We start from the raw sequence: 121,896 nt of genomic DNA, 5'->3' as shown, positions 1-121,896 counted from the left end.
CTCTGAGCTCAGAGAGGTCAAGAGCTGAGCCCAGGATCACACAGCTAATGTTCTCTTCCTTGGCTCACGTTTGATAATAGGCAAGAGATATGTAACCGTGTCCCCCTGTGTCCTTCCTGTGCTGGTTGGAACTGGAGCCCCAGATGGGGGCAGACTGAACTAGAACCAGACATCTGTAGTCCTTTGGGGTCAGAGCTTGGGGAGGCCAGAGCAGGCTGGAGTGGGGACCCCAGAAGGCTGCTTGGGGAGTCACTGAAGGAGCCAGGCTTTGGAGGACAGGAGTTCTTTGGGGAGAAGGGAGGAAAGATGAGAGACCCCACCATGTCAGGTGGGGTGAGGCGATCAGAGCTTGAAGCAACCAGAGATGCAAGTGTATCTCAAACCCCTTGTCCAGAGGATTCACCACAACCAAGAGCGACAGAGATCCATCTAAATCACAAAGCTGGCAGTGCGCCTCCATCACTCCAGAATCTTCCATGGCTCCCCATTGCTCCCAGGATAAAGTCCGAACTATCATGACTGTGGCTTACGAGGGCCTTCAGAATCTGGTCCCTCCTGACCTTCCCACTACCCCTGCCCCGACTCTCTTTTCAGTATTTCCATTTAAAATCGTTATTGACAGATAAGGACTTACAGTTGACATTCTGTTCTTTGTTTTCCAGTTCTTTAAAAAAAAATTTTTTTTAATCTTTTGGCCATGATGCACGGTATGTGGGATCTTAGTTCCTAATATCTGATCGAACCCATGCTCCCTGCCTTGACATGTGGATTCTCATCCCCCAGATCCCCAGGGAAGCCCTCTACCTCTTTATTTAGGTCTCACTTTGATCCCTGCTGCCTTTTTGTGTGTTTTGATGCCTTGGTATGAATGTGCTTTGATTTCTGTATCTGGGTCTTTTGCAGTCTTACTACAGGTTTTTTCCCTTTTCATTACCACAAGGCTTACATAAAACATCTTCAAATTGTAGCACCTGTTTTTAAACTGCTAATAACTGAAACTGGATAGCATTCCTAAGTTACACTTTTACCTTTCCTCTCATTCACCTTTCAAGTTACAGCTTAAATATTTTTATATTGTGTATCCAATAACAGATTATTATAGTTGTGATTTTTTTCACTACCTTTGCTTTTTAACTTTTAAATTCAAGTGGTATGTGAATTACACACAGCTTCACTGTATCACAGACTCTCTGACCATATATAAACCATTCCCAGTGAGTCTCATGCTACCTTCTTATGTTTTAATAATGTTAACTAGAGTCCTTTTGCTGCCTGTTAAAGAACTCCTTGTAACATTTCTTGTAAGGCAGGTGGCCTGGTAATAACTCCCTCAGCTGTTGTGCATTTGGGGCAGTCTGTCTCTCCATTTCTGAGACAGCTTTGCCAGATATAGAATTCTTGGTTGACAATTTCTTTTTCTTCCAATATTTTGAATCTATGATCCTATTCTCTCCTGACTTGAAAAGGTTTTGTTGAAATATCCACTTATAGTGTTATAGGGGTTCCTTTTTAAGTATGTGCAGGGGCTACTGGCTTTGTTCTGCAGACCATCAACTCCTCCTGCCAGACCCTGGCCTCCAGCCTTGCTGAGCCACACAGTCCCACAGCTGTTACCACTCAGGCTTTCTGATCCACTGGGCCCCAGAGCTCCTCTCGAAAGTGGGTGGGACTGTGAATTAGCCTCCCAGCTTGAGCAGGAGGGGGCCAGACTCAGTTCCAGGGCCCCCGCAGGGCTCCTCTTTTTGAGGGTCTCCTTCAGGCAGATCTGCACCCTTCTGAGTTCCCTGGTCATATTGTCAGTATCCTGGCTCTGCAGATGAGTAAAGCTGCTGGCTGAGATGACAATTCCTAGGATGCTGAAGGTAGGAACTCAGTCTGACGGGATCCCAGGGCTGGTTATTGCAAAGGCCTCTCCACTCTGCCATCTTGGTCCTATTCCTAGTGGTCAAGCTCCTGAGATCTTCCTGCACCTCCCATAGGCTGAGACCAAAGTGGGGGTTCCCAGGAATGGACCCACAACCCTGGGGAATCTAAGTGTCCACCCTGGGCTCTCTTTCCCTGCTGGGGGAACCAGAGGTTCGGAGGGAGCCACCTCGGTGAGGGGCCATGTGGTCAGTACGTCAACCCTCCCGTGCAGCCTGCCTTGGTCTTTGTGGCACAAGGGCAGCTTGGCCTTAAGCGTACATTCTAGGATGTTCTCTGCGGTGCCTTGTCCATAAATAGTTTTTTGTTTTTGTTCCTGTGATGGTGGAGTGAAGTTAGGAGTGAGATGTGGTCACCCATCTGGTTGGCAACACCTCCCTGCGCCTTTGCTTTTATACTCCAGGCAAGACTTGCAGGCCCCAGACTCACCTCCTCTGGACCTTTGAACTTGCTGTTCCCTCTGCCTGGGATGCTGGGCCTCTCTCTTTGTCATGGCAGTCCAAGCGTAGGTTGGAAAAGAAATTTCCAGGCACAGAGCATTTCAGAAGGGAGAGAGTTTATTAAGAGCAAGGAGCAGAAATAATGAGGGCACTGCCAGTGTGGTGGGTCCGGGAGAGCTGATGCTTTCTGTGGGTTAATAGCCAATTTTTTATAGCCTCAAGACAGAAACTTCCTGCTGGAAGGGTGGCATTAGGTAATGGGTTAGGGCACTAGAGGGTGAGTAGCCAGCTGAGCGTTTTTGCCTAATTTGGGGTCAGGAAGCCTGCTGGTGATGATCAGGGGCTTTGGGCAACGGTCACACAGGGGCTCAGTCAATTCTGGAGATGACCTTGTCTCTGACTTCTGTGGCTTTGGGGCAGGACTCCACAGTCTTGACCTATCTCCTCTCTCCTGTTTATCCTTTGACTCTCAATTGGAGGTCACCTCCTCCGGGAAGCCCTCCCTGCCCCCATGATTTTGCCAGATTGTGTGAACCTTTCTCTCTGTGAGCTCTGGTTGCCAGGGACAGCTGTGTTCACTGCTTAGATCTCAATCTGTGGGTATGTTGATGGACTATGTGGGGGTAGTCTGAAATCCTTAGAGGAAGTTGAACCTGCAGCCCAGGATGGAAGCCAGAAAAGGCTTGGCAGGACAGGAGAACAGCTATCAGCTGGAAGGACCAGCCTGAGCAAAGGCCTGGAGGTAGGACTTGCCAGAATGGACTTTGCAGGGAGTTGTCCCGCCCCCCACCCCATGCATCTGGGCCCAGAACAGCACCGCCATCATACTATGCACATGCTTCGTGGCCGCTTGCTGTCGCCCAGAGCGCGGTAAAAAACAATCAGCAGGTGATGTAGATTGTGCTTCTGCTCACCCTGTGGTTGGTAATGCTGATTGCTCCCATACAGCTTCGGCCAGGGTCATGGGCAATGCAGGCAGGTGTGCTGTCCTTGGTCACTCAGTCGTGTCTGACTCTTTGCTACCCCAAGGACTGTAGCCTGTCAGTTTCCTCTGTCCCTGGGGATTCTCCAGGCTGGAACACTGGAGTGGGTTACCATGTCCTCCTCCAGGGGATCTTCCCAACCCAGGGATCAACCCAGGTCTCCCACATTGCCGGTAGATTCTTTACCGTCTGAGCCACCAGGGAAGCCTAAGAATACTGGAGTGGGTAGCCTATCCCTTCTTCAGGGGATCTTCCCAACCCAGGAATCGAACTGGGGTCTCCTGCATTGCAGGTGGATTCTTTACCAGCTGAACCACAAGGGAAGCTTAAAACCTATCTAGAAATGCTCATTTGGAGAAAGATGTTTTTATACAGTTTGGGGGCAAATGAAGCCATCCAACAGAACTGTGCCATAAACACCACCAACAGGTGCAGACTTCCAGGCTAGCATCCTTCCCAAGTCCACAGTTTCCACTCCCCTCTGTCTGGTCCAGGACGCCAGCCACACTCTGTGCTACATGATCACTGCTGGGTACATCTTCCATTCGCTGTTGGTATGAGGGAAGGAGGCCTGGATTTGTCTGTAGCCCATCCCAGAATAGGGGCACTGGGGTCATGGGCACCGAGCCTGGCTGCACGGTGTACCCCACAAAGAGGGGATGCAGGCACTGCCCCTAATGGAGCACAAGCTGAATGGCCTGCTGGCAGTTAAGCATGGAGAAGATCGTGGGCATGTTCACATACACGTTCATGGTGCCCTTGGGCAAGCAACAATTGATCTGCGACCTTGTTGGGGGTGCCCAGGCCTCCAAGTTGGTGCTAGAGCTTGGGTGCTAAATATCTCAGACTCTTGTGCACCCCACTTTTGGGCAGGTGGTATAGTGCTTCTGTAGAAGTCCCAGAGCTAGCTCACTCTTTGTGCTGGGGTTTCCCAGGGAGTCATGTGATTTCAGCTTGCATCTTTGCTGCTGGGAAGATTGGTCATTTATAAGACCACAGACCTCAGTCCATTCTTTTTTATTTTAACTTTTTATTCTGTGGGCTTTCTCTAGTGGCTCAGTGGTTGAGAATCTGTGCTTCCCCTGCAAGGGCCACAGGTTTCATCTCTGGTCGGGGAAGTAAGATTACATATGCCTCACAATAAGTGCAGCCAAAACAAACAAAAAACTGTAAAAAAAAGAAAAAACCCAACTTTTTATTTTGGAATGATTTCTAGATCTATAGAAAATTGCCAAGATAGCACAGAGAGAATATATGTATATGACTGTATGTATCTTACATGTGAAAGTGAAGTGTTAGTCATTCAGTCGTCTCCGAATATATGTGACCCCATGGACGGTAGTCCATCAGGCTTCTCTGTCCATGGAATTCTCCAGGTAAGAATACTGGAATGGGTTGCCATTTCCTTCTCCAGGGGATCTTCCCGACCCAGGGATTGAACCCAAGTCTCCCACATTGCAGGAACACACTTTACCAGCTGAGCCACCAGGGAAGCCTGTATCTTACATAACCCACCTCAATAACCCACCATTAGTATAATATCCAAAGCAGGAAACTGACATGGATACACTGTATCTCATTCTATGCGATTGTATCACACAGGTGTGTTGACTCTTGTAACCACCCTCTTGATGCATATCTGTTCCGTCACCCCCACAAAGATCTCTCCTGCATCTCTGTATGTTGTAGAAAGGAAATGGTACAGTACAGTCGTGCTTTGAGATGGCTTTTTTCTTTTGAAGGAATGCCTTTGAGATTCACCTAATGGTTGAGTGCTGGGTGGTCTGTTCCTTTTCGTGACTGAGTGGTATTCCCTGGTGTGGATGGGCCCTGGTGTACTCATCACAGGACATCAAGGTTGTTGCCAGGTTTTTGTCTGTTAAGAATAAAGCGGCGACAAACACTCATGTCCAGGTTTTTGCAACGACATAAGTTTTCATTTCTCTGGGATACATGCCCAGGAGTACAATTGCTGGATCTTATGGTAAGTGTTTAGTGTTTTAAGAAACTGCCAAGCTGTGTCCCAGGGGGACTGTACCATTTTACATTCTCACCAGCACAGCGTGTGATCCAGTTTCTCCATACTCAGAGCAGCTCTGATCTCCATTCAGGCTTGTCCTGAAAACCCCACATCCCAGGTTTTATTTTTAGGAGAGGAGAGTTTCCTGGGCCCCGGGGACAGCCCTTGGAAGTGGGGGGGTGTGGGTTGTAAGCTTGTGATTCTATTTCAGGGAGAATTCTGCCATAGACTAAATGTTTGTGTGTCTCCCAGAATCCCAATTTTAAAGCTCTAAGACTCAGAGTGATGGTGTTTGGAGATGGAGCCTTTTGGAAGTAATTGGGTTTGGTATAGATTATGAGGGTGGCACCTTGTGATGGGATTAGTGCCTTTATAAGGGGTTCCCAAGTGGTGCTAGTGGTAAAGAACCCACCTGCCAATGCAGGAGGTGTAAGAGATGAGGGTTCAATCCCTGGGTTGGGAAGAAGGAAATGGCAACCCACTCCAGTATTCTTGCCTGAAGAATCCCATGGACAGCGGGCAGGCTACAGTCCATAGGGTCGCACAGCTGCTGCTGCTGCTGCTAAGTCGAGTCAGTCGTGTCTGACTCTGTGCAACCCCATAGACGGCAGCCCACCAGGCTCCCCTGTCCCTGGCATTCTCCAGGCAAGAACACTGGAGTGGGTTGCCATTTCCTTCTCCAATACACGAAAGTGAAAAGTGAGAGTGAAGTCACTCAGTCGTGTCCGACTCTTAATGACCCCATGGACTGCAGCCTACCAGGCTCCTCCGTCCATGGGATTTTCTAGGCAAGAGCACTGGAGTGGGGTGCCGTTGCCTTCTCCAAGGGTTGCACAGTCAGACACAATTGAAGCGACTAAGCATGCATGCATGCAAAGGGATGAACGGACCAGACACTCTCTCTCTCTCTCTCTCCGGGCCATATGACACAGCAAGAAAGCAACCATCTGCAAGCCAGGGAGAGGGCTCTTGCTAGAATCCAACCATGCTGGCACCCTGATCTCGGACTTCCAGCCTCCCAAAGTGTAAGGAATACATTCTTGTTGTTTAAGCCACCCAGTTGATGGTATTTTGTTATGGCAGCTCAAGCCGACTAGGACAAGTTGGAAAGCTCCCAGCCCCTGGAGCTCTGGGGCTTCCTAAGCTTATAGGATCCAAGATGCTACCAACCGTCAGACAGAACATCCACACAAGGCAGATGCCAGAATTTGAAGCATAGAGTCAGAGGCATTCACTGAGGACTTTATCTGTAAAAGCAAAATATGCAATTGGTTTTATCCTGTGGTCCATAAAGTTTAGTCTTGCCACTATATGCGGATCCTCAAATTAAAAAAAAGAAACCATCAGGTGTTGGGGACAATTTGAGCATACTTTTTCTTCCAACAAATTGCACCCTGGAATGACACACACCTCTCTATGCCTCTTAGATTTTATCGTGCAAATAATCATGGGGGCTTTATGCACGGGCACCCCTCCCTGCTGAGGTTCCTTGACTTTTGCCAAGCGCCTTAACCCACTGGCCCTTAACCCATTGCTAATCAGCTCCGGGAGTTGGTGGTGGACAGGGAGGTCTTGCGTGCTGCAATTCATGGGGTCGCAAAGAGTCGGACACGACTGAGCGACTGAACTGAACTGAACTGCATCAGCTCTGTCTTTTTTGCTTTTTAACCTTTTTTTTTAAAAAAACAAGAAGTTACAAAAAATAGTACATAGAGTCCTAAGTACGCTTCCCCCAGTGCTGACATTTTTGGCCGCTTGGTGTGCAGGATCTTTGTTCCCCAACCAGGGATGGAACCCGTGTCCCTACCCCCCTCACTGGAAGTGTGGACTCTTAACCACTGGACCTCCAGGGAAGTCCCCAGTGCTGACATTTTCTTTATGACTGTAGGGCAGTATCAAAGCCAGGAAATCGACATTGGGCTCATACTGTTAATTAGAGGACAGTATTCAGATGGCATTATTTTTTAACCTGCATGTGTGTGTGTATTTGTTTCTATGTAGTTTTGTTCCGTGTGTGCCCACCAGCACTCTCAGGATCCAGGACTTCACTCTTCCACCTTCACAAAGCAGTTCTCTCGTGCTATTTGTCTTTTGTTTAATTTTATTGAAGTATAGTTGATTTACAATGTTGCGTTAATTTCTGCTGTACAGCAAAATGACTCCGTTATACATATATATACACTCTTTTTCATAGTTTTTTCCATTTTTGTTTACCCCAGGATATTGAATATAGTTCTCTGTGCTACACGGTAGAACCTTGTTGTATATCCGTTCTGTGTACAATTGTTTACATCTGCCAACTCCAACCTCCTGCTCTATCCCTCCCCCTCCCTCTTGGCAACCTCACGTCTAATTCTCTATGTCTGTGAGTTAGTTTCTCTTTCATAGATAAGTTCGTTTGTGCCATATTTTAGATTCCATATATAAGTGATATTATATCATATTTTTCTTTCTCTTTCTGACTTACTTATTATGACAGTCTCTGGGTTCATCCATGTTGCTGCAAAAGACATCATTTCCTTCTTGTTTATGCTGAGTAGTATTCCATGATATATTTGTGCCCCGTCTTCTCTATCCATTCATCAGTTGATGGACACAGGTTGTTTCCATGTCTTGGCTGCTGTGAATAGCATTGCTATGAACTTAGGGGTGCATGGATCTTTTCAAATTATAGTTTTGTCTGGGTATATGTCCAGGAGTGGGGTCACTGGATCAGACTCTCATGCTATTTCTTAATCTTAACCCCTGCCCCAGGAAACCACTGATCCATTCTCCATCTCCTTAGTCTTGTCATTCTGAGAATGTTGTACAGATGAAATCAGATAGCACATAACCTTCTGAAATCTACTGTCTTAATTCTGCATGGCTGCCCCTGAGGTCTGTGCAGGTTGCTATGTGGATCAATCAGTTTTTCCTTTTTGTGACTGAGTAATATTCCAGGTACTGGTTGGCCAACGTTTGTTCAGCCCACTCATTCACTGAAGGACGTTTGGTCTCCAGTATTTTGCTCTTATGAATGGAGCTGTTATGAATATTTGTGTACACTTTTTTGCATGAACATATGTTTTCATTTCTCTGGGATAAACGCCCAGGAATGCCTTCGTTGAGTTCTATGGCAGTTACATGTTTGGTCTTTAAAGAAACTGCCAATCTGTGATCCACAGTGACTCTACCATTTTTTCTCCCCACTGGCAACATGCGAGAGATCCAGGTTTTTGCACAGCCTTCTCCAACATCTGGTATCTTCACCATTTTTTGCTTTTAGCTCTTCTTATAGGTATGATAGTATCTCATTGTGGTTTTACTTTGCCTTTCCCTAATGGCTAGTGATGCCAAACATCTTTTCATGTGCTTTTTTTTTTGGCATCAGATTATTCTCTTTCAAAAAAAAAAATGAGGCTTTCCACACAGCAAAGAGTACATATCTTCAGGGTATATCTTAATGAATTTTTACAATGGTGTAGAATATTGTAACTGCCACCCAGATCAAGATAAAAATCATGGCCAGAACAGATCACAGAAGGTTCCCCCACGTTCCCTCTCTCAGCTATTTCTCCCTCCTGGCAGCATCCAGTGATCTGATCTGGGTGACAGTGGTATGCAGAATAAAGCCCCCCAAAGATACCCACATCCTAGTCCCCAAATCTGTAAGAATGTTAGGTTACATGGCAAAGGGTTACCTGAAGTCTGCAGGTGAAATGAAGTTGGCTAGTCAGCCGACTTTAAAATAGAGATGCTCATGGAGTTACAGGTCAGCTCAAGGTAATCAAGGTTCTGAAGAGTGGAAAAGAAAGAGGGGGAGAGAGAAGATTTTTTAAAGGTTAGTTTTTATAAAGATTTATTTATATTTTCTGGCTGTGGCAGGATCTTCTTCACTGGGAGTGGGCTCTCTTGAGTTGCAGTATGCAGCTTTCTCTTTGAAGTGTCTTTTCTTGTTGCACAGCATGAGCTCTAGAGGGTGGGCTCAGTAGTTGTGGCACATGGGCTTTGTTGCTTCAAAACATGTGGGATCTTCCCAGACCAGGGATCAAACCCATATCCCCTGCATTGGTAGGCATTCTTAACCATTGAACCACCAAGGAAGTCTTATATATTGGTTCTTGTGTGAACATATGTTTTCATTTCTCTTGGGTAAATACCTAGGGTTAGCATGTATGTGTCCTAACTAAGCAAATCAACTTTGTAAATATCCACCGAGCCATTTTCCAAAGTGGTTTTACCACATCTTGCATCCCCACCAGTGATGTCTGAGTATTTCAACTGCCCCATTAGCCTCACCAGTGCTTGACACTGTCAGGCTTTTAAAATTTTAGACACTCCAGAGCCACAGTGTCCAACGCAGTAGCTGTTACCCACGTGTGATTGTTTATTTGATTACCTTTTTTTTGTTGTGTTTTTTGGCATGTGGGATCTCAGATCTCTGACCAGGGATTGAAACTGTGCCCCTTGCAACAGAAGCACAATGTTAATAATCGCTGATCTGCCAGGGACATCCCTGTTTATTTACTTTTAATTGAAATATGGTTGAGTTACCAGATTATATTGGTTTCAGGTGTCCAACAGTAATTTTATATCTTCATAGAGTATATTCTGTTGTTGTTCAGTCGCTAAGTCATGTCTAAATTCTTTGCGACCTCACAGAAGGCAGCATGCCAGGCTCCTCTGTCCTCCACTACCTCCCAGAGTTTGCTCAAATTCATGTCCACTGGATCAGTGATGCTATGTAAACATCATCCTCTGCCGCCCCTTTTTCCTTTTGTCTTCAGTCTTTCCCAGCATCAGGGTCTTTGCCAGTGAGTTGTCTCTTTGCATCAGGTGGCCAATGTGTTGGAGCTTCAGCATCAGTCCTTCCAATGAATATTCAGGGTTCATTTCCTTTAGGATTGACTGGTTTGATCTTGTAGTACAAAGGACTCTTAAGAGTCTTCTCTGGCACCACAATTCGAAAGCATCGATTTTTCGGTGCTCAGCCTTCTTTATTGTCCAACTCTCACATCTGAACATGACTACTGGAAAAACCATAGCTTTGAGTATATGGACCTTGGTCAGCCAAGTGATTCCATGCAAAGTTTTTATTAAACTACTGACTTTATTTTCTGTGCTCACGTGACTATTTAAATTCAAATTAATTTAAATGAAACAAAATGGAAAATCCAGCTCTTTGTTTATGCTGGTCACATTTCATGTGTTCAGTAGCCACATGTAGCTAGAAGCTACTGTATTGAACAGGACAGATAGAGACCATTTCCATCACCATAGAAACTTCTAATAAATACTGCTTTTTCTAGTGAGTATGCGGAGGTATCTCATTGGCTTTAATTTGTTTTAATTGAAGTATAGTTGATTGACAGTATTATTAGTTTCTGGTGTAGAACAAAATGATTCAGTTATATATATTATATATATTTACTCTTTCAGTATGTATATATTCATAATATATACATATATTTTACCATATATATCTTTTCCATTATAAGTTATTACAGGATTTTTAATATAGTTCCTTGTTCTACACAGTAAGTCCTTGTTGCTGATCTATTTTATATACAATAGTGTGTGTCTGTTAATCCCAAACTTCTAATTTATCTCTTCATGCACCTCTTTCCCCTTTGTTAAACAGAAGTTTTCCGTGTCTGTGAGTCTATTCCTGTTTTATAAATGTTTGTTTCATTCTTTTGGGTTCTGCATATAGGTGCTATCATATATTTCTCTTTCTCTGTCTGACTTAGTATAAAAATCTCTAGGTCCATCCATGTTGCTGCAAATGACATTATTTTATTCTGTATTATGGCTAATATTCCACTGTATGTATATACCACATATTCTTACTGCATTCCTCTGTTGATAAACATTTAGGCTATTTCTGTATCTTGGCTATTATAAATAGTGCTGCTGTGAACATTGGGGTACATGTATCTTTTCAAATTCGTTTTCACTTTCTCAGAATATATGCCCAGGAGTGGGACTGCTGGGTCACATGGTAAATCAGAGTTTAGTTTATTCAGGAACCTCCATAAGGTTTTCTGCAGTGGCTGTAACAGTTTACATTCTCACCAAAAGCATTGATGGTAAATCCCCACACCCTCTCCAGCATTTGTTTGTAGACTTCTTGATGATGGACATTCTGACTTGTGTGAGGTAGTACATCATTATAGTTTTGATTTGCATTTCTCTAATAATAAGTGATGTTGAGCACCTTTTTATGTGCCTGTTGGCCATCTGGATGTCATCTTCAGAGAAATGTCTATTTAGGTTCATTCTTCAGTTGGTTTTTCTTTTTTTATATTGAGCTGTATGAACTGTTGTGTGTTTTAGAAATTAAGCCCTTGTCAGTTGCATCGTTTGCCAATGTTTCTTTTTTTTTTTCCATTCTGAGGGTTGTCTTTTCCTTTTGTTTATATAGCTTTAATTTTTATTTCTCAGTATTGTTTTGTAAACCCCTCTTTTTTGTTAAGCATCTGGTGTTATTTTTAAATAATTTTTATTTGTTTGTGCTGGGTCTTAGTTGTGGCATGTGAACTCTTAGTTGTAGTATGTAGGATCTAGTTCCCCTACCAGGAATTGAACCCTGGACCCCTGCATTACAGCATGGAGTTTCAGCCACTGGACTGCCAGGGAAGTCCCCCTCCAGTGCTGGATTCAAAAACCCTGGATGACAGCCTTTTCCATAGGAAGGACCAGAGTCGGTGACTCTCCATTAGCCTGCTGTGCTTGGCTGCAATGTAGAGGGAAGGGGACAAATTCATGGGCATGCCCCTACTTTCCTTTGGACCATAATCAGGACCCCCATCTCTCTTGTTGCCCCCATATCTAGTCTCTCACCACATCCTTCATCCCATTACTCTTCCTCTCCATCCCCACCCGTCCCTGGGAACTGCCCCCCACTTCCTGCTTCCAGTTTCTACCTCCTCCCATATTTCCTCCATGCAAAAGCCAGCATGATCTTTTCAAAACATAAATGTGATCATGTTTGTCCATTGCTAGAATGTCAGCTTCAGGAGGGTGATGATCTTCCTTTGATTTGATCACTACTGGATGTCAAGTCCCTGGTATACAGTAGGTGCTCCATAAATGTTTGTTTAATGAAGGAATGACTTAGGACCATTACAACAGAGATTATGGGTGGGTGACCACCCAATAGCCTTATTCCCATCTTCTTTGGTCACAGCATCTTGGTATTACTTAGGGCACCAAAGCATCAACTGAAAACATCAGCCTCCTTTACAGCCAGATGTAGTTTTGTGACTACATTCTAGCTGGTGAGATCCAAGCAGAAGTTTGCTTGGGATTTCTAGGGAGGCGCCTTTAAAAGAAGATGATTTAGATGGAAACTACATCATTTTATCCTCCTCCCCTTTTATCCTTCCTGCTGTTTGGAATATAAGACTGATGGCTGGACTTTGGCAGCCACTTTGGATCCTGAGTTGACTCTGAGAAGAGTAGAGAGAGGAGAAAGAGGAAGCCTGGGATGCTGAGGACCATGGATGTGCCAACCAGCCCAGAATTACTCACCTGCAGACATCATCTTTATCTTGTTTGAGCCATTATTAGTCCAGTATTTACTAATACTTAGTTTGGGTTCCCTAGAAGGAGACCCTGAAATAGGGTTTGGGGAGCAAGTAGTTTATGTGGGAGATGATGCCAGGAAGCCCTGGGTGGGGGTGGAGAAATTAGATGGGAAGGAATGGAGTTAATACAGAATGCATGTCCAAGTTAGGTGACAGCTATGGATAACTGGGGCTCAGTCCACTGGGACCCTTGCTGACAGTCCAGAGCACAACCTTAGTTATCCTACCTGAAGGATGAGGGAGCTGGGGAATTGATCTCCCCAATTCTGCTATCCTTGTGAGTGAGGGGTGAGTGAGAGGCAAGCTTCAGGTTGGGGCCTCTTGTTGTTTAGTCCCTAAGTCTTGTCTGACTCTTTGAGACTCCATGGACTGTAACCCGCCAAGCTCCTCTGTCCATGGGATTTCCCAGGCAAGACTATTGGAGTGAGTTGCCATTTCCTTCTCCAGGGGATCTTCCCAACCCAGGGGTTGAACCTGCATTGGCAGGTGGGTTCTTTACCACTGGGCCACCAGGGAAGCCCCAGGCTCACCCTGCACAGAGGAAAATCCCACAGCAGAGTCAGGGATTTGCATTCAGGAGCCTTTGGTGTGTTGAGATGAGCACAAGGGCATGGGCATTTTCCAGGGGCCCCCATTTTCCTTTTTTTTTTTTTAAATATGTATTTATTTATTTTTGGCTACACTGGATCTTCATTACTGTATGCAGGCTTTATCTAGTTGTGGGGAGCCTGGGTTTCTCACTAGTTGCGGTACTCAGTTTTCTTACTGCAGCAGCTTCTCTTGTTATGGAGCACAAGCTCAGTATTTACGGCATATGGGCTTAGATGCTCTGAGGCATGTAGAATCTTCCTGGACCAGTGGTTGAACTGCTGTACCCTGCATTGGCAGGCAGATTCTTAACCACTGGACTACCAGGGACGTCTTCCCCCATTCTTCTTAGGACAGACTCCTCAGTATGAGTTGCAAGGTCCAGCCTCCCTTGCCTTCACCTCTTGAACCTCGTTCCACCTTATACTCTCAAAGGCACCCCAAACTCCTCAAAGGCACCAAGCCCCTTGCACCTCCTTGCAGGCCTTTCCCCAGGCTGTTCTCTGGAGCATCCTTCACCCCTCCCTTCTCCTAGCCAATGCCTATTCATCATTTACACCTTTAACACCGTCTCCTCCAGGAAGCCTTCCCTGATGCCCCCATCTAATTCAAGGCCCTAGTTCCAGCTTCCCACACCTTCCTGTGTGCTCACCTTTGGAGAAATTCTCATAGCCATATTTAGACAATTATTTGTACACAATTTAGGGTTTGTCTCATCTGCCTGCTCCCCTAAAGGTACTCCCCATATCTGGAGCATCCATCCTGGGGCCTGGTATGCAGCAGATGCTCAATCTATGGGGGAATTCATGAGGGCAGACCTTCCCCTGCCAGGAGACTGAAGTGTGGCTCGGATCACAGAGCAGAGCCCACTGGCATCTTTTCTGCTGCTTCCATGGTTCCCCTGGGGACCCCCCCTGGCCCTTTATTCCAGAACTCCTGTAATTGAAAGCAAATGTTCCCTCCAGAAGTTTACCCTATCTGTGTTCATCTTCTGCATGGGCTAATTTTATTAAAGTTCCCCAAAGAGGGAATTGTAAATTCATTAGCACGCATCTTGGACCAGACCCTCCTCTATGCCGGGTGAAAAAAAAAAGATTAGAAGTCAGCTGGGCCCGATGATAATGAAACACAAGATGCTCCAACATAATTCTTAATTAAATGGTAATGAGATAAGGACTTGTCGCCGTCTTGTGGGCCTGGCCTGAGTCGCCCGTGTTCTCACTGTAACTCTGTGATTTACGATTTTCCTCCCTCAAAGATGTAATTAGTTTTTGCTTCCCACTTAAAAAATCCTAAACATTATTTAGATTATTAAAAAAAAAAAACTGGCTGCCATTGGGGGTTGTTTTTATCCTGGTGCAGTAGTAATGTCAATTTAGGAAAAAATGCAGGAAGGTGAAGGAGGAGGGTGCGAGATGAGAAACTAGCAGAAGAGCAGGAGACTGTGTCCAGTTCGCTCCTGGGCCAGCCTGCTGGACTAGGACTGATGGTGCTGCCCCCAGAGATGGCCTTTCATTTCTGGGGTCATTTAAGACTCTCCCCATCTCTCTCAGGGGCTTCCATGGTGGCTCAGTGGTAAAGAACCCACCTGCCAATGCAGGAGAGGCAGGTTCAATCCCTGGGTCGGGAAGATCCCCTGGAGAAGGAAATGGCAACCCACTCCAGTATTCTTGTCTGGAAAATCCTATGGACAGAGGAGCCTGGTGGGCTACAGTCCGTGGGGTCACCAAGAGTTGGACATAACTGAGCACGCATGCACGTCTCCCTCAGAGCCTCTTGCAGCCCCACATGTAGGAATATTTGGGGCTCACTTGGCCTCTGTCTCCTTGTCACTGAGCCCTGGGGTCAGGATGGACTTGTATCGTAGAGTTGTTTGGTGGCAAGTGGTAGAAACCACTTCCGCTGTCTTGGAGGAGTTGGGTCTGAGCAGTGGGATACCAAAGGGGATTCACAGAATGGAGACAGGAGGGCAGTCAGGTTTGCCCCATGGCCTCATGCTAACTCCCTCCCCTCCTGCCACTGTTTCAAAGCCCCAGGAAAGGGTGGCCCAGCCTCAAACCAGGACGGCCTCTCACACACCTTTGCGTGGGGTCATGGGAGGACTAGGTCCTTCATCGAAGGAGGACATCATGACACCCCAAAACTATGTGCAATGAGAGCCTCCCTGAAACAGAAGCCAGGTGCAATTAAACATGACTGCTCAGGTCCCCAGTGATGACTGCTGTGGGACTTCCCACAGCCCGTTTGAGAACAGTGTTGTGGCAAGGCGGGTGTGTGTGCAACCCCCAGGCAGCACATCTGTTCCTTAGAAGTGGGCTCATCATGGCCACAATGACAGGTGAAATCAAAACCACCAACAGTTTTTTGAAATTTACTTATTTTTGGCTATGCTGGGTCTTTGTTACTGTGCAGGGGCTTTCCCTAGTTCAGCAAGTGTTGGCTACTCTCTAGTTGCGGAGCTTGGGCTTTTCATTGCAGGGGCTTCTCTTGTTGTGGCTCCTGGGCTCTGGGGTCCGTGAGCTTCCGTAGTTGTGGCACACGGGCTCAGCATGTGGAATCTTCCCAGACCAGGGATGGAACCCGAGTCCCCTGCATTAGCAGGTGGATTCTTATCCACAGGACCACCAGGGACATCCTGTTACAACTTTTCTTACTTGATTGTTTTTGCTTTGTTTCTGCAACCCCCTCACTTCCCTAATTAATGAGACCAGAGCTTTCTCTACAAACAAAAAGCAGGGGAGGATGGACCTAGGGTCTGTTATAAAGAGTAAAGTAAGCTGGAAAGAGAAAAATACCATGTATTAATGCATATGAATGGAATCTAGAAAAATGGTATAGATGATCTTATTTGCAAAGCAGAGAGACACAGATACAGATACCAAGGGTGAAGGTGGCGGAGAGGGGGATGTGTAATGAGTTGGGAGATTGGGCTTGAGACATAAACAGTATTGATACTACATATAAAATAGATAACTAATGAGAACTACTGTATAGCTCAGGGACTCTACTTAATGCTCTGTGGTGGCCTAACTGGGAAGGAAATCCCCCAAAGAGGGGAATATGTGCACGTGTAGCTGGCTCACTTTGCGGCACAGCAGAAACTAACACAATGTCGTAAAGCTACTACACTCCAAGAAAAACTAATCTACAAAGGAAAAGAGGACATGGGGGCTTTTGTACTCAGGAGGGCCCTGCAGAGTCCTGCTCAATCTCAACCAAAACCCAGTAGACTGGCTTTTCTGCGTGTGGGTGAGCAGACCCAAAGTCATTTTGGAGACAGTTCATTTACCTGTTTAAAGTGTACTTGTTGTCGTTCAGTCGCTAAGTTGTGTCCGATTCTTTGCAACCCCATGGACTACAGCATGCCAGGCTCTCTGTCCTCCACTATCCCCCAGAGTTTGCTCAAATTCATGTCCATTGAGTCAGTGATGCCATCCAACCATCTCATCCTCCATTGTCCCCCTTCTCCTCCTGCCTCCAGTCTTCCCAGCATCAGGGTCTTTTCCAGTGATTTGGCTCTTTGCATCAGTTGCCCAAAGTATTGAAGCTTCAACCTCAGTGTCAGTCCTTCCAATGAATATTCAGAGTTGATTTCCTTTAGGATTGACTGGTTCGATCTCCTTGCTGTCCATGGGGACTCTCCAGAATCTTCTCCAACACCACAGTTTGAAAGCAGCAATTCTTTGGCGCTCAGCCTTCTTTATGGTCCAACTCCCACATCCGTACATGACTACTGAGGGAAAAAAAAAACAAAACATAGCTTTGACTAGACAGACCTGTGTCAGTGAAGTGATATCTCTACTTTTTAATACTCTGTCCAGGTTGGTGAGGTAGAAGGCAATGGCACCCCACTCCAGTACTCTTGCCTCGAAAATCCCATGGGCGGAGGAGCCTGGTAGGCTGCAGTCCATGGGGTCGTGAAGAGTTGGACATGACTGAGCGACTTCACTTTCACTTTTCACTTTCATGCATTGGAGAAGGAAATGGCAACCCACTCCAGTGTTCTTGCCTGGAGAATCCCAGGGACAGGGGAGCCTGGTGGGCTGCCGTCTATGGGGTCGCACAGAGTCGGACACGAATGAAGCATCTTAGCAGCTAGGTTGGTGAACACATACTTCATGTGCAACTATAAGGTGCCAGGCCTCTGCTGGGTGCTGGGGACCCTGCAGTGACCAAGAGAGACAAGATCCCGCCCGTTAGAGACCTCACAGTCTAGTGAGGGAGACCAATGTTCAATGCATAACCCCACACTGAAATAGGAGATCACAACTGTGGTCACCTCCAGGAAGGAGCAGGGGGTTAGGAGGATGCTTGAAGGGGGATGGACCTGGTCTGGAGGATCTGTGAAGACTTCTGGAAGAAGTTTGAGCTGGGAGCTGAAGGATGCAGGGGAGATACAGGTGGGGGGTGGCAAACAGGGCAGAGAGAAGTATGCCAGGCAGAGGGAACAGCCTGGGCAAAGGCACTGAGGTGGGACAGGTAGAGGGGCTGGAGGTAGGCTGAGTATGAGGAGTTTGCCTCAGAAGGCCCTGAAGGCAAAAAAAAAATTTTTTTTAATTATTTGACCACACTGCACAGCATGTAGGATCTTAGTTCCCTGACCAGGGATCAAATCCTCACCCCTTGCTTTGGAAGCTCAGCGTCTTAACCACTGGGCCACCAGCGAAGTCCCCCTTTTCCTTTTCTTTCTTGTTTTAGTTTTATCGAAGTATAGTTGATGTACAGTGTTGTGTTCATTTCTGCTGTACAGCAAAGTGACTCAGACACATGCAGATTCTTTTTCGTATTCTTTCCCATTATAGTTTATCACAGGATATGGAATATAGTTCCCTGTGCTATACAGTAGGACTTTTGTGTTTATCCATCCTATATATAACAGCTTGCGTCTGCTAATCCCAAACTCCCAGTCCTTCCCTCCGCCACCCCCTTGCACCCTTGGCAACCACGTCTGTTCTCTATGTGTCTGTTTGTGTTTCATAGGAAAGTTCATTTGGGTCATACTTTAGATTTCACATGTAAGTGATATCATATGGTATGTCTTTTTTAGGTTTTTAAATTGAGTTAATTACATAACCTAAAACTCGCTACTTTAAAGTGTGTAATTCAGTGGTTTTTGGTATAGTCAGAGTTGTGCAGCAATCACTAGTCTAATTTCAGAGCATTCTCATCTCCCCGAAAGGAAACCCTTTCCCCATTCCCCCTCCCCAGCCTCAAGCGACCTCTCCTCCATTGTCTGTGGCTCTGGACTTTACTGTTCTGGACACTTCCGGTCGATGGAATCACACCCTGTGTGTCTGGCTTCTCTCACTGAGCATCATGTTTTCAAGGTTCATCTACGTTGTAGCGAGTGTCGGTGCCTCTCCTTTTTGTAGCTGAATAAAGCTGCATTGTACGCTGCGTGCTAAGTCGCTTCAGTCATGTCCGACTCTTGGCGACCCTATGGACTGAAGCCCACCAGGCTCCTCTGTCCATGGGATTCTTCAGGCAAGAATACTGGCGTGGGTTGCTGTATGCTCCTCCAGGGGATCTCTATGGTTATGCTCATTTTATCTGTTTGGCATTGATGGACATTGGGTTATTTCCACCCTTTGGCTATTGTGAATCATGCTGCTATACACATTTCCATACAAGTTTTTGTGCAAACATACATTTTCTGTTCTCCTGCGTAGATATGTAGGCATGAAATTGTTGGATTCTATGATAATTCTATGTTTAACTTTTGGAGGAACTTCTAAACTCTCTTCCTAAGTGGCCACACCTTTTAAATATCCCACCAGTAGTGTTTGAAGTTTCCAGTTTCTCCCCATCCTTGTCAATGCTTGTTATTGTATTTATTTTTTAGATTAGTCATTCTAGTGTAGGCAGTGTGGGGTCAACTCACTATGGTTTTTGTTGCTCAATCACTGTTGTGTCCAACTCTTTGCAACCCCATGGACTGCAGCATGCCAGGCTTCCCTGTCCTTCACTATCTCCCGAAGTTTGCACAAACTCATGTCCATTGAGTTGGTGATGCCATCCAAAATCATCTCATCTTCTGTCACCCTTCTCCTGTCTTCAGTCTTTCCCAGCATCAGGGTCTTTCCCAATGAGTCAGTTCTTCACATCAGGTGGCCAGTGTATTGGAGCTTCAGCTTCAGCATTGGCCTTTCCAATGAATGTTCAGTGTTGATTTCCCTTAGGATTGACTGGTTTGATCTCAAGAAGACTCACAAGAGTCTTCTCCAGCACCACAGTTCCAAAGCATCAGTTCTTCAGTGCTCAGCCTTCTTTGTAGTCCATCTCTCACATCTGTGCCTGACTACTAGAAAAACCATTGCTTTTCTCATGAGTTACAAGCTGGAGGGACACTGGTGATAGGAAGTTACTGCAGAGAGCGAGCTCAGATCTAGTTAATGAAGCCAGTGGGATTTAAGGGACTTCCCTGGTGGTCCAGTGGCTAAGACTCCGAGCTCCCAACACAGGGGGCCTGGGTTTGATCCCTGGTCAGGGAACTAGAACACTGCATGTTGCAAATAAGGGTTCTAGTGCTACAACTAAAGATACCACATGCCACAATTAGATAAATAGATAAGTAAGTGAATGAATGAATGAATGAATACATAAAGCCAGAGAGATTCTGGAAAAGGATGAAACTTACAACTGCCCCAGCTCCCTGGTGCTTTCCTGCCGAGTGCCCATTGTGAGGGTGAGAGGGAGTCCTCCCAGGACCGGGAACCATCAGCAGGGCCCCGAGACAGCAAGGTTCACTATTCAGGAGGCTCATTCAGCTGGAGCCCCTTTCTAAAAGGGTCAGAGAGGGAGGAGTCCAGGCTGGGGCTCACAAACAAAGCTCGGAGCGGGAGCAGCCTAAGTTCCTCCTTTGTAGGGTCCAGCTCTGCTCTCGGTTTGGGGGCCTGAAGGGGTGGGGAGGCACCCTCGCCTGAAGCCCTCGGGCTGTGGATGCCCATTGTTTGCCCTGATTGAAATGCAAAGAGAAAATTAGAATTCACCAGCTTATTCGCCCTTCTTTCTTCTGGATTTTAATGAATTCGGCAGTTATGGGCAGAGCAGGTGAAGAAAATGGGCTTTTGAGATGTTTTTTCAAAAGAACGATTTTCTCTGTTGCCAGGCTGGTCCTCGCGTTCAGCTTCACTTGGCACAGTGTTCTCCCAAAGTTGAGGGGTCTGGGCAGCTCTTTCGATCCACTGACTCACTTCTCCTCCTGATTCACAAGCCATGCTTAAAGAATCACCTGTTTATGTGACAGACCATCAGGAAAATAAATACATGGGAGGGCGCATTGGTGAAAGGCATGGCCGGTCACGTACTGTTATAGGCAAAGAATGTTTAAAATTCAACAGTAAGGTCACTATAGACTCAGTGGTGACAGGCTGAAAGCTTCTCCTCAAAGTTGAGGAACAAGACAAGGGTGCCCACTCTCGCCATCTCTGTTCAACGTGATCCTGGAAGTCCTAGCCAGAGCAGTCAGGCAAGAAAAAGAAATAAAAGGCTTCTAAATTGGAGAGGAAGAAGTAGAATTATCTGTTGCAGTGTACATGGTCATATATATAGAAAATTCCAAAGATTCTACCCAAAACTGTTAGAACTAGTTCATAAGTGAACTCAGTACACTTGCAGGATCCAGAATCAATACACAGAAATCACTTTGGCTTCTGTACACCAGCAATGAACTGTTTTTAAAAATTAAGAGAACATCCCACCTACAAGATCATCAAAAAGAATAAAATACTGAGGAATAAGTTGAACCAAGGAGGTAAAAGATCTGTGCACTGAAGACTAAACCACTGATGAAAAAAACTGAAGAAGACACAAAGTTAATATTGTTAAAATGTCCACCAACAACTTCTCTGGTCATCCAGTGGCTCATACTCTGAGGTCCCAAAACAAGGAGGCCCGGGTTTGATCCCTGGTCAGAGAACTAGAACTCAAATGTCACAACTAAGAGTTTGCATGCTGCAACAAAGTTCGAAGATCTTGCATGCTGCCAACTAAGACCTAGTACAGCCAAATAAATAAATAAAAATTATATATAAAAAAAAAAAACATGGAGACAGAAACCAGACCCCAAGAAGAATGTGCTGCATGATTTCATTTCTATGAATCTCAAAAGACAGGCAAGACTAATTTATGGTGATATAAATCAGAACAGCCATTCTCCCTGGGGTGTGAGCATTGCCTTGGAGAGGTTACGAGGGAGCTTTCTTGGGGCTGGTGCCATACTGGTTGAGCTGCTGCAGCAGAAGGCCAGAGGCTGGGTGGCTTATAAACAACAGACATTCATTCCTCAGAGTTCTAGAGTTTGGAAGTCTAAGATCAAGGCACTTACTAATTAATATACCAGGCACTTGATATCCAGCAGTGATCAAATCAGAGCAAGATCCTTACCCCTCCTGAAACGGACATTCCAGAGAAAAATGATCAGTTTTTTTTAATTAATTAATTTAATTCTGATTTGTTTTTGGCTGTGCGGAGTCTTCACTGCTGTGCTGGCTTTTTCCTAGTTGCAGTGAGTGGGGGCTACTCTCTGACTGTGGTGTATGGATTTCTCACTGCAGTGGCTTCTCTTGTTGTGGAGTACGGTTCTAGGTGTGTGGGCTCAGTAGTTGAGGCTCTAGAGTGCAGGCTCAGTAGTTGTGGTACACGAGTTTAGTTGCTCCACAGGCATGTGGGATCTTCTCAGACCAGTGATCAAACCCATATCTCCTGCATTGGCAGGTGGATTCTTTACCACTGAGCCACCTAGAAAGAAATATGATCAGTGCGTAAAAGATCATTTCTGTTTTTGGCATGTAGAAAATATGGGAGGAGGTGGAGGCCGGGTGCAGGAATCAGAGCAGTTCCCAGGGAGGAGTGGAGATGAAGAATCATGGCATGAAGGACGTGGTGAGGGACTAGATATGGGGGTGACAAGAGAGGTGGGATTCCATGGTCATGGCCCAGAGAAAAGACTAGAAGTCCAAGATCAAGGCATTGACTGAACTGGCGTCTGGTGAGAACTTACTTTCTGATTCATAGAAGGCCATCCTCTCACTGTGTCCTCATATGGGGGAAGGGGTGAGGAGCTCTCCAGGGGCTCCTTTATAAGGGTACTAATCCCATTCATGAGGGTGGGCTCCACCCTCATGACCCAAGATCCTCCCAAAGGCTCCCCCTCCATGTAGCACCACACTGGGGTAGAGCTTAACATAAAAAGGGGGTGACGCATATGGACAGCAAGCCAGAAACATTCTATTATCTTGATCTGGGTGGGTAGGTAGATGTAAAAAAATCATCCATCTCTACATTTCATATTTGGACTCTGATGACATGTAAATTAAACCTCAGTTTTTTAAAAAGGTAGGAGAGGGACTTCCCTGGTGGTCCAGTGGTTAAGAATCTGCCTTCCCAGAGCTTCCCTGATGGCTCAGTGCTAAAGAATCCGCCTGCCAATGCAGGGGATGTGGGTTTGATCCCTAATCTGGAAAAATCCCACATGCCACCGGGCAACTGAGCCTGTGTGCCACGACTATGAAGCCTGTGCTCCAGAGCCCGGGAATGGCAGCTACTGAGCCCACGTGTTACAACTACTGAAGCCTGAGAGCCCTGGAGCCAGTGCTCCACGACAAGAGGCCATCGCGCTGAGAAGCCCTCACCCGGCAAGCGGAGAGTGGCCCCTGCTCTCCACAACTGGAGAAAAGCCTGCGCAGCAGCGAAGACCCAGCATAGCCAAAATAAATAAATTATATATATATATAAAAGAAAGAAAAAGAAACGGAATCTGCCTTCCACTGCAGGAGGCATGGTCAGGAAAATAAGATTCCACACGCTGTGTAGCAAGGCCAAAAATAAGTAAAAATGAACAGGAAGGAGGAAGTTAACACGGGGTGGGTGGTGGCTGACAAATAACACTCAACCAGATCTTTTCTCCTGGAGCTGAACAGAAGAATTAAGTGAGTGTTAGAACATCCTTATTTTCAGTTCAGAGTTATTTAGTTCCATTCCCTGGGCCATCTAAAGTCATCCCTTTTCCTGTAGATTCTAACTTCTCTTCTATGCTTTGATTCCCAAACTTGGGAAAGCATGTTTGCTTGGTCCGCTGTGACAAAGCCCCACTAGTTGGGGCAGCTTAAACAATAGACATTTATCGTCTCACAGCGTGGAGGCTGGAAGTCCAAGATCGTGTGGGCATGACTGGTTCCTTCTGAGGCTTCTCTCAGTGGCTTCCAGGCGGCTGTCTTCCCCCTGTGGCCTCATATGGTCACCCCCCTGTGTATGTGTCTGTATTGTACTCTTTTTTTTTTTTAAGTATTTGTTTGGCAGTGCCAAGTTGCTGTTGTGGCGTGCAGACTCTTTAGTTGTGGCTTGTGGGATCTAGTTCCCCGACCAGGGATTGAATCCAGGCCCCCTGTATTGGGAGTACAGAGTCTTAGCCACTGGACCACCAAGGAAGTCCCCTGGGAAGCCATTCTTGATGACCCTCCCCCCCCATGAACCTTTTGGCCCCATGTATTTAACTCAGCAGAAGAGAAAAGAAAAGAAATCTCCCATTTGTGAGTCTGTCTCCTCCACTCACCAAGAGGCCCACCAAGGCAGGCGCTACGTCTTGGTCACTGTTAAATATCCAGTTCCCCGTACACGTGTTCCATTTTCGGCTCTGCCGTTTTCAGGCTGTGTGAGCTTGGGCAACTTACTTAACCTCCCTGTGCTGCAGTTTTTTTCATCTGCACAATGGAAGTGACAGCTACTTTATCACGTGGTATAAAAACACCACGGTTACCACTCAGTAAACAGGAGCTATTTTTTAGGATTGTGACAGGGCTTCCCTGGGGAAGATGGCATAGTTAACAAGATTTAGCAGTGTTCTTGCGCTTGCAGGATGCTGCTATCTGTTCAAAATGAGCTAAGTCTCTAATACCTGATAGTGAATGGAAGGACTTTATTTATTTAAATAATTTTTAAACTTTTTTTATTTAAAAAATTTTTTGACTGCACTGATGAGAGGCATGTGGGATCTTAGTTCCCTAACCAGGGATTAAACCTGTGTCCCCTGCATAGGAAGCACAGAGTCTTAACCTCTGGACCACCAGGAAAGTCCCTGGAAGGGCTCTATATTTTATAATTCACTTTAATCACAATTATTGTATAAATGTATTTTCTAGCATAAGAACAGAAATATGACTATAAGATAAATGGATTTTCCATCACACGAACAGAAATATGACTATAAGAACTAAAGCTCTCTTTCGCTCATCTTTCATCCTGGTCTGGTCTTTGCCTGCTGTTCTACTTTACATTGCTGGGGTGGTAAAGAATCTGCCTGCCAGGAGATGTGGGTTTGATCCCTGGGTCGGGAAGATTCCCCTGGAGTAGCAAATGGCAACTCACTCCAGTCTTCTTGCTGGGAAAATCTCGCAGACAGAGGAGCCTGGCAGGCCACAGTCCATGTGGTTGCAAGAGTCGGACACGAGTGAGCACCTCTGCCCCAGACTTCCTGCAGTAAGCACCCGTCTTTGTGTCGTGATTGTGGGTCAGTCACTTGGACCAAATGTGGTGGAGATGACTTCCTTCCGTGACATGACGTCTGGGGCCTGAACTTGGAGGCCAGGACCGCAGACCAGGGCACCTGTATGTGGCCTCTCTGTGTGGCTTGAGCTTCCTCACAACATGGCAGGGATCCAAGAGCATGTCCTGAGAAGATCTAAGAAGTGAATGTCTCTAGGGAACCAGGTGGGAGCTGACAGTCCCATATGCCCTAACCTTGAGGAGCACCAGTACCACTTCCCCTATATGCTACAGAATCAGTGACAACCAGCTTCAGGGGGAGGGGACATTGACCCCACCTCTCCATGTCAAAACCTTAGTGGTCGTGTTTTGAAGCAGCTGTACTTCACCAGAGGCATGTTGTCAGTTTAGACGTATAGCTTTCCGACCTCCCTTTCCTTTGTATTTACAATCATGTATGTGTCCCCAAGAAAAGATCTAGTGTCTTTTTTTTTTTCTGAAGTGGATACATTTATAATCTTTTTTGATTGTGTTAAAATAACATAAAATCTACCACTGTAATGATTTTATTTAACTAAAAAATTTTTTGACCATGCTGTGTGGCACATGGGATCTTAGTTCTCCAACCAAGGGTTGAACCTGTACCCGGAAGCCTGGAGTCTTAACCACTGGGCCTCCAGGAAAGTCCCACTATTGTAACAGTTTTTAAGTGTATGGCTCAAAAAGAGTGTGGTGTTGATTCACATTATTGTACAATCCCCACCATCCATCCCCATGCCTCTGTTCATCTTGGAAATCTGAAGTTCTGACCTAATTCAATACTAACTCTCCATCCTCTCTGCCTCCCAAGCCTGGGAAGCACCATTATGATAGGATGGCTTTTTTATTTATAATTTCCTCTTTTAAATTAACTTTTTTTTCGTTGTGCTGGGTCTTCGTTGCTTTGTGCAGGCTTTCTCTGGTTGTGGTTAGCAGGGGCTACTCTCGAGTTGCTGTGCACGGGCTTCTCGTGGTGGTGGCTTCTCTTGCAGCAGAGCACAAACTCCAGGGCGTGCAGGCTTTAGTATCTGCGGGACTCAGGCTCAGCAGTTGTGACTCACGGGTTCTAGAGAGCAGCCTCAGTAGTTGTGGCTCACAGGCTTAGTTGCTCTGAGGCGTGTGGAATCTTCCCGGATCAGAAATAGAACCTGTGTCCCCTGCATGGGCAGGCCAATTCTTACCCACTGTAGCACCAGGGAAGTCCTTGTTTACAATTTCTAATTCGTTATTGGTGACAGTACAACTTGCTGATGACTTTTAGACACATCATTATAACTTTTTATTTTGAAATAATTTTAGACCTACAGAGATGTTGCAAAAATAGTACAGAGTTCCTGTGTATCCTTCATCCAGCTTCACCTACACAACTGTGGTACATTTACTGAAACCGGGAAATGAACACTGATACAATACTAGCAACTAACTACAGAACTTATTCAAACACATAGAGCAGTTTTGCCTCTCAAGTCCTTTTTCTGGTCTAGAATCAAGCTAGGACCCTTTGTTGCATTTCATCATCACATCTCCTAAGGGATAGTTTCTTTTTAAATTTTTTTTGGCCGTTCTGAGTCTTCATTGCTGCACGTAAGCTTTGTCTGGTTGCGGTGAGCAGGGGCTACGCTTCGCTGTATGCAGGCTTCGCGTTGTGATGGCTTCTCTGGTTGCAGAGCACGTGTTCCAGCTGCGGCATGCAGGCTTGGTTGCCTCTCAGCAAGTGGGATCTTCCAGGACCAGGGATCAAACCCCTGGCATCGGCAGGAGGATTTCTTAACCACTGGACCACCAGGGAAGTCCCTATAGATTAGATTCTTATTGTTTGTCTTTTATGTTCTTGGGTACCTTAAAGAGTATGGGTCAGTTATTTTGTAGCAAGTCCCTCAAGCTGAGTTTTTCTGTTTACTCATGATTATACAGAGGTGGTGCATTTTGGGGCAAGAATGTCACAAAAGTGGTGTTGTGTCCTTCTGAGTCAATATATCAGGAGACAAATGATGTTGGTATGTCTCATCTGTGGGGGTTTTGACCTTGATCACTTGGTTAATGTCCTATTAGCCAGGTTTGTCTATGGTAAAGTTACTGTTTTCCCCTTTGTAATTAGAAAGGATCTTGTGTGGAGATACTTAGAGACTATGCAGATATCCTGTTTTTTTCATCCATTAACTTTTATTATTTAGTATTTCCTTCTTTTTGCTTGTTTTCGGAAATATGTATTTTAAAGCTAACTTATGCCAGGTAATACTTGTACAGATCTTAGTGATACAAAAATAGACTTTTAAAATCCCATCCCTCAAATAAGTATTTGTAACCCAGGGAGAGAAATCTAACTAACTGGCTTCACAAAGGGTAGAGGAAAGAAAATGAACTCTGCCTGACTCTGTCGGGGGAGAGAGAGTCAGGTTTGAGTGCAAAGTGCTAGAGACTGGCAGACCTCTCTTTTGTGTGGAAAATTGCATATATTCTGGCTTGTGAGTCTCTAGTCACAAAGGTTTAAATATGAGAGTGTTGAGCAGTTGATAAGAAATTGGATCAGAGCTTTTCATGGCTGAAAATGTTTTTAGTTGAACCGCACCAACTTCAGAAATAGGCCAATGACTTTTCATGGTGGCTTTGTAACTGGCACTTTGTTGGGTTTTCCTCTTACTTACAGGACAGTTTAAGATGATCTGTTCGAGTTGTCTGGTGGGCAGTCCTATTTCTTATGATAATGAAATATTTGCTTCTTTTCATACTTGTATGTCATTTCTTGTTGCATTGGCTGGGGTCCCTAGTATTACATGAAATGATTGTTATCATCATGGACATTCCTTGTGTCATTTCTGAATTCACTGGATGTGTTTCTAGAGCAGAGACTGGCTCACTATAGCCTGTGGGCCAAATCCAGTTCACTACCTGTTTTTGTAAATAAAGTTTTATTGAAACACAGCCATGCCCACGTGTTTTGTCTGTGGTTGCTTAGGTGCTGTAGTGGGTTAGCTGAGTAGTTGCAACAGAGACCTTCTGGCCTGCAAAGCCTAAAATATTTTTGCCAACTTTTGTTCTAAAATTTCAGCATTGTCAAGTTACTTTATCAAATTATGGAATATTTGCTTATTTTTTTTAAATCAAAAGCTTTGTGGTTTTCTCTTTTTCCCCCCATGGATTGATTTCTTATTTTCTCATTTCAGATATATAAAAGTGATATAATGAACACCATAGCCTTAACACCCAAGTTAAAAATTAAAACACATATCGAGCTGTATTTACATGTGTGCCTGTTGCTGGATGCATTCCCCTTACTCCTGCCCAGAGGGAACAGTTATCCAGAATTTGTTTAGAGATGAGTTTTTCTAAGAGTTTTATAGTTTTAACTCTTTAATAATTAATTTCTTTTAAGACTTATTGATTTGTTTTTGGCTGCACTGAGTCTTCGTTGCTGAGTGCGGGTTTTCTCTAGTTGTGGAGAGCAGGGACTACTCGCTAATTGCAATTTGCAGATTTATTGCCATGACTTCTCTTGTTGCAGAGCATGGGCTCTGGGTGCTTGGGCTCCAGTAGTTGTGGTACACGGGCTTAGTTGACTCGCAGTATGTGAAATCTTCCCGGACCAGGGATCAAGCCCACATTCCCTATGTTGGCGGGAAGCTAGACCACCAGGGAAGCCCTCTTTGATGCATTTTGGGTTAATTTTCATACGTGGTGTGAGGTGCGGTCCAATCTGACTCCCCAGGTGGCGCTAGTGGTCAAGAACCTGCCTGCCAGTGCAGGAGACACAGGAGACGTGGGTGTGAATCTCTGGCGGGCTGCGTCCGTGGAGTTGCAGAGTCAGACATGACTGAGCATGCCTGCACACGGGGGCCAGTTTCATTCTTTGGCATGTGAAAATCCAGTCCCAGCGCCGTTTGTTGAAGAGACTGTTCTTGTTTCACTGCATGGCATTGGTACCCTTGTCAATCTATAGATCATAGATGTATGGGTTTATTTCTGGATTCTCATTTCTATTCCATCGATCTATATGTTTGCTCTTATGCTATGATCAGTGTTTTGATGACTGTTGCTTTGTAGTAAGTTTTGAGATTGGGAAATGTTAGTCTTCCAACTTTATTGTTCCTTTTCAAGATTATTTTGACTGTTCAGAGTCCTCTGCGGTTCTGTATAGGATTAGCACTGAGGATGGGATTGCCATTTTTGCAGGAAAAAAATCATTGGGATTTTCACAGGCATTGCATTGAATCTGTAGATTGCTTTGAGTAGTATCCATATCAGAGAAGGCAATGGCACCCCACTCCAGTACCCTTGCCTGGAAAATCTGATGGATGGAGGAGCCTGGTAGGCTGCAGTCCATGGGGTCGCTAGGAGTCGGACACGACTGAGCAACTTCACTTTCACTATTCACTTTTATGCATTGGAGAAGGAAATGGCAACCCACTCCAGTGTTCTTGCCTGGAGAATCCCAGAGACGGGGGAGCCTGGTGGGCTGCCATCTATGGGGTCACACAGAGTCGGACACGACTGAAGCAACTTAGCAGCAGCAGCAGCAGTATCCATATAGATGAGTTTTTATATATTTGCCACTTGCATTTATCTCTAATATATATTTGCTTGATGTGTTTTAAAGTATTCTGTGATAGAGTTACACTAACTTTTCTTCCTGTGATTTGCTTGCTTTTGATGAGTGTATTAGAGATTGTTTATATTGTGGTACATTTCCAATTGCTTTGTATTCATTGTTGTGTAGTATTTCATTGTGTGACCAATCAGAGTTCTTTAGACATTCTTCTGCTGGTGGTTGGGCTTCCCAGGTAACATAGTGGTAAAAAATCTGCCTGCCAGGGCAGGAGACATGGGTTCAAGCCTGGGGTCAGGAAGATCCACTGGAGGAGGAAATGGCAACCCGGTCCAGTATTCTTGCCTGGAAAATTCCATGGACAGAGGAGCCGAGTGGGCTCCATGGAGTCACAAAGAGTCAGACAGAACTGAGCGACTGAGCATGCATGCACTTCTTCTGCTGGTGGCTATTTTTTAAAATGTTATTGAAGTACAGTTGATTCACAATGTTGAATTAATTTCTGCTGTACAACAAAATGGTTCAGTTATACATATATGTATTCCTTTTCATGCTCTTTTCCACTATGGTTTGTCACAGGATATTGAATGTAATTCCCTGTGCTATGCACTAGGACCTTGCTGTTGATCCGCGCTATGCATCATAGTTTGTAATCGCTAATCCCAGACTCTGATCTGATCTGAATCCCAGACTCCCAAGCCACCCCTCCCCCTCAGCAACTACACATTGGTTCTGGAGTCTGTTTCTGTTTCCTAGGTATGTTCATTTGTACCATAATTTAGACTCTACATGTAAGTGATATCATATGGTGTTTGTCTTTCTCTTTCTGAACTTGCTTCACTTAACACAATCATCTCTAGGTCCATCCCCGTTGCAGCAAGTGACGTTATTTCATTCCTTTTTGTGACTAATATTCTATTGTATGTGCTGTGTGCTTAGTCGCTCAGTCGTGTCCGACTCTGCAGCCCCAAGGACTGTAGCCCGCCAGGCTCCTCTGTCCACGGGGATTCTCCAGGCAAGAATGCTGGAGTGGGTTCCCATGCCTGCCTCCAGGGGATCTTCCCGATCCAGGAATCGAACCACGGCCTCCTGCATTGCAGGCAGATTCTTCACCAGCTGAGCTACCAGGGAAGCCCCCATTCTACTGTATATAACATCTTTTTTATCCTTTCATCTGCTGATGGACATTTAAGTGGTTCCATGTCTTGGCTATTGTAAATAGTTCTGCTGTGAACGTAGGTGTGCATGTATCTTTTTGAGTTATAGTTTTTTTTGGGTATATGCCCCAAAGTGGGATTACTGGATCATATGCAAACTCTATTTTTAGTTTTTAAAGAAACCTCTCTACTTGTTCTCCATAGTGGCTGCACCAGCTTACATTCCCACCAACGGTGTAGGAGGGTTTCTTTCTCTCCATCTTCACACCCACTTCCTGTTGGTGGATATTTAAGTCGATGCCAATCTTTTATAAAATAGTTTCCAGGGTTTGTTATTTTTTGTTTATAATAAAAATATTATACAGTATACTTTTTTTTTTCAATTTTTACAAATAATTCTATGACAGACAAACCTCTGCATGTCTCCTTGGCACATCTGCTCAAGACAAGTGTCTGTAAGATGTGTTAAGACTGAAATTATTGAGTCAAGGTATCTTGACTCAGTACCTTCAATTTGTTAGATACTGTAGATCTGCTCTCTGAGGTAGCAACTTATTCTAACTTCTATTTGAGTGGATTTTCTAATGTTAAAGCATCCTTGCATTCCATAAATCCTTCCCTGTTGAGTCATAACATCCTATTCTTCTAAGGAGATGCTAGATTTGCATTGAACTTCCCTGGTGGCTCAGGGGTAAAGAATCCACCTGTGATGCAGGAGACACAGGTTCAATCCCTGGGTCAGGAAGATCCCCTGGAAGAGGGCAATGGCAACCCATTCCAGTATTCTTGCCTGGAGAATCCCAAGGACAGAGGAGCCTGGTGGGCTACAGTCCATAGGGTCGCAAAAGAAATCGGACATGACTGGACAACTAAATAACAAGATTTGCATTACTAGTATTTTTTAGCCTTTTTGAATCTAGGCACATGAGCGAGATGTATTTCCCCCCTGCCCGCCTTGAGTTGTCCTGTATACTTTGAGTACTATCTTTTTTCCCTCTGCAAGCTGACATAGCTTATAAAAGATGCCAATTATCTTTCTCTTGAAGATTTGGCAAAACTCACTTGAAAAACCATCTGAGAAAGTGCCTTGTATGGGGGATAGATCTTTGACCATCATTTCAGTGTTTCTGAACATGATTCACTTTTTAATGACTTGGTTTGGTTTTGCTTTCTTAGATTTTTTTCCCCCCATATTTTATCATTTGAAAGTTAGTGGTGTGCTGAAGTTGTGTCTGACTCGTTGCGACCCCATGGACTGTAGCCCGCCAGGCTCCTCTGTCCATGGGATTCCCCAGGCAAGAATACTGGAGTGGGTTGCCATTTCCTTCTCCAGTGGGAATCTTCCTGACCCAGGGATTGAACCCACGTCTCTTGCATCCTCTGCATTGGCAGGTGGATTGTTTTACCACTGTGCCACCTACGAAGTCCAACATTTAGTGGTATGAAGTTACATATATGCAGTATATGCTCAGCCTTTAAGATAACGTCTTTGTGAGTGCTGTTAGTTCCTCTGTCATCTGTAATGTTTATTTGTGCTGTCTTTGTGCCAAAGGTTTTCTCTTATGGGTGTTTTTAAAAAATCCAGATTTTTATATTATTTTGTTGTTACTGCTGTAGTTTACCATTTGACTAATACCTGATTGTCCTAAAGATGTTTCCCCTTGATGCTCCTTGGATCTGTTTGTCCTTTTGTGGGTGCCTGAGTTGAAAGCTTTAGTTTGTTTTCAGTTATTTTTCCCATAAATTCATATAAGGCTACATATACCCTTGAGTACTTTCTTGGGCTACTTATTTCACTTATAACGAGTGTTCTCCCTCCCTCCATAAACATTTGAATTTACCTCTGAGTAAATTAAACAGACTTTGAATTTACCTCTGAGTACATTTTTGGTTGCATCCCAAAGGCTTTCATTTGCAGTAGTCTTACATTCAGTTCTAAATACTTTGTAGTTCATGTGTGATTTATCTTTAACTCATTTGTTTGAACCCTTCCACCTATGTGGATTTGAAGTTAGATATCATCACTGATTTATAATTTTATTACAGGTGGCTAGGGAGTAAAGTCTGAGCATTGAGCTTTCCTCTCTGGTCTAATTTGTGGCCCCTTTTTGGTGATGAGCTCTGGCTATTTAGACAGAATGTACATTTTTCATTGCTGGGTATAAGGCCCTGGACGCATCTATTTGCTAAAGTTTGCCACTGCATTGTGCATCTCAAGAGCCTTCTTGTCAGCTTGGTCTTTCTGTTCCCGAGTTAGGTTTAGCATCCAGCATCACTGTAGTTCTGTTCACGGGTGTTTTAGCTTGAAATGTTTCAAAGTGATGTTATTAGGGACAAAGTGTGTGTCCAGGGTATTTACACTTTCTCGAGCACTAGAATGGGTTTCCCTGGTGGCTCAGTTGATTAAAAAAAAAAAATCCACCTGCAATGCAGGAGACCCAGGTTCAATCCCTGGGTCAGGAAGACTCCCTGGAGAAGAAAATGGCAGCCCACTGCAGTATTCTTGCTGGGAGAATCCCGTGGACAGAGGAGCCTGGCGGGCCGCAGAGTTGGACATGACTGAGCGACTGCACCACCACCACCATGGAGCACTCAAATGCTATGGTCCCTGAGAGACCCTTGGTGGAAAGTGGGACTCTGCTGTGGGGCCCTGTTCCTCCCAGCTCGGGGCTGGTGCTGTGGTCAGGAGGAGCCCATAGACGCTTTGAGCTTTTGCACTGTCACAAAGGGGACTGGCTAGAACTGGGCCCATGTCCAGCTGACGCTACTTACACCTGTGAGATCTTGGGTAAGAAACCTGACCTATTTGAGCCTCCGTTTTCTCATCTGTCCACTGGTGCATGGGCAGAAGGATTAAATGAGACTGCATGGGCCAAGCATACAGTCAGTGCTCAATAAATGGGGGTGGATGCTATGGAATCCTATAGCAGGGCCAAGACAACTGGAGATGCTTAGAGTCTTGGTGCTCCTGTCTGTGAGTTGAGGCAATTCCCTATGGCCCTCTTCCAGGAAGTCTTCAGATAAATCTCTGTCTGCCACCACCTGCCCTCCAACTATAGCCATGAACATCCCAAGGGTGGAATCATAGAGCTGAAGGTCACATGCTCATTGACTTTCCCTGAAGATGTTCTGTCTGGTTTCCAAGGAGGGAAAGGTAGATCCTATTCAGACACTTTAGTCTCAATGGGCTTGGGTAAACAGAAAGGAAACAGATTTCTTAGAGGAGCTTTTAGAACTGGGCTTTGAGGATTGAGTAGAAGTTCTGTAGGCAGAGTAACCTGTGATAAAGTCTTAGATAATTTAGGTAGGACCAGACTTGGGTTACAGTCTGACTTCTATCCCTTGGGTTCCACATCTATTACTAAGGAGACACCTTCCCACTACTTCTTGAATTCAGAACTCAGGAGCTACTAAATACAGGCCTTTGCTGTTTCTTCATCTTTCTGTCTTCCCACCACCTCAGCCCAGAGAGTGAAGGGTTTATTTCCCCCCTGCCAGCTGTGCCATAGCTCCCACTATTCCTCTGTTTGCTGTCTCTTTCCTGTTTTTTCTCCCCTGATACTCATGTCACAATTTTTAAAAAAGGCCTCAATCGGCAGTTAATGTGCATTCCCCCATATTCCTGGATTTGGATGTTTTCTTGATTGTACTTGCCAAAGATTTGTCTATATTGGTGTTTTTAAAGAAAAGTTTTGTCAATGCAAGAACCACCTCAATAACGCCCAATTAGTGTTGCTGCTGCTGCTGCTGCTGCTAAGTCGCTTCAGTCGTGTCCGACTGTGTGTGACCCCATAGACGGCAGCCCACCAGGCTCCCCCGTCCCTGGGATTCTCCAGGCAAGAACACTGGAGTGGGTTGCCATTTCCTTCTCCAATGCATGAAAGTGAAAAGTGAAAGTGAAGTCGCTCAGTCGTGTCTGACTCTTAGCGACCCCATGGACTGCAGGCTACCAGGCTCCTCTGTCCATGGGGTTTTCCAGGCAAGAGTACTGGAGTGGGGTGCCATTGCCTTCTCCACCAATTAGTGTTACTTGAATTGAAAACTTGGTTCACGTATTTTAAAGGTTGACTTGTTTTCAGAATGTTTTCTTATCAACATGTTCAAGGCTATAAAATTTCCTCCATGCATCCCTTTGGCTGCATCCCATGGGTTGTTATATTTTGTACTATTTGAGTTGTTCAGTTTCAAAAATTTGTCACTTCTATGTTGATTCCTTCTTTAACTCATGCCTCATTTTAAAACGTGTTTTAAAATTTCTCACTGAAGGCCTTTTCAGGGGAGGCTAAGTATTGCAGAATTTACTGCTGGGGTCAAGATCAGGTTATCTAACATTTGTTTCTTGAAGATTTATTAAGATCTCCACTGCTGGATTTTTTTAAAAGTAAGTGCTGATTTTCATAAATGTTTCATGTGTGTTTGAGAATTTTAAGGATGGGGAATTTAGGGTTTGGTAAATCTATTTGACTAAGTGTATTCATGGTGGTGATCACGCCATCGACTTACATACTTACGGATACTGGATCTGATGGCTTCTAAAAGCAGTGACCCCACTCTTTCCTAGGCTGGGCCCCCGCCCTCACATCCTCTTCTCAGCCCTGTAGCATCTCTGTGGAGGGATGCTTTCACCAGGGGGGATCTTCCACCCACTTCTGGGTCTCAAACCAGATGCAGAACAGACTGGCTCCCCCCTCCACCCGCTGGGGGTCTGATTGGCTTAGAGTAGGCTCTGCTCATGAGGTAGCCTAGAGCACGGGGAAGTACAGTGCTCCCAACCCAACTGTTCCCTCCATGGACTCAGCTCTACTGCTGACCCTTCTGAGGGCTGTGGATGAGACAGACCAAAGTATGAATCCCAGCTCGACTTCAAACCGCTGTGTGACTTTTCGTTGGTGCCTGCCCCTCTCTGAACCTCAGTTTCCTCATCTATAAAGTGGGTTGATTCCCACCTCAGCGGGCTGGCCCATGGTAGATACTCAGAGATGGTCACGATTATCAACATGAATAACTAGTATCAATGGGGCAGCCCCTGCAGGGAGTTTGGATTCTGTGTTCAAGTTCTCCAGGCTTCCCCAAGGAGACTGGACAGACAGGGGCTGGGGTGACAAAGAGTCCACCAGCGGCCGGGGTCAGACGATCTTCCTTTAATACAAAGTCGATATATCTACATACACAGAGGTGGGAAAACCACCCAGCTGCTTCCGTTTGAATAAACAGTGTTGAAAGCAACAGCGGCTCTGCTCTTGTACAAAGAGAAAAACTCACTTGCTCGGGGTGGGGGTGGGGCAGAACCCCATCCTTCTGCCCCAGAACGGCCCCATGGTCCCGGGGGGGCGGGGAGGGGCCCCTGATTGGGGCAGCTTATGGCCTCTCTCTCCCCCCGGAGAAGTGGGAACCTCCGACTGTGTTCAGTCCTTCTCCTCAAGGTGGGAGATGGCGAGGGGTGCTCGGGCTGCTGGGGGCAGGGGTCGCTGCGACCTCCTCGGTGGTAGTGCCCACCCTGTGGGCTCGACAACCGACGCTGGTGGGCCCGCGTTCCCCCACTGCCCCACCCTCACCCTCCTTGATATGTCTTGAGAATTAAAAAAGAAAAAGCAAAAAATTAAAAAAAAAAAAAAAATCAGGAGGCAAAGGCCTTATTCTTGAGCGAGGCACACCTTTGGAGTAGGTAAAGGGAAAAAAAAAAAAAGCAAGCCAAGGGGCAGCCTGAGCCCGCGCAGGCCCATGAACACGACCGGCACGCAAGAACGTCTGTTACGGTGAAAAAAAACAGACTGTCTGTGAACAGAATAGGAATAAGCCAAGTTTTTTTTTTTAAATCCGTTGACTGTCAAGTCTTTTTTGTCCCCCCCCCATGTGTTTCTTCTTTAAAAAAAAAAAAAAAAGAAAAAAATACACTATTAAAAAAAACAAAAACAAAACGAAATGTCACCGGATACAGTTACACTGAGTTCTGAAAGAAAGCTGACTCCTGTCCCCACCCCACTCCCGCCCCCCCAGCCCGGTGACCCCCAGGCTGCGGGGCGGGAAGGCTGCCTGGTGGGGAGGACAAGGGGCCGAGCTCCCAGCCCCCGCCCCCCTCTGGTTCTTGGGAACAGCCCCTGAATTGCTCGCCGCCCCCCTCCCCCCACCCCGGAACCTCTCCTTGTGGAATCTCGTTTTAGAAGGGAATGAGGAATGTGCCAAGTATTGAAGGCGGCGGCCCGGCCCAGGGAGGGGGCTGGGGCCGTGCAGGGGGCCTTGAGGGGCTGCGTCGTCATCCCCGGAGACCCCTCGGCTGTGGAAACGCGGTTGCTGCCTCCTGCCCTGGCCGCCGGAGGGGGTCCAGGCCTCGGGGGGCCCACCCGGCACGGGAGGCGCAGGGGCCGGTGGAGTCGGGCCAGGCCAACCTGGCTTAGGTTGCATAGTGGTCAAAGCTGCCGAGATACTCCAGTGCCGCCTGGTAGCAGAACTGATATTCATCCTGTGTGGAGAGGGGGTGAGGGGAGGGCCCCCATCAGCGCCTCTGCAGCTCCAGGGCTCCCCATCACACTGCAGAGCAGCTGTGCCCCTTGATCCTGTGCCTGTGCTGGGCTCTCCCCGTCCTCAGCTGGCCCGCAGGGTGCCACTTGGCCATCCTGGCCTCTTGTGACACTCCCCTGGGGGCTGGGAGGTTGCCACTCCAGCTCTGACTGCCCAGAGACGGGGGAGCTCATGGATGCATTTAACCTAGCTTCTGGATCTGGTGGTTTCTAAAAGCAGTGACCCTACTCTTTCCTAGGCTGGGCCCCCGCCCTCACACCCTCTTCTCATCCCTGGAGTATCTCTGTGAGAACAGAGGGGGATCTTCCACCCACTTCTGGGTCTCAAGCCAGATGAGGAACGGACCCAGCAATGGGTGCAGACACAAACTGGCTCCCCCTCCACCTGCCAGGGCTCTGACTCTGGCTTAGAGTAGGGTCTGCTTATGAGGTGGCCGAGAGCACGGGGAAGTACAGTGCTCCCAACCCAACTGTTCCCTCCATGGACTCAGCTCTACTGCTGACCGTTCTGAGGGCTGTGGATGAGACTGACTGGGGTACGAATCCCAGCTCCACTTCAAACCGCTGTGTGACCTGGAGACACTGCATGGTCCAAGCAAAGGTGCCCACTGTCAACATGATGGTGGGACTCTGGGCCTGGCTTCAGGATCCATGACCCCTGCCAGGGTCCTGGCTGAGCTGGACCTCACTGAGACCCTGGGGCCAGGAGAGGGGACCCATCTCTGTTCATTCCGAGCGACGCTTCTCAGCTCTGGCCTTTGGCTTACTCTTGGGTCAGCCCAAAGCAGGAGGGGCTGAGGACCTTTTACCCTTGACAATCCTGGGAGTGGGGGGTGGCTGTGCCCACTGCACAGAGGAGAGAACAGAGGCTGGTGGCGGCATCAGCGTGAGGCCAGGCTGCCCTCCCCGCCCCCGCAACTCCCCCGCCTCACCTCCATCTGCACCATGGCTGGCCTCTGGGTCCGCAGCATCTTCACTGTCTGGAAGATGTCCACCACACCCTCGTACCGCATCCGCTCCAACACGATGCTGAGCGTGATGAAGACGCCCGTCCTGCCCACGCCGGCGCTGTCAGGGCGAGTGCACAGGTGAGTTCAGGGGGTGGGTGTGTGGGGAGCCTGGCTCAGCTGCCCAATTCCCATCCTGCCTGCTCTGAAGCCTCCTGCCCCAGGGATGGAAAGAGCCCCAGCGGGAGTGCCCAAGGCTGTGCTCGTAAAGACTCAGCTTCCCACCACGGGCAGCTCACCTGCAGTGGACAGAGATGGGGCCGTCCTGGCCAAACTGTTCCTTGGTCTTGTGCACTTGGCCGATGAAGTCAATGAAGCCCTCCCCTGACTTTGGCACGCCCTGCTCCGGCCAGTCCGTGAACTGGAACTGCCGGACAGTCCGGGACTGGCCGTCCTGGAACGGAGAGAGAGAGAGAGCGCGGGTCCTGTTATCAAGGTCAGTGGCAGTCACCCTTGCCAACCACAAGCTGCACCAATGCCACTCTCCACCCTTCCTCACCCTCCGCCATCCACCCTCCTTGTCCCACACCATCTTTTGTTGAGATGCTCCAACTTCGTCTGTACCACCCAAGGCTGCCAAGTCCATCCTCCTCACCATTTAACTTCATCCAGCAACACCATCTCACATGGCAATCGTTCACCCCCATCCCCCGACTGCTGCTCTCTGCACAGCTCCAAACCCATCCACCACGACCCAAGTGACACCAACACCATTCCTGTCCCTTATCCTCCATTCTGCACTGTCCCATGGTACACCCAACATCTGCCCTTGACCCACTCTCCATCTCCCTGGCAACCTCCTCTCTCATCGTCTTCGAGTAAAAGAGCACTGTCCCCATACCGTCACCTCCCAACAGCATCACCTTCCACCAGGGACATCATCTTCCCACTCACCAGCCCTATAATCTCCTATCCCTCACCACTCAAGGGCGCCATCTTCCACCAGCCACCACTGGAAATTCATCGTCTTCTACCTGCTTTTGCCTCCTAACTTTTATCATCCACTTACGTAGTTCATAATCCTTGAACATCTGGTAATGCCACCTCCCATTAACTTTCTCCATCTCCACCGCTCAACCATCTGTCTCTCCAGTCCTCATCCCCATGACACAACCATCCATCTGTACAATCTAAATCTCAACCACTCACCTCTCCAATCCTCATCCCCAGCATTCAACCATCCGTCTCTATAATCCTCATCCCCACCACTCAACCATCCATCTCTCTAATCCTTATTGCACCACTCAACCTCTTGGATCTTCATCCCCACCACTCAGCTATCCATTTCTCCAATCCTCAGCCCCAACAATCACCTTCCATCTCTCCTATCCTCATTCCCACCATTAAACCACTCACCTCTCCAATTCTCAACTCATCACTCAACCCTCCATGTCTCTAATCCTTATCCCTACCATTAAACCACCCATCTCTCTAATCCTTATCGCCACTACTCAACCTCTTCGATCTTAATCCCCAATACTCAACCATCCATTTCTCCAATCTTCATCCCCAAAACTCAACCTTCCATCTATCCAGTACACTCATCTCCACTACTCAACCATCTATCTGTCCATTCATCCCCACCACCCCACCATCCATCATTCAAATCTTCATCCCCACCACTCATCTATCCATCTGTCCAATCCTCATCCCCAGCAGTAAGCCACTCATCTCTCCAATCCTCAACCCACCACTCAACCATCCATCTGTCTAATCCTTACTCCCACCACTGAACCTGTTGGATCCTCATATCCACCACTCAACTGTCCATCTCTAACCCTCATCCCCACCACTCAACCACCTATCTCGCCAATACTCGCTTCCCACTACCAAGCCGTGCCGTCCATCATCATGACTCTCTTCCACCTTTCATTTATCATGACCCAACGGCACCACTTTTCACAATTCATCCTTAGCAATCCATCCTTCTTCCCCCTCTAAGGACCATTAGACATTCCATTATGTCAGGACCACTGACGTTCTCCACCCTCCTTCCCTCATCACTTACCTTTTCCCACTCACAGTCTCTGCATTAAATGCTGCAGTCCAGCGATGCCATGTGATTTAGATGGTCTCCATCCTCCATCACCTAACACTTTCTCCAATCCCGCCTTCCTCTCTCTTGGACCATCAACAGTACTGTCTATCACTGAATGTTCATTGTTCCTTTTACTCTTCAAATCGTTTCCTCTTCATTTTATTCCATCTGCCACTGGCCAAACACCTGCCCTTTCCAATCTCACCTTTCTCCATCCACCGCTGATAACACATCACCCTTCGCCAAGCCGCAGTTCCGTGCTCTACTGGCATTCTCCATCCGCTTCTGTCTGGACATCCTAGTCTCCAACCCCACCTCCTCTCATCTAAGACCATCCTGTTTACCACCCTCCTCTATCACCCAGCAGTGACGTTGTTCACTGAGTCTCCAGTCCCCCATTCAGCCCACCCAGTGGTGCCATCCTGAACTACCCAAGCACAGTGACCAGCAGTGCTTTGTCCACCAGGGTCCACTGTCCACTGGTAACATCTGGACTGACATTGTCATGCCCCATCATTCTACCCATGGATTCTCCAATTCCGGCACTAACTTCTATTCTCTGTCACCTAACAGTCTTCATCGGACCCCATCTAATACCTGCCCTCTCCCATCACCACGCGCCTCCGCTGGGTCTTCTCCAGCCAACACCATCTACTCTCTCCATTCTCTCTCTCCATACAATGGTTCCAATTCCTAGTACCTGCCCCCACCCCCCACTGTCTACCACTCTTTTCCCATCTACAGCGGCCACTTGACACCATCAACCCATCACCTTTCCCCCAGCCTGCCTTCAGCCCTCTAATGCTGCCCTCCGTGGTTGCTGCTTCCCAGCTAATGCCCCACTTACTCCCTTTTACATGATCGCCTTGGACTATGTCCCTCAGTGAGCAGTGTGACACGTGCTCTGAGGGGGACACCACGGGGTCATGGTCCTCTCTTCCACCTACTCGGTGGTGGGAGTGACTGTCCAGCTGGCCCACGCACTCCTCTTCCACCCAACCCCTGGGCCTTTGCTTCCACTCCCCAACCAGGAAAGCCCTCTCCAGACCAGCAGGGGAACGGTGAGCTGCCTGGAGGGTCTGTCCCTGTACTTACCCGGGCGTCCGTGACCTTGAACTCCCGCAGGATGTACTGAGGCATGTTGTATTCCGCCATAGGATCCACCACGAAGTACTGGTAGCGGGCGGAGCGCTCGGCCGGCCAGTACTGGTGACACTTCTCCTGGGGGGCAGGTGGGCGCTGTGGTCAGCCCCGCCCCACCCCACCCCTCGGCCCCTCCCTCCCCCGCCCAGCCCTGGACGGTCCCCGGCTCACCCGGCCCATCTCCCTCAGCTTGGTCAGCATCACCACGATGGTCGAGTTGTTCTCCCAGAGCATGCGCCAGAAGTCCTCCGTGGTTTCCGCCAGCGGGCCCTGTGTGGCAATGTAGGCCTTCTGCTGCCTGTGAGCGGGGAGGTGAGGCGGTGGCAGCGGTGAGTCTAGGGCCCCAGGGAGACCCAGGCCCAAGCACCATCTCCCTCCCGATCTGGTTCAACCCCCCAAAGAATCCTGTTCTGCACCTGGAGAGACCACCAGCCTCGGAATTACTCCAACTTCGCGAGGAAGTTGTGGGACTGTCTGCAGGCGTCTCTGCTTTCATTCTCCGCCCCCTCCAGGGGCATTAAGTTAATATCCATTGTCTGCTCAGGCCAGGCTCCCCTCCAGGGCTACATATAGCCGCCCATTCTCAGAACACCCTCCTTTGCTCAGGGCTTCTCAACCTTGGCACTACTGACGTTCGGGACTGGATGACTGCGATGGGCCGCCGCTCTGTACCCAGTGGGGTGTCCAGCAGCATCCCTGGCCTCTGCCCACTAGAAAGTGTTAGTGCTCAGTCGTGTCTCTTTGCGACCCCACGCACTGTAGCCCACCAGGCTCCTCTGTTCATGGGGATTCCTCAGACAGGAATACTGGAGTGGATTGCCGTTTCCTCCTCCAGGGGATCTTCCTGATCCAAGGACTGAACCCGAGTCTTCTGCATTGCAGGCAGATTCGTTACCAATCTGAGCCACCAGGGAAGCCCTAGATGCCAGTACTAACCCTCCTCTCTCAAGTCCCATTTTAACCATCAAAAACATCCCCAGATACTATCAAGTTTCCCCTGGTGGGCAGAACTGCCCAGATCGATGCTTTTCTCTGAGAAAGATGGACAGATGTGATCATGTTCCAGCCAGCAGCCGTCGGTTAAATGCATATCTAAAGAGTCTCTCCACCCCAGCTGTGACTGCATGGGGCTGGCAGGGTCTCTCGAGCTCTCTCCCATGCAGGACTGGAGCCCCGGTAGTGGCCAGGGCTAGGTTTACCTGTAACCATCAATGAAGCTGGCGTTAATGTAGTCGGAGCCTTCCACGCCCCGGATGGGTTGTAGGCAGACCCGGGTGCTCTCGTAGGGCATGATGTTAACCAGGCGGTTCTTGAACTTGTTACAAGGCAGATTGGCACTGATGAAGCGGGATGTGTGGGCTTTGGAGTTGGCCAGCCGCTGTGGAGACGAGGGGATGACATCAGGACAGCCTCCATCTGGGGACCCAATTTCCCTGGGTGGCGGGCAGGCTGTGTGTTTTCAGCCAGAGGGCTAGCAGGGCCATGGCGGGCAGGGCAACACCAGCCCTTCGACCCTCTGGTCCCCTTAATGGGGGGGGGGGGTGGAGAGAAAGAACTCTGGTCTCCTGCTTAGCCCCCTCTCCCCCACCCAAGCACAGCATCCTCTACTCGTTCCTCCCCACCCACCTTGAACTCGAGTTCCATGCCAGTGACGTGCTCGCCTGGCTCCACCTGCGTCAGCTTCTGGATGTAGGCGTAGAGGCTGCGGGCAGGCACCTCCGTATTGCCGCAGCCCACGGCCTCCAGCAGGGCCTCGTGGATGAAGCTGTACTGGTCTTCCGTCTGCACCATGTAGTTGCGCTGGGACCGCATGAGGGTCACGTGGCCGTACACGTCCACCGTCTTCTCCGGCTTGATACGCTCCAGCATGGCATCAATGACGATAAAGCAGCCTGTGCGGCCCACACCCGCACTGTGAAGATGGAGGGGGCCGTCAGGGGGCACCCGAGGGCCAGGGGAGAATGGGGGACAGGGCGCAGAAGGGAGCCGGGAGTGAAGGCGCGGGGGCCAGGTACCTGCAGTGGACCACGATGGGGCCCGCGTCCGGCGGGTTGCAAGTCTTGACTCTCCGCAGGAAAGCCAGGAATGGCGTCGGGTACTCAGGCACCCCGTGGTCCGGCCATGCCGTGAACTGGAACTGCCGGACCTCCCGTTTCTCGCTGGAGCCATTCTGGGGGTGCCAGGGACACTGTTGGTCAATGCAGCCCACCACCCATGTGCCGGGGGCCCAAGTTCATGCCTCCAGACCACCATGTCCTTGAGCGCCTGATTTGGGTGCCCAGCTGCTCCAGGGTGTGGGGGTGTCTCCACTTCAGAGTGTCCCCAGCATCTTCGTGCACTGCTCCCCATTTCTCCCTAAACCTGCTCCCCCATCTCAGCTGATGATGGTGGCACTGTCCTTCCACGCACTCTGGCCAAAATGTAGGAGGAGTCGCTCTTGACTCCCTTCTCCTGCCTGTCCACATGCAGCATCAGTCAGCACAGCTTTCAAAGTCTATCCCAAGCCTGCCCACTTCTCACTCGCCCCCTCCATGGTGATTACCTTAGTCCAGCTCACCGTCATCCATCCAGACCAGAGCAGTCACCTGTTCCCCCTGGGTGTCCCCACAATCTATTCCCTCCACAGCAGCCAGAGGGTGCTGGTGAGCACCCGAGTTTGGTACCCCCCAGCTCCTCTGCCCACAGCCCTCCCTGGGCTAAAAGCCAGAGTTGCCCCTGCCCCTGCAACCCACAAGGTTCTGCACCTCCTCCCATCCCCTCCCTGCCCTTACCTCCTCCCACCCTCTGCTCCAGCCACAGGACTCCTCACTCCCAAAACACCTAGGGCCTTTGCATGTGCTGTGCCCTCTGCCAGGAATGCCGCCCCCAGATCTCTGCAAAACTCCTTTCCTCACCAACTCCAGGTCTTCCACTACATACTCTATTCTTCCCTGTTTTACTTTTCTCTTATGTGTAAGATTCCTGGGTTTTTTTTCATATTTGTTGTCCACGTGTTGTCCACTAGACTGTAAGCCCCACCAGAGCGGTATTTGACACACAAGTGTCTGCTTAATGCATGAATCAACTGAAAACCCTTACTCTTGTCTTTTTACTCAGGTTTCTGGCACCTGTGCCAGGCACAGGCTCTATGTAAGGGCACGTGGCTGGCTGCCAGGGAAACACAGTAATGCCAGAGCACCTCTCTCTCCCTACATGACAATAAAAAGTGTCCCCAGTCCAAGGCACTAGAAATAAAAATATACAAATGGCACCCTAATGAAACTTACAAGCCTTTGCATAGCAAAGGAAATCATCAACACAACGAAAAGACAGCCTACAGCATGGGAGAAAAAAAATGTGCCAACCATGCAACCAAGGGGCTTAATCTCCAAAATAGATAAAGAACTCATTCAGCTCAACAAAAAACAAACCTAATTGAATAATGGTCAGAAGATGTAGACATTTCTTCAAAGAAATACATCAAAAACTACAAATTCCAAGGGATGGAGAGGATGCAGAGAAAAGGGAACCCTCCAACACCGGCGGTAGGAATACTAATTGGTGCAGCCACCGCGGAGAACAGGAGAGGTTCTTCAAAAAACTAAAAATAGAACTACGTATGATCCAACAATCCCACTCCTCGCCATATATCTGGAAACAAAACTCCAATAACATACAGGCACCCCTGTGTCCATAGCAGCACTATTTACAACCACCAGGACACAGAGACAATCTAAATGTCTGCTGACAGATGAATGGATAAAGACGTGACACATAAGTACAATGTACCACTCAGCCACAGGAAAGAATGATCCAATGCCATTTGAAGCAATAGGGATAGGCCTAGAGATTATTATACTGAATGAAAAAAGTCAAAGAATCGTATGATAAAAAATATCATGGTATCACATGATAAAAAGTCAAAGTATCATATAACACTTATGATATATGATATCACATATGCTATCACATATAACACTATCATATGATAATATATGCAGAATCTAAAATATGGCACAAATGAACTTATCTAAAAAACAGAAAGAGACTCGTGGATATAGAAACCAGACTTGTTGCCAAGGGGGAGGGGGTCGAGGCAGGGCTGGAGCGGGAGACGGGGGTCAGCAGATGGAAGCTATTATAGATACAGAATGGATAAATATCAGGGTCCTACAGCACAGGGAACTACACTCAATATCCTGTGATAAACTATAATGGAAAAGAATATCAAAAAAATTATGTATACATATAACTAAATCACTACAGCAGAAGTTAACATTGTGAATCAACTATATGTCAATAAAAATATTCAAAGTGCCCCCAGACATCGCCAAATATCCCCTGAATGGCAAAATGCTGCAACCTAGAATCACTGAGTGAGATACAGGGAATCATGTGATGGGCAGCAGCCATCAGTTAAAGATTCTGTCTACCTCAGCCCCAACTGCCTGCTCTGTCCTCCATCTAAGGCTGGAGGCCCCCCTACTGCATGGCCAAGACCCTGCCATAAACCCAGGCTGGGTGAGGGAAGGGGTCAAGACTGATCTCGGGGTGGGGGCTGGTGACTGCTGGTGAGGGGAGGAGAGGTTCATTGCTAAGCTGGATTCTGCTGGTTTGTCCTGCTGTGGCTGCAGACAAGAGCCACTCCCCTGAGGCTCAGTGTCCCCATCCGTAAAGTGACTGCTTGAGAATGCACCCAGCCTGGGTCAATGTGGTTTCTCTTCCGTCCAATGGGGAGTTCCCAGGGCAGAAGCTCATCTCCCTTCTCCGCCCACCATCGCCCCCTCCCACAGCCCCCCAGTTCCATCCGGGCCCTACCTTGTGCAGGGAGAACGTCCTCACGCAGAACGTGGCCAGCTCGATGGTGTCCAGCAGCGTGACCTGGATGAAGCCGTAGGTCTCCGTGCCCCTGTTGGGCCAGTACTGGTCGCATTTGATCTGCACCAGGTGAGAGAACACAGGTGAGCGTGGGCCGGGGCCGGCACAGGGCTTGGGGGCCGCAGGGCCCAGGCCTCACCCGTGATTTCTCCTCTAGCCGCGTCATCATAACAATGGTGGCCGAGCGCTGCTCCCACACCATGCGCCAGAAGTCGCCGAAGGTCTCCGGCAGTGGCCCCTGTGTGGCGATGTACGCGTTCTGCCGCCGGTAGCCGTCCACGTAGTTGGCATTAATGTAATCGCTGCCCACGATGCCTAGGCCGGGGGTGGCGGAGAAACTAGAGATCAGTGGGGGTGCTCTATCCTTCTAGGCTGGCTCCACCTGGTCCACCGCTTAAAGGAAGCCCTCCGAGACTGCCCCAGTCTATCCCTAAGGAAATCGTGGTGCATATACTCCATGCTTTCTCTGCCTCAACATTACTGCTGTTTGGAGATAGACTGTTCTATGTCGGGAGCTGTCCTTTGCATTGCAAGGTACTGAGCAGCATCCCTGGCCTCCACCCTCAAGATGCCAACACCACCCCACCCCAAGCTGTGACAACAAAAATATCCCCAGACATTGACAAATGGCCTCTGTGGCGAAGCTGCCCTGATAAGAGCTACACATGTAAAGAATGGATGGAAATCTGTAGTGGACAGCAGCCACCAGTTAAATACAGATCCTAAACTTCTCAATGGCTTCTGGGTAGGGTTGGACCAGGCCTCAGTTTCCTTACCTATCTCCTAGCTAGTCCACTCTGTCCTGGCCCCCCTGGCCAAGAGGAGACATGGGATCTACGTGTTCTCCGTGGAATGAGGACAGGCCAAGGTTGCTGGGGAGGAGCCTGGGACCCCACACGCTACCTTCGATGGGCTGAAGGATTACGCGGGAGTGGTCGTAGGCGATGACGTTGGCATAGCGGTTCTTGGGCTTGTTCACTTCCAGGTTGGAGTGCTCCCACGTGAACTGCTGGCCCGGGTCAATGGACTATGAGAAGCAGGAGGTGGGAGATGTCAGGGAAGGCGTCTGTGGGCCCCAGGAGGGTGGGAGGCGGAGGGGGGGCTGGCTCACCTCATACTCCTGGGACAGCTTGAGGCTGTCGTTGGCCTTGAGTCGTTCTGTGTGCTCCGCCATGTCCCCGATGGGGATGGGCGGGTGGCTGAGCATGCCTGCAGGGAGAGCAGACCCGCCCATGTGGCCAGTCACTCGGGAGGGCCAGGCCGGGGAGGGGAGGGGACAGGGGGTGCTCTACGGAGTGAGTCTGCGATGGACGAGCTGCGGGTTAGAGGGGGTGGCGGGGAAGAGGAAGGTTTGGGGTGGGCCCCATGGGGGCGAGGAACCCAGGCCTGGAGGAGGGGCACTAGGTGGAGTCTCCCCCACCCTCCCCAGGCCCCCCCCCCCGACAACCAGCTGGGGAGGCAGGTGCTGGGGGAGGGTTGCCCCGCAGGACTTTAAGCTCCTAGTGCCTCGTGGCAAGAAGCAGGCAAGTGACACAGAGATGAAGAAGCAGATGTGGCTGGCTGAACCTTCTGGAATAGTGTCCCCCTGGTGAGGGCAGGAGGCTGCCCCCTTGGCGATCGAAGAGACCAAAAAGTCCTCTGCCAGGTGGAGCTGAGGGGCCGGGGAGGGGATGCACGGCGTATGTGTGTGTAGGATGATGGGGTGGGCGTGGGTGCTTCTTCCCCATCTTCAGGCCTGCCAGACTCCTCTCTCCTGGGGGCCCAGCGGCCACGCATGCACACACACACACACACACACTCACTCACTCAGCAGCTACCGGGAGGGAAACTGACAGCTGTGTGCCAGCACCCAAGCACCGGTGTTGAATCTATAGGGACTTGCCGAGTTGACTGCTGAAGAGCTGTTGTCCCGAGTCCCTGGGTGCTGCCCCAGGGCCCACGTCTAAGAGGGCTGAGGCTGGTGTCTATTTGACTGGTGGGTCCCCCTGCCTCTCGCATGTATTTTGACACACACCTGTGCCCTACATCCCTGCTCCCAGCCCCGTTCCCTCTCCTCCTGCCTCTCTCTCTTTCTCACACACACACGCAGTCACAACCTGCCACCTTAGGGCCCAGGGGACCAGACCCCTGCCCCCTTCGAGAAGCCAGCGCAGGACAGGTGGGCGGAGAGAGAGGAAGCCGGATGAAGAAACCAAGGATGAAAACAAACAGGAGCGAAAGGAAGCCAAGAACAGAGAGACACCGGAACTAACTTTCAAAGTGAAACCCCGGCTCCCTGAGGGGGCTGCTGAGGCCTGAATCTGCAGAAACAGCAAACAATAAATAAATGAAAACACGCGGGGGGAGGTGTCCCACCTCCCCCCGCCCCTCGCCGGGTGCGCGCACAGCGGTCGACGGACAGATAGATGCAAAGGGCGGAGCAACTTCAACGAGTGAGGGACCCACGGCAGCGGCTGGGTATCGCCTCAACTGGACACTGGCGAGTCCTGATTTTCAGCTATGACTTTGGCAAGATCTCAAAGCTTTTAGGTTCTTCTATCAACCTGTCATCCCCGCACCCGGCCACCCCCAACCAACCTGGCCTTGGGTCCCTTGTTGGGGGTCAGCAGAGGGGATTTTAGAGGAGAAGCGGGATGGTGAAGGAGAAACTTGGGGGCAGGAGAACAACATATGGGCCCATGCCATGAGCTGTAAGGACAGAGGCCATCAGTTAAACACATACATTTAAAATTCTCATCTGGATGGAAACAGAATTGACATAAGCTAGTCCAGAGACAGAAGAGAGAAGAAGAGACTACAAGGGATGCCATGAGACTTTTCATGATCGCCTGTGGAGGGCTGCAGCCATCAGGTAAATATAAATGATCAAAACCCTCATTTGGAGAAACATGGGACTAACGTGACACAGTCCAGAAATAGAAGAGAGAAAGAAATGTTAGGAGAAGCGTGCAAGACGATACATGAGTCCGTCAAAGCCCCCGTGGTCTCTTCTTATGGAGGACTGCAGCCATCAGTTAAATGTTTAAAAATCTCCATTTTGTTGGAAACAAAAGTTAACAGGAAGCAGTTCAGAGACAGAGAGTGAAGATCAGGGTGTAGGTAGAGAACAGCAGATGTCGCCGTGCGATGAGCTCATAAGGAGAGAACAGCAGCCCTCGGTTAAACTGCAAATCCCTTAATTTGGTTAGAAGCAGCTGGCATGAGCCCATTGAGGAGGAGGGGGGGGCATGAGGGGGGGACTGCACATGAAGACGATCAAGGGCAGGGTCCTGATTCCGTTCTCCCACCACGCATGGCAGGGGACTCAGCAGAATCCTCTTTCATCTACAGGGGACTATAATGAAACTGGGAGAGCATGACCATATGTGACCACAAAGCGGGGAGAGAGAGAGAGTGTGGTGGAAGTGGAATTTTTGCTCCTTGCTAGGGGCGCTTCCCCAGGGAGGGTGGAAAAAACCCAAACACCCACCACTGAGTGGCCTTAAGACTAGAGGTGTGAACAGAAGCAGAGCTTTTTCTGCCAGAAGGAATTGAGGACTCAGAAAATGTTTGCTTCTGTCTTTGAAGATGTCCTTTAAGCTCCTGGAGAAGACAGCAGCCACCAGTTGAATGCAGCTTCTCAAAAATCTCCCTAGATTGTAAGCACCATCAACCCCAGGACACTCCCACGCCCAGAGCCTCGTAGGAATCGGGACTGAAGAACTGCATCAGGCACAGTTCAGTGGGGGCTGGCAAGGATCTACCAAGGGGGCCGCTTCATCTCCCACTGTGCTGCCTCCCTCCCATCAGTGTGGTCCCCGGCGCCCGGGATAAGCACATACCTGGCGTTTGGAAGTTAATGCGTCTCATTTCCACGGGGTCCTTGGGGTGATGGGGGGCGAGGTCGGCGTTGTTCAGTAGGCATTTAGTGCGGGGCTCAGAGTCCTTTCGTTTGCTTTGTGCGAGCAAACAGACAGAGATGTGTGACCCAGCTGTATGTGACCTGGGTTCCCACAACCATGCACAGACACATGTGCAACGGTTGGAACAACTCGGTTCCCGCTCATCCCGTGGGCGAGGTGCCACCCCAGCCCCTGTCCTCAGCCTCCAAAGGGCAGGACCAGTTCTTACCTATCAGGCTTGCTGCTCCCGAAAGCAGATGCAGGTGAGAAGGAGGGAAAGAAGACAGGTGAGGGCAGGCTGGCCATCAAGAGCCTGTTCTATGACTGTGGATGGCTTTCTTTCCCCCTCTGAACCTTGGTCTCCAGAAATTGGGGCTAATCCTTTCCAACTTGGGTCTCAGCCTTCTAAGCTGGGACATGTCCCACGTGACTTCGTTTAACAGGACAAAAGGGAGTGCCCCCCGTCCCCCCCCCACCCCCGCCAATCTTGCACGGGACGTAACAGGAGTCAAATCACTGGCCAGGTTGGAATGCCAGCCCTGCCATTTCCTAGGCTGTGTGACTTTGATCAAGTGGCTTAACCTCTCTGAGCCCTGTTTTCCCTGTCTGGACCACAGATGGCTTCTGTGATCATTCTCAAAGACAACCTTGCCCTGGATCTTTCCAAACCTCCCACCCTTAGGAAGGCCTCCCTCCTGTCAAGTGGGGACACGAAAGGGGCTCACTTCTTGTAGAGCAAGATGGCAATCACTATGCAGATAATGAAGACCACAGCCAGCACGGGCCCGATCACCCAGATGAGCCCCTCCTCGCCGTCCACGATGGGCTGTGGGTCTGGGTTGTCCAGCTGGAAGGGGTCTGAGAAGGGGCTGGCCGCAAATGTCTGCAGAAATGGGGTGGGGGAGACTTCCATCCGTGCCCACCGCTCTCACAGTGGCCAAATGAGTCTTCCTCAAACACACATCTGTGTCCATCCCCTGCTCTAAACCCTCCTATGGCTTCCAAGAACACTGACCATAGTGGTCTGGCCCTGGCCAATCTTCACTCTTCCCCTCCTCCACTCTGTTTCAGACACTCTTAGGTCCTCTTTGTTCCTCTTGCATCCCAGACCTTTGCACGTGCAAACTCCGGGATGCCTTTTCTTTACTGAACTCCCATACATCCATCAATGCCCTCGTTCCAAAGCCCTTTCCTCTAAAAATCCTTCTGCTTGGGATTTCCTCAACCTCAAATCCTTCCTTCTGCTCAGCTCTGACCACAGGGAGCTGGGAGGATCTTCGTCTGGCTCTGAGGCCAGGGCTCTGGGGACTGAGGCCACTCCGGGCACTCTGGATGCGGGCAGACACCATTCGGGACTTACGGGCTCACTCTTCTGCAGCACAGCAAGCACAAAGAGGACATATCGGTGGCCGGGCTCCAGGGCCCTGTTGTCAAAGCCTCCATACTGCTTCTGGTCCCCAGGATGGAAGGTGTGTGGCAGCACTGAGAAGCGAGCCGCGATGTAGGGCCGGGGGACCTCCAGCTGACGCGAGTGCCTCAGGCTGCGCCTCTGCAGCCGTGCGATGTCCTGGATCAGCTGTGGGAACAGAGATGTGGGCTGTTCAGAACCCAGCTGGGAGCCACTGGGCTCCTGAAAGCTGGCACGTGTCTGGGCCCAGCCCCTTACCTCCTCCAGGTCCATATCCTCTGGGCTGCCCAGGGGGGTCAGGAACTGACCACCACGAGATTTGCGCAGCGGCACCATCACAATGAAGTAGTTCCTGGCAGGAGACGAGAATCACAGAGGGCTGTCTACAATCATGAGCAAGGGATGCTACTGGGCTGAGTGAGGGCACCACCCCTCTCTGAATCTTCCCTTCCGTTCACACCATGGGTGTATGGCCCAAGTCACGTAGGACTACAGTTTCTGATTCAAGCCTCCAGGGTTTTGATCATGTTGTACTTTTTGCCTAGAAAGCCTACCCTGGGCAATGACAGTTGACCCTTCAACAACATGGAGGTTAGGGGGTGCCAACCTCCGCTGCACAGTAGAAAATCCACATGTAAGTACAGTTGGCCTTCTGTATCCATGGTTTTCCATCTATGAATTCAACCAACTGTGGATTGTGTAGTACTGTAGTGTGGACTTGTTGAATAAAAATAATATGCATATAGGTGGACCCCTGCAATTCAAACCTGTGCTGTTCAAGAGCTAACTGTATACTTCTCAAATTCGCAAATGTCCTTCAAAACCCCAGCTTCCACACCCATGCAGTCTCGTAACTCTCCATTGCCCCCTGCTTCTCAGAGGACTCCTCTCCTTAATGTGGGACTCTTAGCCTTTGAGCTTCTCACTGCCACACCATGGGACTGAGATTGTCTGTGTCCAGCTATGTCTCCCCATCAGTCTGAGAACCAAAACTAGCAGCAGGTCAGGCCTGCCAGGGTGTGAGAGAATGCTGAGGCCACATTCAGTGGGGACATCTATGAGAGGCCCCGGACCTTCAGGGCAACCACATGAGAAGGCACCCATGTCTCTGTTTTACAGACCAGCAAGGGAAGTGGGGTACTGAGAGGTCAAGCGGCAGTCACACAGCTGACTGGGGGAGGGATGTAAAACCCTGGAGCGCGTGGGTTGAGCTTACTGGACAGGCACGGGGCTCTGGCCATCTGGCAGATACACCACGATGAAGCCATCGGAGTCGGGCTTGGGGGTCACGCTGGGCTTCGAGCTGAGCAGGTTGAAGGCGGTCCAGGCCGTGACTGTCTGCTGGAGGCCGCCCAGGCTGCTGCCGCGGTTGGTCAGCACAAAGTTGTAGAAGGTGTTGGGCTTGAGGTGAGTGATGAGCTTCTTGGTGGTGCGGCCATCCACGTCCAATGTGAGCCCATTGTATTGGATCTGTGGGGTGGGTCGGCTCAGCAGAGCTCTAGGTTGAGCCCTGGTCCTCACTGAGCCTGGATCCCAGACTTAGCCTGGACCCTATGATTTGTGACCCCAGAATGAACCTCGATCACAGCTGTAGCCCTAATTCCAAGCCTTGACCCCAAGACTCAATCTCAACCCCAGACTGAGCTCCGAACCCAGTTGATTCTCAATTCAGCCGAGTCTCAACTCAAAGTTCCAATCCTTAAAAAGTCCTGATTCCACACTTAGGCTTGACGAGAGACTGAGCCTCAAATTCTAGCTGATCCCCAGCTAAGCCCCAGTTCTGACCGAACCCTAATTCCCCCACTGAACCATGACCCCTGCTGAGTCCCAACTGTGCATCCCAATCCTGACTAAGCCCCGAACCCAGACTGAACCTCAATATCCCACCCAGTCGCCAGTCCAGTTGACCCCCTACCCTGACTCCAGATGGCACCCTCACCCTGGTCAAGCCCCGCCCCACATATACTCTAACCCCAGCTGAGCCCTGCCCCACGCACACCATAACCCCCCATCCTAGATCCAACAGGAGGCTGCGCACCTTGTATGGGGTGGGTGAGTTGTAGTTGTCTGGGAACTCCCAGCTGAGCAGCACCGATGTCTTCATGATCATCTTCACCTTGAAGTTCTTGGGTGAGACTGTGCCACACAGCAGCAGGTGGGAGAGAGCAGAGGAGAGATTCCCATGAGTGCTGGGGGGCTGGGCACAGGTACGGGGTGGGGTGGGGCGGCCCAGGCGCTCCCTGTCGTCCGCTGTGCCCGTGGCCTTACTGCCTGGCCCTGGCCCGGCCCTGCCTGGCCCTGTCCCATGTCCCTGCTGCGGGAGACGGCGCAGCTGCAGAGAGAAGGCGGAGGCAGAGGAGGGGAGGGGGGACGGGTTGGGTGGGTGGGTGGGGGGCGGTGGTGGGGGCGGCGGTGCCACCTAGGCATGTCCCACCTTTGCCAAACGCCGGAGCCTCGGGGTCCGGACTCGCCTTGAGCGTCCACGTGGAAGCAGAAAAGTGACCACTTACCTGGGCAGGGGAGAGGGAGGGGGCTGGGGTGGGGGTGGGCACAAGGCCCGGTCCGGCTCTGGTGCGGGGGTCACCGCGCGCCTACCTTGGTCCCGCAGGAACGTCCGGTAGCGGACAGGGGGGCTGTAGGGGCCGGGGCCCCGGCGCGTGTGGGCCCGCACTTGGAGGTCATAGGCCGTGTCGGGCTTGAGGCCCTGCAGCGTGAGCATGTTCTCGGCGCCCGGCTCGGCCGCCGCCGGCAGCTCGGTCTCTCGGGCGGGGCCCAGGGCGCCAGCCTCCCGCACGGCCACTGTGTACTTGATAATGGCCCCGTTGCGCTCGGCGGGCACGGGCGGCAGCCAGCGGAGCAGGACGGTGCCTGCCGTGGCATTGCCAGCTGCCTCCAGGATCTGTGGGTGGCCACGGGGTGTGTCCTCGGGGATGCTCAAGACCTCGGCCGCCTCCTCGCCCAGGCCGCCTCGGCTCCGGGCCGCCAGCCGGAACACATACGTGGCCCCCTTGTGCACGCCCGATGCGGTGTAGTGGTCCTCGGTGGGCGGGAACTCCAGCGTGGCCAGGGGGGACGAGTCCTCGCGGCCGAACTGCAGGCGATAGCCCAGCACCTCGTCCTCAGTGGCGCCGGCCGGGGGCTCCCAGCGTGCCAGCAGGCTGCCCTCAGGGGTCTGCTGCACCGACAGGGTGGGGCGGCCCAGCACTGTGGGGGGACACAGGGCAGGCATCAGGGCCACGCGATCAACCCCCAGGTCCGGAGCACAGCGTGGGGCGGCAATTTTTTGGCCACTTGTGGGATCTCAGTTCCCCAACCAGGTATTGAACTTGGGCCCTCAGCAGCGAAAGCAGAGAGTCCTAACCACCGAACCACCAGAGAAGTCCCAAGGAACTGCAGTTTTTAAAAGCCATCTTGGGAAGGCCGTGCTCAAAAGCAGAGACTTGGAGGTGAAAGAGGGAGCCACAAGGAGGTCTGGGGGGAACAGTGCTTCAGGCAGAGGGAACAGCCACTGAGGAACAGTGAGGACGCAGAGGACCCGAGAAAGGAAAATATCTGCAGAGGCCACGGCAGGCCCTCATCTATGCATCTCAAGTTAACAAGTCATTCATCTCTTGCTTCCTGCCAGCACCTCATTAGCATCAACGGAACGGAGGAGGAGTGTCTAAAACCCTGTCTCTGCCCCCATGGTTCTCACAGTTTGGGTAGTAATCAATGCATCAAAGTCCAGAGAAGTCCTGCAGTGCTGAAGCGCTACACGTGAAACCAGGTATCTCTGCTGTAGGACTTATCAGAGCCTTTAATGGAAGGTGGTATGAACAGTCACAGTGTATGCAGCAGGTTCTGCTTAGCAAGCATGACTCTAACATAACATCCCTGAGAGAGGCAGGAGAGATATGGGAAGCTTCCTGGAGGTGGTAACATGGGAGCTGGATGCTGGATGCCAAGGATACTAGGCAAGGGAAAAGCACAGTAGGGGACATGGGCCAGCAACAGTGTGAAGGCATGCTGCGTCCAACTGGGAGCCCTTGAATATCAGGGTCTGTGGTGAGAAGAAAGATGCAGGCCGTGGGGGCCCTTCTCCGTTTTGGAACACACCAAGCTTGTTCTCTCTGAGCCTTTGCCTGGGTTATGCTCTCTGCCTGCAATGCCCTCCCCTTAGGTTTTCACAGCTGCCTCTCTCCTCACTCAGCTAATCCTGGCTGGTGAAAAACCAGCCTCTCAGGACTGATAGGAGGAGCCAGAGGGGAAACTAAGGCAGGGCTGCCAGGAGAGGAGGCTTCATGGTACCATGGGGGAGATGGAGACACGACCCTGAAATGACAACCTGCTTGTGGGGATCAGAGCTGGGATGGGGGAGGCATGGGGTGCAGAGAGCAGAGCTGGTCATGATTGTTGGCTAGAAGTGGGGTGGGGCAGGTGGCTGGAGAAGGCTTCCCAAGGAGGGAGACTAATCAAAGACCTAAAGGATGTGGAGCAGACAGCCAGCTGATAACCTAAAGGGTTATCAGCACAGAGGGAACAGGAGGCAGAGGGTGAGAAGTTAGGAATTGCTTGTTTAGGGATGTCCCTGGTGATCCAGGGGCTAAGATTCTGTGCTCCCAATGCAGGGGGCCCGGGTTTGATCCCTGGTGGGGGAACTACATCCCACATGCAGCATGTAAGAGTTCACGAGCTGCAACTACGAGTTTACATGCCACAACGAAGATCCAGCACAGCCAAATAAATACATTAGAAAAAACAAAGAGTAGGGTGTTGAAGGTTCCATCTAGCTGGAGCTGAATGGGGCTGGACCGCACCAAGTCTGGGTGTCCTCTTGAACAACCCCCACACTTCGCTCTGTTCCTCTCTCCTGGCGCACCCTCCCGCCCTCCCCCGCACCACGGGCTCAAGAACTCTGCAAGGATGCTCTGAGGGCAAAGGGGTCGGTGACAGGCTTGTACCTGCTCCTTTGGTCACTACCACCTTGGGTTTGCTGCGAGCGCCATCGCCTTTCATGGTGTAGGCGGCTACCGTGATGGAATAGGCAGTCTCAGGCTGCAGGTTTGTGATGACCATCTCCTGCGGGCAGGGATGGCGATCAGTGATGCAACCTAGGCTGTCCACCCTCCTCCCCGTGCTAGGGACAAGCCAGGCGGACGCAGGGCCCAGTCTGTGGGCAGAGACGTGCACCCGAGCTCATGCCACAGACCTCAACACGTAGCATGTTCATGCTGAGATGGGCACACGTGACCTCATGACACCTGTCATGGCCCACCGGGACCAGTGCAATGCCCACCCTTCTGCCCTGGTCCCCAGCTACCACGCTTTCCCACACAGTCTGTCCTCCCCGCAGTGGCCTCCAGAGGGTGTGTGTGAGCACCTGACCACAGCCCTCCAGGACTCCCAGTTCCCTAGGGGCAAAAGCCCAAGTCCCTCCCACCGCCTGCTGCCCACAAAGCCCTGACTGAGCTGCCCTGTCCTCTCCCTCGCTCACTCTGCTCTAGTCACACGGGCCTCCTGGCTATTCCTCCTACACACCGGACACGGCCCTGCCCCGAGGCCTTTGCACTGGCTGTCCCCCCTGCCTCCACTACGTCCCTTGGAGCGCTGGAGATTCCTTACAACAGCTCTCAAAAGCCAACAGTCAGACCTTCAGAAAATCTGCAGGCCAGTTCTTAAAACACAGTGATGATGGAAAATGAATTATAGAGGCTTCCCTGTTGGCTCAGTGGTAAAGAATCTGCCTGCCAATGCAGGAGACACGGGTTCAATCCCTGGTCAGGGAAGATCCTACATGCGGTGGAGCAACTAAGTCCATGCACCACAGCTACTAAGCCTGTGCTCTAGAGCCCAGAACTACAACCGCTGAGCCCATGTGCCGCAGCTCCTGAAGCCTGAGCGCCCCAGAGCCTATGCTCTGCAACAGGAGAGGCCACTGTAACCAGAAGCCCAAGCTCACTGCAACAGGAGAAAAGCCTGCACAGCAACGAAGACCCAGCACAGCCAGAAACAACAAACTTTTTAAAAAACTATAAAACATGAAGTTATATAAATGTACGATCAAATAAATAGTAAAAACAAAGAGAGTAAATACTCAAAACCCATCCCTCCTTAATTATTTTACTGTGATAACTAATACTTATGCCTGATTCAAGGTTATTCTTTTTTTAAATTATATCTGAAATTGTAACAAGTCTGCAGCAGTATACATATTTTTATACATTTTTTTTTTTTCATTTTCTTTTCTACTATGGTCCAGGAGCCACTCAGGTAAGAGGGCTAGAGGATACCTCCAGGGTCCTCAGCTGCTGCTGCTGCTAAGTCGCTTCAGTCGTGTCCGACTCTGTGCAACCCCACAGAGGTCAGCCCACCAGGCTCCCCCGTCCCTGGGATTCTCCAGGCAAGAGTACTGGAGTGGGGTGCCACTGCCTTCTCCGGGTCCTCAGCAGGTGCCCATTTACCTGATGCAAAACCGAGGCTACAAGCTCCAAGAGGTAACGATACCACAGGATACTTAATAGTTGCCTGTGCTACACATTATGACCCTGTTGTTCACCCACATTCCATCTCTCATACCTGTGTAACAGAAATACTATACTATGATGAGCTACCGCAAACCTGGCTGGTAGCTTGAAATTGACGTGGTGCGAGTGTTTACACCATGGAGAAGGGCAAATGCCACACCAGTCAGGACTGTGTCCACCTGCCCACCTGCCTGGACAGCTGACCGTTCAAGCCTTTACACCACTGTCTACACCCCGTCCCCACCAGAGCTGTAACTAGACATGCATTTGTGCGTGTTCCAAGTAATATCCCTCTTCCCTGGACCATGACCCCCCAGGAAGGTGGGCTCAGGGCTGTCCTGGTCACCGCTGTGTCCATGGCACCTAGCACAGATCTACATTAGAGAAAGTGCTCAGTTAATCACTGCTCCTTCAGTGACTGACAGAGCACCCTGACCTCCCCCACAGGCACACGTGTGCCCATGTTTCCATACATGCACACCCACCAACACGTCAGGCATGCCTGGGAGCTGTGGGGTGGCTCCAGGAGCACAAGGAGGGGGGCCAGGATGCACGAACAGGGGGTCTCCTGCCCCTGAGCCTCAGACATTGTCCTTCCCATGGTCTTCATGGATTGGAGGGGCTAACCTGGAGCCACGTGGGAACGTCCCCCCAAAACTGGGATGGGGGGTGGGGAGTACAAGGCAGAGCCACTGGAATGGGTGAAGCTGTGTCAATCTAACATCGGGCTTGGGGCTCTCAGAAGAGCCTGTGGCCCCCATCTTAGGGGCAGAAAGACAGCCCAGAAAGAGGCAGTGATTCGCCTAGAGCCACACAGTCATCCTGACTCTGGTTCAGGGCCTCCGGAGAAAGCTTGAAGGGGTGGAAACAGTTGTTCTACAGGCCTCTTGTGCCACCTGGGGCCCAAGGACCACTCCCCCCACACCCCAGAGCCAAAATGACGGAGAGGGGCACTTTGGCCTGAGAGAAATTTCAAGGTCAGGGAAGGCTGAGCCAAGTGATAAAAGAGTCAGGCTAGGCGGGAAGGTAACTGTTCCAACTTCCCAGGCCTGGGTCCGTTAAGGGAGGCTGTAAGGTGGAGGAGGGTGGGCAACGCTGTGGAAACAGTTGCAGGGAAGATGTGTGGGAGACCACAGCGGGGAGCTAGCCTAGGGGACCGGGGTGGGGAGGCCAAAGGCCAGCGGAGTCTAGTGGTCACTCAGGTAAGAAGGCTAACGGATACCTCCGGGTCCCCAGCAGGTGTCCATTTATCTGATGCAAAACCGAGGCTGTACGTTCCAAGGCGTAAAAGGTGTGCATCGGGGACCCAGGGGAGGAGACCCTTTTACAAGGGGCGTGCAGGGAGGTGTGGACTCACAGCACGGACAGTGGCTGGGGGTGCACTACTTACATATTCAGCCGTGTCGTCCATCTCCCACTGAGCGGGGAGGAGGCGGCAGGAGAGAGAGGAGGAGGTGAGCGAGGTAGCCAGACAGAGAAAGAGAGAAGCAGCGAGAGGGCAGGAGCGCAAGGACCCTGCCCGGCCCCGCCCCGCCCCCAGGCCCCGCCCGGAGCCCCGCCCACCTGGGCGTCGGCCAGCATGATGTCCTTGATGCGCGGCGGCCCTCGGGCCTCTGCGCCCTCCATGCGCACGTAGTGGACCTGGTAGCCGCGGATCTGGCCGTGCTGGCGGCCGGGCGCTGGCGAGCGCCACAGCACGCGAATGGCCGTGGCGTTGAGCGCCTCCGCCTCCACCTTCCGTGGCGGCGCGCTGGGCACTGGCGGGAGGAGGGGAGGGGGGGCGGGCGGGGCCGTTACTGGGGTGCCCAGCTCCGCCCCGGGCAGCGCCACTGCCCGATGCCAGGGTGACGAGTGACTGCCGGTTAACCGGGCGCTCTGAGCGCTCCTTACTGGTGAGGAGGGAATACCTCCCGCACACCTCCCACAGCCCGGGGAGCGAGCCCTGATGGTGCACCCCCTTTACAGATTGGCAACTGCGGCTCCCAGAGTCTAGACCACGTGCCCAGGGCCACCAGACATGACCGGGTCCTGCATGCCCCATCCTAAGAGCTTTACCCACACTGACTCCACCCTCAGATCACTCCTGCCAGATCAGGGCTCTTGTGCTCACTTTACAGATGGGGAAACTGAGGCACAGAGAGTTGACTCCAGGATCGCAGGGTTGTTAAGAGACGATGCTGGGGTGGGAGCCCAGGCAGTTCAGCTGCAGGCTCCCTTACACTCCAGGGTGCACCCAGACCACTCCACACTGGGGCACCCTCTCAGCCAGCCCCCAAGCTCAGAGCTCTCGCCATTCACCTTGCCCCTGACCCGAAGATCTGGCATGAAGAATGGCTTCATCTCTTCCCCATGCTTAGGACAAAATGTGGGGCTGCCAACCAAACCTTCCAGGCCAATGGCCCAGAAAGCAACTGGTCTGGGTTTCCTGCAATTTTACTGGGGGAGCTGCCAGCTTCATTTCCCCCCATGAACCTCAGCGTCTACTATGTGACTAGCACCTTACAACTTTCTAGTGTGGCAGCAGTGAGGATATTTACACCACAGAAACTGGCCAGCACTGCAAATCCGTCTCCGAGCCTGGGGAGCTGGTGGTTAACCATCCTCAGCATGCCATCTCCTTACTTTCTAGGTTGGATGGCTCAGACCCAAGGAGCTCCACATCCTGGGTTATCTCAAGAGTCTGAAAACAGGGTTTCTGGGGTCCCACGGACCTCTTAATTTTCCCACCAGCGTTGCTTGCTGTTTCTTACACTCCACTGCCATGGTTTCCACCACCAGACCAAAATACAGGACACTGCCCGCTTAATGTTCCAGGCCCAAGGCTCAAAGAAAATGCAGCCCAGAAGGTCCAGTACGGAGATTTCCAAGCTCAAGGAGCCTGGGACGACTTCTTATGGAGCCCTCTCCTGCCTGTTTTGACCACCAGCCAGCCCAGTTCTCCAGGGGCGGAAGGCTCTGCAGCGGGGGGCCGGGCTGGGGCCTGGGGGTCGTGGGCCGGGGTCGGTGCTTACCGTCCTCGTCGGTGCGGACGACCACGGGCGAGCTCTCAGGCCCTGGTCCCACCTCTGTGTGAGCGACGGCCGTGATGCGGTACTCCGTCCACTTGTCCAACGCCTCCAGCAGGATCTGGGTGGTGGTCGGGGGGATGCCGTTCACCTCCTTGGGTTGCGGGTCCTCCGAGCCCAGCGGTCGGTAGCGGACGCTATAGCTCACCAGGGCCCCGTTGTGCGTGTCCGGCGGCGGCGGGCGCCAACTTACCAAAATGGCCGTGGAGCGCGTGCTGACACACTTAACATCTTGAGGGGGGGCTGACGGTTCTATTGGGGGGGGGGAGAACGTGGGGGGCGGGGAAGGGAAGCGGGATGGGCGGGGAGGGGGTGGGGAAACAAAAGATGGGAAAGAGAAAATAAAAAAGAAGATGATAACAAACAAAACAGAACCAAACCAAAGAAAAAAGTCGAACCCAAAAGAAGTGGGTGTCAACCAAAGGTGAGATGGGCGGGTGGGAGGGGCCGGGCACGGGGAGGGCTGGCCAAGAAGGCTGCGTCCAGCATACAGGGCTGTGCCTGGCACACAGTAGGTCTTAGGGAGAGGGGAACCACAGTCCCCACAGAGTACACACGTGTGCAGTGCAGTAGGCCAAGGGGAACAGCAGGGAAAGTCTTTATTTACTGGGCACCTATTATGTGCCAGGCGTGGTGACAACTGACACAGCAGTTTGCCCCATTTACTGGGCACCAACTATCTGCCGGTCACAAAATAACAGCAACTCTGTACTTATTCATTCAACACCTACTGTGTGCCAGGGAAAGCACCAGGGATGGAATGACAGAAAAGGTACTTATCTATTGAAGGCCTACTGTGTGCTGAGGACTGTGCCAGTGGAAAAACAATAAAAGCTTCATTTAGTGGGCACTTACTATGTGCCAGGCACAGTGCCAAGGGCTTTGCAGAGTAACAGTAAGAACATCTATTTACTGAGCCCCTGCTACATGCTAGGCACAATGTCAAGGGCTTTGCAGAGTTAAAAGTAAGTGTTCTTATTTACTGAACACCTACTGTATGCCAGGCACAGCACAGGGATAGAATAACAGTAAATGTATGTATCTACTCAACACCCACTGTGTGCTGAGCACTGTGACAAAGGAATAACAATAAAAGCTTCATTTACTGGGCACTCACTATGTGCCAGCTGCCATGCCAGGTGCCAAAGCTTTATAGCCCTGTTAATTCAGTCACTACTATGTCAGGGCTTCCCAGGTGGTGCCAGTGGTAGAGAACCTGCCTGCCAATACAGCAGACATGAGACGCGGGTTCTCTCCCTGGGTCGGGAGCATCCCCTGGGGGATGGCATGGCAACCCACTCCAGGATTCTTGCCGGGAAAATCCGGCAAGAGGAGCCTGGTGGGCTACAGTCCAGGGGGTCGCAAAGAGTCGAACCCGACTGAGACTTAGCACGCTCACAGTACATTCCAGGCACAGTGCCAAGGGTTTCACCAAACAAGTTAAAACATGTACTTATTGAACTCCTACTATGTGCCAAGCACCACACCAAGGGCTTTACAGAATAAAAGTGTTTATTGCACACTTGCTGTGTACCAGGTCCCGTGCCCGATGAAGAGCAAAAGCTCCACTTACTTATATGCTGGGCACAGCACCAACGATGGAATGACAGTTAACAATAGTTTACTGAACACCTACTATGTGCCCAGGGAACAGCAGTAAAAGCCCCACTTATTAGGCACCTACTATGTGCTAGGAGTGTCTCTAAAAGCTTCATAGGTTAATAATAGGAGGATCCATTTACTGAAAACCTGTACTGCCAGCAACCCTGGAGGGCACCCCAATGGTTACTCCTTGGCCTCACTTGCAAAGAAAACAATGCCTGAGTCTTCAGTACCTACTGTGTGCCAGGTAGCATGCCAGGGGATATGCAGAGTAATAATAAAAGCCCCTGTGTATTAGATGCCTACTCTGATGGTCCCAGGGCTAGAGCTTTACAGGTAACACAGCTCATATTTAGCATTTACTGTGTGCCATATTTAGCACCTACTGTGTGCCAAATTTTTAATAACTCATGGTTCTTCTGTTCTGAGCCCCTACTGTGTACCTGATGCTACCCTAAGCCCATTACTGATCAATAGTATGTCTCATTTATTGAGCACCTACTGTAGGTTGGTCTTTTAACAGCCCTCTGATGATAAATGTAGACGTTGCCATTTAGGCAGTGCCTACTGCATGCCAGGCCCTGTGCTAAGGCCTTTACGGAAAAAGAAAAACAGTTCCCACGTATTAGTACCTACTATGTGCTAGGTACTGTATGAAGGGCCTTGTAGAACATTCATAGTTCTCATCTCTTAGGCACCTATTACGTGTCAGGCCCTATTACTACTGGATAACAGTAATAATCTCCACAATTTAAGCACCTACTATGTGTCAAGCACTGTGTTGATGGCCCTATATAAAAATGGTATAGTTCTTATTTACTGAAGACCTACTCTTTACACACACAGAGCCAAGAACCTTGCAGAGCTCTTCACGTGTGTGACAAAAACTGCCCAAAACCATGCTAGGCCTTTCCAGACTGACAGTAGCTTCCATCTGACCACCTACTATGTGCCCAGCACCAGGCCATTTATCGAACACATATGGATGCCCGCCATTGGGCCAAGGGTTTTGCAGAGTGATCATCGTAGCTCCCATGTTTCGAGGACCTACTGTGTGCCTGGGACCAGGTTGAGCCTGTAACAAACTATTAATAGTCTCCATTCATGGAGTGCCAACTCTGGGCCCAGCACCTTGTCAATCCATATTTAGACGGAAAATAGCTGCTGCATTTATGGAGCACCTACTGTGTGCCAGGCAGCTTGTTAAGGGCTTTGATAAATAACAGAGATACTTCTCATGCATTAAGCACCAACTATGTGTGTTCAGGGCTTTATGGAATATCAGTAATAGTCTCCATGTGCTGAGCACCCACTAGGGGCCAGGCCCTGTGTTAAAACCATTACTAATAATAAACCTCACATTCTAAGCATCTTCTGCACGCCCAGCAGCCTAGGCCTTTTACAGACTCAAAATGTGGCCCACTGATTGTGCCTCATTTAATTCTCACAACCCCTTAGGCGGCCAGAAGTAGCCCCCCCTCCACTCCCACCCTACGTTCCCGGGAAATGGGTTTCAAAGCCCACCGGGCTGCCTGGTATTATTGTTGGTTGTATACCCACTGGGTGCCAGACCCTATTTTACAGGTGAGGAAACTGAGGCCCAGGAAAGGCAAGTGGCCTGCCCTTAGGGTGTGTGGTAAGAGCCAGGACTTGAAAACAGGCTCAGCAGCTGTCCACAGGCTGTTTTGGTTGCAGCTGGGAATTCAGAACTCAGCCAGTGTGTTTATCAGCTCAGGCCAGTTAAGGATGCCTGGAGTCACATCCCCTCAAATGCCCATGACTCTAGAGTCTGCCTCCCCTCCTAGGCAGCTCAGAGAGGTCACTGGCCTTGCTTGAGGTCAAGGTACATAGAACCTTCATCAGCCCCAACTATTCATCATGTGTGTTTATAGACCACTTACTCTGTGCACACCCCCTGCCAAGATCTGGGACACAGAGATGAATCAGAGGCCTCTGTCCTCAAAGCCATCAATCAGGCCACCTGAGACCCCAGAGGCCACTCAAATGACTTACTGCAGCCAGAATGACTCTCTGGACTCACTTAAAGAGAAACACTGGAGTTCCTTCCTCCAGAGCTAGACCTTTGGGGGCCCCTTCCCCCATTTCTTGACCAGCCACTCCAACTGAAAGTGCCCAGGGGAGCAGGGAGTCAGGCAGGAGCAGAAAAAACAACTGAGAAATGTGCCGGAAGGAATGGATTCGCTGAGAAAGAGGGAGGAAAAACAAAACCAAAACCGTAACGAAAGCAGAAACAACCATGATGGTGGTGATGATGAGAAAAACCATAATAAAAGAAAGAAAGACGCCTTCCAGAAAACTCCCAGTCTGGTTACCTACCTTCCACTCTTCAACTGCTAACTTAAAAGACTTTCTTACGAGGGAGGGAATGGCGGAGTGCTGACCTACAAGGCCAGACCGAGCTCTGGGTGGGTCTCCGGCCGCAAGTGGGGCGTGCAGCCCTGCTCTGGCCCCAGTGTGGGCACGCTGCACTTCCAGGCTGGTGCCGACGAGGCGGGAAGGTGGGACGGTGTCTGGGGAGACCCACGGCTGAGTGGTCTGGCCTCCACCTACCCTTGAATTCAGCCTAAGAAGCCCGCACTCCCCGCGGGGGGGGGGGGGGGGCATACGCCTGGCCCTGCGTCTTGGCTGCCAGTTCTCTTGCGCCCCAACCGTCTTGGGGTACAAAGTGGGGAGCCCCTTCTCCCCCACTCCCTGCCCTGGGCCGCCCCGGAGGTTTGCGTGGATGGGCCAAACCGCTTTCTTGACGACCTTGGCGGCCGCCTCCTTCACAATCCGGCCCAACCTGCGTGACTTCTTGGGAGGGGGCGGAGTGGCGTGGACGCGCACATTGGGGAGGGGCATGGTTCCGGGTTTCCGGTTCCTTGACAGGCGTGCCTCTCAGCAGCGGCAGCGAGGTGAAGAGTTTAGGGGGCTGAATTTGGGCTCTGGACTGTCTGCACAGCCCAGCACACTGGGCACAGGCTAGCGGGTGCACGCAGGGTGGGCCGTTTTTGTGAACTCGCTGGAGACCAGCGTGTACTCACCTTCGCGGCACCTGTGCCGGTCTCTCACGTGGCTGCCCAAGCCACAGGACACCCTCACTGATCGCCTCACGCACAAACACGCCTGTGAGTTGCGGAGCGCTCGGCTGGGCCCCAGAAGGGCGGGGAGGAGGGTAGGGGGCGGAGGAGGGGCGGGGTGCTGTCTCCGAGGAGGCCCCTGATTCCAGCGGCTCAGACTCTCTGGCCGGAGTTGCCGTCTCTCGACTGACCCGTGACCCCCTGTGCGCACACGCCTAGGGGGTGCCTGAAGGTTTGAACACCAAGGCGGCTTCCGGAACAAAGGCTTGGGGTAGCTACCCCGTGACTGACTGGACAGGGGGAGGAGAAGGAGGGGGCCACGGCGGGGGCCACCTGGGCCAGACTGCGCAGAGAGGAGGGAGCAGAGGGAGGAGGGGGAGGCAGAGAATCGACAGGAGGAGGGGCCAGCCTCGGCCCTGAGCTCTGCAGGTGGGGAGGGGTTGCGGAGTGTGGCAGGGTCCACGGTGTGGCCCAGAGCCAGCTGCAGTGTTCTCTCCAAAAGGTGACTTTTTGTGACAGGGAGGCCGGGCGGGCACAGCAAAGAACTCCAGGAATTCGAGAACCCTATGTTTTGGATAGCCTTGCACTCCCCCCAGGACCAGGCATCAGTTCTGACTGCCCCCACCCCGGCCCCCGCCAATGGGGACCCCTGTTTGGGGGCCAAGAAGGGCTATTTGGGGAGGTGGGGTCTTCTCTGCATCCTCTGCTCTCTGGCAAGGATGGGGTGCACGCTGCGACTGTCTCATGGACCCCTCTAAACGCCTGTGAAATGGGTGCAATGTGGCCATTATTCCACAAGCCCCAAACCCAGGAGAGGCAGGGGAGAGAGAAGGTGCCATCAGTCAAACCGGCCATGGCTGTCCCCAGGGGAGATGGAGAAACTGAGGCCTGCGGGGTCCACGGGCGAGCCCCTCACTGCAGCGGCGGGGGAACTGGGGCTCAGCGAGGATTCTCATGTGCCCGAGGCGGAGGAGCGAGGTGGGATGGGCCAAGGCGCCTCCCACCCTCGCGCAGGCCCCGCCCGGGTCAGTGCACAGGTGCCGGCCAGGTCCCCCCCGCAGGTCAGGGCAGGGTCCAAGAGACACCTACTGGACTGCAGCGTGCGCTGCCGCACCACCGAGGTGAAGGCGCCCAGGCCCTGTGGAGAGCGCGCCGCCAGGCGAAAGGCGTACTCTGTGTTGGGTTTCAGGTCATCCACCACGAAGGCCGTGGCCGGGTCGAAGGTCCTCGCGACCTGGGGGAGGGGCGAGGAGAGAGACCCGGATGGGGAGAGAGACAGACAGACAGACATCAGGGAGAGAGACAGACACAGACCGAGAGTGATGGAGATGGAGAAAAGAGAGGTGGAAAATGTAGCAAGGGACGGGGCAAAGAGGAGGAGGAAGAGAGATATTCAGGCACCGAGTCAGCAAGACAGGAGAGCCGCCCAGAGCAGGTGCTTGGGGAGGGGAGAGGGGGCGAGTGCCATCCCCTCCCCCACGCCACCCACGCACCTCTCTGCCATGGTCGCCTTCCCGGTAGAGGAGCTCGTATTTGATGATGCTCTCCTGCCGCGGGGGGCTCCAGGAGAGCCCGATGCTCGTCTCTGACTTGGCCTCAGCCCGGAAGTTCATGGGCTGGCCGGGCACTGCGGGTGAGAGGCGAGAGAGCTGGTATCATCGAGGAGAGGCTGGGGAGGGAGTCCACCAGCATAGGGTACCCAACCTTCGAGGTTCCCATTCTCCCCCAAAAGAGCTCCCTAAAGCTTAGTACTGCCCTAACAAGAAGGGATGTGAGGTTCTGGATGCTCCCGGAATGTTCTCCACTGTCCTCATTTCTCTTCTTTTCCAGGGACAGCCCCCTGTGGCCTGTTGTCAGCCGCCCACCCCAACTCCCCCATCCTGTCTGCTGCCAATGGGAAAACATTTTTAAAAAATCCCCTTTTCAACACACCCCAGCATCCACCCTCTCCCCTCAATTCAACAGAAAATTGGTGGGGCCCATAACTGAAAATATAGATCCACCCTGTGTCTGCTCTGTGGCTGCAGAATTCCAAACCTCCTGTCCCTTCGCTTGAGCAGTGGCCTGACTCTTCCTGGACTCGAGGTTCCCGAGCCCAGAAACCCATCAAGAGCTGGGGCCCATGCACCTACATGTTGCACACCCCTACCCCCCGTCCCTCGCCCGCACTGTGAGAGACCTGCCTTCAGGACTTTGAGTTAACATACTTTGTTATTTCAGTGATCCAGTGGGCAGGGATCGCTCTAGTGAGAGCAGCAAACCGAGGTTCTCAAACTCAGAGATGGATGAGGGAGGGGCGTAACAAAGGAGAGGGAGGCCAGCGGAGGCCACACCCCTTTTCTCAGATGCATCCCTACCAACTGTAGCCCTGTGTGTGGGCTTGCCAGATCGGCTTTTCCAAGGGTAGCCAGAAACCTGGGTTTTCAAGGACACCCTCCTGCACTGCGACACCAGCGTGAAAATACTTGAAAAAGGCCAAATAAACTCGTGGTGGCTTCCAGGTAAGATGGCCTCCTCTGTGTGCTCAGAGGCACATCACCGTATGGCCGCCTCCTACTGCCTTGTGAGGCATGGGTCCCACATCCTTCCGTCCTCCCATCCCCCAGAAATCGTGCATCACGCAGGCAACTCACCTCCCTGCTGAGTCTTGACCTGGATGGGGTCCGAGAGGGGCCCGTCGCCCACGGAGGTGAAGGCCAGCACGCGCACCGTGTATGTTTCGTCCTCCAGAAGGCTGCCCACGGTGGTCAGCAGGCTGTCGTCCACGTTGTGCTTCTGCCAGTTGCCCACGGGGTGCTCCGGCTCCATGGTGTAATAGATCCGGTAGCCCCGGATCAGGCCATTGGGTTCCACCGGCTCCTCCCACTGGATGATCATGGTGGTGGCACTAAGCATGCGGGCCTGCACGTTCCTCGGAGCGCTGGCGGGGGCCTGCTCGCCGGTGCGGGTGACCACCGACTCGCTGGGCGGACCCTGGCCGATAGAGTTGACGGCCGACACCCAGATCTCATACTCCGAGTTGGGGCTCAGACCACCAATGCTGTAACGCGTGGTGGTGATGTCCTCTTTGATCTGGTACGGCCCATCCTGGCTCTTGGATTTATATTCGATGACGTAGTAGGACACGGGGTCTGGGTTGCCTGAGTCCCATGTGATGGTGATGCTGGTGGCTGTGTTCTCTGTCACCACGGGAGTCCCAGGGGCTTTGGGGAGAGCTGTGGGCGGGAGGCAAGGTCACATGTCAGGCATACTGGCTGTGAACCTACACAGCTCAAGGCTGTGTAACTTTTAGTCACATGACTGCCCTCTCAGAGCCATCATTTCTTTGGTGGTAATCCCTGTCTTAATGACCCCCAGCCTACCATCTATAGCAGGTATTGGCAAGGCATATGGCTTATGTATTGCTGGTGGCTGCTTCTGTGCTAAGAATTTCTCAGCTCTGTCATGGTAGCCCAAAAGCTGCCACAAGCCAGCTGTGAGCAAATGGGCAGGTGTCAATAAAACTTTATTTATAAAAACAAGTGGAGGGCCAGATTCAGTCCATGGACTGTAGTCTGCTGGCCCCTGTTCCAAAGCTAGAAAAATATCTGGGGGCACCTTCCTCTGAGTTTCACCACAAACTTGAGACATCAAGAGTCAGTAATCCCTCCCTACTCCCCAATGCTCCATCTCTCTGAGTTTTGCACAGGCTATTTCCTTTTCTTAGATATGTTCTCCATCTGTTTTGGCTCATTCCTGTTCAACTTTTAGTCTTCCCCTGATTTAGCTTTCCTGGGAAATGGCACCTTTATTCTGGTGGTCTGAGTGGTGCTCCATGGCCCCTATCACTGCCCTAATCAGCATGCATCATAACTGCCAGGCTACATGGTATCACCCACTTTGGACTGTGAGCTGAGTAGAACAAGACTGGGTCTCATTCCATGGGGCCAGGCCCACAATAATTTGTCATCAGTAAATATTTGTTGAATGTCCTATTCACAGCCAGGAGTGCCTGAAGCCAGAAAAGTAACTCAGAAGTTTTTCCACCATTATGCCCCACCTACGCCTGAGGTACAGGGATGACTTGCCTCTCCCACGGCCCCTGCTTACATTTCACTGTGATCTGGGCCACGGCCTCGATGACGCCCAGGCTGGACATGGCCACGCACGTGTAGTTGGCAGAGTCCTTCACGTCTGTGAGTTCCAGCACGTTCCGGCCCACGGGCATGTCATCCTCGGGCGTCAGGTCCTCAGCCCCCTGCATCCACTTGACGTATGGCATGGGTGAGCCCACGGCCACGCAGGTGATGTTCACGTTGCCACCTGGCATGATCTCGTGGCTCATGGGCAAGATGGAGAACCGTGGTGCCACGCGGCGGACTGGGGGAGTGGGGTGGGTGGGAGATGCGGGGGGAGGGGGGTGGTGGTGGAAGGGAGATGCATGGGGTTGTGGGGGGGATGGGTAGACGGAATGCAGAGGAGAAAAGAAAGAAAAGCAGGAGGAAAGAAAGAAAGGAAGAAGGAAAGAAAGAAAAAAGGAAAAAAAAAAGTGGAAAACAATTTAAATATAAACAGGGCTGTTTCTTTCCCCCCAGTCAAAATTTTTTTTCTTCCAAATGAAAGAAAATAACAACAAAAAAAGAAATTAAAAAAACAAATTCCAACACAAATAAACCAAAACTTCAAAGGAAGGTAATTTCACAAACAATATATAGAGAGAGGTATCGATATATAATAAAAGAGACATGAAGCATTATTCCATAGCAACAGGGTTTCAGAGACCAAGTGGCTGGTCCACAGCACAGTTAGAACACAAAAATTTATCAGTGGTTTCTCATCTTTGCTGACAGACGTGGCTTCAGGGAGCAGACCCTCTGCCGGCTCAGAGGAACTTCAGAAGACTGGGGCTGTGGGGGCCGGTGAGGGGGGATGCTCTGGGAAGGTCAGATGGGAGGGGCGAGGGCACAGGAGGTCATGGGAAGAGTTGGGGCAGCAGGCAGAGGGGGCCAGGATGTGGGGCCCTCCCATCCCCACTCGCCCTGGTGACCCGGGGTCCCCGCCCACTTCCCCAGGGGGGGCCCTCCAGGAAAAGATGAGAAACTCTAATGAAATTTTTGTGGTTTTGGGGTATAGAAACCCTTCTAAAAGCTTCTGTCGAATCTGACAAGTTTCCATTGATAGATGCAGCTCTCAGAATCACAAACAGCATGCAAAATAGGTTGGTTGGTTGAGAGAGGTTTAAAGAGAAAGAGACAGAGAGAGAGAGAGAGAGAGGAAGAGGCAGAAAGTGGGAGAGAGAGAAGGGTAATGCGAAGAGGCCTGGATCTCAGGGGCCTTTAGTGCACAGTCATGGGGGGAATCAGAGAGAAGAGAGAAAGAGAAAACAGGACAGACAGGGAGGGATAGACAGAGAAAGGAGGGGGAAGGGGCCCACTTCAATGCTGCATATTAATTCTAGCGGATGTGACCCAATGTGACACGTCACATTGTCACATCACAGCCCTGGCAGAATAATAAGTAGGATATTAATAATAATCAGAATCATAAACGAGGGAATGAACTTGAACGCTGAGAAACAGGGACATGTCCTGTGCATTTCTTAGCGGGAAAGCGAATGCAGCCTTCTGTCCCAATCTCGCAGACCATGAAGGCGGCAGGATGCATTTCGGGGGGCTCCATTTTCGGAAGTTGGATGGGTTTCTGGGTTAGGTGTGTGGGGGGGGAAGAGGTGGGCACGAATGGGTGTCTAAACTGCCAAAGGGCACAACTGCCCCATGGGAAATGTTGCCCTGTGGGGGAAAGGACTTGGGTCAACTGGTAAACCCTTCTAGCTGGATCAAAGTTATCCCTGGCTTCAGGACACCACATGGACATGCCCCCAGCTTTGGGCAGGTCAACGAATCTTGTCTCAAACTGTAGGGATGACCACCTGGAGGCTCAGCAAGGCTAAACAGGACCACAAAGTAACTTTCACATGAAACGGGCTCGTGGTGGAGGGGTCTGGCCTGTCCTACAGAGGAGGGGCTCCAGGGGCAAAGGGAGGCAGCCCTGTTTCCTCTCTCTTGGCATGGGTTCCGAGCTGAAAAATCTCAAGCCTTGTTCCCTGAATTCCAACAGGAGGTGAAGAAGAAGGGGAGCTCTGCAGGGGCGGGAGGGAGGACCAAGAAAGCTGGCAACCCTTCAGAAAAAGAAGCCCCACGAAAAGTCCAGAGTCACGTTGGAGACAGGATGGAGGAGCTGGAAGGTGTCAGCAGAGGAGCGGAATGGGGGGAGGGGCAGGGAGGGGAGACAGAGGGGGCCATGCAGACAGACTGGGGAATGAGGGGCGGCGGGGTAGGGCGCTGAGATGGGGGGCAGCTTTCTGGCAGGGCTGGGAGGAGGGCGGGGGGAGTTGGGAGGAGAATGGGGAGTCCGGCCAGCCAGCGGACGCAGTCCAGGCCAGCCGCCGGCATCCACAGCGAGGCACGAGTGGGATGCCCAAACGCTGCGTTGTCATGGAAACAGAACACGATGGGGGATGAGCGTGGGGGAGCTAATTAATCAAGGACAGAAAACGGCACTGACGTCCAAAACAAAACCAGGAGAAACAAATGAAAAACCAAAGTGGGGTGGGGGGATAATTCAAAACACCAAACCAAAAAACCCTCTAAAACAAAATACCCAAAAAGCAAGAAGAAAAAAAAAAAAACATGGAATGGGTGTGGGGCTGAAAATCGGGGTCTGAAAGGAGGAGGGCTGTGGCTTCCCTGGGGAGGTACCCCCCAACCCTGGCAGAACACAGCATCTGGCCTCCCCACCCAGCACCCAAGGGCCCTGGTAGAGGCTCGAGGTAGCCTCAGAGGTGAGAGTCTCATAGGCAAAAGAACCTTCGGAGCAAAACAACCTAGCCACAGGGAGCCCCACTTCTCAGTGACACTCTCCCTGCTGCTTGTTTAGAGCTGAACAGAGACCACATCAGTCTAATCACACAGTTCAAGGTGCTCCCCTCAAGACCTCAGGAAAACCTGCCCAGGCTGGGGGGGGGTGCTGATGAGGTTGCATAGCCCTCTGGCCTTGGGAAGGGCCCCTCATCCTCTGGGAGCCTCGGTTTCCTCCTCTGTGAAATGGAGGCCATCAGTGATATGCTGAGGTCATTAAGCCGACTGGGGCAGTGCCCAGCACCTTAGTAAGTGCTCAGCCTGGGCATGGGGCCAGTGAAGTTCCCTCTGGTCTTCCAGGGTGCTGGAAAGATCAATGAGATGTTTAACATTAAGGAGGTTTCAGGATGAATCAGAGTTGTTTTTTGTTTTTTAAAGAAAGCAATAGGAAGAATCTCTATTGAATCCCTCCCAACTGAGAGGCCAATGACCTTGTACCCATTTTGTGGATGAGGCAGTGGAGGCCCAGAGAGGAACTAGGGCTAGCTGGAAGACACAAAGAAAGGAAGCGGTAGGGCCAGAGCTCAAAGCCTGGTATGCCTGACCCCTACCTCCCAGATAAAGTGAGCCTTCTCTTACCATGGTAATTAGCAAGAATTATATAGCCACGTGTCCCTTCTTGGTTCTTTCACACTTGTGTCCTTACCCTCTGGGGATACCAAAGAGGGCAAAAGTACCTCACCTATATACATCTGTCAACTAAATAATCACCAGTTGAATAATATCCAGCAGCCATCATAATAAATGTCCAGAAGCCATGAGTAAAAGGTTTATACCGAAAGGGATTACTGGAACATTAAAAGGAGTGAAAGCTAGCTTTAGGATTTAAAGATTAAATAGGAGCCAGATTTATCCCTGTGTAAAACTCAACATCACACCCCAAAGACCCTGCTCATATCTGATCTCATCTTAAAATACCTTCCTTTAGGACTGTCATAATTTGGAAGGTACCTCTAACACTTTTCAGAAGTAGACACAAGGCAAACATCTTGAACATGTAAAAAGACTTGCCATACAGGGTTGTTAATTATAAGTCAGTTAAGTGTGGGAGGGCATTTATCAACAAATGTAATTTTGGTGCTCACAAATCCCCAGCATGGCCGGCAGCCATCAATTAAATGGATCTGCCAATATGCTGTAAAGGCTGACACCTAAGACACTTTGCCCACTTGCTTTCTCGCCTACCCCGTTGGTTTCTAAGGGTGTGCTGCAAGAAGAGGGCTGGTTTGCCATGACTTAGGGGAGGACTGTGCCCATGAGCTCCAGGTGGCTTAAACCTCCCCCTGTGGGGGGTCCTCACAAGGCCTCTGGGTATCCTCCCAGTTGGCAAGGGCGGGTGGCTGACGCTGTGTTCTGCCCAGTTTGGTGCTGACTCCCACCCACATCATTTTTCCACCCCTGGCTGCAAGCTTGAGGTGCAGGTTAGAGAGTAAGGTGGGCGCGGAACCCACGGGACGGAGTGGCCCCGCGGGACCCCCGCCCCCAATTACCGACCTGAGTGGAGGGTCCAGGCAGGTTATAAGGGGACCACACCAGCCTTGGTCCTCAGCACGCTCCAGCTGGTTCTTGTTTCCAGCTCTTCTCGTCACCGAGTAGCCGGGGGGGTCCCAGTGGGGGGGACCCGTGTGGGTGCGGGGATCAGGAGGGTGGGCGGTGGTGGGGGGGGTGGCGGGTTGGGGGGATGGGTCGCTTCAAACCCCGATTCACATGGAAAAACAACTCAAAAACCATCAAAGCAACCGGGAGACGACCCCTCCCCCAGGCAGGAAGAGGCAGAAACTCAAAAACCAAAAAAAGTGGGGGGGGGCGGGAGGCGGGGTTCAGGGGAGAAGGGGATGGGAAGGGTGAGGGGGGGAAACTCAAAAGTGAGGTGATCTGATTGAAGCACTAGGTAGGGAACTCAACAGTGTCAGACATCTCAACGAGTCAGCAAGCCGCAGCTCCGAAGGGGTGGGGTGGGGGCAGGGGGCTCTGCTGGGCATTTTGGGGTGGGAGAAGCTGCTGGGTGCTCCTCCGGACTCCAAAATGAGGACGGGGAAGGGCGGGGAAGGTGCCAAGAAGTTCTGCAGCTCCATGGGGTTTACTCAGGCTTAGATTACACCTGTCAGGGGAGGGGGAGGGGCATCCAAGGCCTAACTCCAAAGCCCCTCTACTGAACCCCAGCCCGTGGCCCAGGGAGGGTAGGTACCACTCCATGGCCTGCCCTGTGATCTTTCTCTCCCTCCCGTGCCATCCTGCCTCCCCTCTCCCACTGCCAGCTCCCTCTGCTGCTCCAACAGTGCAAGGCCTGGAGGGACCTGGCTGGACTCCCGGCCCACAGGCTGACCAGCGGCCTTTTGAGCTGGACATTGTACTGCCCTACAGATACTTTTTTATTGGGTTTTTTTTTTTTTTTTGGTACTCTCTGTCTCCCAATTTTTTTTTCCAGTTCTAGCAAAAAGGGGCACAGTGTCTTGCCAATTGACTGACTCCCCTTGCCCCCTTGCTGCGGCCGCCGGAGACACAGGGCTCTCTGAATGACGAGGTGTAATCTAATGTACCCCCTCACCCCCAAAAACAGAGGAAACAGCAATGCAAAGGGTGTGAGGCAGGCAGCAGGCGAGACGTGTCTAGAGCTCAGTGTTCCTGCGGAACGGCCCCGCCCCCACCCCCATCCACCATGCCCGAACAGAGAAGAAGCCTGCCTCCCCACCCCTGGAGCCCCTCTCCCCTCGGGGTGACGGTGGGATGAGGAGAAGGGCTGGGTTCTGATCTGCCACTGACTACCACCAAGGTCATGTCAGGGACTTTGGGGGGTGGAGGATGAGGTGGGCATGGCCAGGTGTGACCAGCAGAACTGGGGGAGCTTGCCAACATTCCCCAGTGGTAGTCTTTGTGGAGATACAGGAGGTCATGGGGAGGGGTGATTCCAGGCCCAATATCTATCTACTCCTGTCTGGGGGCTGCCAGGGGGGAAAGGGGAACACCTGGAGATCATACCTACCAATTATATGGCTTGGGTGCCGGAGATTTAATTTTAGAAACAATTTGCCCCACAAAATGCCGTGCTGTGAATTGATCTGAAGGGGCCTGGGGATGGGCTGCAGATAAAGGGTTCTGAAGAACACCTGGAAACTGGGGCAATCTAGAGCTCCCTCTGGCATCAGATACTGAGTCCCCATCTCTTAGTTCAGTGTTTGAGAACCAGCATCAAATTATCCCCATCAGGCTCCTTCTAAAATCCTGACAACATCCTAAGTCCCTTGCAGGTGGAAGGTTCTCTCCCGTGTCTCCAGCTCTAGCATCTTCCCGTGGCATCAGGTGGGTGGCACACCGTTTCACTGGGTCCTGTGCACCAGGGCTCAATTATGCTATGTTACTAGACCAAACGGTAAAGACACCATCTTCAGCCACTCATTCACACCTTAAAGGCTGATGATTTTAAAGAAAATCAACAGCCAGGGAGAATGTAATTCTGAGCTACATTTTCCTTAGGGAGGTTCTGTGATTACAGCTGCCAGCTGCATTTTAAAAAATGGACCTGGCTTTGACTTTGGGTCCTTTGAATCTCAGCAACTGACTTCAGGAGAAGGGTAAATCTGAATACTCCACCCCCTGGATCACCCAGGGTCAGTAGAAGCTGGAGACTGTGAACTGAAGGAAGAGCTAGGTTGAAGGTGGGGATTCCTTGCAACTAATTCCCAGGACTGGTTGCTTTGGCAACAGTGTAAATGCTTATAGCTCTCAGGGCAGAACATGCTAGGTGGCTCTTCTCTTCTGCTGAGCTGGTATGTATCTGCAAGGGTAGCCTAACACCCAAACTGGGTCACTGGCACTCCCTCCATTTCTTTTTGTTTTGCCCCCTTCTGACACTCTGGCTACAGAACTTCCTGTGGGAGTGACAGGGAGTAAGAGGAAAGACGTGGATCTGGGGAGACCATTGATCTCATGGGATTGAGGTTGCAGCCAGAAAAAAATGAGACCATGGGCTGAGTTCCGAAAAGCATTAGCAAAACTTGAGCTCTGAGCAAATGAATTAATTTTTGCCCTCCAATTCTTCCCAAAGCAGTTTCCCATAAGCCATCTTATTCAAAAGGCATATCTGTGAAATAAATGATGGGGAAACTGAGGCTCCCAAAGGGAAATGACTTGCTCAGACCATTTATTTGAACTCTATTTTCCTATTTTTACAACAATCTCCCTTGTGATTTCTTACATGCCACACACGACACAGGGCACCGGATAGACGAATATTAATTTTCTCATGGACTCCTCCCAACTTTCCTGTGAGCTTGGCATACTGATGCTTCTTCCTATTGTTCAGATGAGGAAATAGGGACTCCAAGCAACCAAGTGACCAGCCCAAGGTCATACAGCCAAGAAGGGGCAGAGGCAGGACTTAAATCTGGGTCTCCTCAAGTCGAAAATCTGTGCTCTCACCACTAGTCTATACTGCCCCCAAAGTCCAGGTGGTCTTCAGAGACCCTCAGCCACCTCTCAGTTTCAATTCACTGGGACCCAACTTTCATAAAGGAGCTGAGAGACCTCTTTCCTACATCTTTTGGAGAGTTCTGCCTGGCAGCTCTTACTCTGGATTCAAAAGGAGACAGGAAAAATAAATCCCCTATTATTGCATCTAAAATCTTTTTGCCAACTCGGCCCTGAACTTAATCATTGGGAGTTTAGAGAAGGCAGGTGAGGGGCAAGTGAGAGGAAAAGGTTACCCCAAACAGGCTAGTCTCAGCTCTCAAATGTCATCTATGTTGGGTAGTCAGCTGGCCAGTGGCTATAAATCTAAATAGATATTTTATAGGGGGCAGGTTTTCTATGTGGGGTTAGAATGGGGCACTCAAAGGCTTGCCTTTCCTCAGGGAGGGAAGAGGAGATGCGAGCGAGTGTCTCCAAAGGTTTCAAAAGTGAGAGAAACAGACAGACAGAAGGAGAGCTGAGAGAGAGAGAGAGAGAGAGAGGCAGAGGGAGAGCTGGGGAGGCAGACAGAGGGAGGGAGGGGCTGTGCCCAAAGTTCCCCAGGGTTTTCTCCAGAATTCCACAGTTCTGATGCGTAGGTACTCAGAAAGTGACCATGCTGCATTGCTGGACAAAAGATGCCTGTGACTAGGCTGGGAGTCTGGGAGGTGGTGGGGGAAGCAGCCAGCATCACCTGTGAGGCGGAGGCATAGCACTAGGGCAGAACGACTGGCCACGTAGTTGGCCAAAGTCTGTCCTGCTGCATTTTCCGATGGGTGGATGCATATCGGTACCCAGTCAGGACACAGCAAGTCATCACAGCAGCTATCATTCTGAGCACTGACTATGTGCCAAGCATACATCATTTTGGGAGGATGGTCCATTTATAGGTGGCCACTTCTCATATTTAGACATGTTGCTCTACTGAACAAGAACTCAACATGCCAGCTGTCCATTCGGCTGTGCTTCCAATGCCTGTTTCTGGGTTGTCTGGGAAGGTGGGAGGTGGTCTCATGCTGAGGCAGAAGGAAGGGAATGTGCCTGCTTAAGCTCCCTTCAAACATGGCCGTCCTGAAGAACAGAGGCATCAGCTCTGGGTAAGAGAGGCAGCTGGCCAGTCAGGTCAGACAAACTGGGCTTCTCGCCTCACACACCTCACCCAAGCTCTGACCTCCCACCATCTGTCTAAGCCACCTCCTTTGTGCTCTTGAGCCCGGGTGGTCACTTTCTGCCCCAGCATCCCAGCTGTGGGACCCCGTCCGCCCTCCTGGATGGTAGTTGGGACAGGAACACTGGCTTTTAAATCACAATGCGTTTGGAGAACAACCACACAACAGCTCAGCCCAAGAAATCGAAACCCAAGAGCACGGAAACACAAGACAGACCCAAAGACCAAACGCTTTGATGGGGGAAGGAGCAGGGTAAAGGGGCTGGGAGGGGGAAAAAAAAACGAACTGATCGGTTTTTTCCCCCAAAACGAAACCAAAAATTAATAACTAAATAAAAAGAAGAAAGAAAGAAAAAAAAAAAAAAAAAAACGAAGGAAACCAAAGGAGAAAAACGGAACGGAAGACAAGAAACACTCCAACAGAAGGCGTTGGGAATTCACCAAACCGAATCGACAAGAGTGGCATGCAGAGAAATTTTTACATTCTCCCAGCATGCATCAGGCCCAAGTTACCATGACGACGAGGAGTGCAAAAAACTTAGCAACAACATTACCAAAGGATGCATATAGGCGACCACAATGCAAGCATCGCATGTGTGCGGCCGGCCCTAGGCCAGGCTGGGCGCGGCTGAGATTTTCGTGTCTTTCTGGGTTTTTTTTTTCTTGCTCTCTCTTGGCAGTTTTTTGTTTTGTTTTGTTGGCTTTCAGCTCATTATTCACATTCTGTCATTTTTTTTTAAGTTCATTTTTCTATCATTTTCTGTGTGCATGTCTGCGTGTGTCCGTGTTCCTGTCTGTGTGTGTTTCGTGTGTGTGTGTGTGTGTGTGTGTGACTTTCAGAATGTAAAAATGTGGGTAAAGAAAGTAAAAAAGAAAAAAACACACCAACCTTCTCGAAGCTCTGAGGGATGTAAAGGGGGTTTGATGCAGAACACAATGACATGGGGAGAAGAGAAAAAATAGGGGAGATACAGAGAGTAAAAAGAGGACTTCCCAAGGCTAAAAGCTGCAATAGTTTGTTGAATTTTTTCTTTAAACCAAAAAAAAAATTAAAATTAAAAAACAAAAAGAACAGCAACGACCTTTTCGTCTTTCCTTGACATACACGATCTACATTTGCCTTCCACGATTTTTTTTAAATTCAATTTTGGAGCGTCTGAGGCCCAGGCAAAGGATGGGAGGCCGGACCCCCTAAAGAAAGGACCATCCCTCCAGGGGGCGGGGCACTGAGGACACAGAAGGCTGGCCCCCCTCCCTGGGTGCACCCTGCTTAGAGGGCCCGCCCCCACCCTGCCCCACACTGTCCTCCTTGAGCCCTGCCAGACTTACAAACCCCCTTCCCAGGTGTTTGCAGAGAAATAAAGCAGGTTAGACGAAGACCAGTCAACTGGAGTCATGGACGCGCTATAACTCACCAGAGGTGCCATGGCAGCAGACCGGAGGTGTGGCCCCTGCCCACCCGCGCCCTCGGGTCCCCAGCCCCACCCCCCATGCCACCTCCTCCTCAGAGGCGAGCTGCAGAACCCAAGGGCGGCCAAGGTGCTGCTTCAGGGCTGGTGGGGGCTGTGTCTGGTAGGGGGGGAACTGAGGGCCTGAGGGTCTCCCAGTAAGGGAGGAGCTGCATGACCTCCCAGGTGGAGAACAGTTGGAGGCCTGGTGTGTCAAATAGGGGAAGGGAGGTCCAAAGAAGGGTGGCTTGGGATCAAGGATATGGAGCCACCCGGGGGCAGCCCCGGGGGATGAACTGGACCCCATTTCCTGGCAGGTGGAAGCTGTTTCCACCACAGATCTGACCAGAAACAGCCACGGGGACATAGGAGATGGAGGAGGCGGCAAATGAATATTTCCGAAAAGACGGAAGAGAACCAACCCAGAGATGAGATGGGGTCCACAGAGGCATCTAGGAGCAGGGGTAGCACCCCCACTCGGCACCTTCGAGGAGACACCAAGGGGCTACTCCCAGGCCCTCCCTGGGTTGGGGGTGGTGGTGCCGGGGCAAGGACCCCCGCGCTTCCAGGTGTGACCAAGTGGGAAACAGATAAGCCTCAGCCCAAACCCTGGGACACCTGCCTATAGGAATCCTCCTCTGAGGGTGACCAGGAGAGCACTGGGCTCTGGGGACAACTGAGGCTGTGGGGCCGGCAGGGGCAGCCTTGAAGACCCTTCCCCAACTCTCAGACTGAGGGCGCTGGAGGGCGGGGCGGTGAAGCGGGTACGAGGCCACGAGTCTGGAGAAGCGAAGCGAGCACACAGCAAGGGAAGCACCGCACGACACACCACAGAAGCTGACTCGGATGGGCGGGCAGGCGGGCAGGGTGGGGCAGAGGCCTGCAGGCTCCCCCGGCCCTGTAGGCCCACCAGAGACCCCCCCCTTCCGGCCCCAGCCCATCCCCTCCTGTCGCCCCCACCCCAACGTCCTGCAGCTCGTGGGACAGCCGTCACCAGGCACGAGGGTGGGGGAATTGAAGCTGCCCCTATTTTACAGGCAAGGAAACTGAGGTCCAGAGAGGGACACCGCCTCGCCCAAGGTCCCGCAGCCACCACCCGGGGTGGGCCTGCCTGCTGGGGTCTGCAGGGGGCAGGGGAGCCCAGAGGCTGTGAGCCCGAGAAGGAAGGGGGACCGGTGGGGGCGGGGGGCCCTACCTCGCACGTAGAGGTTGGCGGGTGAGGAGTAACGCACGCCGGCGCTGTTGGTGGCCACGCACTCATACTTGCCCTGGTCGGTCTCCTCGCTGCTCTCGATCTGCAGGGCTCCTGTGGGAAAAGGGGACAAGGCCTGGCCCATCAGGGCGGACCCTGGCGTGGGGGAATGGCGGGAGGGCTGTCCCAGAGTCCCGTCCAGCCTGTCTTTTGGTTGGGCTGGGCCAGAGAGGCAGACAGAAATGTTGAGTCACCCTAGAAGCCCCCACTGGGTCAGGGCCTCCCTTGGCTGCCTGCCTTTCCCCACCCCAATTCTGGCCCATCCTGAACACACCACATGCCTGGCCAATCCTCCACCCTCAGCTGGGACTTTGTGAATGACTGCCACGTTGAAGGACAAAGCTGGGGCATGGGGGGACTATGTGCCAACTGAGGTGCATTTAGGAAAGTGCCAAATGATGCTTGCCAGGGGGAGGTGGAGGGCAGGTTGGCCGTCCCAACCCACAGCAACTGCTCCAAAGCCCCTGGCACTGAAGGGGTCACCTCCAGTGATGTACCAAGCCTGGGAGGAAGTTTGGGGGAGAATGGATACATGTATATGTATATGCGTGAGTCCCTTTGCTGTCCACCTGGACCCATCACAACACTGTTAATCTGCTATACTCCAGTACAAAAAAACAAAACAAAAAAAACAAGGTGCCAATTCAGGGAGCTGGTGGTCGCTTTTTCGTTTCAACCAGTGTGTAAGTGAATGCGGTCTGGGTTCTTCAAGTATGTTTGGAATCACAGGCCTCGAAGCCCACGGTGCTTGTAAATGGAGACAGGGTTGTATTTCTTCAAGGGTGCTTAGATTTCAGAACTGGGTTACCCTCTCCATGAGAGCGAAAGCAAAGGATGCTGAGAGTGATATATTGAGCTGGCCAAAAAGTTCGATTGGACTTTTTCCATACAATGTAACAAAAAACCGGAGCGAACTTTTTGGCCAATGCAATACATCAAGTAAGTTTGAAATCAAAGAGCTGGATCCAAGCTTTCTGTACTTGAAACGAATTGAAGAATGAATTTCCCCAGACTTACAGTCATCTACATCAATCAGTCTGAATTCATGGACCTGTTTCAAAACCATGGGTCTAGATTCAGGATCCACAAGTGAATGAATTTTCTAGTGTATTTGCAATCATAGACGGAGACCCAAGTCCACGGTGCTCAGAGGTTAATGGGGAGAATTTTCAAGTGTTTGAAATCGGAAGTCTAAAGGAAAACCTCTAATCTGCACAAATAAAGTTGAGGCTGAAACGCCTCCAGTGTGTTTGAAATCATAAAACAAGATTAAAGAATTTGTTAGTCATGAGTCAATAAAGAATTTGAAGAAGTGGTCAATTTTCTTAAGCAGATTTTTTTAAAGTTTTGTTTTTTTTTTTAAATGTGGACCATTTTTAAAGTCTTTATTGAATTTGTTACAATATTGTTTCTGTTTTAGTTTTTTGGCCATGAGGCATGTGGGATCATAGCTCCCCAACCAGGGATCAGACCCGCACCCCCTGCATTGGAAGGTAAAGTCTTAACCACTGGACCAACAGAGAAGTTCCATCTTAAGCAGATTTAAAATCACAGGCCCAAATAAAGGGGCTTGGTGCCCACAAGTAAATGAAACCAGGGCAGACTACCTCCTTCAATATGTCTAAAGTCACAGGTCCAGATGAAAGACTTCACTTCCCATGAACATGTGAAAAATGAACGAATCTTCTTAACGGTGTTTGAAAGCACAAGGCCATGGACACTACAGTGTTCACAAGTAAACGAAAATGTGGCCAAGATTTCCCTGAAGTTATCTGAAATCACAGGTCTGGGAGAAATCTTCATTTTCGCAAGTAAGTGAAGTCCAGCAAACATCTCTAAGCATGTCTGAAATCATGGGCCTTGATCAAATACTTCATCAACCATGAACCAATAAAAATGAGGCAGAGATTTCCACAGTATGTTTGAAACCAAAAGCCTGGACCCAAGTTTGCATTTTCGTAAGTTAATTAAACTGACTATCTGTAAGTTTGTTAGAATCACAGGCCTGGACCCTGTAACTTGTTGCTTATGAGTAACATGAAGATGAGGGAATACCTTCAATATCAGTATCAACCACAGCTGGTTGTTTTTGGTTTTTTAAACTTTTTATTTTTTTTTTTTTTCTTTTTCTGATCACAGGTTTTGATTAGAGTCCCTGGCACCAGGAATCCAAAAATCCAGTGCATGGTCCCAAATAAACACCCCTTCTCAGCTTTGTTTGTGGTTGTCCCACACGAGTGGGGGGAACCCACAGATGGGGAAGTTCTCTCTAGGGGCTGTGGATTAGGGTTCCGTCCCTACATAACACTTCCTACCAATCTCAAGGCTCCAGGGAAGCAGGCAGGCAGATACCACTATGGAGGCCCAGAGAGGGCATGGAACCTGCTCCAGGTCACACAGCAGCTCATGGCAAAGTCAGGACCAGACTCAGACTCTTCCCTAGGGCTCCCACCCAGGCCTGTTCTAGTCTAACTTTGGGGCAGCTCCGTTGGGGCTGCCTTTGAGACTCTCTGCTCCCTCAGAGAGCTGGACCCCCACACCCGTACCACATCACCCAGATCTAAGCTTCACAGCTGGAAGGCCCTCCTCTGCACACCCATTGTACAGATGTGAAAACCAAGGCTAGAGATGGATGAGGGCTGCATCCAGAGCAGTCATCAGCGCTCTGGGCAGGCATGGGAGGCACTGCACCTTCCGGAGGACATAACACCCTGTGGCCAGGTGACCTGAGGGACCAACACGGCCACACTCAGCCCCCAGCCACAGACGGTGACACAGACACAGAGACTGTATGGACACCGGGCAGGGTGAGGAGGAGACATGTGGAGGGGGGCCTGGGGCAGCCCCCTGTGGAGCCTGGGGGCTGGGCGGGCAGTGAGAGAGACGTGAGTGGGTGGGTGGGTGAGGAAAGAGCCTCTTACCTCGGATCGGAGTGCTTTCTGTAAGGGAAGCAGAGAGAATCAGGTGAATGTCAGAAGGCAGTCCTGGGGGGCCGCGGGGCCCCAGGGAGGTGGGGCCGGGCCACCAGCCAGGCCTGTCCACTCGGCCCCCAGGGCTGGGAGGGGGCTGAGGTAGGCAGCCCTGGGTCTATGGACCCTGCAGGCCCTGTCCAGGAAGACGAGGCAAGGCTCCCAAGAGGAGGATGGGCACTGAAGGCTTGCCAGTCAGGAGGGCTTCCCATTGAAGGCGGGAATCTCTTGGGGAAGGAGGGGTTGAGTCTAGAAGCCCCTGTAGACTGGTCTGGCCTGGCCTGGCACTGTCGGCTGCCTTCCTTCTGGGCCGAGGGCGGAAGGTCCATGACCTCCCCTCCTAGATTCCTTCTCAGGAGGGACAAGGAACAACGGGGCGCGGGGGGGGGGGGGGGGTGGTGGGCAGGTCTTGGGAATCTTGTTAGAGATAGGGTGGAGAGAAGGGTTAGTGCCCCAGGGCTGGACATTAATTAAGCAAAGGGAAGATGTTACAGACAGGCCAAGTAGGAGGGGCAGGGGAGGGTGGTGAAAGGGGATGGAGGGAAGGAGGAGGGCCTTGCAGCATCTCTAATTTCCAAAAGGAAAAGAGGAAAAGGACTGTGTGTCTCTATGGATTCTGGGGGCTGGGACCGCTCAGGAAACCAGACTTGGTAGCCCCTGGTTAGAATTCTGCATCCTCAGTAGTGATATGGGCCCCCCTCTCTCTCTGTGCTGATGACAGCTGATAACCCCCAATGCCACAGCAGAGAAAACACACCCCTCTCCATCTGGCCCCAGTCCATTTTGCAGAGGGGCAAACTGAGGCCCACAAGTTCCAAGAATTGTACTGCCATGAGTCAGAGGCAGGGGCGGGCCTTGAACCCAGCTCTTCGGTCTCCCAGGGTGCCCTTCTAGAACTTTTAGGAGGGTCCTATATTATCTCTTAGAAAATTCCCAATCTAATAGGGCCACTCCCCCTCTTCATACAGAGGGAGGAGGCGAGAGGAGGGGGAAGGGGAATTTGCCAGAGGCTGTACTGTGGAGAGCAAAAATTCGGGTCAGTGGGAATCTAGGTCAGTTCCTGCTTCGGCTGTTTCACTAAGACTGGTGACAGAACCCAGAGAGCGAAGGACAGAACTTCCCAAGATGGCCATAATAGCCCATGGTCACTATATTGAGAGGAAGACCACACACAGAGAGAGGGTATTAAAGGCTGTTTTGCCTTCTGCTCGGAGGAGGATGAGAAGTTACTACTGTGGGTCAGTATCGGTCATTCTCACCTTAGTAAGAATTAGCCCAGCAGTTGGATTCAGGGGCTTCGGGTTGGATGCTTGGAAAAGAGAACAAGATGCACCCAGTAGTAGCCCAGACGGAACATTCCCCCTACATCTAGCCCCTAAATTTCTGTACCTTCATATTTTCCAGCAGCGTCAAGGCCCAGAAAGGGCTGGCAAGGGGGATGGGGGTGGGTATGTTACGTATGAAGCTCCAGTGAGTCCCTTGTGGTCTTGTCCTTTTTTCCTCTTTTCCTTTTAGGCTCTTCTCTCTGCAGCCCCCTGGTGCCCAGATGGGGAGGGCCAGTGGCCAAGGGGTGGGGGTGGGGGTGGGGAGACGTTAGTAGACATGCCACGTTGAGTGGGTCAGTTACCATCACGGTGGCCGTTAGTCTGAGGGGAGGAGGTGGGGTAGGGGACACGGAGGGGGGCGTTAGTTGTTGACATGGTGAAGAAATTAAACTTACCAAAGGTTTCTGAACGTTTACAACAGAGGGACAAGAAAAGAGAACAGGAACGTTAACGGGTGGTTATACAGAAGCCTGTATCCTCTGGGGATGGGAGGGGATGTTGGAATAATAATTAGATTGATTACAATGTGTTTTCTTTGGCTGCGCCACGTGGCTTGTGGGATCTCAGTTTCCCGACCAGGGATCAAACTTGCATCCCCTGCAGTAGAAGCTCAGAGTCTTAACCACTGGACCACCAGGCAAGCCCCTTGATGATGATTTTTAAAGCAGCTGATGTTCACTGAGCTCCTGGTAGGGCCAAGCAGCCTGCCAGGGGCCCCTGACAGTGACGCTAGGGAGTAGGCACGTTTCATGAGGACACTGAGACCCGGAGAGAAGGACGTGCCCAGGTGACCGGGCACCTGGGTCCACACTCAATCATGTCATTATATTGGTGTGACAATGGTGGAAACCAGCAGAGAAGCAACTGGGTTCCCAAGGCTGCCACCACTCCTCCAGCTGAACCCCCCAAGCTGCAAATATCCTCAGACAGGTCGGCACCGGGAAGGCTACATCTCTCCCAGGGTGAGGTCCACGTCTCTCCAGGGAAGAAATTCTGGGCTTAACATCTGCCCCTTTTGAAGTTTTGGGTCTTTGTTGGGGGGAGCAGAAAGTAGGAAATGGGCAAGCAGGACGAGGCTGGGCAGTGAGTGGCGGGGGAGGTTCGCTGGGAATGATGGAGAGGCTTTCAGGCAAGACTGGCTCCAGGGTGGGGGCCCTCAGAGAAGAGGGAAAGGGAAAAAGGGGGTACACCCACACGCGTCTTCAGAATGGACCAAAGCACGCAGGAGTGCCCGTGCACATGTCTGCGTACACAAGGACCAGCCTGAGACATGCATGTGGGAGGGGCTGTCACGCAGACACACGTGTGGCTGAGATGCACGTGGACAAATTTTGCTCTGGGAGGGGGAGGGCGACCTGTGTGCCGATGGTATGGCCTACATGTTAAGTCAGGACACGTGGGGAGCCTGGACACACACACACAGAGGTTCGTGAAGCAGTGTGACAACAGACACAACGCACACAGAGCTCCCCAGACAGATGGGCTCACAGACGGGGGCATGGGGCTGCTGTGCTGAGACCCAACTGTAGCAGTGCCCAGCCCCAAGGTGGCCCAGGCCCTGTGCTCTGTCCCAAGGCCCCCTTAGCCTGGGTGGACCAACTAGTGCCCCATCACATCCTTACTGCCTGTCTTAGAGATGCTGTCTCTCTGCAGCCCTTTGTGACTCCCTGTCTATGCCCTTATCTCCTCTGGAGACGCTCATTGCTTCAGCACCGGAAACACTCTCTAGCCTTTGCTTTATGCTCGCCTCTGCTCCTACCTGTCTGGACCTCATTACATCCTCACAGGACACGTCCACTGTTTCAGCTCAGAACACACTCTTCCCCTGCCAGCTTCCATGGCTCCCCAGTACCTCGACCGTGCCATTATACAGCCAGTGCTCAGATGCTGAAGATGGCCTTCCTTCAACACCCTCCACAGCTCCCCATCACCTCTGCCTGTCTGTCCCCCTACTGTGTCCCCAGTGCAGGGGCACAGGAGATACCTATCCTCCTCTGGCTTTCCACTACCTGCAACTCTCTGTACCCCATTAGGACCCCACTGCTTGAGTACTGGGGCCACTCTGCTCCCACGGTCTCAGCAGCCCCCATCACTGTGCATATCTGAGTCAGCTATGGCTCCACTCAGGCACTGAAGAACTCGCCATAGCTCCCCATCACCCCTTGTCAGTCTCTACCTTATTACATCCCCACTGATTCAGCGCCAAAGACACCCTCTCCCCCCTCCACGGCTGCACATCAGCTCTGCCTTTCTGTGCTCCTTCAGTCCCCGGGGCGCGGACCCTGAGATGCTGCCCTCCCCCTGCCATCCTCCTGGCCCCCTGCGCTCACCTGATCGCAGCTGCTTGATGCGCCCATTGCTGGCACTGGGGTCCACGGGCAGGAAGTCCTTGAACCAGGTGATCTCGGGGTCCGGGTTACCACTGGCAGCACAGAGCATCGTGGCCGTCCGCGTCCGCTCCACCACCTTCAGCTGGGGGCCCATGTCGATGTTGGGGAAACCGGGGGGCAGCTGGTCCTCTGGGGCAGCGGGGGTGGGGTGATGGGGAAAACAGCAGAGATACAATTATTGCACAGCTGTCCCTCCAGGGTGGGGCTTGGGGATGGGCCCTGGAGGCAGCCCTTGCCTGGCTGGGTAATCTCCTGTAGCCTGTTTCCTCCTCTGTCTGTGGGAAACCGTGGTAACTGTTGGGAGGGCATCAGGCTAGACCAGTGTCTCTGATCAGGGCCAATCCTGCCCCCAGGGCCACGTCTGGGGATGTCCATGGTTGTCACTCTCGGCATCAAGTGGGTGGGGGCCAGGGATGCTGCTCCACCCCTCACAGTGCCCAGAACGTCCCTGATGTCAACAGTGCTGAAGTTACAGAGCCCTTGGGTTACGTCACAGCAGCCCGAGGGAGCTTTTCGAAATGGAAACAGGGCCACACCACCCTGTGTTGCCCGCCCTGCTGTAGTCTCCTCCACCCTCCAGAAGAACCCAGGCTCCTTGCCTGGCACTGGCCCCCAGTGGCCTCGGCAGCCCCATCTCGGGCCAGCCTCACTCTTCTCACTCTCTCCATCCAGCCACACCAGCCACCTTGGTCCCCCAAAGTCATCAGGCCCCCTCCAGCATCACCTTGGGTAAAGCTCACAGTCACAAGTTATAAACACCCTGGGAAATCCCCCGGTGGACCAGAGGTTAAGGCTCTGCACTTCCACTGCAAGGGGTATGGGTTCCATCACTGATCGGGGAACTAAGATCCCACGTGCTCGTGGTGTGGTCAAAAACTAATAATAAAAAGTAAAACCCTCCTGTACTCTAGAAAATCCAAACATCGAACTCCATAGATCACAACGCATCTGTGTCTCTGCCGTGTCCTTACCACCCCATGTAGGTCCTGGCACACAGTAAGTGCTCAATAAATGAGCGAACGACTCAGCCTCAGTTACTCCCAACCTGTGAGAGGCATGCCTCCTGGCCTCGGTCTCCCTATTCACTGGTTAGCCTCCAGATGAAGGTTGTGGGGGGAGAAAATACCTCTCCCTGGAGACTTGGTCCCCATGTTCTAGTGATGGGTAAGAATGTGGTTCTCTTGGCACATACACACCACTACATATAAAACAGGTAACGAATAAGGACCTACTGGATCATACAGGGAACTCTACTCAGTACTCTATAATGGCCTGTATGGGGAAAGAATCTGAAGAAGAGTAGATACGTGTATTTGTATAACAGATTTACTTTGCTGGTTTTTAGCATGCATGCGTGTTTAGTCATGTCTGACTCTCTGCAACCCCATGGACTGTAGCCCGCCAGGCTCTTCCATTCATGGGATTCTCCAGGCAAGAATACTGGAATGGGTTGCCATGCCCTCCTCCAGGGATCTTCCTGACCCAGGGATTGAACCTGTGCCTTCTGTGTTGGCAGGAGAATTCTTTACTGCTGTGCCACCTGAAACTAACACAATCAAGGTGACAAGCCGGGTGGCCTCCGTTCATGTAATCTGCATGTCGCGCCATGGGCTCCGCGGCCTGACTCAGCTGGAGTGGCACCAGGGATGGGGGCTGCAGCTTCAGGGCCTCCTGGCAGGTCCCGCCCCCTCCTGTACACTTTGCCTTCCTCCCTTCAGCACCTGGACTTCTGGTTCCTTTTGTTCTGACCCCTAACACCGCAGCTCCAGTCTGGCCTCACATCCACAATAGACAAAGGGTTCCCTGGGGTGGGGCATACCGTCTCAGCAACAGTTAAAAACACCCACCATCCCCTTGTTATGGGCTGAAATGCACCCCACCCGCATTCACAGGTTGAAACCCTATGAATAGGCTGGATGGCATCACCGACTCAAAGGACGTGAGTTTGAGCAAGCTCCAGAAGTTGGTGAAAGACAGGGAAGCCTGGCATGCTGCAGTCCATGGGGTTGCCAACAGTCAGATACCACTAAGCGACTGAACAACAATTCAGAGGTTGAAACCCTAACCCCCGGGACCTCAGAATTAGACTATATTTAGAGATAAGGAGTTTACAGAGATCATTAAGTCAAAGGCAGTACTAGTGCGACCCTAATCCAACAGGATTGGCGTCCCCCTAAGAAGAGGAGATTAAAACCCAGGCACACACAGAGCAGAGATCATATACAGATGGAGGAGAAGATGGCTGTCTTTGAGCCAAGGAAAGAGGCCTCAGAAGGAACCAACCCTGCAGACACCTTGATCTTGGACCTCCAGCCTCCAGGACTGTGAACAAAAACATGTGAAGTAAGCCACCCAGATGGGGGTACTTCATTAGAGCAGCCCTAGCAAACTAACACAGTCCCCATCCCACCCCAATGAACAAGTGATATAGTAACAAGTGACGAGAAAGTGACTGCATACAGGGCTGATGAGACGGAAGACACAGGCCTGCTTGTCTGTGGCAGGCAGAAATGTGTGATGGTCCAGTGGAACCAGGGCTGGTGGTGACTTGGCATCACCCACCTGAGACCCCTAAGCCTGTACATTAGTGCCAATACTCACAGCAAAAGGCTGGCGACAATCTAAATGTCTGTCAACAGACCCTCATTATACACAGGCCAGGCCATCCACAGGGCAGGTCCCCCAAACAGCAGAAGGAATCACCTTACAGATTCAGAACAAAGTCCAAGATGCACTGCTAACTGGACAAAGTGAAAGATGTGTAGACCAAGGATTGAAAACTATGGCCCTTGAGTCAAGTCCGGCCCCCTGCTTATTTTTGTTGATAAAGTTTTATTGGCACACAGCCACACCCACTGGTTTCCTCATCATCCTCAGCAGCTAGCCCGAACTGAGAAGTTGCAACAAAGACTTTCTGGCCTGCAGGGTAAAAAATATTTACTCTCTGGCATTTTACAGGAGAAGCTTGCCACTTCCTGGTATAGACAAAGCTGCTATTTGCGTAAAAAGGAAATAACACTCATTTATTTGATTACAGATGCCCAAGAGGGAAACAAGGTATGGCGGGGCTATTGGAGGATGGACAGGGGACTGGGGAAGAGGTAGGCAAGAAGACGCCATGTGGGGAGAGAATAGAGACCCAAGTACTTGGAGGTGCAGGAAGCCAGGACCGGGTGAGGGAGAGGTGGGCCAGGGACACCATCACCCCATGTCCACAGTTAAACAACAGAGCTGTGGTTCCTGTTCGGGCAGGAGTCACTTCATAGAGGAAAACAGTGTGAGTTCCAAAACCTGAGCACTAAGTATGTACCAGGCAATGTTAGGTAATTTCCTGTATCCGCCTCTGAGAAGGGATCCATTTCACAGAGGGGAAAGCTGAGGTTCAAACACTGGGCACACCTGCCCTGAGTCATACAGTCCGGTCTCAGCAAGGCTGGAATTCGAATCCAGGCTGGGCTAAATCTGGAGGAAGCTGGATGGAGCCAATGACTGCCGAACCCCCAAGCCGGGCCTGGACTTGTCGGGTCAGAGCGGCTGGATCCTGGCTGAGCTGTTTCACACCCAGTTCGTTCTTCCTGGGCCCGGAGGCCTGGACCACCTCACTGCATGATCCCGATTGGCTACTGATGACGTCACTGGAGGTTCGGGCCAAGATAACCAGGCCTCAATTCTAGGTGCTCAAAGCTGGCCTAGACATGCTGGAGGCTGGGGCTGCCAGGGTCCCTCTGTGCTGACGTTTCCTGCGTGTGTGCACACGGGTGTGCATGTGTGCTCACCCACACCCCACGTGTGTCCACTCGTGAGCACTTCCTGGGTGCGTGCAGCCCCGCAGGGGAGGGGCGTGCGTTGTGGGCGGCAGCCAGCCAGGGTGGGGGGTAGGCTGCGGCCGCCTGACGTTACCAAGAGCTCCTAATTAAACAAAAATGTTCATCGAGTACCACATTGTGCTGGATTCCTCGGAGTTTAATTAAAACAACAGCGTGAGAGGCGTGCGCAGCGTCCACAATCAGATGGCAGCGGGGGAAGAGAGGTGGGGGGGAGGGCTGGGCCCAGCAGCCTGGACCTTCCCGCTCAGCTGGGGGGTCCCTGGGGCTCAAAGGAGACAGGGAGACAGGCGCTCCGGGTCAAACGCTCTGGGCTGAGCGCCCAGCCCAAGCACCGCGTCTGTTGAGGCGGCCTGAGAACAGAGAGATGCTGAGGGCCGAGATGGGGGGCAGGGAGCGGAGATGTGTCTTTCCCAGACTCCCAGAGACTGGGCAGTTAATAGATTCACAGCGTGTCCTTTTAACTCTCTGAGCGCTTACAATGGAGGCTGGCACGCGGGGCGGGGAGCAGAGGGGCGGGCGGTGTGTGTACAGCGGGAGCCGGGCTGTGCCCGGGGAAAGGTCAGGGCAAAAATATCTGCTGGGAAGAGGCGGGGCGGGCTGGGGCAGGCGGACTCCTCCCCTCCCCTCCCCCTTCCTCCATCCCCTAGCAGGACCAGCTCCAGGCCCCACACACAATGAAACTATGGGGCCCCTTGTTCGAAAATTACTAGGAATTTCCAGGCGGTAACAGACGAGGGCGGGCACACATCAGGGTCTGGGATCAAGTGGCCCTGTGGCCAATATGATGGCTCCTCCCAGGGCTCCAAGCTGCCAGGGAGGACACTGGGTGACTCCCAACCTGGGAGCCACATGGAGGGACCACCTGCCCCCTAATGGCTGGCAGTGACTTGTACTTTTTTTTCTTTGGGCCACATGGCATACCAGGATCTTAGTTCCCTAACCAGGAATCGAACCTGTGTCCCCTACAGCTGAAATGCAAAGTCTTAACCACTAGACTGCCAGGGAAGTCCCGGGTGGCTTTTTCTTAGAGATCAGCGAGGGTCAGGGTGGCGCTGCAGCTGACAGGCAGAACCCACCCCACAGCTGCACAATGGCTGATGGCAGCCATCCTGTGGCAATAATATCAGACAGGTAGCACCAACCAAATGCTGGTTCCCCACACGGCACCGTTAGTCCCGGACTTGTTTTGTCCACTTCTGTGGTTCGTGTAACAATACCTTGTGGTGAACATCATTATTATTCCACTTTGGAGGTGAGGGAACTGCAGTTCAGAGAGGTTCATTAACTTGCCCAAGGTCACAAAGCTACAGAATGGCAGTGCCAGGATGTGAACTCAAGTTGCAGGCCCTTGGGTTAAATTAATCACCTTGCAAGGGAGAAGGCAGTTGGGAGCAGCTGGTGGGCAGATGGGAGGCGGGTTTGCAGTAAGACTGTCTGAATGATGCTGTATTACAATAAGGAAGCCATTTCCTGGTGCCCCAAACTATGGAGGCCAGCAGGCAGTCCACAGGAAGGATCCATGGGAATTGTGTGGGGAGGTGTGGTTAGCTGCTTCTGCCTAGCCAGCTATTTCTCCTTTGTTTCTTTGGGGAGACCACCCCTTATTCACTCTGTCTACATGGGCTGACCCACCCTTGACTTCAGGGAAAACTCTGCCAATCAGAGTATTTCTTCCTCCAACCACAGTGACAAGCTCAGGGATGGTCATCTGACCCAAGGTGGGTCAATGAACAGTCCTGAGTCACTTAGTCCTCTCTTCTGTGTACAGGCCCCCGAGTCTGGAGCTAATGGGGAGATATCACTGAGAATACAGCTGATAGGGAAGAGAACACCCAGAGTCTGAAGATAAACCCTGGAACATGGTATGAGTTCCTGGATCCAGCTGAACCTGAAGCTGTTATAATCCACAAACATTTTAATTACATGAACAATGAATTCTCCGTTTCAGTTGGATGCACCTTTTGTGCTAGTCCCTTAACAGGCTGCTCTTCTTTTCTGCAAAGGCTCAATAAATTCCTACCAGAAGGCTCTAAGACCCAGTGGTATTATGGGCTAAAAAAAGGAGATCAAAGTCCCCCACAAGTGAAAATCCAAAGCAAGACTTTCACGGATCCCTTTAGTATCTGTCCCCAAAACCAGGCCCCAGGGCCTCCTCCACACACCCTGGGGAGCCCGATACCTCGGAGGACAGTGAGCTTGGCGTGGACGGTGATCTCCCCGACTGAGTTCTGGGCCACACACTCATACACATTCTCGTCTCGGGGTGTCCGGAGTGGCTGGATCCTGAGCACGGCCCCTGCACTCCCATCGAACTCGATCGTCTGTCGTGGGGAGGAGAGAGAGGTCAGGGTGAGGCTGGAGTCCCAGGGATGATCAGGAGAGGAGCTGGGGGCTATAAACACGTGTGTGTATAGGCCCTGTATAGATACTGGAGGCAGAAAACTGGGTCTGTACAAGTAAAGGGTATTGTGTGTACATGGGTTCGTGACACACGCACCTAAGTCTGGGGACAGGCATGCAAAATGTGGAAACGTGTATGTCTGACCATGGACATGGGCACAGGGTTGCAAATTCCCTTCTGTGAGATAAAGGTCCAGAGAGGCAGGGCATTACTTGAGGCCACACAGCACACAGGTGGCAGAACAAGCGAGCCTGGCAGAGCCCTCATGGAGCACATGTCTCCCTGCACCTGCAGGGAAGTGGTGGACGAAGAGAAGGGTCCCAGATGGAGAGGGAGCCAGCTCCGTGGAGGAATGTTCCTGGGATGGCTTCCATGGCTGAGCAGCCATGGCCCCATGGCGGGGGTGGGGTGGTGGGGCCCTGGGCTGTCTCCCCTCCCTTCCCTGGCCACTCACCTCAAAGCGCTGTGAATTGACCTTCTTGCCCTTCTTGTTCCAGGTCACCCGTGGCTTGGGGTCACCCGTGGCCTGACAGACAAAGGAGGCCACGCCCCCTGACACACCGATCTGGTCCTTGGGTTCTTTGATGAACCTGGGGGGCTCTGGGGAGAGAAGAGGAAGAGGAGCTCTGGTGGGCCTGGGCATGTGACCAGCACCCCATGGGGCCAGGTAAATGAGCCCTCCAGCGTGCCTGGGCCACAGAGGTACCACGTGGGCCCAACAAGAGGGCTGGAGTGGACGAGGGAGAAATGGTGGCACGGCTCGCCCTCCATGGGTACCCCGGGCCTGCCCAGCACCCCACCTCCCCGCTTCTGGATACAACCACCACACACACTCACACATGGACACAGCCTCATGTGGGCACACCCACTCAGATGTAGTGCCACAAAGGAAGGTGGGAGGGGAGACCCGAGAATCTAGGGTCCCCAAATTCAGCCCTCAGTAGTGACCAGCCAAACCCTGGAGGGTCCTTGGTCCTAACATGGCTTGGGAAGAGATAGCTTGGCCTAATCCCCCGATGGCACATGTGGGGAAACTGAGGCACTGAACAGGGAGGCAGGGGGTGACCAAGGGACACGAAGTCAAAACCAGCGCTCGAACCCAAGGTCCCAGCCTCTTCATCTGTGGGAGGTGTCCAAACACAAAGGGTCAGAGAAGGAGGCCAAAGCTCAGAACAGGTGACTGGATGCTGCCAGCCACTAGAGCAAATGCTTACTGAGCACCTACTGTATGCAGATGGTGTACACTCAGAAACATCCAGTTCTTCTGGCAGGGATTTCCCTGGTGGTCTAGTGGTTAAGACTCCAAGCTTCCAATGCAGGGGGTGTGGGTTTGATCCCGGGTTGGGGTACTAGCATCCCACACGCTGTGCAGTGTAGTCCCCCTCAAAAAAAGTTCTTCTGACAGCGCTGGGTGGGCAGAGCCGCCATAATCCTTATTTCACACACAGGAAAGGCGAAGCGAGCCATCTGCCTGGACACACAGCCAGCCAGGGGCTGAGCAGGCATTTGAATGGGGCTGGTCCTGGGCCCACATCCTCTGTCCCTCATGATGATGTGATGTGCTAAAATCTCCCCAGGTAAGTCTCCCGTGGGAGTTATACCTAGACAGCTTCAAGTCTGGACCTCACTCAGGCTATAGCACCTGGTGAGAGCTCATTAACATTGTTCTCTTTTTTTTATGGACTTTTCACAGTAACCTTTGAATTGCCCAAAGGGATCCTGGATTTCCAGCCATAGTAAAGATATAAGATATCCCATAAAATGAATTCAGTTGTTTCTGAGAGTTTTGCCAACAGATTTAAGGGCTGCAACATGCTTAGAAGGTCCTGAAGGAAACAACCCATCTATCCAACAAAAGGGGATTATTAAATGAATACGGCCACCCACGAAGTGGAATATTATGCAGCTGTAAAAAGGGACAAGGATGCTTCTGTAATGAGCTACTTGGGAAGGAATGTAAGATACCCCACAAAATGGACAAAAAATGAGGAGTAAAATGTGTCGTGAGTGTTATTTGTGTGATGAGAAAACTGAAAATGGGTAAAGTGTGTGTGTGTGTGTGTGTGTGTGTGTGTGTGTGTGTAGAAACAACACCTGCCTCTGAGAGGAGAAAGCAGGTAGCCAGACTCAGGGGGAGGGAGGCGTCACACCCTGGTGCCTCTTTTAGACTGAGAAGTATTTGCAGATAAATTGCAATTATTATTTCTGTAAGGTTTGACTAGAAAGGTGAGTAGATTGAAGAAATATATTAAGTAAAAGTTTGGGATCTGAGGCATAGAGGATCAATAACTCCAGCTTGAGCAACAATTGGGCCTCAGAGGTTCATCTAGAAAGTTTTGGCTACTCAGGAGTGCTGAGAAGTTCAAGAAGACCTCAGGTTCCAAATCTGGGTGCCACAAACCCCAATTTCTACCATCTGTGACTCAGGACGGGTCTTGAACAAAATACAGAGTCCCTATTCCCGTGGCTTGACTGGCCTCACCTCCCTCATTTCAGGCTGTGCTCCCACTGATATGACCCTGTGAGTCTACACTGGCCATCTCTCTGGAAAATCAGTAGACCCACTGCATGCAGACATGTGTGGCCTCTTTCAACTCCTGTGTTGTCTACCGAGGAGGTGACTGTTCATCCCATTATGCAGAGAGGACTGTGCAGCTTGAGAGAGGTTAACGAGCTTGTGCGAGTTCACACAGCTCAGACGTGACAGCGCTGGGGTTTGAACCTGGGTCTCTCTGACCCTAAGCCCGCGTCTTCTGCTCCTCTCACCCGCCAGGCCCAGAGCCTGACTGACGTGGTTTTGCGGCTCCATGCTAAGCAGCCCTGGGCTAGGCCTGCCCCTCCTCCTGGAACGGTGACTGGGGCCTTATGCATCCCCAGCCAAGGTCAGGGGGGAAAGTCACTGCAGTTGGGTCAGGAATCTTGCTTCTGGGAAAAACTCTCCCTCGGGAGCTGCTGGAAGGAAGGGCAGAAGCCAGCTGCAGGGAGGGAAAAGCATCCAGCTGCCTGTTTACCACTCGGGGCCGGGGACACACCCCGAGGACCCTCCAATCCAGGGAAGGAGACTCGACGAGAGCCTGCACTGTCCTTTCTCCTCCTTGCGTCTGGCAGCTTCAACCTCTGCTCAGCCAGCGCCTCCCCCAGGGAGCCTTCTTGGATTACCACTGGCTGGGTCAGGACCGCCTCTGTCCCCATCCTTCCCTGGGTGCCCCCCTCCACCACAGCCCTGATCACACTGGGCTGAAATACTTGGTCCCATGCCACCTGGCAGGGTGGGTGTGAAATGGACCCCACTCCCGGGGACTCCCTCACACCACCTCTCTGAGCCCGGTGACCCTTGAAAAACTGGGGTTTTGAACCCTGTGCATGTGTGTGTGCTAAGTCGCTTCAGTCATGTCTGACTCCTTGCAACCCTATGGACTGTAGCCCACAAGGCTCTTCTGTCTATGAGATTTCCCAGGCAAGAATACTCGAGTGGGTTGCCATGCCTTCCTCCAGGGGACCTTCCCCACTCAGGGATCAAACCCACATCTCCTACGTCTTCTGCGTTGACAGGTGGGTTCTTTACCACTAGCGCCACCTGGGAAGCACTCGAACCCTGATGTTTGCCAAATACTGAGTAATGAAGCTGCCCACTCGCTCCCTGGCTCCCCCTCTCTTCAGGGCAGACGCCTCTCAGCCTACGTCCAGGCAGCTCTGGGAGCCCAGCCAGCCCAGAAAAGCTTTCTCCACCCGCTGCATCTCCCATTAGACTAATTCTTGTGGATGCTTAAAGTCTCTTATTTGGACAACCCTCCCCTCCTCTTCTTGGCAAAGGGGCTCCAGACACAAGAAAGACACTGGGGTATGGCTGCAGCTTAGGCAAGCAAGTGTTCCTTTTGTGCTGGGCCTGTTCTCACACCAGCTCTATTCCGAGGCTCAGAGAGGGTGACTGACTGGCCCCTGCTCACCCAGCTTGTGATGGGCAAGAGCTAAGATTCCAACTTGGTCCCATTTGGTTCCCAAAGCTTTGCGCGCTGTACACTTGATCCACAGGGTTGTGGGTTTCCGGTGACAGAGAGCACCCTGGGTGTTTCCATTTCTTAGATGAAGAGACTGAGGTTCAGAGTGGTGATGCCAACAGCACTGGGAGGTTGGGAAGGGCTTGGCTCGATTTCTGTTTTTCCATTTCAGATTCTGCAGAGGAAAATCTGGTGCCGGAGGTAGAGCCCCACCCACCCTCCTGTCCCTTCCAATCCAGGCTGGGCCAGCCACACCGCGTCCTGGGAAGGTCCCACAGGACCGAGAGCTGTTTCTGGGGCAGAAACCGCTCCTCTTGGTGCTGGGCGGTGGACATCCCAGCTGCCTGCCTGGGCTTTCTCCCGCTGACAGCCCCCACCCAAGTGACTCCCTGAGGACCTGGGCTACTCTCCTTGAAGCTGGCAATGCCAATCACGGTGCCCACAGCCCCTCCGCTGACCACCCAGGTGTCAGGGCTCCTGCTAAACAGACCACCTCTTGGGGTCAAGATGCCCCAGCTTTGGAGATGGAGACCTGGGTTTGAGTCTAGGCCACTACCAATACCTATAGGGATACAGTAGTAACAACTGCAGGGACTTCTCTGGGGTCCAGCGGTTAAGACTCCACACTTTCAGTGCAGGGGATTATGGGTCGGATCCTCAGTCAGAGAACTAAGATCCTGCATGCTGCATGGCCAAATAAATAAATATAAATATCAGTAAGTGCAGGACTCCCTGAGGGAGCACCCACTGAAGTAGTGTGGCTACACGCCTGGCGCTGATGCCCTGGGTCACTCTCCCTGCGGTGGTTCACCCTCTGCTCTGGTTCCCTCACCCCACCTCTGCCAGTCCTCCCTTGGCAGCCAGAGGGGACCTGTGAGTATCTGAGTCAGGTCTTGCCCACTCATTCTGCCCATGGCCCTCTGGGTCTCCCATCTCCCAGGGAGCAAAACCCCATGTTTTTCAGTAGCTCATACACACACACACACACACACAGAAGTCGCTCAGTTGTGTCCGACTCTTTGCGACCCCATGGATTGTAGCCCACCAGGCTCCTCGGTCCATGGGATTTTCCAGGCATGAATACTGGAGTGGGTTGCCGCATAAGAGCCTGCAAAACCTGCCCTGCCCCTTCCTTGCTCTCCCCTTCACTCACTCTGCTCCAGACACACAGGCCTCCTCACTTCTTCCAAGATGCCAGGCCTTCCTCTTACCCCAGGGCCTTTGCACAGGCTATGCCCTCTGCCCAGGACACTTTCCACACTCTCCCAACATGAGTGGGGCACTCTCCTCAGCTCCTTTAGGACTCTGTTCAGATGCCATCTTCTTGGTGCAGCATAACACCCTCTCACCCATTTAAAATGCAGCCCCCAACCCTCCACTCACAAGCTCATCTCCCTTTGTTTGTCTTGCTCCTGGGCGTGTCTACCATCCTGCACACTTGGCGTTGCTCCTTCATGAGATGATCAGCTCCAAAAGAGGCTGGGATATCTGGTTTGTCCCCTAGGTCTAAACCAATAGTAGGTGCTTATTAAAAACCCACCGAATGAATGAGAGCACAGAAGCAGCCATAGTCCAATGACAGACACAGGATTTGAACCCGGGTCAGGAGAGTCTCCAGACTGTGATTTCCACCCTACTCCTCACCATAGACATTCTGCAGCCTCAGTTTCCTCATCTATAAATGGGAACAATCTCAGCTCCGTTCTGCCTGAGGCTGGTAACTGTCAGTCACAGATTTATGACTTATTCCACTAGTGTATGTTACATTAGTAGTTCTCATGTGGGGGTGCCATCAACATGATGGGGCCAGGGGTGCTCCACATCCCACAGTGCCCAGGACACCCTCCCCCCAGAGAATGCTCTGGCCCCAGTGTAAGCAGTACCAAGGGCAGGGGGCACCCTGAGTTAACTAAAAATGCTCAGCCACCCTCAGCCTGCCATTCCCACTATGAGGAATATAGCCCAGAAGACACAGGCCCTAGAAGGTGACTGGCCAGATCATGGCCCAGTTATGTCTGGCCGCTGATCCAGAGGCAATGTGGGGTGATGGGTAGGAACCTGGGCTCAGGCACCAGGCAGTCAGGCTGCTTCCTGGCTGTAATGTAACCTCACTGTGCCTCAGCTTCCTCATCTGTACGATGGGGATGGGGAAAACAGCATCCATCTCATCAGATGGTGGTGGTTGATCTGAGTGGGTTTGGCATTTATTGTAAAATATTATGAAAACAAGAAAAAGCACAAATGTATGAAGCAGGTGTGTATGTCTCTGGTGTTCTCACCCAGGGGCAATAATTCTCATGCTCGTGATAACCCTGGATTGCAGGCCTACTATGTGTAGGCAGCATGCAGGGGTTATGGCATGTCCATGTCCTGGGAATGCTGGGAGGTGGATGATGCTGAGTCTCATTCAATCATGGTGGAAACAGCCACCGAGAGAGGCTGACTCATTGGCCCAAAGTCACATAGCAGGTTGACAGCAAAGTCAGGATTCAAATCCAGTCTAATACTGGATTCCCAGTTTTTCTGCTGACTTGACACTTAATGTTCCTATAGGCCTGAATAACACTCCTCTAGGCCCTTAGTTCGGAGAAGGCAATGGCACCTCACTCCAGTACTCTTGCCTGGAAAATCCCATGGACGGAAGAGCCTGGTAGGCGGCAGTCTATGGGGTCGCTCAGAGTCAGACACGACTGAGCGACTTCACTTTCACTTTTCACTTTCATGCATTGGAGAAGGAAATGGCAACCCACTCCAGTGTTCTTGCCTGGAGAATCCCAGGGACGGGGGAGCCTGGTGGGCTGCCGTCTATGGGGTTGCACAGAGTTGGACACGACTGAAGCGACTTAGCAGCAGCAGCAGCAGGCCCTTAGTTGTGAGATAGACCTTGGCATTGGGCCCAGGACCAACCCTCATCCTTCCCACATTACGTCCACAAACACAGCCTTGCCCATCCCCAAACTACAGGAAACTTTTTTTTTTAACTCCAGACCTTTCCATGTGATAACACCTTGACCAGTAATGCCCTTTCTACAGGCAAACTCCTACACACCCACAAAACCCCAGATCCAATGCCCTCTCTCCCAAGAAGCCTCCCCTGGCTCCTCCTGGGAAGATTTGATTGCCTGTGTGTCAACCAACTGGTCACTGGAGTTTCCACTTGTGGCAAGGGAAAGTGAACTCTGTGGCTTCTTCAGGAGTGACTTCAAGTAAGTCCCTGCCTCCTCCTCTAAGCCTTGGTTTCTCTGATCCAAAACTGGGGATGGTAATGAGACTAGCTGGGTTTTGTGAGGTGGAGGGAGAGGAGGCAGTTAAAGTCTGCATTTAGCACTGGTCTGGGTGCAGAGTCAATGCTTCAGAAACCCACATGGTCACCTGTTACTATGACTGCTTTTTAATACCATCCTTAAGATCTGCCTCTGCATCTCACAGGACCCAGCACAAAGCAAGCATTCTACTTGGCCTCGTTCACGGAGCACAAAGGCTCTGCTTGGCAAAACCACGGGCCCCCAGGGAGAGGTGGGGACACTTGTTCACATGCGCACATGCAAACTCAGATGCCCGCACTTACCTTCTGCAGCACAGCCTCCGACCAGCAGGACCACGAGGAGGCCCACAGGTCTGATCACAGACGCTACACCATGGCCCCAGGCAGGCGCCATGCTCAGCCGTGACCTGCAAACTTCGACCTCTGACCTCCACCCTGGAGGGGGGGATAGCCCCCCAGGTCCCTCACAGAGAGGCCTCGAGCCAAGCGTCAGACGGGGCAGCGTCTGCAGAGATAAACAAAGGGGCTGTGAGAGGGGAGAAGGAATCCAGGGTGCCTTCATGGGGGAGGCAGCTGGAGGATCACAGAGGGGCAGAGGAGAATCATGGGGTTCGAGGGTCATGGGGCGATGAAGGAGCAGAAAAAAAGCACTGAGCCCCTATGATGAACTGAAGGTCTGTGTTCCACCCCCAACAAAATTATGATGCTGAAATCTAACCCTTCATGTGGATGGTATTAGAGGTTTTTGGGAGGCAATCAGGTCATGTGGTGGAGCCCTCATGAATGGGATTAGTGCCCTTATAATGGGGCTTCCCTGGGTGGTTCAGACGGTAAGAAATCTGCCTGCAATGTGGGAGACCCAGGTTCGATCCCTGGGTCGGGAAGATCCCCTGGAGAAGGGAATGGTTACCCACTCCAGTATTCTTGCCTGGAGAATCCCATGGATAGAGGAGCCTGGTGGGCTACAGTCCATGGGGTTGCAAAGAGTCAGCCATGACTGAGTGGCTAACACTTTCACAGGGACCCAGAGAGCTCCCCCATTACCCCCACCACGAGGACACAGCTAGAAGAGGGTCAGCTGCAAATCAGGAGGCGGGTTCTCACCAGACACTAGATCTGCCAGCATCTTGATCTTCGGCTTTCGGCCTCCAGAACCGTGAGAAATGAGTGTTGTTTATAATCCCGCTCAGTCTATGATATTTTTTATGTCAGCCTGAATGGACAGAGACACCCCCACCCCTGGCTGGGTCCTGATCCCATTTAAGCCTCAGCTCTAATGGAGCCCAGACCCCAGACCTCGGCTGAGCCCCCCAACCCCAGGCTGAGCTCCCCCCCACCAGAAATCACTCTGAACATCAAAGTCCTTCCCCTCCCAGGCTGAGCCTGTTGAAGGCCAAGGCTCCAGGTGACACTGCCAACTGTCCCTACAACCAGGACCCTTTGGCCACCAGATGGATCCTCCCTCCCAAACACCCCTGCTGGTTCCTGCCCTGCTCTAACACCTATGGCTCCTGTGACCCCCAGAGGAAGCCGCTCCTGCTGATCTCCTGCCCCCTCCCTTGGGAGGTGTGGCCACACAGCCCCAGCTCAACACACCTCCGAGCCTTTGAACCCACTATGTTCCTTACCGGGAATGCCATTCCCCCCGACCCCAACTGCTGCATGACAGGTCTCAGTTCCACTGTCGCTTCCTCTGGAAGCCCTCCCTGCCTCTCATAGGTCAGCCCCCACCCCCATGCCACATCCCATGGCTTCAGAAACGACTGAGCTCATCCTCCACGGCATTTATCCCAGTTTGCAAGTCAAATGCGAATGTGTATCACCAGTGTCTGTTTCTCCCACGGGAATTCAACCTCTGCTAAGGCAGAAGGGTTCTTCTCGGGACCCAAACCCTGGCACAGCCCCCTCCCCGCTGCCCTCCCTAGCCAGGGCACAAGGGAGGGACAGGGAGAGGCCATGCCCTGGGTGGGTCCAGGCCATGGCCACAAGGATGGGTGCCACGTAATGATGGGGCGGCCCCCGTGATTCTGGCTCCCAAAATACCCAGCTGCGGTCACCTCGCCCAGCCCCAGAGCAGCCCCAGGGGAAGGCTGGGCTGGTGGTGGCCGGGTCATGGTCCAGGGTGGAGAGTGGAGAAATCACGATGAGAAGAGTGGGGGCTGGGGGGCTCAAGAGGCACACAGTTAGACCACAGTGAGACCAGACAGAGATGGAGGCTGCTTGCACACAGTCAAGGAGAGACCCTCTCACAGTCAGGGAGACCAGACACCATCACAGATGTACAGTCAGGTGACAGAGATGGGTCCACACGCGTCAGTTCAGTTCAGTCGCTCAGTCATGTCCAACTCTTCCTGTCCATCACCAACTCCCAGAGTTTGCTCAAACTCATCTCCATCGAGTCGGTGATGCCATCCAACCATCTCATCCTCTGTCGTTCCCTTCTCCTCCTGCCCTCAATCTTTCCCAGCATCAGGGTCTTTTCTAATAAGTCAGTTCTTTGCATCAGGTGGCCAAAGTATTGGAGCTCTAGCATCAGTCCTTCCAATGAACGTTCAGGATTGATTTCCTTCAGGATTGACTGGTTTGATCTCCTTGCAGTCCAAAGGACCCTCAAGGGTCTTCTCCAACACCACAGTTCAAAAGCATCAATTCTTCGTAGTCAGGCTAATAACACTCACCACAGGCGCACGGACAGGCACAAAATCAGGCTCCAGACAAAGGGTTGCAATGGGGCTGACAGCATATGTAAACAGTCAGATCAGAGGCAGACACGGGTCCACGCCAAGACCACAGATCCACAGCCGGGTGAGACACATACACACAGGGTCACGGTCACGTAGGCAACACACACACACACCTGGGTTGTGAGCAAACATGAATACGGAGGCAGCGGCGAGCTCCATGGGGCACGGGAGGTGAAAACACACAGCTCCCAGACTCAGATATGGGCACACAGTGGGGCGACAGAGATAGGCAGTCAGCAGACTGAGCTTGCACCCATCCAGACAATATATACCCAGAAACGCTTAGTCAGAACCCCCCCCCATCCACGTGTACACACACAGACAGGCACGTGCACAGTCAGACCACAGACACACACTGGGACCCAACTGGTCCAGGATGTGCAGATGGGGAAACGGAAGCCTGGAGCCAGCCACCTCCCCTGGCAATCCCTCTACAGGCCCTTTAAGAGCAAAAGTGGCTGATGGGGACAGTGAGGGCCCTAGCTGGAGAAATGGCCCATGGCCAGCTGCGGCCAGGGTGACCACAGCAGCTGATGCTGCCCACAGATGCACATAGGCTCAGCCCCATCTGGGGAACAGGGTGGGGCTCTGGCCCAGACCTCTTGGATCGGCGGGTCAGGCCTGCACAGAGCCTCAGGGAAACTAAGGCAGCATAGCAACACAGGCTGCCAAACCCAGGGTTGCCAGGTCCCCCTGGCATGGGGGTAAGGTGGGGGTGACCTCCTAGTTCCTGTCTACTCACCTCCAATACAAGTTGGCATGGGCAGGGGTCACCTGCATGAAGGGCCCCGGCCACGATGTTCCCCCGCTCCCCATGCCCCATGGGAGCCAAGGGCAGCTGCCTTCTAAACTGGGAGGCCCCTAATTACCCGCTGGGCCCACGCCTTCTCAATGACTGGGCAGGATGGGGCTGATCCAGGCACAGGCAGGGCCCGGCCATCAGCTCCTGACTTCCCCAAAGAGGCCAGCCAGTCCAGCCTGCTGGGCTGGAGTTGGGGAAGGACAGAGCACTGGGGGCTTTCAAGGCCTGGGGCAGGAATGGGGGTAGGAGAGGATCAGACAGAACACAGAAGGTTCCAAGTTCCAGGGTCTCTCAGGCCCCCACCCTTCCTGAAGGATCTTGCTATAGCAAAGCCCCTGCCTCTCCCCCTCCTCTGGCTTCCTCCAAGACCCGGGTGTGGGAGTCTTCTACAAGGGGTCAGGGGAGAAGATAAACAAACCCTATCAGCTCTGCCTTCCAAGTCTAGTCTGAGTCTGTACTTCTTACCCTTTTTCCTGTCTCTATTTGGTCCAGTCCCATCATTACTCACCTGGACCAGTGCTGTCATTTCCCTCCATGCCTCCCGCCCTATCCGTCCCCCCCCAAAGCCAGAGGGTGCCAGAGAGCATCCAAGTCAGGCCCCATGCCCCTTCCTTTGGGGGTAAAAGTCCAAGTCCTCCCCACCACTCAAAAGGCCCTGCAGGACCTCCTCCACCCACCCGCCCCACTCACTCTGCTCATGCCACAGGGGCCCCCTGTTCCTCCAACACATCTGTCCGAGGACCTTTGCATGTGCTATGCCCACTGCCTGGACCTTACCACCTCCAGATTTAATGTTAATATGAACCCACCTTCCAATGCAAGAGATGTAAGTGATGTGGGTTCAGTCCCTGGGTCGGGAAGATCCTCCAGAGGAGGGCATGGCAACCCACTCCAGTATTCTTGCCTAGAGAATCCCATGGACAGAAAAGTCTGGCGGGCTACAGTCCATGGAGTTGCAAAGACTCGGATATGACTGAAGTGACTTATGCACACATGTGATTACTTGGCTGAGAATTAAAGGGGGAAGCAGAATGGGGGTGGGTGTCTCCACAGAAGGGAACAGCATGAGGAAGGGCAAGGAGCAGATGGGGAGAGATTAGGGCAGAGTAGTGGCAAGGAGGCCTCAGCGGGAGGCCTCTGAGCAGGGGGGAGGGGATGTGGCCAGAATGGCACCACGCCAAGCCTCCTCTATGGCCATCACATATAAAGTAGCCTGGGTCACCAGCCCCATCACGGCTGAGAAAAAGAAACTGAGGTGGGAGCTTTGGGGCAGCATGATGCAGCGAGATCCCCAAGGTCTTGGAGGATGGCGTGGCCATTAAGAAGGGAACAGCCACCCATGAGAGTCACAGGAAATAACCTGTGTGGCCAATGAGGCTGGGCACAGCATGCGGAGGAGGGGAGGAGGGGAGGGAGCAGCCTCTGGACAAGGAACCCAGGACCCAGGGTGGATCCCTGCCCGCTTCTGTGCCAGGCGCCGTGCTGTCCACCATCCACGCCCAGCAGCTGGGCACTGGTGGGTGCTCAACCTGCACAGATGGGGAAACTGAGGCTCACAGAGGAATGCAGACTCTGCCAAAGCCCCTCAGCTGGGCGGAGCCTTGGTTCCACAGTCCATGTCGACACAGGACTGTGTTCTTCCCTAGCTGTGTGATCTCGGGAAAATGAATGACCCTCTCTGGGCCTGGTGCTGCTGGACAGCCTCTAGGGGCTCCCAGGCTTTGCTCAGAGCAGGTGAGTGGGCACCCATTCCAGTCAGGCGCCAGGGCGCAGGTCACGCGATCCTGGAGCCAGCTTTGTGTACCCACGCACAGCAGGGAGCATAAAAGGGTGATTATGACCAAGACTGGGCAGCAAATAGGCTTTGTGTTGCCCTCACGAGGCAAGGTCTCCTGGGGGTCTGAGGACTCCCTGCTGCCTCTCCCTGCCCCGCCTCTGGGTCTGGGCCATCCTGGGGACCAGGGGGCTCATCTGTGCAACTCTGACCCTCAGGGATTTCCGAAGGCCAGGCAGAGGGAAGGCTGGGTAGCATGTCCCTATTAAAGGAAAAGTCTCTCAGGGATGCACAGTCTCATGGTCATCACACCCACCCCGCCCACCCCCCATACCTCTCTGGCTCTGTTGCTTCTTTTCTGGGCCCGGGGATTTTCCTGCAGCCTGGACCCCCTTTCCCAGGGCCTCAGATCCCCTTGAGGGTGGGCCTTCCTGCCTCCTGCCTCCGGCCTCCCTGGGTTGCTGTGTCCCCAAAGGTTGACACAGAGTCCAAGCTCTGCCTCTGCAGCCCCTGGTGGACTCCACGTGGCTCTGGCTGAGGCCCCCTCCCTCTTGGGACCTCAATGTCCTCCCACAGGGAAACAGGCTCAGGGTGAGGCCAGGTGAGGCTGGCCCCGCTACCTTCCAGGAATGAGCCAGGACCAAGGCCCAGGTTTCTGCCTTTAATTGACCATCGGTTTGTACTGAAAGCTGTCCCCAAGGGTCCCCACAGCCAGGAATGGATGGGCAGGGCGTCTGGGGAGCCAGGCCCAGTCCCAGAGGAAGTAAGGAGTGTCCCCTCCACATGCCCAGGCCTTTCAAGTGCTCCCCGTGCTTCCTTCTGTTTGACAGAGGAGGAAATTGAGGCTCAGAGAGTGCTAGCTGCATGTTGAGGGTCACACACCAAGGTTAAGGGCTGGGTTAAGATTTGAGGCCAGAAACCAGCTCTCAATCAAGCTCAGAGTCCACACTCCCTGCAGGGCCTCATTACCAGGGTGGCTCCTGCCAGCATGTCCCCCACACCGGCTTCATGCGGGAGCCTGGAACACCAAGATCTGGGTGCACCCCTGCCCTGCTCATACCTGCCGGGCTCCCTAGCACCTCTACTCGATGTCCTGGGCCTGCCCTGTTCCCTCTTTGCATGGTTCTCAGAACGCACTGCTCTGCCTCTGGGCCTTTCCTAATACAGGTCTTCCTTCCAGGGGGCCCACTTGTCAACTCATCCTTCAAGCCGTAGCCACAGACCTCCTCATCCCAGGCTGAGAGTGGACTCGTCCAGGGACCCATCCTCAGCCCAAGTCCTGACCCTCGACCCTGGGGCTGGAAGTAGCTGTGCTGGACTCTGCCCCTCCTCTGCTCTAAAACCTTCCATGGTTTCCATCAAAGTCCATTCAAATCTAGACTCCTAACCTCAGCCACCCAGAACAGCCAACTCCATCACATCACACTGCAAGCGCTGTTTGCCCCATGGGTGTCCCTACTCATCACCTGCTCACACAGGGACATCTGTGCACGATGTTCCCTCTGCCCAGCACACATTTTCCTCACCCTCCGTCCAACCTGAGCCTGCACACTCATACTCGGGTCTCAGTGGAGCTGTCACCGCCTCCAGGAAGCCCTCTTGCATACCCCAGGCAGGATCACGGCCCCCTTTGGACGGTCCCAGTGCAGTGTCTCCCATCATAGCTCTACTCCTCACAGGCCTATCAACCTCCAGGATGGGAGTCTTTTCCCCACTCTAGGAATGTGTGTTTATTAGATGCCTACTTCATGCCACGCCATTCCTGTGTGCATGTCCTTTTCAGAGAGGGAGACTGAGGCCAGAAGAAGCCACCATGTCAGCCGACATGGCTCTTGGGTGTAGGGAAACTGCTCAAGCGTTAAGAGACAGAGGGGAGGCTCATCGAGGGGCAGGCAGAGCTTGGAGGGCTGGGCCAGCCCCCCACAGGGGTTCCCCCTCCTTCAGGAAGCCCCTCTGGAGTAGGAATCGGGGAAGCAGGACTCTCTAGGCAATAAGGGGCAGGGGGGTGGTGGTGTCCAACACAGCAGTGCAAAGCAACTATGTTTGTTGTTTTAGTCAGTCAGTCATGTCCAACTCGGCGACCCATGGACTACAGCTCACCAGGCTTCTCTGTCCATGAAAATTCTCGGGTAAGAATACTTGAGTGGGTAGCCATTTCCATCTCCCTGGGATCTTCCCAACCCAGGGATCAAACCCAAGTCTCCTGTTTGGGAGGTGGATTCTTTACCACCGAACCACCTGGGAAGCCCCCATAAAGCAACTATACTTCAATAATAAAATTTAAAAATTAAAACAAAACGGGGGGGGGGGCGTGGAGGATCCAGAGGCATGGGAACTTAGGGACAAGGGGACAGGCATGGAGAGAGGGTCGATGGGAGCTGATATACTTGCCTGACCCCTCAGTTTATTAAAGACACCAAGACGCAGAGAATAAATCTGGAGTCCATAGGCCTGAGGGGCGCAGAGACAAACAGAGGAAAACTTTCTGGGAGTTTTGGGGAGCGGCTAAGAGCAAGGATCTGAGCCACTTACGCCCCTACCCCCATCCCACCCCCGGAGTTCTGTCACCTCCTCTGCAGAGCGGGTCCCCAGCGGGAAGGATGCCAAAGCCCCCTATCAGAAGCCCGCTATCAGAGCACCCCCTCCGCCCGGGCTGGGAGCGAAGGCTGCCGGGGCCTGGCTCCACCCCCAGGAGGTGGGAGAGGAGGTCGGGCTGGGGGCCAGGCGGGGGAGGGGACCCCACGGAGCATAACGGTCTGGAGTTTTCCAAAGTAATAGACCGACCGGTCTGAATGGGGGAGGCGCGCCAGGCAGCGGTGGGCTCGAGATGTCCCTGGTGGGTAGCCAGGCCAGACCGCACGCAGCGGGGGTGTGAGGGAACCCGGAGGGTACCCCCCCGCCTCCGTCTCGGGAGCCTGAGTAGGGGTGAAGAAAGAGACAAAGCCCAGCGCAGACTGAGCCTCGAGGTGGAAGGGGGTCCCAACGCACTCACCCTGAGGCTCAGAGATCGGGGCCCGGGGCCCCGCGCTGCCTCGGCCGGGCCGGCTGCAGCCCTTCCCTGGGTCCGCCCGGAGCGCCGCGCGCTGCGAGTACTCAGAGAGGCCGAGGCCCAGCGAGCTCGGCCTGGAGGCGGGGCGGGGCGGGGCCATGGGCGGAGCCGGCAGGGGGTGGACCCGGGGAGGGGGCTCCAGAGCAAACCTCGGGCGGGGCCCGGCCGGAAGTAGGGCGGGGGGACCAGTTGGGAACCAGATCTGTGGGCACTGGAAGCCTACGTGGATGGGGGTCCTGTGTCCGGGAGGCCCCCAAGGAGGGCACTCTGTGCTCCCCTCCCGCAGTGTGCACATACACGAGGGGGCTCCCCAAGGGACATAGCCCAAGAACCTCTCTTTTGAAGGCCAGATGCCAGAGGGCGCCCCCTACCCTGCTCCTCTCTCCCTTCCAAGCGCTGATCGTGGCCATGGCAACGGATAAAGGGACTGGATGCTGGACACGGCGTCAGAGGGGGCGCCCCAAATAGACCCAAATACAGGAGGTCGAAGAAGGGGCAGAAAATCCCCTCCCAGTCTGGGTTGGATGGCAGAGGCCGCGCCCCCTACGAACACAGAAGCCCACAGGGTGGGGGAGGGGCGCAGGCACAAAGAGGCTTTCCTTCTGCTGGGAGTCCAGTAGGGGACTGGGGGTATTGGGGCGGGGGAAGGCGAACGGGAACACTGTGGCACAGGCCCCCCACCCGAGCCACAACCCTGGGGAGGGGGCGGAGAGCACAGGGCCAGATTGGAAACAGATGGGGCCACCGTGCCAAGCCCGAGACACCCGATCCGGAGGGGGAGGGGAAGACAGGGCAGGGGGGTGGGGAAGGAGGGGTGGCCCCACCCAGGCAGCCAATCCTGGCCGGCGCTGCTGCCCCGGTGCGGGTTTGAAAACTCCGAGGGAGAGGCCGGGAATTCGGAGGCCCTGTAGGTCCTGGGAGCTTGGGGAAGTGGTCAGGGAGGGAAAAGAAGCCTGACAGAGACCATGGGCCGCTGCGGGGGGCCGGTTCCCCCAGCTGATCCCATTCCAGGCGAATTCCACCACGGATCCCGATGGCTCAGGACGACTCCCACAGCCAGCGTGTATTGAGATCTAAGTATACTCCAGGCCTTGTGATGGCTCACATCACCCCACCGTCGATCACCCCCATTTTCCGAAGGGGTTAGGGAGGAACAGAGAGAAATGACCAAAGTCAGGAAGAGCAGGGATTCCAACCAAAGTTTGGGTCCAGCGACTAAGCACCCTTACCCACGATGCTACAGAAGGCCTGGAGCCAGAAAATGACAAATCACTAGAAAGGTAAAGCCCAGGGGTAAACAGCAGAGCTGAGACAGGTCCCAGCCTCTAGAAGCTCACCGCCCGGTGGGACAAAGAACATGGGCTGTGATTGGGGGGTGCACAGGCAGCAGTGGGAGCCCCTGAGCCCCACTATGGGCTCTTCTGCTAGGGACCTGGACTACTCACTTCCCAAGGTTGCCCATCCATGCCCTGCTAGGTCTACCCCCATCTCTCCCCAGCACCAAATGCACCCTCCCTGGGTGATCTGCCCGTTTTTGGGCCCTGCTTTTGCAAAACAGAGCATATAATTCCACTTCCCCTGGCACTGGGGAGCCATGCATTGGAGAGCCATGCACCACAGTCTTCAAAACACAGGGCACATGGTAAGTACTCTACATCTACAGGCAAACTCTCCACCTGCCCCTTCTACATGGGACACATAGTAGGTGCTGCTAACTGAGAAATACTCTGACACCTCCTTTCCCCATAACCCTGGGGGGCCCATAGCTGATGCTTCATAGAGGTGGGACAGACACCTGGAAACCCAGCACCTTGTGGGAAGCACACAGGAGGTGCTGTGGGTCAACATGGGTGTGGAATCAAGCGGCAGAACCTCCCCCCTACCCCAGTGTGGTAGGACACGCAGTGGGCCCTCAGAGAATGCCCCCAGGAGCATGCTTTGCTTGCATCTACAGGCTGATGGTCCAGGCCAAGGACTCATGCAGACCCTGGTTTGAATCCAGGTACACCCACGAGACTTCAAGCAAGAATCTGCGCCATTTGGGGCCTTGGTTTCCCCATCCAAAATAGAAAGCAGGCACACAACAGGCACCCGATGAACCCACATCATCAGGCTGGGTGACCGGGGACAGAAATGCCTGTCTCTGGGCTGCCCAAGCCCCAGGGGATGGTGGCTGGGGACGTGCCACCCCCTCCAAGGCAGGCCCTACCCTGTCTGCGCCCTTGCCTGTGTCTCCCTGGAGATGACCTCTTGCTTCCAGGTGAAGGAGGTGACCACAGTGGGGTGGGAACACAGCCACCCCCTAGGTAGAGGTGGAGCCAGAGAAGCCCTGCGTCTGGCCTCCCTCAGCTGGGAGGCCCTGTCTGCTCAATGCCCTGAACAATCCCCAACCCCCCAACCATCACAGTTCTGATCATCCCATATGTTAACTGTCTGGACACGGGTCTGTCTCTCCCACCAGACTGTGACCTCAGAGGACAGGGCTGGGTTTGTCTCGATCAGAGTGTGTGCCCCGAGTCGGGTCCCCAGCACCCAGCAGGTTCTCAGCAAACATTTCTGTAACAGCCAGGCTGGGTTCTTACCCAGAAGAGCCCCCCCCACCCCCGCCTCCAAGTTCTACATTCTCCCCAAGATGCTACACTGTGCATCCCAAAGCAAGGGTCTTCATCCACCCTTTTTTTATTTATCCATTTAAAAAATTTATTTGGCTGTGTCAAGTCTTAGTTGCATCATGTGGAACCTTTAGTTGCAACATGTGGGATCCAGTTCCCTGACCAGTGATGGGACCTGGGCCCCTTGCATTGGGAGCGTGGTGTCTGAGCCACTGAATCACCAGGGAAGTCCCTATCTGCCCTCTTTTTAAAAATGTTTCTTTTTATTTATTTAATGAATTTATTTGCACCAGGTCTTAGCTGCAGCACATGGACTCTTAGTTCCCTGACCAGGAATCGAACCCAGGCCCTCTGTATTGGGAGCATGGAGTCTTAGCCACTGGACCACCAGGGAAGTTCCTACGATGTGCCAGGCCTGGCTGGAGGCACTGGAGATGCAGCAGTGACCAAGACTGAGCAGGATCTCTGCCCTCATGATCCTGATGCTCCAGGACAGGCAGTGGATGAGAAAGAAAAGAAAGAAAATACACCAGGGTAGTTGGTGCTAAGTGCTAGGGACTTTCCTCGTGGTCCAGTGGTTAAGACTCTGTGCTTCTAATGCAGGGGGCCTGGGTCTAGTCCCCTGTTCTGGGAGCTAGGATCCTACATTTGCCTCATGGTGAGGCCAAGTGAAAAAAAAAAAAAGATGGACGAAGTGAGGGAAGAGGGGACATGTCAGGTGGGATGCAGTATTAAATAGGAGGGTCAGGGAGTGGGAAATCAACATTCAAAAGTCTAAAGAAATCAACCCTGAATATTCACTGGAAGGACTGATGCTGAAGCTCCAATACTTTGGCAACTTGATGCGAAGGGCCGACTCACTGGAAAAGACCCTGATGCTGTGAAAGACTGAGAGCAGGAGAAGAAGGGACAACAGAGGATGACATGGTTAGATAGCATCACCGACTCAAAGGACATGAATCTGAGCAAACTCGGGGAGGTAGTAAAGGACAGGGAAGCCTGGTGTGCTACAGTCCACGGGGTTGCAAAGAAGTTGGACAGGATTGAGGGAGGGAATGACAAGGAAGGGAGTGGGAAGGTGACATCTGAGTAAGACCTGAAGGAGGTGTTGCATGTGCGAAGGCCCTGGAGCAGAACAGTCTCTGGTATGGTGGAGGGACAGCAAAGAGACCCATGTGGCTGGAGCAGAGTGAGTGAGGAGGAGAGAAGGAGGCAGTGAAGGGAACAGGGCAGGTTGATGCAGGCCCTTAGGCTACCCTGAAGGAGGTGGGCATGCTGGAGGGCTGTAGGCAGAGGAAAGTAGGGGTGTGACTCAGGTATTCCCAGATACCCCGTGGCTTACTGCATGGAAGACAGACTGGGGGTGGGGGAGCTGGAGAATCAGGGCAGAGGTGACTGCACCGGTTCAGGCAAGTGATGAGGGAACTGATCAGGTGGAGGCAGAGAAGTGGGGTGGCAGGGTGGGGCGGGGAGGGGCGTGGGCACATTTTGGATAGATTAGGAAGGCAGAGCCAAGGAAGTTTTCTAAAGGACTGGTTGTGGGATGCAAGTTAATGAGGGGACTCAGGATGATTACCTTGAGCACTCTGACCTGAACACGCTGAAGGCTAGAGCTGCCACCTTCAGGAAGCCCTCCCTGACTGCTCGGACCACCCAGTGCCCCTGAGGGCTGACCCCAGGCGGGAGCCCACAAATCAGTTGCTACATCCTCTCTATACACACAGGAGGCCGCTGTCCTTGGGATGCAGCCTGGGGCTAAATCACGTCAGCTCCTGCAGCTGGGACATTTGGGGGGTAATTTTTTTCAAAATAACTTTTCTTCTAATTATAAAACAGGCTCGTGCAGCAGAAAATTAGGGGAAATCAGCATGAAGAAGAAAATAAAAATTGCCCACAATCCACCCCTCTCCTGGAGAAGAACGGTTAACATGTGGTCATTTTCATTCATTCTTTCCAGAAACACTTACTGAGCACCTACTGTGTGCTGGGTCACTGAGGATACAGCAGTGGGATGAAAAGCAACCCCCCCATCCCCTTACCCTGCCCCACCCCTGCGGCTTGCAGATAAGAGGGAGAGATGGATATGCACCGAAAAACAAACATCACCACTAACATAAGGCCAGAAGTACTGAGAGGCTGCAAAAAGAAAACAAAATGAACTGTAAGGCTCTAGAAGGATGGAGGGGTCTGGGGGAACCTCTCAGAAAGACCTTGACAGACAAACTCCCAGGGGAAGAGTTTCAGGCAAGAGGAGCAGCAAGTACAAAGGGCCTGAGGCTAACTGCCTCTTTCTGGTCTTTCTCAGATGGGTACCCAGAGATCACCATTATGAAACCATCTGCCAGGGTCCAGTCCACAGAGTTTAATGGGTCTTCACTCGCTCTCCAGTATAAACAACAGAAAAGGACATCGTCAGACCGAGCTGTGACACCCCTCATTTCCAAGAAGAGGGTGATTCCCTCAGGATGGTCAAAAACCTTTGAGACCTGCCCTGATGCGCCCACCCAGGTAAAGCTGCACCCTGGGGACTTCCCCGGTGGTCCAGTGGTTAAGAATGTGCATTGCAATGCAGAGGATGCAGGTTCGACCCCTGGCCTAGGATGATCCCACATATGCTGGGAGCAACTAAGTCCACTCACTTCAACTATTGAGCCCTTGAGACACTAGAGGAGTCCGTGCGCCGCAACTAAAGATCCTACATGATGCAACTAAGACCCAACGTGCTGTGCTAAGTCACCTCAGTCGTGTCTGACTCTTTGTGATCCCCTGGACTGTAGCCCGCCAGGCTCCTCTGTCCATGGGATTCTCCAGGCAAGAATACTGGAGTAGGTTGCCAAATGCAATGTAGCGATATAAATAAATATTAAAAAAAAAAAAAGAAAAAAAACTATACCCTGGACATTCTCAAGCTGGACCCCACACTCCCAATCATTTCCCTGACTTCACATTTGGGACCAAAATTTCTGAAAATTTCATTTAAGGGCAACCACCAAACTCCACGCGCTTGGCTTTGGGAGCAAGAGGGAAACTGGTTGGGCAGCTTCCTGCTTTCTCAGGCTCTGGGGCTCCCGGGCCCCAGGTTGCCCAATGGGCCCCTCCCCACCCAGCTCAGCATTCATGCCCTGGGGCAGCAAGCGTGTGTCGACCAGCCCGGTGTCGCCTCGCCCACACTGGCATCATGGCCCTGGCCGTGGCTGCCTGCCAGTCACACCGCAGTGAGCACGCTACCTGCCACAGGTGCGCAGCACCTCCTCATCTGCCTTTTTCATCTTCTGGTTCCCTCAGGTCTAGCTACCATCCTCTCCTGGAAAAAGCCGGGATGCTTTCAGGTGGAGCTGGAGCCAGCAAACCTGCTCTTCCCTGTGTCCTCCCCTGCTCAGCGAATAGGAGCTCTGTCCTTCCAGAGGCTCGGGCTAGAACCTGGGGACTCATCCTGACTCCCCTCCTTCCTTCACCCCCACCACATGCTGCTGGTCTGGAAAGCTCTCAAGTCTCTCTCCAGATGCCCCTCCCATCCTGTCTAGCCCCCATTAGTACCCACCTGGATCAGTCACTCCTGTCCTGGTTCCCCAGCTCTGCCCTTTGCTCCACACAATCTGTTCCCCTCCACAGTAGCAACAGGGTGCCAATAAATACCTGAATCAGCTCCCATTCTTCCTCTGCCCCAAACCCTCTAGGCTCCCACCTCCCTCCAGCAAAGTCCTGCCCCATGCCTATTCAGGACCTGCCCCGCCCCCTCCCTGCCCTCCCCCCTTGCTCACTCTTCTCCAGCCACGGGCCTCCTCACTGTTCCTCCAACTCCCCAGGCACAGTCCTGCCCCCGAGCTTTTGCACATACTGGTTTCCTCCATATGAAACACCCTTCCCCCACATTTTCACGGCTATTTCCTTCTGTCAACTCAGGTCTCCCTCAAACATTGCATCCTCAGAGAAGAACTGATCATCATGGTTGATCACTGCCACTCAGGCACTACCTCCATCAGCCTTTATCACATATTCATTCTCTAGCTTTTTTTTTCTTGGAGGAGGGTCACTTATTTTCATCTGAAATTATCTACTTCTCATTTACTGTCTAGATTCGTGCTGTCTGATAAGGAACCACCAGTCATCTGTGACTAACTTAAAATTTAAAAAAAAATTAAAATGCAAAAACCAGTTCCTTGGTCACACCGTGTTTCCAGTGTGGTTTGTGGCCACAGGACTGGCACAGACATCACATATTTCTCTCAGCACAAAAAGTTCTGTGGACAGCTCTGCTGGAAGTGGTGGGAACTGGGAGGGTGAGGCCAGGTCAGTTTCAGCCACTGCTGGGTCCTAGCGCCTGGCATGCAGTAGGCACTCAATAAAAGGTTTCTGAATGAAAGAATAAACTAATGGCTAAGAGGCCTTGCAAAGTCTGGAGGGGCTGATGTACAACACTGGCAGAGGTCAGCAGGTACTATCTGCAGCCACAAATCCACACAGCTCGATTTGAACTTGGGTCTACTTGGCTTCCACCCCAGGCACCCTCTGAGGGCTGCTGCTCTGGCCCCAAGGGCAGAAATTTGTGAAAAGCTGCTCTAACGACAGCCAGACTCCACTCTGCAGCCAGGTGCCAATGTGCTGACTCAGTCAGAGGTGGGGGTGGCAGGGGTAGCGCCTCTGCCAGGCCCCCCATCGCCCACCTTGAACCTGCTGTGGCCGCTTTAATGTATCTGGCCACATCCTCTCCGTAAGATGCCTCTGTACCCGCCAGGTCCCCAGTGCGGACGTGTGTGGCACTTCCCCCTCAAATCCTCCCTGTCTTGTTCCCGACTTCTGCCACATCCCAATAACCGTCATTAAATCTTTCATTCAACTGGCTCACGCAGTTCTCTTAAACTAATTTACTTTAGAAACTAAATCTCTAATTCACAGCTCTAACTGCCTAGCCTTGAAAGTCACCAGAAAAATTATTACAATGAAACTATGAGTCGAGTTCTTCCATTTTCCCTGGATACTGTTGCTAAACCCAGCAGCACAATGGGATTTGGTTATGGAGAGATTGGCAGGTGTTGGTTTTAAAGATCACCCTGTACCGGACTGAGACTTTCGTCTTGACCTGTTACTGACGGAAAGCAGAGTCGCTGCTGGTCCATGTAGCTCTGTGCTACCAGATGCTTCCTCCATTGGGTCACCCCCAAAAAGCCTCATCCTAGTGGCAAGTCCCTCACTTTAGGATTCACGGCCCAGAGAAGGCAGGAGCCCTAGGTTCTTGTCCCATCAAGGTCCCCAGGGAGCTGTGTGGCCTTTATCAAGTTCTTGCCCCCGTCTGGGTCTCTGTATCCCCACCTGTGCAGAGGACAACTGGGTTTTTGGTGCCTGGGACTGATTTTGGTGGGGTCAAGGCCTTTGATGATCAGAGAAACTGAGGCACTGGCCAGAGAGATGCCCAAGACAGGCCTTCATGTAGAATTTGACCAACTTGCCTCATGAGGGTGGGACCCAGCCTTGGTCTCTACTGAAATCTTAGCCATCTATCCTGTACAAGACCCTATTCTGAGTTTGGGGGATGCAGCAGGAACCAGGGCAGACAATCGCCCAGGGTTTCTCTTCTAGGGAGGGAGACAGATGGAGGCAGCCATGCAAAGATGTGGGTGGGGAGGGAATTCTGGGTGGAGGACACCGCATATACAAAGGTCCTGTAGTAGGAATGAATACACTAAGCTCTGGGGAAAGAGAGCAAGATGGGGTTAGAGGAGTAAGGTGGGGGGATGTGATGTGAAGAATGAACATATTGAGGCATGAACAATTATCATACTTCTGTAACAATTCTTTCACACATGCATTTAAAGAGCACCTGCTGTATACCAGGCTCCAGGCTTAGCACTAGAGACATAAGATGACCCAGGCAGTCCTGGCCCAGCGTCAGGAAGTTCACAGGCTGCAGGGGAGGCAGATGGGGGGCTCTGGCAGTTAAGCGAGCAGAGGTGTGATGAGGAATGCATCTGGCATGGCGGTGGGGAGGGCTTCTGGGAGGAGGTGATATCTAAGATGTGAAGGAAGAGAGGAACTGGGAGAAGAAATCTAAGTGGTACCAGACTGAATGGGAAGAAGTGGGAATAGGAACCTCGGGCTAAGTCTCACCTCACACGTGAGAAGCCTGAGGAGCCAGGGGACTGATGAGGGGGATGGGACAGCAGAGCGGTCGTCCCTGCTTGACCCAGCTATGAGCTCAGGTGTCAGCATGACCTCTCTGGGCAGCTCCCCATGTTCTCAATTCCTGGGTGACTGGGAGGTGGGGCAAGGTGACATCTTTAGACAGAGGTTGGGTCCAGGTCCCAACCCCATCCTCCTCCAAGACTTCTGAATGCTCTTTAAGGCTTAATACAAGGGCGAAGCTGAAGTTCAGATAATTTGGCTACCTGATGCAAAGAGTTGAATCATTGGAAAAGACCCTCATGCTGGGCAAGATTGAAGGCAAGAGAAGGGGACGACAGAGGATGAGATGGTTGGATGGCATCACTGACTCAATGGACATGAGTCTGAGCAAACTCTGGGAGATGGGAAACACAGGGAAGCCTGGCGTGCTGCAGTTCATGGGGTCACAAGGAGTCAGACACGACTGAGTGACTGGACAACAAACAACAATGGGGGAAGCGCTCTAAACCAAGCCAGGTGCAGAGCAGGCACTCAATGAGCACTCTGGCTCTTATTCCTGGCTCTTCCTGTAGGCCAGGCATCCATGAAGCAGCTCACTGAATCACCTCAAAGACTGGGGTTACTATTCTCCCCATTTTTCAGTTGCAGAAACTAAGGCCTGAAGTCTGGGCTCATATTCTCACCACTAGGAAGTGGCAGAGCTAGGACTTGAACACAGGCTGGTTCTCACCTCCTCCCTTTCCCCGCATCCAGGCCTTGGCTTCCCTTCTTCCTGCCTGACTGGAGGTCACCCAGTCCAGGAATTTGTAGCATCCTGAACCTAGCCCATCTGTGACTTTGTAGCTGACGTGTGGGTGGGGACTGGTGGCCTCGTGGAGGCATAAAGATGGACCTCTGGCTCCCAGATATATCAGGTATTACAATTAATAATTAATTATTCCAGGACTTCCCTCGGGGTCCCGTGGCTAAGAATCTGTACTCCCAATGGAGGGGGCCCAGGTTCAATCCCCAGTTAGGGAACTAGACCTCACATACCACAACTAAAAATCCTGAAGTGTGACAACTAAGATTCCTATGCAGCCAAAGAAATAAATATTTTTTAAAAATTATGAATTATTCCCCAGCAAGCAGTGCTCATCTGGGAGCCATGATGGAGGGAGTGCAGGTTTGGGTGAGGGCAGGGGTTTGGACTCAGCAATTGTCCTAGGAGATCTCACCTCTTGGCCTTTGCACTCTCCATTCACCTGCTGGGAACACTCTCCCCCATAAAATCCACCTGTCTCCCTCCCTCACCACCTCTGTTCAAATCTCACTTTTTTTTTTTTTTTGGCAGGCACATGGGCTCTTAGTTCCCGGGCCAGGGATTGAACCCGCCCCCTACGTTAGAAACGCAGAGCCTTAACCACTGGACCACCAGGGAAGTCCCCCTCAAATGTCACTTTTTCAATGAGGTCTTCTGGGATATCCTCTTGAAAATTCTGCCTCCCACTCTGGGCCTTCCCCAGTCCCTTGGAATTTCTCTCCCCTAGAGAAGACTTCCCTGGTGGCTCAGACAGTAAAGCGCCTACCTACACTGCGGAAGACCCGGGTTCGAGCCCTGGGTGGGGAAGATCCTCTGGAGAAGGAAATGGCAACCCACTCCAGTACTCTTGCCTGGAAAATCCCACGGACTGAGGAGCCTGGTAGGCTACAGTCCATGGGGTTGCAAAGAGTCGGACACGGCTAAGTGACTTCACTTCAGAGCAAACTACCACTCTCTCTGACATTTTATGTGGGTTTTATCTGTGCTTTGTTTATTCTCCGGCTCCCCAACTGGAGTGCTAGCTGCAAGAGGGCAGGAGATTTGTTCTTTCAAATTCCTCTGGCTGAGGACAGGAAGCAGCTGGTGTGTGGCAGATGCAAAGCTTTGTGGACGGGAGAGCCCCTCTTATCTGCTCCTAGAAGCAACCTCCGTTGCTGGTTTGTGTCAATCTCTGCATATCTCTCCCAAGCAGTTACAGACCAAAAGTAACACCAGAATACAGAGTGGTTTTCTTCTTCCGTGAAATTGTATCATCTTGTCTGTATCATTTCCCAGCATTCCTCCTTCTTTCAAAAGACACTGTATCTACTGAGCACACTCATCCCTAGACACTTCCCCTGCTGTGTATAATCTTCCATTACGAGGTTATTACAATCCCCCGTTGATGGACACCTAGGTTGGCTCCACTTTTTATTTTTTCCTCAGTCTCGACCAATGCCTGTGAAATCTTTGCATCCACATCTTCCACATCTCAGTGCAGAGAGATGGGCAGTTGGAGGGTCTGCACCTTCCCTTTGAACCTGCTAACATCACTTCTAGAAGTTTTTCTGAAGGACACATCCCCGTGAAATGGCATGTGTAGAAAATCCTCATGGCAAAAGACTTGAAACAACCTAAGTGCCCAACAATAGGGGATTGGTTAAATAGATACTGGTGCAAGGGACCAAATAATGCCACAAAAGATTACCATCTTTTAGTATTATGAGACTGGTATCACAGCTGTGAAAAGGAAGATAGAGCCAGATGTATAATTATGAAATCACTTTTAAGATACATTTTTTTAAGAGAGAGGAAAAACAACCCCAAAGTATGGAACAGCTTTTAAAAAATGCTACCATTTGGTTAAACCAGGGACCATAAATCTATCCGCCTACTGTTCACTGAATGTTCACTGAAGATGTCTAGATAACTGCTCTGTCCAAAACTGTGGCCACGGGCCACATGTACTGTTTACATTTAAATACAATAAAATGGAATAAAATTTAAAAGTTGAGTCTTCATTTGCACTAGCCACATTTCCAATGCTCAACAGCACATGTAGCCAGAGGCTATTTTATTAGAAAGCTATCACCAAAAAGTGTTTCTAAAATTGTACAAAAGTTCTGCTAGACAGTGCTATACAGAGCAGGGGCCAACATGCTACAACCCAAGGCCCAAATCCGGCCCCCTGGCTGTTTGTGTCAATAAAGCTTTATTGGCATCCAGCCACTGCCATTCATTCACATATTGTCTCTGGCTGCTTTCATGCTACAATAGTGGCACTGAACAGTATTGATAGAGACTGCTGAAAAGATTTACTATCTGGTCCTTTACAGAAAACGTCTACCAACCGCTGGCCTAGCAGGAGACTGGTGGCTGCTTCTGGCGAAGGAGGGGGAGGAGAGCTGCGGATAGGAGGGGAGTGGTGGTAGAGAGACTCTCCCCTGTGTATTCTTCTGTACATCCTCCATTATAGCTCACATGTATGTGTTAGCTGGCCAGAAAATAAAAATAAAAGATGGTAAGAAGTAGCCATGCTGATTTATTCTCCCGCTGATGACGCCCGGGGTCCCCCTCCCATTTCCAATCTGGAAATCATCAAGCTTCATACAATTTTGCCAAGCGGATGGGCAAGAAATGGATCTTGTTGTTTTAATCTGCATCTCCTGGGCAAGAGATGAGGAATCTTTAAATATGAATACATGCTTATCTGCTCATCCATCAGACCCCCAACTCTAAAAAGCCAGGGATCCCATTGATCTCAGTCACCGCAGCATCCCAGCAC

At 51.9% G+C, this 121,896-nt stretch overlaps 1 protein-coding gene and 1 long non-coding RNA gene across 3 annotated transcripts; one reads left to right on the top strand and one right to left on the bottom strand.

Moving 5' to 3' along the window:
- The first annotated feature begins 450 nt into the window (after positions 1-450).
- On the top strand, positions 451-41,720 carry LOC129627142 (uncharacterized). 2 transcript variants are annotated; one of them, XR_008702447.1, is made up of 3 exons: positions 451-1,862; positions 38,229-38,348; positions 41,638-41,720. It is a non-coding gene; the product is annotated as an uncharacterized LOC129627142 (long non-coding RNA). The 2 variants fall into 2 exon arrangements; XR_008702443.1 differs by lacking the exon at positions 41,638-41,720 and adding an exon at positions 38,502-38,623.
- On the bottom strand, positions 35,870-109,671 carry PTPRS (protein tyrosine phosphatase receptor type S). The gene is made up of 34 exons (XM_055546782.1): positions 109,542-109,671; positions 101,533-101,734; positions 94,421-94,566; positions 93,745-93,886; positions 87,679-87,867; positions 80,998-81,108; positions 69,934-70,203; positions 68,478-69,059; positions 67,338-67,471; positions 66,934-67,078; positions 61,109-61,414; positions 59,661-59,854; positions 56,535-56,652; positions 54,190-54,798; positions 53,633-53,730; positions 52,811-53,064; positions 51,853-51,946; positions 51,547-51,762; positions 50,912-51,069; positions 50,416-50,427; positions 50,127-50,239; positions 48,558-48,605; positions 47,417-47,514; positions 47,209-47,332; positions 46,445-46,620; positions 46,246-46,365; positions 43,464-43,618; positions 43,075-43,360; positions 42,648-42,826; positions 41,620-41,746; positions 41,401-41,526; positions 38,507-38,661; positions 38,193-38,328; positions 35,870-37,202 (listed from the first exon to the last, which is right to left on the bottom strand). The coding sequence occupies exons 2-34, from the start codon at positions 101,621-101,623 to the stop codon at positions 37,134-37,136; spliced, it is 5,781 nt and encodes a 1,926-aa protein (XP_055402757.1). The 5' UTR covers positions 101,624-101,734; positions 109,542-109,671; the 3' UTR covers positions 35,870-37,133.
- Between the last annotated feature and the right edge of the window lie 12,225 nt (positions 109,672-121,896).

Source organism: Bubalus kerabau, chromosome 1 (assembly GCF_029407905.1).
Source record: "Bubalus kerabau isolate K-KA32 ecotype Philippines breed swamp buffalo chromosome 1, PCC_UOA_SB_1v2, whole genome shotgun sequence".
NCBI lineage: Eukaryota > Metazoa > Chordata > Mammalia > Artiodactyla > Bovidae > Bubalus > Bubalus kerabau.
This window is presented reverse-complemented; position numbering and strand designations above follow the sequence as displayed.

What these genes read in the sequence shown, in the direction of transcription:
- PTPRS (XM_055546782.1), bottom strand. Translation starts at nt 101,623, where the DNA reads ATGGCGCCTGCCTGGGGCCATGGTGTAGCGTCTGTGATCAGACCTGTG. An exon ending in TCAATTCACAGCGCTTTGAG is followed by an intron (nt 93,887 to 94,420) that starts GTGAGTGGCCAG and finishes TCCCCACGACAG; the next exon opens with ACGATCGAGTTCGATGGGAG. An exon ending in CATTAACTTCCAAACGCCAG is followed by an intron (nt 48,606 to 50,126) that starts GTATGTGCTTAT and finishes CTGTTTCTGCAG; the next exon opens with ATTCAGGCCTCAGCAGCCCC.